This window comes from Malaclemys terrapin, chromosome 1, assembly GCF_027887155.1.
Source record: "Malaclemys terrapin pileata isolate rMalTer1 chromosome 1, rMalTer1.hap1, whole genome shotgun sequence".
In the NCBI taxonomy this organism is placed as follows: Eukaryota; Metazoa; Chordata; order Testudines; family Emydidae; genus Malaclemys; species Malaclemys terrapin.
The window spans coordinates 218,847,483-218,991,661 of NC_071505.1; the positions used below are offsets into that span (position 1 = coordinate 218,847,483).

The 144,179-nt window shown below is 42.9% G+C and overlaps 1 protein-coding gene across 3 annotated transcripts; it reads right to left on the bottom strand.

Moving 5' to 3' along the window:
- Nucleotides 1-362: 362 nt before the first annotated feature.
- On the bottom strand, nt 363-62,822 carry EGFL6 (EGF like domain multiple 6). Of its 3 annotated transcripts, XM_054007649.1 has the most exons (13): nt 62,506-62,822; nt 52,862-52,971; nt 49,154-49,246; nt 45,142-45,261; nt 42,495-42,614; nt 39,881-39,973; nt 37,674-37,808; nt 35,727-35,849; nt 23,103-23,420; nt 8,853-8,933; nt 7,239-7,325; nt 4,066-4,331; nt 363-2,200 (listed from the first exon to the last, which is right to left on the bottom strand). In XM_054007649.1, the coding sequence occupies exons 1-13, from the start codon at nt 62,580-62,582 to the stop codon at nt 2,090-2,092; spliced, it is 1,734 nt and encodes a 577-aa protein (XP_053863624.1). In that variant the 5' UTR covers nt 62,583-62,822; the 3' UTR covers nt 363-2,089. The 3 variants fall into 3 exon arrangements, with proteins under 3 accessions (XP_053863624.1, XP_053863640.1, XP_053863634.1); XM_054007665.1 differs by lacking the exon at nt 35,727-35,849; XM_054007659.1 differs by lacking the exon at nt 39,881-39,973 and having other exon boundaries at nt 62,506-62,821.
- Nucleotides 62,823-144,179: the final 81,357 nt, after the last annotated feature.

The following is a 144,179-nucleotide window of genomic DNA, read 5'->3' on the forward strand; positions in this document are numbered from 1 at the left end:
CACATAAACTGTAGAATCAGTGGAAAGCCCAAACCTGAAACTTGCTGTCTTGCATATATTCCTGGGCTTTAGGGCAGAGATTTGTTTATAGGGAAATCAAACTTGAGAATACAGGACTCACATGTCACAAAGAAGGACAATATATAATAAGATACTAGTGTTCTGTCAGATAACTTAGATATCAGTGACAGATCATCTTTTTGTCTTTTTGTTTTTTGGGTTTTTTTTTGTGTAACATTTGACATTCCTTTTTCATGTAAGTATAAACTTTTAAAGATGAACGTAGATATTTATAAATTAGAGGAAATACACGAGGATTATTTCCAGCAGCAATATCTGTGACTCAGAAACCAACACAAGTGTACTTTTCACATATTTTATTAGCAATGAATACACACATAAAATACATGATTTCACTTGGAAACTTGTTTCCATCCATTTAAGGAAAAGACTGCTTCCCTCTGTCCTTACTGTAGAGCAGATTTTAGATCTACATATTAAAATGTAAGAAATTTGCACAGGCTAACAAAATCAGATATTCTTTCCTCCATGCTCATGTTAATTGCCATCAATTTAGTGGCAAATAAGTATGTGAATGGAGGAGAAAATGGATGTCAGATTTTCTAGATATGTAAACTACAGACTTCACATTTTTATGCTGTGAACCCACCAAAAATATTACTTCACTTGAAAAATACATTGTGCCTGATTTCTTCACTGCCTTGCACCTTTGTATAGTCATTTATAGCAGTGAAAAGTGAGTACAATGTGGTTGTAAAAATCAGAATAGTACAGTGTGATTGGGTGGACTTGGCCCAGAGGCCCCCTGCTGGAGGCCTCAGGGTCCTGTCACACCCATCCCAGGAAAGGAGCAGTGGAAGAGGTCCTCCAAGTGGGCTAGAGTGGCTGCAGAGGGAAGCAGCCAATCAGAGAGGCTGCAGGGAGCAGCTAATGAGGGCCATATAAAAAGGAGCTTCAGTGCCAGAGAAAGGCAGTTCCTTGCTGTAGCCAGAGGAGTTCAAATGGTGCTCCGAGCTGGCTAAAGGGAACTGCAGTATCACAGACAGCTCACTGATGGTAGGGACCAGGGGAGCAAGGAAGAACTCCTGGCTGGCTGCTGGGTCTGAACTTAGAAGACCCCTGAGCTAAGGCATCGGTAAAGGCTGGGGCTGCAGGGAAGTGGCCCAGGGAACTGAAAGCAATTAATTAAAAGGACCGAGTGGTGTGTGGCTGGGAACTGGAGTAGTGGGTGGGCCTGGATCCCCCCCTTAGGCCACTAGGTGAAGTGGCTTACAACTGGACAGCAATAAGCCCCCAGAAGGAGATCTGAAAAGCTAAGAGGCCCAGCAGGAGAGTTGGAGCCAGAACAGATCAAGAGGGTGAAACCATTGCCTCCAGGGAGGAAGCCCTGGGGGTACGGCCCAATATCAGGGCTGGGACTATTTAAAAAAAAACTGTGGACAAAGACCAGACCAGACCAGAAGGGGTGCCATGCCACTATATAGGGTTTGACACCCTTTTTACAGAGGTATAAATGACTGCACAAGAGGTAACAGTGAAGAATCAGGACAATTGAATCTCCTAAAAACACTTAAAACATAAATATTACAGTTTGAGATAAAATGTTATATTGTTAATAATCACTGTTAGTAATCACACTTGAGGCACTTAGGGAAGAAAAGTTGTTCTCGGGTCACGTAAATGTCATTAGAGGTAATAAAGTTCTCTTAAATACTGCTTTGTGCTCCTTTGGAGTGAACAAAGTGGAATATAAGACATAAGGACATAATTAAAAAGGAATTTCATGTAAACAAAGCATACATACTGTAGAAAAGCAAGACAAATAGCGCTATGCATTATAAACCCTTACCTTGAATTATAGAATAAAGTAGTGCTAGACCCAAAGCAAGTATTAGCATATCTGATAGAAAAATGTGTGCTTAAAAGGATTTTGCACACTTTGTGCATGTCAGTTTGCATTATTGCATTAAAATTCAAGACATTTTCCAGATTTATTTCCATCTGTCATGATGTAACAAAATACAGTACTAGTAAGGCAAATATTAATATAGGAATAGAAATAACAAGCTCAGATATCCATTACCAAGTGATCTTTAGGGCACAAGCCTGAAACCAAAGTTACAGTGTCCACTCCAATTTCTCCAGTTTTGCCCTTCCCACGTTCTGATTCAAAAATGATCTGACATAAGAAAGGAAAAGCATTAATTAAGAGGAGGTAGCAAATGTGAAGATTTAACCACTGTTAAAGAGGAAACAAAGTTATTTAACTAGATTGAGATGCTGTATCAACTGAAAGTTGTATTCTTATCACTATCCAGGAAGATTTATCTACTTAAATCCTTGATCTTTTTATAACTCTTATAATATCTGAACTAGAGCTAGATTGATTGTCCTCTATGCTAATCTACAATAATAAATTGATTCTCATAATGGAATTTACTATTGTTATAGTACAAACAAAATGCTGTCTCTCTCAAAAAACTAAGAATACATTATAATAAAGTAACAAATATATATGTTGCTGATATGTGATGTTTGTGTGTATTCCTTTCTTTGGGGACATTACAATTGTCAGTTTGCCCTCTATTTGTATGTTTGGTTATTGAGTGCAATATTTATTTTAGATATTTCTTTGTGCTTATCTACACTGTATTTAGGCCCAGATCCTCAAAATATATTTAGGCTCCTAGCTTCTACTGAAATAGTTCCATTGAAATCAATTGAAGTTAAAAGCCTAAATATCATTCAGGATCTGGGTCTTAGTATTTTAGGGCCTGACAGTGCACAAGGGCCTTAAAGTGGCCACGGATGAAATGTATGTCCTCATTAAAGCCCTTTACACTTCCAAAGCTGTGTAAAGGGACTTTGACCTAAATGAGAATCTGACCATGAAGTGTCAAGAGAAAACCTTAATTATACCCGTTGCAATTCTTGGAGCAGGTTCTGGCCCCTGCTTGGCTTAACTGGCTACCTGTGGATTCTCCTTTTTTTTTTTCTTTTCTTTTTTTAAATAAGGGAATCCCAAGGTGGTGGGGGCTGGCAAAATAGTTTTACACCATCCATCTCCTGTCCATATTGGGACTGGCATGTATTCTGGTGATCCACAGCTGCCAGAATAACACCTTGGAGATATGGGGTTTGGGCTGCTCTAACTAATTCCCAGGACCATCCCGTTGCCTCACCAGCTCCAGGAACTAGGAGTTGCAAAGGAGGGATAAACTGACCTTTAAAGTCACATCCCCTCCAGTCTGGCACAGAACACCGCTTATATGGACAGAGAATCTGGCCCCTAGTATATTTGTGTCATATGGAGGAAGCAAGTCTGTGTGTATGCAATATCAGGAGTGGAGGTACCACCACATGTATCATGAACTTAACTAAAGGAGACAAAACTAGTAAGCATGTCAACACACACTGGATACAGGCTCTGGACAAACACTGAGGATTGCTACTGCGTTAGATAGCTTTCCCCTCCCCCCTTCCCTGATTAAAGGGCATTCATGCAAACACCCAAAACCCAGGGTATCTGATGATGAGGATCATTCTGCACACACGATCAAATTATCAGGAAATGTTGCAAGCAGGACCCTTCACCACCTATGCCATAGTTCAATCTTTAAAAGTAGTTGTGGTGGAGATAACAAATCATAATCTCTCAGTGCACATATTTATACCTTTTTTTGCACTGAGACATAAATCAGAGGCCACAACTAGTTGTGATCATTAAAGATCTGATGGAACTTTCACAAAAGGATAAGGTTCTTATTCTTAATATCCTGAGCAACTCAGGTAATTAAATTCTCTCTAGTTAAATTGCACATGAAAACAAAGTTTCAAGAGAATATTATTCCTTTCTTTTGTCTCCTAGAAATTATTTGGTAGTGTTGCTAGCATAAAATGGCTCCCATTTTCTAACTTGGGGATGGCTTTTATAGTTGGTAATTGGTATACCTACAAAACGGTCTATAGGATGCTTAAAAATCAGTGAGGATGAAATGTAAGCTATTGTGTTAGTTATTGTAATTGGTTTCTGTCTTTACTTACATTCTTAGTAGTCTCTGCTCCCTGAAGCATTTCTATTTTTCCAGTCCTCCACCTTTCATCTTTTCCTCTGCTCTGCTCCCAGGCAGGAGCACTTATGTGGCTGCCCAGGAATACTCTGAGTTTCCCCACCCTGTCTCCAGCAAGGCGATAACTGAAAATCAAACAGTAGCTCCTCTTCGGCTTGAGGTCAGTCAGAAGAAGTTTCAGACGGCCAACGTTCTTTTTGTGCCCCACAAAGGCTGGAACTGCCATATAATATCCATCACCTTGTGAGGGGAAGAAACAGACATCTTTATACGTTCTGTTGCGTTTTGTGAAATATTTTTCTTAGTAAATTGAATAACAGTTTGCCAAGACAATAATAAGTGCAAGTTTCATCACTTAAATAACTAAAATCTAGCCTACAAAAAACAGCATAAAATATACTAAGTAGGGAACAATCCTGCACTGCTAGAAGGATGGATTAGATAGCCTAATCTTTTGTCTATACGTACGCCAATTCTTTGAACAAACTTGCATTTTGTTTTCTTATATGTTTCAAGGGAAATAAAGACTCAGCACAGCAGTTAATCTCGCTCTGTTTTGTAAACAGTCTGAAACATCCAAAATTTGTTTTGAGTGACACTACATATTCTCTTTCTTAACATTATTGATTATATTTATTATGGTAATACCTAGAATCAAACAACATTGGAATTTGATTGTGCTAACCACTGTATAGACAGAGTAATTAACAGTCCCTGTCCCAAAATGCTTACAATCTAAATAGATGAGACAGACAAAAAATAGGAAAAAGGGATCGAACACAGGAGCAAAGCAAATAGAGTGATTGATTGGGAGCAAACATCATATTAATTCCATTGTTTTGGGATGAGGTGTTCCTGCGAGGGAATTTGTAGATGGAAAGGCACAGGAAGGGAGAAGGGTGAGGGGGAAAGAGGAAGGGAAGGAAGGAAGGAAGAGGATATGAAGGCCAAGTGGAGAGAGGCTGAGGTGAAGAGACTGTGAGGGGGAGCACAGGAGATAGCTGGACCAAATGGCCAATCAGTCCAAGGAAGAGAATGTCCAGAGTGAAAATTGTGGTGTGTGACAGGGAATTAAACCCCCGAGATGGCTTGGGTCAGCTGACATGGGCTCACGAGGCTTGGGCTGAAAGGCTGTAAAACTGCCATGTAGACATTTGGGCTCTGGCTGGAGCCTGAGCTCAGGGACCGGTGAGAGGGGAGGGTCCCAGAGCCTGGGTTCTAGCCTGAGTCCAAACAGCTACGTAGCAATTTTACAGCCCCCAGCCTGAGTGCCCAAGTCATCTGACCCAAGTCAGTCGTGGCTGTGGCATGGGTCTTTTATTTCAGAGTAGACATAGCCAAAGTGGCCTTCCCTGCGCCTTTAAGAGCCAAGAGGCCCTGGGGCTAGCCAGCCATGCACAATTAGCCTTATCCTGAGTTGGGTGTAGGGCTTAAAAAGGGAGGAAGCCGAGCAGGCAGGGACTGGCTGTGGAAGTGAACAGTTGAGCTTGGTTGTGGCTGAAGAGCCAAGCCACAGGACAGGAGCTAATTCCTGTGGTGGGCCCAGAACAAGGGAACAGGATCCAGGGAGGCAGTCCTGGGCCCAGTGTTCAGAAGGAACAGGGAGCTGAGGAGGAGCCCAAAAGGGATGAGAGGCTCAAGCCTAGAGAGCGGTGAAAGATGTTGGGTTATGTTTAATCTTGTTTGGAGTTTTGGAGTTCTACGGAGGGGCCGTGGGACAAGCCCTGGGACCTACTGCTCTGCAAAAGGAGAGTGAAATTCTGTTTGATTTGGAAGGGCTTTGCTGTCAGACCAGGGAAGCCAGGCAAAGGGACTTTGAAGAGGCCAGTTGAGAGAAGCCAGCCTGGGGCCTATCCAGTTACAGCTGCACTTGCATACCCTAGAAGGGGACTGACCTGACCGGAGGGCTGGTCACAGAAGCCCCAGACAGAGACAGGCCATTGTGAGAGAGAAGAGGCGACCAACAGGCAGAGCCACCAAGGGGAAAGCCCAGCAACGCCATAATCTAGCCATATGCACTGGCAAGCAAGACCTTTCTGTGTCCGTGGGGTTTGCTCTGGGGCAGGACCCTATAACATGGAGCAATAGGACAGCAACAGTGTGAGCTGGTCCCTGTTGCGATACCTTCTGCAATATTTTTTGTATCTTAACAAGAATATATCTAATCACTTTAGGTAATGTCTTCAGCCATGCTTTTTGTTATCTGAATACAAGAACAGTAATCACATGTAGCACTCACAGAATGTTTTGTGATGTTTTACCAGGGTCTGGAATAATATTTGTTATACATTATATGGTTTTGAATAGTACCTTACCATCATCTCTCTGTCAGGAGTGGAATACCTGTACTCTTGGCTATCTTAACTTGTAGTGTTTGGCAATTCTGAACTGTTACCACAGTCACTTGTCTTCAATATACATGACTATAAACTTGAAATTAAGGGGAGATGTGTGGTTAAGTTCCTAGCTGTCTGTCGAAAGTCTCAACTGACATCTCTAATACCTTGTCTCTCTTACTACTTTATTTAAAGTCAGTTGTGCTGAAATAGGTTGTGGAGCATCCATTGCCCCCAAAATAGATTAAAACAACTTCCCACCCATCCAAAAAACCCTCTTCTATTTTTTTAAAATATTTTTTACATTTCCCCCCTCCCCCCAAACCTAAAACACTGATTGGAATTCCAACACCTGATTACAGCCAGTTTCTTATTTTTGGATTAGAAAGTCATAGGCGTCAACTCCATGGGTGCTCCGGGGCTGGAGCACCAATGGGGAAAAAATAGTGGGTGCTCAGCATCTACCAGCCACCTGCCGATCAGCTGTTTGGTTGGCCCTGCTGAGCAGCTCCTCTCCTTTTCCCCCCGTGCCCCCTGCCCACCGCCAGTCAGCTCTTCAGCAGTGGGCGGGAGGCACAGGAGCAGGGCGTGCTGAGGTGAAGGAGCGGGGTCAGAAAGGGGCGGGTACTTAGGGGAGGGGTGAAGTGGGGGCAAGAAGAGGCAGCGCAAAGGTGGGGCCTTGGGGGAAGAGACAGAATGGGGGTGGGGACTTGGGGCAGAGCAGGAATGGAGCACCCCTGAGGAAAGCTGAAAGTTGGTGCATGTGTAGAAACTATAAATTTATCTTAGCAACAATATATATTTTAAATACCATTATCTCGATCAGCAGGATTCCAGTCAAAATCATCGTCAGTATCTTGTTTCCAGTTACAAATCCCTTGACTGAAGCTGCAATCAACTGAAAAATTTGAAAAACATAATTTGAGGAAAAAGAGAAAAAAGGCAATCCCCTATATTATGATGTGACTCTGTTATGAAGTTATGTTTGAACAGTTAATAATAAAATTATCCCAAATCTGCATTCAAATAGCATTGACCTAGATTAAACCCGATAAAGGTATAGCATTGAGATCAATGAAGCAATTCCTACCTTAACTCTTAATATCATCTGCGGTGTTTAGTTACTGCAAGAGTCTCCCACCAGCACATGATTTCATGCTGTTTTTTGTTCACAGGTGGCCTGCTGGTTTCCTAGTGCAGTTTAAAGTGTTAGTTTTGAGCTGGAAAGCCTTGAATGACCTGGGACCTGCCATTTTGAGAAACTACCTCTCTCGTTATAGGATACTGCTGCAGTTTTGATCAGCTCCTTCAATTTAAAAGAGAGCCATGACATCCTCTGTGAGGGGCCCTTGAGTTTGTAACTCATTCCCCATGCACCACTTGGTTTGAAACAGCATTAATCTATTGACTTTTAGGGCATACCAAAACGACCATATTGTTTTTCACAACATAGACTTTCTAATTCTGTTTATCTAATTTGTACAAATTAGAAGAAATGAAATAAAAACTGCACTGTACAGTGCAGTAAACAAGCACAATGGGCCAGATTCAGAATGGTGTATCAGCCATTCCTCTGAGTTTACTAGCTTTTGTGGCTTTAAACCAAACCATTCCAATTCTTTTAATGTACTTTATTATGGGGCTGAGAGAGAGGATTCAGAAGACATTATCTCTGGTGCCTATCATTACTGTAAATGCCCATTTTCACATGATTACAGCTTTCTGGAAAAAAATATTATTCTTTGGGCTGAAATGTCTCATGCTTGTTCTCAGACAAAAAGTATGGTGGGTTTTTGTTTGTTATTTTTAAGATTTGGTAAAATGTCACTGGGTCATTTTTTACTCAAATCCTACCCTTGAAAGACACTCAAACTTCAGCTAGCCCCAAATTCTCATCCCACTGCCCAGCCTAAGTAACTGTGTTGAGTGCTCAATAGCTCCACAGGAGACCTTTCCCCCAGCTACACAGCATGGCCTGTGGCAGCACTGAGTATGTAGTTGCCCCCCTGCAACTCCTCTAGCCCACCACATGGGTTTGGGCTTTCTCCACACCTCTCAGCTTCAGGCCCTTAAATATCTTCAACTTCCTGATGTTCCCAGTGTGCCCCACATCATGTTTGTAATTGATAGTTGGTTTCACTTTCCTCAGGAGTGCTGAACAGGTGAAAATCAGGTGGTCAAATCACACATGATCAGTTTACTACATGTACACAGTGGGTCCTGTTGACCCTTGGTCCCTCCCATCTTTTTCTATGTTCTGCCTACTGCAAAGTTGCAGTGCCATGCATTATAAGTCCCAGCAACTACTGGTGTTCTTTGCAGCCACAAGCTTGGTTTGAAACAGGAGAGGTAGGGTTAAAAAGGGTGCCATGAAAACACACACTGCAAAAGAAAATCAATATTGTAGCAAAGAATAATAATTTACCTTCCTGCTCTGGTTTTGATACTGGAACTTTTCTCTGTGCCAGGACAGAACCAAAGGCAGCTGCTTCTTTAACCTTAGGAACTAATAAAAAAAAACTTGTCAGTGCCAAATAATTTACAGGGAGCAGAGAATTAAACTGTTTCAGCATATCAGTTACCATCATATAGGTTTCATGATATAATATGTTTACCAGCAACACTACCAAACCCACACACCTAGCCACCAGTTATATACCAACTTTAAACTTTAAAAAAAAAAAACACAAACTTTTAATGTTGACCAAGCTATCAAATGAAATGCATTTAAACTGCAAATGACCACCACCTTATATTTTACCCTGGAGCTGAAAGAGCAACAGAGTCAAGTATCCATGAACATTTTTTTGACGTAATAATCAGACCCCTCTTGCCGCAATGTTTAGCCCCGTGATTAAAGCACATAAGCTGTGGGATACAGCAAAGTCAATGACATCATGATTTGGCAGCAAACTGAAAACAGTAGCCATAGAAAACTCAAGATGTTAAAAATTTCACAAAAGCCATAAAACATTGTAGGCTCAGTTGTGCTTTGAATGTGCAGCCCTGCATTACGGTCAGTGGCAAGTGCACTGCCAGAGTAGGAGCGCTAGGAGGCATTGTATCTACAGAGACACCACCTGTTAGAAGATACAGTGCATGCTCCCTTCCAAACCTGGCTGGCTCCGCTGGCTAGTGCAGAGGGAAGGGAGGGCCATACCCCTGCCTTCTTTGTGATGTCTGGAATCAATGAGCAGGTTTACTGCAGCATTGGAGATAGGCATGTGTTCTCTGTTATCCATATCAGTGTTGTTCCATACACTGTCCAACAGGGGGTGCTCAAACAAGTCACGGTGCTTTCCTCAGCATCAGCCCAAGAGATGGAGCCAAATTCCCTTCAACCTGCATGATCTACACCGCTCTGGGGAACTGGAAAATAGATTGTTTTCAACTGATTGTCAGCCTGATGTACCGTAAGTATTTTTGATAATTTGAGATACAGTCTGTTGTTGTTTTGCACTATTTTAAGTGATTACTAGAAAAGGAACAGTGCTATTGTAGAAGACAGGTGGCATGGAGCTCTCTACATAGAAACAGTACAACTACTCACAAATGGCATGATAGAGAATTCAGCTTCCAGTAATGGAGGATATAATAATGCATAGATGATAACATTAAGAGCTTGAATGTACAACTTTAAGTGGAAAAAACCTTGAATTATTGCTTATTAACAGTGTTGGCTGGACAGTTCTCTAGGCAGGAGTCCACTAGTCATCCACAGAACACATGCAGCGTAGTGAGGAGAATTTCAGGTTTCCTTCACACTGCCAGATAACAGGAGGTACAGAAATTATAAAATCGCTTATCTGTGCCTCAGGATTATATTGTTCACCTACATTGTAATGTTTTAAAAACTATTTCTTTCCCACGCATAAACATGACATATACACCTCTGACCCGATATAACACGAATTCGGATATAACACGATAAAGCAGTGCTCCGGGGGGACGGGGCTGCGCGCTCCGGCAGATCAAAGCAAGTTCAATATAACGTGGTTTCATCTATAACGCGGTAAGATTTTTTGGCTCCCGAGAACAGCGTTATATCGGGGTAGAGGTGTAGTTTAGATCCAAGTATGTACCACTAATCTAGAGCCTGTTTCACCAAAACACTTAAGCATGTACTTGAGTCCTACTGAAATCAAGATAAACCACCTGCTTAAATGAATGGAGCCCCTAGTGCCTTAACCATCTTCTGAATCTCTCTCTTACTGCCAAAATGACAAAAAGATTTTCCTGTACCTAAGTCTGCTTGAGGTTTGTGACAGCTGTTACTAAAAGAACCAATCCCACAATCCTGTGCACCCATCAGAAAACACACACACATACAAATAGGCCCTAAAGGCAGTTATAGAGGTGCTGAACTGAGCAGAGAGGAGAGACCTTCGAAATGTTATGTGAACTTTGACGGATTGCTAAGAGCTTGTCTTCTCTTGCTGCACTTGCAGCCTTCACCTCACCAAGATCATTGCTTAAATCACTTGGATAATGATCTTACCTCAAGCTAAGACTAATATATATATATATTCTGTTTCTTTACTTAGGAACAAGTACATAGAGACTGGGTTTAAGGCCTGCAAAAACATTTTACTATCATTCCACACATCTGGGCCCACCGTTAGCAAAAGGAGCTGAGACTCTAAGAACGCTTGCCAAACTGAAAAAGCAACTTCAGTATGACCTGCTCTGGGAAGAGAAAAGTGATTTTACTAAAGACAGGAGCTACCAGAATGATTTGTTTATTGAATACAGTACGCCTTCACTTGGGAGACATACATGCAAGTTTCAGAGTAGCAGCCGTGTTAGTCTGTATCCGCAAAAAGAACAGGAGTACTTGTGGCACCTTAGAGACTAACAAATTTATTAGAGCATAAGCTTTCGTGGACTACAGCCCACTTCTTCGGATGAATATAGAGTGGAATAAATATTGAGGAGATATATATACACACATACAGAGAGCATAAACAGGTGGGAGTTGTCTTACCAACTCTGAGAGGCCAATTAAGTAAGAGAAAAAAAAAACTTTTGAAGTGATAATCAAGATACTGGGCTATCTTGATTATCACTTCAAAAGGTTTTCTTTTTTCTCTTACTTAATTGGCCTCTCAGAGTTGGTAAGACAACTCCCACCTGTTTATGCTCTCTGTATGTGTATATATATATATCTCCTCAATATTTATTCCACTCTATATGCATCTGAAGAAGTGGGCTGTAGTCCACGAAAGCTTACGGTATACATGCAAGTGTATGCAAAGTGTGCTGCAAATGCTCCAAGTGAAGAACTGTCTTGTAAATACAGTATAACAAGGAGGCAAACTTTGTCTCTGAGCCTATTTTTTGTTTTCGGTGTCAAGTGTTACACTCAGGCTCTCATTCTCCAACTATCAGGTGCCTTCAGGGAATTACAAAAAAGTTTGTGACCTTCAGACATATTAGAGCATGTAAAAAGGAGAAGGACAAAAAGCTGCTTGCAAAACTTTTATACAAATACAAAAGTTCTGCTGACTTACACAGCTATGGTTATGTCAGGAGAATTTATCCTCTAGCCTGTCAGGGTAGGTAGCTATCTCTGGAACCAGAAGAGAAACTGTCATGTTCTGCATATGCCCAAATAAAGGCACATTCATTCATGCCCAGCATGTCCGTTGCTTTTCAGAGTCTTTGCAGACCTCAGGTTAGGTGTTCAATGTTGTTATTGTCCATGACATTTTTTTAAATGCAGCACCAATCTTATGTAAGGCCCCTGTTCTAGCAGGACACCATGGCATTTCACAGATGACAGTATTAGTACATGAAGTACATGAGTTAAGGAGAATTGTGATTTCTGCACAATGGAACAAACGATCAGCATCACTAAGACTTAGGCTAGGTAGAGAATTGTATTTGATCAAAAATAGTAGGAATGATATAATGCAACACTGGAACAACTCAGGAAAACTGCATTCATGGAAACACATTTTTAGCAACTGTTTCAGATAGTAAGAAAACAGTGCAGCCAAAAAAGGGAGATCAAACATTCTGCCATTATAAAAAGGCTTGTACAAAGTGCCACCAAGGGAATTTAGGAATACGGTATGTGGTCAAGCAAATATCAAAAGTCCATCTGAAGAAAATGCTGGGGTTCAGTGCTTAGTGGCAGTGTTGCATATTATAGCGCAAAAGATGCAGGTTTGAGAGCCATCTCGTAAGCCATTCCTTGAGGCAGTGGATTTCTGAGTAGCTGTGTCAGTGGAGGTGACAGGATGGCCCTCTAGAGTGTTGGTGATCACGTTAGCTCACTTTGAGCACATCCTTCATTCCTGTTCCAGCAGGGCCTTGGCACAAACCTTAGAGGCAGCTTGGCTAGACACTGAAGGGTCAATGATCTAAAGATGACAAAAGCAGTGGGGAATTTTCAGGACCCCATCTGGAAAAGCATAGGTTGGACCAAGCTACAGCATGAAAAAGCCAAAAGTAAAAATAAAAAAAGAAATAGATAAAATGAGGTAGTTCGCTAGAATGTGATATGGAATCGGTGGAACAGTATTTTATAGAATGCTGTACAGAAACAGTACGGACAAGTGAGTCATTACAGAGCAAAAGGCACTCATCCAAAACAAAGATAAGTTTTCCTTTACCTGCACTTGGTTTCACCTCTTTGCATAAGCAACGACTATACATAAACTTATTTGTAGTACATTTTGTACTCACAGAAGTGTCATTTTGTTTTAAAAATAGGATTTGGTTTATAATTTGAAGGTAGTTCTCTATTTTTCCTCCAGTAATGCCTATGTTATCCTTAAAGTTTTAGTCTCCACCCGCCTCTGCACACACACATAAATATGATTATATTTCTTATATCTCATCTATGGTATCACAATGACCTCTTAATGAGGCAGCCATCCTGGAAGAACAACTGCATGGCAGAACAGAAGCACTGCCATTTATTTAAGGGAATTTGTAAGGAATGTAGTTTCTTTTATTTATTATTAGTAGTACTATCATAACACATAGGCGCCCCAGTCATGGACCAGGACCCCATTGTACAAGGCTCTGTACAAACACAGAACAAAAAGGTGGTCTCTGCCCCAGGGGTTTTTCCTGGCTGTTACAGCTGTTTGTGCCTTTTCAGGGAATGGTGAAAGCATTCTGAACAGGTAAGCAAATCAGTAGTTGATCGTATCTCAGTGTTGGGGTTAGTGTAATTATAAAGTGAACATACAAATCTTTCATCTTGTGAAGCAAATAAATATGTATATTAGTTGTAATTACACACATTTCTAAATAGTCTGACACTATAATACAGGAACCTCTTACAAAACAGAACCGTCACCTACTCTCTTCTGTTTGGGTCATATAACAGCTTCAGACAACACAGTCATTGGCACAATTTTTCTTGCAATTTTCTCCATGAAGCATTTTAAAACAGTAAAAAGCCTTGCAAAAATAAAATAATAAAATTAAGTTCAGCTGCCTGAATCTACAAAGTCGCCTAGAACATGTTTTAGAAACTCTAGAAAACCTTGAAGAACTGCATCCATATTGTATCACTATGTAAAAGAAATACACTCCATCTAGAGTTGCCAACCGTCTAATCGTACAAACCCAAACACCCTTGCCCCACCCCCTTCCCTGCCTCTTCCCCCAGGCTATGCCCCTGCCCCACCCCTCCTCCGAGGCCCTGCCTCCACTCACTCCATCCCTCCTCCCTCCCCCCATCCTCACTCACTTTCACCATACTGGGGCAGGGGTTGGGGTGCAGGAGGGGATGCGGGCTCTGGGCTGGGATTGAGGGGTTTGGAGTGTGGGAGGGGGCTCTGGGCTGAGCCTGGGGCAGGGGGTTAGGCTACAGGAGGGGCTGAGGGGTGTGGGCTCTGGGAGGGAGTTTGGATGTGGGAGGGGGCTCAGGGCTGGGGCAGGGGGTTGGAATACAGGCTCCAGCCAGGCGGTGCTTACCTTGGGCAGCTCCCGGAAGCGACCAGCATGTCCAGCTCCTAAGTGGAGGGGCCAGGCAGCTCTGCACACTGCCTCGGCTCGCAGGCACCGCCCCTGCAGCTTCCATTGGCTGAGGTTCCTGGCCAATGGGAGCTGCGGCACCAGCGCTTGGGGCTGGGGCAGCGTGCAGAGATCCCCTGGCCACTCCTGTGCCTAGGAGCCAGAGGGATGTGCCTGTCGCTCTGGGAGCTGCGTGGAGCCAGGGCAGGTAGGGAGCCTGCCTTAGCCCTTCTGCGCTGCTGACCGGACTTTTAGCAGCCAATTAAAATCTCCCGGATTGGTTTCAGTAACCACTGAGAGATCGATTCCGATTCTGGGAGATTCCCGGCCAATCCGGGATGGTTGGCAACCCTACTTCCATCTCTGCTGGCACCATCATGTCCATCTCCCAGATGACTTCATTTGCCAGATGGCTGACATTATGAGGCTTTTATCTAGTTGTGGAGTATCTAAGCATTATTTGCACTTGTAATGAATCAATTATCAAAGAAGAATAAAACTAGCGGCAAACAACCTGCTTAGCTGAGATGCTTCACTTGTGATTCAGAACATAATAATGTAGAATCTGTGAGAGAAGACAATTGTATTCAATATTGTGAAAAAACAAAAACAAAAAAAGGAAACCAAAAGCTTTTTAACTTTTGGTGCAAGCAAGTCAAGAGGTCGTGTTATTTTCACAGTATGCTAGGCCATTTTGTGGTTGTGTTTTAAACACACTATATTTCCATAAACTGTTATGGTTAATGTAGAACATGAGATTCAGCACAAGTTAATAGCACCTCTCTCTATACCTTATTCAGCGTGCAGGATGGACAGTGCTCCTTTAATGGACTGCTGTTCAAAATTCTGTTTTCCCCTCATTGCTCAATGTGTGGCCCATGCTGTATCTACAGCACAGTATCCAAATCCTGCTCTGAAGGATTTCAGGTCTCAGAAAATGAGGGACAATTAGTGAAGAGTTTATTTTATGTGATTTGCCTAGCATCACATAGGAACTCTGAAGCGGAGGCCGGGATAGAACTCAATTCTCCTGGGCAGCATTCAGCTCCCTTATCTATCAGTCCATCCTTTCTCTTCCTGCAGTCCCCTGCCTCAGCTGCTAAACACCTTCCAACATCTTCAACAAATGAAGCAAGGACCCTTCAGACAACAGCCTCTCTATGGATTCATCCCCAGAGCAGGTCTATCTTGTGCATATTGTGGCATTTCACTTTTGTGTGCTTGACTTTGCAAATTTTAAAATGTTCTTTTAATATTGTTTTAGATGTACAATTTAAAGGGTGGCTATCAAGACTGATAGGCCCTGTGTTTGTTGTAACTGGCCTGGGCCATTTTTAATCATTTCAATCTCCATATGGTATTTCTGTTGTATTTCTCTGCTGCTCCTTACAGCTATATTACACAACTGATCCATTATGCATATAAATGATCTACTGTACTTTCACGTAAACCAGTGGTTCTCAAACTTATTTGATGCACCTCCTTCTTTGTGTCTGTCTGTAGTAGTTTATGCCCCTTCTCTTCACCACCCAAGTAAATATACCGATAAAAAAAAAATCAACATGCAACTCTCATTAAATACTAAAAACAGTAAGGCTTTGATTCAAACAGAGCCAATGATCCATTGTGATAAGAGCGCTCCTCTCCCCTTTCCCCCCAGTGCCTCCTGACCCCATGAAACATCTGATTTGCGGCAGGCAGTAGGTGCTGAGAGGAAGGGGTGGCACTGATCGGCGGGGCCCACCGGCGGGCAGGAGGTGCTGGGGGGAGGTTCTGGTAGAGGGGCTGCCGGTGGCTGCCGCTCGCCTCCTCACCACCCCCTACCCGCCGCTCTCCTCCTCGCCGTCTGCCTGCCTGCTGATTGCCTCCTCACTCTACTTGCCTGCCTGCCTCACCTCCCTGCCCCCCGAAGCGCGGGCTGCTCTGATTCACTGTACCCTACATTGTTTGGGGGCAGTGGAGTAAGGCTTTTGTGAATCCTGATTCTGAGTTTTAGACACCTGAAGAGGCAGTTAGGTGCCTACATTCTTTTGTGAATCTAACCCTTAGGCTCCTAAGTCCCATTAACTTTTACTGAGACTTATGTTCCCAAGTCCCTTAGGCCCTATTGAAAATTTAACCTTATTCTTTAAGATTTTTGATTGTTTATTTGAGGAAATTACTCGCTGGCGTTCCCAAATTAAATGGAATTCTGTCTTCAAGGGATGCAGAAGAAAACCTGAATAATCTATGTACCAGTTAATGGCACAGGAACACCAAGTAATCTCAGGAAATGATATTCCATCACAATGGCTTTGTCAGTGGAATGACACTGGTGAAAAGCTGGAGTAATGGGGTAGTGAATCAGGCTCAATAATCCTGTATTTGATGTATAATATATGATTTTTGAAAATATATATGCAGATTTTTTCAATTTGATCTTTTATTTAAACAGAATACTATTTTAGTTTTGACTTCAGCCTATTCTGTTAGTATTTTCACACTGAGATCAAAGAGACTGTGGCTTTGACTGTGTATTTTGTATGGTAGATAGAGGAAACACTTATGTTAAATACACACTGGGAGTTAAACCAAGAACAAACACATGAGCAAATTATGACCAGAAATATACAACCAAATATGAGCAAAAGTAAATGTTTCCTTGTGTTTGCATTAGAATTTGCTAAGAAAACACATGACAATTACATTTTTTTCTTATGAACCAGTCCTTGGCAGCCATTTTATCAAATTAAATGATACTAGGTGAAGTGTCTGTCCAATAAGCCAGGCAGATAACAATCTGATACAAACCATGAGGTAACATGCAACTTCAAGAGATCATGATATTGCCTGAAAAGAACATTAAGGCTTTGAGAAAAAACAATAGAAGCAAGGAAATTCCATATTTAAAGCAGAAATGTATCCTACTCAAACATACACAGTGAAACAGGAGGAAGTTAAGAACATGTTCTGTAGTGCCAAGGTACTGGAGCTAATTAAACTCCACCTCAAATGAAGAGCAGTGCTTACATATGCCCATGTAGAGCTGGGTGAAAATTTCCAGCTGAAACTTTTTTTTCCCCTTGAAAAAATGCAGATTTGTGTTGATTTTAGCAAATTATTTTTGCTGAAATGAGTCTCCCCACCAAACCCACACATCGGAAGTGTTGAAACAAGAAACATTTCGATTTTTCAGGCTAGATTTACAAGGGGATTTAGGTGCTAGTCACAAAACTGAGCAGGAGGAAGAGAAGGACAAGCAGCCAGAAGATGAGCCATTAAGAAATAGGGAAGGTTGTGAAATAAATTTCTGATACAACAGAAGACTTTTCCCTTTTTTGGTGGAAATATACAAAAACTACATTTTGATCCCTATTAAGGCGGGGGGGGGGGGAGGGGAAACCTAGTGTATGTGTGTACTAAAGCATATGGTACAGCCACTAGGAGCTTCTTAAAGATTGTCACCATACTGAATCCCTCTCCCATAAAGAGTAACTTGTTTTGATAATATAGGATCATGCCTTCCCCAAAGTTTTTCCTACGTTGACTTATCAACAGCACATATAATGAGAAAAATAAAGAGATGTATTTACACAGTATGCATCTCTAAGCGAGCTGTGTGCTCCTAAGCATCCCGCAATATCATAACAACTAAAGTGATTTCATAGTCCAAGGTTCAAGCAAATAAGGCCCTAAATCAAGAGTGGAGTTTGTTATAACAAAGTAGGTGAAATATAGTATTTGGACATTATACAGGAATGGAAATACAATTAATACGTATACCCTGAATTGAAAGAAAGGCTGTTTGAATGCCACAAAGGGTAAAATCTCTGACGTCCTGTTTATAGTAGGGATCAAATCAGAAAGCCATAAAACACAAACACACACACACACACACACACAGAGTCAGGCTCTGGACTGAGATTTATTGCATAGTACTCTTCCCATATACAGCAAGATGCCAATTTGGTTACCAGTACCCTTCGGCACAACAAAAATTCCTCTGCAATATTCAGTATCTAAATACATTAAATTATTAATGGAAAATTTCAGCCAATTAGGATAGAACTGGAATGGCACACAGTACAAACACAAGCTCTGATTGTGCAGTAAGGTGTATTTGGACTGAGCCCAGCACCTGTGCAGAGCAGCCCAGAGGGGGGGGGGGGGGCAAGTGGGGCAATTTGCCCCAGGCCCTGGGCCCCGTAGGAGCTCCCACGAGAGTTTTTCGAGGCCCCTGGAGCAGGGTCCTTCGCTTGCTTCGGGGGCCCCGGAAAACTCTCGCGGGGTCCAGGCCCCCGGAGCTTCTTCCGCTCCGGGTCTTCGGTGGCAGTTTGGCGGTGGGGGGTCCTTCTGCTCCGGGACCCACGGCGGGAGGTCCTTCCGCTCCAGGACCTACCACCGAAGTGCCTTGAAGACCCGCGGCGGGGGGTCCTTCCACCCTGGGACCCGCCACCGAAGTGCCGGGTCTTCGGCGGCAATTCGGCGGTGGGGGCCTCCTACCGCCGAAGACCCCAGGCCCCCTGAATCCTCTGGGCGGCCCTGGTGCAGAGTCTAAAGAAGCTGTGCATTAAAGTAAACGGAATTCTGTGCTGGGCTCCACCCGGCCACATCGCCTGCCAGGTTCAATGAAGTGAATGCGATGCACTCAAAAACAATACAGAAATGTGAAAAGTGAGCAGAACAAATTCATCCAGTTACTATTCTGAATCTTGAGCATGGTGCGTAAAATAAAATTAGTGGGCACTTAAAAAAAAGTACCAAATATGCAGCTGCTGGCATGATATGAAAAGTCTGGCAGTGATGGGAGAGGGATAAAAAATAATAATAATAAATTAATTAATATATAGCACTTATATAGTGCTTTTCATCAGTAGATCACAAAGAGCTTTACAAATGAGGTCAGTATTATTAGCCTCATTTTGCAGATAAAGAAAGTGAGGCACAAATAGATGACGGCACTTAGGAGCCAAAATCCCTTTTGAAAATATTTAGGCTCCTAAATTTTAGGCATTGCAACCCTGAGTGTAGCAATGCCTAGACACCTTCAAAAAACTGGGTCCAAGTGGCATAGTCTGGAACAGAACCCAGGTCTGCTGAGCCCCGGTTCAGTGCTCTATCCATTAGGAAACACTCCATTCCCAGATAACCTAATAGTTCAATTCCATTTCTAATTTCTAGGATTTGGTTATAATTGCATAAATCATTACACAACCATTTGTTATAAAAATTCAGCAACTTTTTAAAAACAGAAGGAATGACATACTTCAAAAAATTATACTAGGTACCTAAACTAAACTAATCAGGTGGGTGAAATAATATGTTATTCTTACCTTCTCTGAAAGATATCTTATTTTAGACACCCATGATTATTACTGTAGTTAGCCTGTTCTCAACAGCATCTTACATAGATATCTTTCTTGAAGAAATTCATACTCAAACTTCTTTCTAAAAATATGTAGCCGGTAGGAAAAGGCCAAAAATTACTAAGGGATATTGCCCCTCAGCTAGAATGTATACTATATTATCTTATTTAACAACCTGTTATTTGAACTTCAAAGCCAGGCATCTGGATGTGTTTATGTATGTACTGTATGTCTCACAGTACTAAATGTTAGCTCTATCCACACTAGTTAGAGCTTTATTCTCCCCCTAGCTCTTCCATGGCCTTCCATGTAGGCCCTGGAACAGGCCTGCATATGTGATTGAGCTATTCCTGAAGCTTGTCCATATCTTGGAATAGTTTTTCATTCATTCATCAAGATGTGCACTGCAGAGTCAAAAGGGCTAGGAGATTTGATCTGAATGAGTTTCTTCTACTCCACTGCACCTTTCCCCAGGGCTTTGTGAGTCAAAAAATCCCAGATCACCATAGCCTAAAATGTATATACACCTCTACCCCGATATAACATGAATTCGGATATATCGTGGTAAAGCAGTGCTCCGGGGGGGAGGGGCTGCGCACTCTGGCGGATCAAAGCAAGTTCGATATAACACGATTTCACCTATAACATGGTAAGATTTTTTGGCTCCCAAGGACAGCGTTATATCGGGGTAGAAGTGTATATAAAATCTATTCAGCTCTACAGTGACAACCAGTGGATATCACCCAGCAATACTGCCCTCACCAAAAATACTTGAATACTCATATTTCTTCTTCATTTGTGTGTAGTGAAAGGAATGGGTCTTGCTCCTGCAGAAAGCAGATCCTCGGCAAATCACTCCTGAAAGTCATGTTCTGATGGTGTAATTTTCTAGTGGAAGCACGCGTAAGGCAGCCTATTCAAGTGATTAGAGCATGAGACTACCACTCAGGAGACCTGGGTTCTATTGCTTATCCAGAGTGAGTAGGGACAAATCACTTAATCACTATCTGCCTCAGTTTCTCCACCTTTGTAAAGTATTTTGAGATCCTAAATTGACATATGCGGTAAGAGCTCAGAATTATTAATATGTGGTGGAATGGAAGGGCATTGAACAAAGGCCAGATTTCAGACTTCCTGTTGGCTCTGCTGCACAATCTTGTGTAATATCTGGATTTTATCCTCTGACTGAGCTGAAATATCCTCCAATTATCACTGAACCTTGAAAGAGGGTAATTTTAGGAGAATAGTGCCTTCGGCAAGCAGACTAGTATTCTCAAATGTATTCTATGTTAATAAATGTATTTGTACTTGGGTTTATTGCTACTGCAATAAAAGACTTTTTGTTCTGGCAGCAGCAAACATAACCTTTTCCTTAAAAAAAAGCATTGATATTATTTGAAAGGGTTTCTTTGACACAAGAAGGGTTTCTTTGATTCTTTGTATTAACAATTCCAGTGCTGGCTAAACTGAATATGTCTTCATAAATAATACCATGGGACATAAATGTATCATTTTAATCAGTTTAGGAGATCACTGATACGTTATTATGTCCCTATTCTTGGGAAGGGAGAACATTTCCTGGATTAGCTAAGAGCAAGGCATGACTTTTATAGTATCTGTTTAGTTAGCCACCAGCCTGAAGAATCTGAGCTAGAGATATTACAAATATTATTTAAAAGTGCAGTTAAAAGTTCCTTCAACAAAGAAGATGACCCTCTCTGTTGTTCAACTGGAAAAACACTTGTTTTCCAAGGAAGTAACTGAACTGAAATGCTGTGAGGGCTTGCTGAAGAAAAATATGTACATATTTCTGATGTCAGACTAGTGTTAGAAATTCCCATCCAAGCACAACCAATGTTTTCAGCTGTATCCTTCTGATAAATTTCCACATTCAAATTAAAGACCTGAGAAACTCTGTAATGTATAGCTAGTGACTTTTATATGACATGAATAACAATGAATAACAATAACAAAACTCTGTTTTTCTTTTCTGTATGATGCCTACTTGTCATCTAGGATGACAAACATGGAATCAGGAAACTAACTTAATGTAGAGCTGATTCTTAATAAAGCAGCACAATTTGCCAGGGGCTTTTGTAGAGAGGATGGGAAAAAGCTATTAAGCTACATTCCTTTGTTACTCTGCTTTGGCTGGGCTAGGTCTTAGTTACAGGTGGAGGTTCTGGACTTACTGGTTATCTCCAAAAGGAATTATACTAGATAGCTTTGTGAAACAGCCCTCCTCAAGAAATGTATCAATAAAACAGCATTTCTCCAAGTGAACACAGGCCTTGGCTACACTTGCAGCTGTACAGCGCTGTGAGGTAAACCTGTCTTCGTACAGCTGAGTAGGGAAAAGCGCTGCAGTCTGTCCACACTGACAGCTGACAGCGTAGTGGCGTGGCCACACTTGCAACATTTGCAGCTGTGTTGGGAGCGGTGCATTATGGGCAGCTATCCCAGCATTCCTGTGGCTGCAACGTGCTTTTCAAAATGGGGGGAGGTGGGGTGGATTGTGACAGGGAGTGTGGGGGGAGAGAGAGTGCATTTTGGAGCATGTCAGCACTCTATTTTGCAAGTTCTGAACTCTCGGCCCCCTGCTCATTCATTTACTCACTCAAAGCAAGCTGCAAACTGCTTTTCTCTGTGGCACGAGCTTTGAAACCGGCACTTCCGCATTCCTGCTGCCGGTCACAACTATGGAGACGATTGGCCACTTGACAAGGTGATTAGTACAGCGCTGCAAGCGTTTACACTCACACCGGTGAGTTGTAGCCACTCCGCTGCAGCTGTTATTCCTCTCGGAGAGGTGGAGTACCTGCAGCTGTGTACCCAGGGTGATACAGCGCTGTACATGCCTTGCCAGTGTAGCCGGTCAGTGAGTTACAGCGCTGGGGGAGGCTTTACAGCGCTGTAACTTGCAAGTGTAGCCAAGGCCTCACTTTCTCTCTCTCTCTCTCTCCTCCACTCCTAGCCTTTGTCTCTCTCACATTACAGTCACCCTGTATTTAAGTTTATCTATTTCCCTTAGGCATTCTCAGAACACCCATCACTGAAGAATGTAGATGCCAATGTGCAACTAGTGTCACTAAAGCCTATTATTAATGCCATTGATTTATGTCTCCACTAATGGATCTGTTTTAAACACCTAATTGTCTGATACCCTATAAAGGAGATTCAAAGTTTTTAATCTTTAGACTATGTACCTGTTTACTTTTCCTCCTTTGCCAGTAAACACATGTAAAAGTATATGATATATAATATTTGACTGTAATCTTGTTAATATTTATATGTACTTTTACATAAAAATCAGTACAGATTTATTCACATAAATAAGAAATGATGGTAACACTTACTAAAGACATCTCCTCTAAGGCTTTGTTCATGACCAATCTGGTTCTCAAGGTCCTCTTGTTCTTCCTCCTGTTCCTCCTCTACAGCATCTTCAGTCTCTTTCTCCTCTACATCATATGTCCCTCCAATGTAAACACCATCTTCATAGTCAAAGGATGGCAAGTGAACCTTAGAAGCTGGTGTCATGGCTGGTTCTGGGATCACATTCTTGATCTCTTCATGTTTTTTCACACTGCTCTTGTGTGCAAGAAGTTTCTTGATTGTGTCCTTGATGGCTCCAGGGATTCTTGTGACTTCCTTCACCAAATTTTCAGGGATAACTAAAACCAACAATGAAATGTTAAATATACACTTGAAGTAACTGGACCACCCCAGAACCTTAGTGCTTTTAAATCGATAACACACGATCCACTGCAATTTTCAAAGAAACTATATGGCCAAATTCACTGTTGTCATATGTAGGTGGAACATAGAGCTGAACCTGCATACTCTAACCAGTGAACTTGGCCCATGGTACATACAACCTTTCCCCACTGTTTGATTACATTTTAGTGAAAATGTTCTAGTCTTATCTGCTGCAATTTAAAAAGCAATACTTAGTAGTGATGGGTGAACGTCAAAACGTTCAATTCAAATGGGCACCCAGAAGTTCAGGAGCTTATCTAGCTTATCATAACTTCCTGCTTTTGCAGGAGTTGCCTAGAAGTATTACACAAATATTCTGCCTCCAGAGGTTTCCAATATTTCTGCTGCCAGCTGGCCACAAAATACCACAAGAACATCCAGTTTTGTGGTATTTTGGAACTTCTGCCATTGTCCAGAATCCAAAAACTACAGAAGCTGCTGGAAATGAAAAACCATGAGTGTGTGTGTGTGTGTGAGAGAGAAAATATTAACCAAGCTTTTTCAAACCTGAAAAAAAGAGGGAATGGGATTCGAATTTGTGGTGGTTTTGCCCATCCCTCCTACCTAGTAGAGTATAATTAAGCCAAATATAATTTATATCTAGACAGCAAACTACAAAGAACATCACTGGTAAAATTTCCTAAGGGATGCTTTTAAATTTAAGCAGCAGCTCCATTTTTCGTGCAATGTTTTCCTTGGCAATGTTTTGACCTCCAAACTTAAATGTATTTCTTAATTTTTGTTTTTTACATTCCTCTCTCCTGTCTCCATGAACCCCAAACTATGTTGGAATTGCACAAGTGGTGGGGTGGGGGCAGCTTCCTTAAAAGCCCTCTGCTGCATTTCCAGGGGAAGGAGCAGCCAGGATTGCTATCACACCGATGGTGGGTTGGCAGAGAAGGGCATATATTTTCCTTCTGTGAGTGATGACACAGGTAAGGAGCAGGGTTACGGTAGAGGGGGAGATTGGGGCAAGGTTTGTGTCTCTGGGCCTGGGGGGGGAGTGGGTTGGTTATGTAGAACTGAGATTTTATTTAGAGTGCTTTTGTTTGGCTGTTTTTCTCCCCCTGTGCAGATATTGGGAATTACTTTCCTCTGCACCTTACACTAGTTCATACCCTTTATTCCAACCTTGGTGATGGGGGATTTGGCTCTGATGGATTAGCTGACATCCCTCCCATTTAGGTGTTCACTGGGCAGAGGAGCTTTCACCTCTCTCCTTACTAAGGAAAGCTTTAGATGTTATATCTCAGAATAGGTATCAGAGGGTGGGCCTCATCCTCTGTTATTGTTAAATGAAAGATTGGTTCTATCTAAAATACTTAAATGCCCCCTATTACTGTAGCAGCTGAGAGCCTCGCAACCTTTAATGTATTTAACCTCACAACACCCGTAAGGTGAGGTAATGCCCATTTTACAGATGGGGGACTGAGTCACAGAAAGACAATGTATTTTCCAACCTCACAGAGGAAGCCTAGTGGGACAGGGAATTGAACCCAGGACTCCCAAATCTTAGGCTAGAGCGCTAACCACCAGGTCACCCTTCCTGGTTGATAATAAAACACTGGCCATCCATGATGTGGCAAAGGATGAAACTCTGACTTCACACATATGGCAGAGATGTGGTGGGATGACAACACAGGACCAACTTTGGCTAACAGAGACCAGATGGGTATGTGGTAGAGCATGAACTGAAGGGAATAATTAAGAAGGATGCCATGGCTTAACTGTTTACATCTGACCAAAAGCATAGGAAAGCCACTGCCCCAAAATTACACCTGATAGTGCTTCTCCATGTGATCTGCAAGTCCCAGGAAAGAGATGGGAACAGATCTGGTGATATAGATCACTCACTGATACAGCAGAAGTTCCTGTACAAGCTGAGGAAGTTCCTACTTATGGCATCAGAGGCACTGAGGGAGACAGTGCCTAAGGAGTTTTAAAATCCACACAGATAACAAGTCTTCCAAATCAGCTCAGGACTTCATGGCTGCCATGACAATCCTAGGATTATCCCATGTCACTGTATGTTCCAGCCACACTCTGAATCTGTTTGGGTTAGGAACATACATTGACATGCTTCTTCTGGTTTGAGTTCAGAGCCCCTCTCTCCTGTTGGGGTGGGGGATCTGCTTTCATGGTCTGCCCCTAGAGGTTAATGAGACCTGAGCATTCTAGAGAGTTCTAGAGGAGAAGACTTTCTTGCTCACAGAACACTCTCAGGAGGTTAGCAGAACTTTATTATAGTCTTTGAAGACATTGGGGGTGATGGGGGATGAAGTTTCTTTTAGGAATTTGAGGGATAGGGAGAAGTGGATATTTTCCCCTTTGTTTCTGCTATCTAGTGGTTGTATATCTGGGGAGGGGTATGCTGCTTTTTTTGAATTGCATTTTTAATTGATGGCAAGGATATCTAGAATAGGTTCTCTTTTCTGTGTGTTTCTTTAAATAGTAGTAGCAGAAAAAAAAATCAGCAATTACAAATAAAATAATTAAATGTGTAACATGGAGAGTACGGGAAAAGGTAGATCACATCAGCTCCCCTTTAACACATTGCTATTAGTTTGAATTTGTCCCTTTTTCAAAAGCCCAAAAGTGGCTACATTTTCTCTTTCAATGAACTGTCCCACATAGTTTCTCTGGGAGGTACTTAGTGATGTATTCAGGTTTTACGAGGCTGCAGCTGCAGGTATAAAGCAAACCAGTGCCAATATAAATAAATCAAAATCTCAGATGTTATTTTTCTTTCCTTTGGATAATAGTTCCAGGCTCATTTGCCATACATCTGCATGTCATGACTTTCTTAATGTGTTGCTTAGCAAGCCTTCCCCCTGGAGGATGGTGCTATAAAGAACGTACTGTATAATTTAGCCGATATGGTTCGCTGAGTCTTTACTCAGAACACAGCAAGAAAAATTAACAGGAAAACCCCATTCCCAACAAATTTCCTCTCAACAATCAGTAACACAAAACTCCAGGCTTTTAATAAAGAGCCTGTGGAGGTTTTCAAGTCAAGTCTGACTGCCCAGCAAACCTGAACATCTGCTTTCAGTTTCTGCTTTGAAGCCTTCCTTTTGAAATGAAAAATTCTTATAGCTCAACCTAATAACCTTTATGGTGCCAAAAAGAAAGAAAATAGGGGCAAGGAAACCAACCTACAGATGTGATAAAAATATGGGGACAAAGGTGCACAGTCCACACACCTTTTTGGTTTGTAATAATATTATGAAAAGCTGCATAGTCTCATTTTAGAATCACGGGTGAATGGAGGTTGGGCTGGGGGCAGCTTTTTGGAGGTATCACTAATCCTTTTTCCAATCGGATTCCTGTCTTAAAGTAGCCTAAGGTGCTAAATTTAAGCCTTCTTAAGTCTGGATGTCAGCAACAGCTGGAGAGGATCCTTCCCCATATTCATCTGGAAAATCTTATGGTCCCACAACATGTTCTGTAGAATCTACTGTCATCAGAGTTTGCTAACTTCCACATATGGACATCACAGGAAGGAACAGTCTGAGCCTCCATGAGAATGTGGAATGCAGTGGAGAAAGCCAAAGGCCAAACTGCTTAAGACTAAGGCTGTGAGGCTGGAATTTTTGAGAAAAACCCTCAATATATAATCCTATATTTATTGAACACAAACCTTCATGCATTTATCAACAACTTTGATCCATTTCTCCCCTGCCATTCTTTATAAATCTCATATCTGGCAGTATATAGATTAGTACCTGTAAGTCATTCTTTTACATTTTGTGTTTATAATGCCCATAGGAAAATGCATCAGCTTTCAAAGGTACTTTAATTCACAGAGAATTAAAACAAAAGACCTGTGCAAGCAACAATGCCAGTGGAGGCTAAGGGCTAAAAATGATTTTTTTTCTGTAAACACGTTCTGTGCAAGATTAAGAAACCAAGGAATTGGTGAGTAATGGCGGAGTTAAGCAGGTTGAGTTGGAAAGAACATAGAACAATTGCTAGACTCCAGCTTTTCGTGTGCTGTGCTATACAAACAGGGATGTTGTTCCTGAGAGCAAAAACAAAAAGATGGAGATGTACATTCCTTTCTCTCACATGTGCCTCTGTAACCATGGCTGGGAACTGGTACATAAGAACCAACTGTTCCCAACAGAGAAGAGTGATTGCTGTCAACTCCTATACGCTATATATTGCTTCCTCCTTGACACCTAGCCTCACGTTAGGATTATCATCTGCCAGGTTTTCTAAGAGGTTAGTTTATAAAAACAAGTTTATAAACTTCTGTATATAAAAGTGAAAGAGTGAGCATGCACGTGTGTATATATATATTCCATAAGGTTAGGAAATTTTAAATTTAAATATAAAATTCCCTAACCTTATGGAAAATTTCTATAGAACTTAGTAGGGATGCAACCACTAGGATTCCAGAGTAATAACTCTAAAAATCTATTGCATGTAGTAGAAAATGCTTCTCTTTCTACAGAATTTTGAAACTATCCTATACATTTCAAAAATTACATAGATTGGTTTACAAATCCTATAGAAAGACTACCACTCTTCTTTAGGAATTATTGCAAAATAGTCTGACAATGCACAAAAACTTGATGATATTTCCAAAACTCCCATTAAGACATTTCAAGAGTTGATCCAGGAACAAGCTCATTTAATTTTTAAGATATATACAATTTTAAGTGAAAAAAGATGTTGACAACATTGATGAAAAGATGGTAGACAGATTTGGCCAAATAAATTGATCTGTATGAATGGGTCTCTTCAGTGTGTGTAGCACATAGAAAAAAAATGTATAAATTATTGTACTGATAGCCTCTGACTCCAGTGAAGATACATAATATTTTTGCTACCAGGGAGGTGCTTTCTTGGAGGGGGTTGTGGGTAAAGGGGTACATATTGCTCATGTTGTGGTTGTGTCCAGGAAGTAGGCAGTTTGGGGAAGAAGTTGCTAGATAGTTTCATTTTATGACAAAATACCAGCATTCTAAAGATCCCTTGACCTGCTTACTTAATGCTCCAGTAAAGGACCTTCATTTTAAACAAAACTGCAAATTAATTTTTTATATTGTTAACAGCTAGACTGTTTTGGACACTATTGGAAAAAAATGTGACCTTTCCTCCTATGGTATTGTGATATAGTAAAATATGGATTGTCCTCATAATGGAAGAGCTTTCACATACAAGAGAAGTGCCAAAATGAGGATAGGTACTTAGGAATTTGGTCACCCTCTCTTGTGTATTCAGAGGAAGAGGGCACCCAGCCAGCATGCCAGAATCTTTATCCAAGTTCTTTGAATATTAAGCTGATCCTGAATAAATAATGTAGTATGTTAATTGAAACTTTGCCTTAATAAAAAGTTTCAAAATAAATAAATTCCCATTAAAAATCTGACCACCTCGGGTAGGGAAAGAGCGAGACTTAGAGAAACTGCGGCATTTCCACAATACTGGATTACACTTGCCTAAAGCAAGCAGCAAGACTTTCAGCAGGCAATACCTGAGACAGCAAATGGATCACAGTTATTGAATAAAGGATGGTAGCAGTACTGGGCTACATTTTAAACAGAATTAGAAGAGTCTCACGGTGACAGGGTTAGAACAGCTTTTTAAGCTTCTGGAAATCCTGTGATGTCGGCCTATGCTTTGTTGAGGATTGGTGAGTTAGTAGGAAAACAGAGCCAGACTTAGGTTTTTCATGTTCTGAGATGAACAAAATCACCTTGAACAATGTGATATGCTAGACAGAGGGGAGACAAGGACAGTTGTGTTCATGTGCTGCTATTTAGCAACCTAACAAAGAACAACAAGACAAGAATGTAGAGCATGACAGAATGCTGGATGAAACGTCTAGTTTCAAAGTTAGCACTGCCTTTTCCTTGCTCCTTTAATAACTTAATACAAAGAGTGAATTAAAAGAAGCAGTTCCTGTCTTCCCAGGAATCCATATTGCTTATGTAAAAACTCTTGGGATTCTATTCTCAAATAAAAGACTGAAACACACACATAAGTGTGTGATGGAAGAAATGTACTTAGTTAATACACAATCAGAAGTCAGGAGAAACAGAGACCTGACAAAAGCTGTGGACTGGAATAAGATGAAGGCCAGATGTGAGAATGGTTAACAACACCCAACAACACTCAGAAGTGTTGAGAGTCTCTGGGTTAGACTAAAAGGGGTAAAAAACAAGGGAGATGTCATGCTAGGAGTCTACTACAGGCCACCTAACCAGGTGGAAGAGGTGGATGAGGCTTTTTTTAAGCAACTAACAAAATCATCCAAAGCCCAAGATTTGGTGGTGATGGGGGACTTCAACTATCCGGATATATGTTGGGAAAATAACACAGCGGGACACAGACTATCCAACAATTTCTTGGACTGCATTGCAGACAACTTTTTATTTCAGAAGGTTGAAAAAGCTACTGGGGGGAAGCTCTTCTAGACTTGATTTTAAATAGGGAGGAACTCGTTGAGAATTTGAAAGTAGAAGGCAGCCTGGGTGAAAGTGATCATGAAATCATAGAGTTTGCAATTCTAAGGAAGGGTAAAAGGGAGAACAGCAAAATAGAGACAATGGATTTCAGGAAGGCAGATTTTGGTAAGCTCAGAGAGCTGATAGGTAAGGTCCCATGGGAATCAAGACTGAGGGGAAAAACAACTGAGGAGAGTTGGCAGTTTTTCAAAGGGACACTATTAAGGGCCCAAAAGCAAGCTATTCCACTGGTTAGGAAAGATAGAAAATGTGGTTAAGCCAAGGTGGTCTTTTGCCACGAGATCTTGCATGATCTAAAAAATAAAAAGGAGTCATATAAAAAATGGAAACTAGGACAGATTACAAAGGATGAATATAGGCAAACAACACAGGAATGCAGGGGCAAGATTAGAAAGGCAAAGGCACAAAATGAGCTCAAACTAGTTACAGGAATAAAGGGAAACAAGAAGACTTTTTATCAATACATTAGAAGCAAGAGGAGGACCAAAGACAGGGTAGGCCCACTGCTTAGTGAAGAGGGAGAAACAGTAACAGGAAACTTGGAAATGGCAGAGATGCTTAATGACTTTGTTTCGGTCTTCACCGAGAAGTCTGAAGGAATGCCTAACATAGTGAATGCTAATGGGAAGGGGGTAGGTTTAGCAGATAAAATAAAAAAAGAACAAGTTAAAAATCACTTAGAAAAGTTAAATGCCTGCAAGTCACCAGGGCCTGATGAAATGCATCCTAGAATACACAAGGAACTAATAGAGGAGGTATCTGAGCCTCTAGCTATTATCTTTGGAAAATCATGGGAGACGGGAGAGATTCCAGAAGACTGGAAAAGGGCAAATATAGTGTCCATCTATAAAAAGGGAAATAAAAACAACCCAGGAAACTACATACCAGTTAGTTTAACTTCTGGGCCAGGGAAGATAATGGAGCAAGTAATTAAGGAAATCATCTGCAAACACTTGGAAGGTGGTAAGGTGATAGGGAACAGCCAGCATGGATTTGTGAAGAACAAATCATGTCAAACCAATCTGATAGCTTTCTTTGATAGGATAACGAGCCTTGTGGATAAAGGTGAAGCTGTGGATGTGGTATACCTAGACTTTAGTAAGGCATTTGATACGGTCTCGCATGATATTCTTATCGATAAACTAGGTAAATACAATTTAGATGGGGCTACTATAAGGTGGGTGCATAACTGGCTGGATAACCGTACTCAGAGAGTTGTTATTAATGGTTCCCAATCCTGCTGGAAAGGCATAACGAGTGGGGTACCTCAGGGGTCTGTTTTGGGACCGGCTCTGTTCAATATCTTCATCAACGACTTAGATATTGGCATAGAAAGTACGCTTATTAAGTTTGCGGATGATACCAAACTGGGAGGGATTGCAACTGCTTTGGAGGACAGGGTCATAATTCAAAATGATCTGGACAAATTGGAGAAATAGTCTGAGTTAAACAGGATGAAGTTTAACAAAGACAAATGCAAAGTGCTCCACTTAGGAAGAAAAAAATCAGTTTCACACATACAGAATGGGAAGAGACTGTTTAGGAAGGAGTATGGCAGAAAGGGATATAGGGGTTATAGTGGACCACAAGCTAAATATGAGTCAGTGTGATGCTGTTGCAAAAAAAGCAAACATGATTCTGGGATATATTAACAGGTGTGTTGTGAGCAAGACACGAGAAGTCATTCTTCCACTCTACTCTGCTCTGGTTAGGCCTCAGCTGGAGTATTGTGTCCAGTTCTGGGCACCGCATTTTAAAAAAGATGTGGAGAAATTGGAAAGGGTCCAGAGAAGAGCAACAAGAATGATTAAAGGTCTTGAGAACATGACCTATGAAGGAAGGCTGAAAGAATTGGGTTTGTTTAGTTTGGAAAAGAGAAGACAGAGGGGACATGATAGCAGTTTTCAGGTATTTAAAAGGGTGTCATAAGGAGGAGGGAGAAAACTTGTTCACCTTAGCCTCTAAGGATAGAACAAGAAGCAATGGGTTTAAACTGCAGCAAGGGAGGTCTAGGTTGGACATTAGGAAAAAGTTCCTAACTGTCAGGGTGGTTAAACACTGGAATAAATTGCCTAGGGAGGTTGTGGAATCTCCATCTGGAGATATTTAAGAGTAGGTTAGATAAATGTCTATCAGGGATGGTCTAGACAGTATTTGGTCCTGCCATGCGGACAGGGGACTGGATTCGATGACCTCTCGAGGTCCCTTCCAGTCCTAGAATCTATGAATCTATGAAAACCCCTTTAGGTAAAGGTAAAAGGGTTACAATTTTTGTAGATTCTAAGAGGCAGTTCAGAAACACACTTCAACATGCCATTCAAATCTACAAACAGAGGCAAAAGTAAGCCTGAAGTACCACAGACAGTATCATGGAATCATAGAAGATTAGGGTTGGAAGAGACCTCATAAGGTTATCTAGTCCAACCCCCTGCTCAAAGCAGGACCAACCCCATCTAAATCATCCCAGCCAGGCTTTGTCATGTATACATGCAGTATTCTGTATGCAGTTCACTGTAGTAGCCATGTTCCATTCTATATATAGATTAAAAAACACCAACCCACGTCTGGATTTTACATTTATTAACATCTGTAATTATTCAATGATTTTAAGAGGTTTAGCCACACTATTCTCATTACAAGCAATGAGAGCTACCTGGCTAACCTCTCACATAACACTTTGATTTATCATGCATTAGTAAAATCTAATGCCATTGCAATGGAAAATAATTCATAGTATCCTGTAGAAAACTGTTATCCAGACCTAGTGATTCCTCTCCCAAATATGGTATAGTTTTAGGACTAATCATGCAAGATACCAAGTACCCTAAGCTACCAGGGTGAAATCCTGACCCTAATGAAGTCAATGGCAAAACTCCCATTGACTTCAATAAGTCCAGGATTTCACTCCCATTGCCTTTTGAATTGGGAGTACTTAGCTGCTCAGTATAAGTCTGTATGTCTATTTTACTGTCAGCTGCTACACACGTCTCTTTTAGCACCAATGCTGTCCAGGTTTGCCCTCCCACTGAGTACGTTTTAGATTATTTTCTCTACCTAGACTTGCATACATTTTCCCAATTGAACTCTTATTTTATTCCTTTCTGTCCATATTTCTAATTTCTCTATTTATCTGTGTTATTTCTCTGCTCTCTCTGGAGTTCATACCTCCTAATTCATTATCCTCTGCAAATTTTAATAATGTGCTACTTTTTATCCCTCTTCTGGATAATTAACAAACTTCAGTAAGTTAGGACAGAATACTAGAAACTATTGTAGTGAACAGTCCCAGACTAGCAGAGAGATGGAGTAGATGGTCTAACAGGATTTTTCAGTCTCTAACATTGATGATTCTATAGGACTAGCCCTTGTAGAATGTGCAATAACCACCGCATATGCTCAAAAATTCTTCCTTTGTTCTCATTCAAGTAACTTGTAAAATGTAACAGAGTGATGCATATTTATCTTTGAAATATTTCTGTTTAAGTAAAAATAATGCATAGATTTGGTCAGAAAATAGGGTTCCCCTGATGAAAGATTTAAGCTTTTCTTAGAAAAATTGAAAACCTTTGACACAGAAATTTTCAATCAAAATGAAACATTTTGACATTTCTGCATCAATTTTTGTTTTGTTTTGTTTGTGGACCCAAATAGAAACATTTTGTTTCAGTTTGGTTTGACGTTAGACTGTATTGTGAGGCAAACTACGTCTCCCATGATGCTCCACAGTGTCCCCTCTTGCTGAACTACTGGGGTGCATCAAGGGTGATGAAGTCTGGCTGGGGAGCCCTGTCTGCAGGGGAGAATATGGGCATGAGGCACCTGAACTACAACTCCCATGAGAGACTGAACTTCCAAATCTAAATTTTCAGATTTTGGTCAAAGAATTTTTGGTTGTTTGTTTTTTTTAATGAAAAGTCAATATTTTCCACAGAACATAGATACTTCTCATGAAAAATTTAATTCAGTCAAAAATCCAATTTTCCATGAAAATATAGTTTCAATGGAAAATTTTCAACTAGCCATATTTATGCAAAAGTATCAATTTCACTTTTGTCTTGTATTTAAAGTACTATAAAGGTGCCCAGTGCTACCATGGTAGGTACTAATGACCATTAAAAGTGTATGGAAAACTCCCCTCTAGGGTGCGTTTCACAGGATTGTCCCAGTTTTGAGCAAGCTAGGTTTTAACTGTATTTACACTGAGTTTTGATGTTACACTTAGAAGATGTTGCAACATCATAATTTGTCCCAAAGGACAAACTTGTAAAACTGTCAACTCAAAGTAGAATTCAGTATATTTTGCTACAAGTTCTGGCAGTATACCTTTTTCCTCTCTCTCACACACATACTCTCTTTTGGCATGTCAGAGTCATGCTCTTAAACCGAACTATGTACAAAATCTGACCAAAATTAGATATTTTTGCTTGATCCTGGGTAAATCAGTTTGATGTGGTCCAAATTTCTGAATCTTTAGCTGTCATGCAAGTCAGATTTACCTGATGGAAAGGTATGTCAAACAGTGATGACAAAGCTGGGATAAGATTAACGCTGTAATCTTCACACCCTTTCAATGTTGACTACATTCTTGTCATTGGCAACTTTGAAGGTGTAGTTAGTATATAGTGTTCACTGAACTTGAAAACTGTTCTCCATGGCCATATACCTTTGCACTAGCATTAAGAAAGTAAAGACAATGGGCCAAATTCAGCCCTGAAATAATAGTGTCCTTATTGACTTCACTCATGTTGGGTCTGAATTGAGCCTAACAGATTCAGTACTGATGCAAAAAAAGGATTCTGCATAAATTGTCACTATGTACAGCATCTAGAACATGATAGGTGCTAGTCAGCTTTTTAAGGCATCATTGCAAGGTTTGAGATACCACAGTAACGGGAATAAGAACCTGTATAGAATATAATGTCACAGCACGTTTTGGTGGTGCTAGTGTAATATAAATAAATAATAGAATGACATAGAATCAGTGAAATGCAGGGCTAGAAGGGACTTTGAGAGGTCCAGCTGAGGGAGGTCCATACCCAATCACCTAAAGTTTAAAAGGATTAATGGAGCAGGACCCATGGAAAGGGCTACTGTGACATACAAAGTAGATAAGAGCTTATCAGAATATTTTCACAACATTCTTCCTCTGATGAATGGAAACATTTTCAGATCTCCTCTGAGGAAGATTTATTGAATTAAGTTGTAGGAGAAACCTTCCCCAGAAAATAAAATGGTGCACTTAAATAGGCTACTCTTGTCTTTATGTTCAATTTTTTCTTTTTTGGAGGATCATTTTCATTTAGGAGTTGGCATACACATCTCTGTGGACAGAAGACATAAGACAAAACTATAAACAAAAACATTTTAGCACGAAAAGCAAGCCCTGTTCCCTCCACACCCATTTTACCTGAGCTTGTTTGCAACTCTTCTAGAAAGGTCTGAACAGTTCAAGAGGCCAAGCCTTTGAGGAAAAACTGCAGCAGATTTCTTTAGAGAGAGAAGATAGATAAGACCATATTCTGCTCACCATTACATCAGTGGGATTCCACCAGTGTAACAGAACATAATTTGGCCAAAAGAATACTTTTATTATATATGCAATAAGAGATTACTCTTGTAATATGTGTGTGACTTCAGTGGGAGTTTTGTCTGGCTAAGAAATAAAGGACTGGGTTCTAATAATCATCCTATAGTTACCTGAGAAGAGTAAAAGCAATGCACCTCCAGGGATCAGCAGTTACTTACCAGAACATTCAAATCCACTACCTCTGTAGCCCTGTTTACATTTGCACTTGAAGGATCCCTGAGTATTGAGGCACCCTGCATGGACGTTACACTTGTGTATACTTGCAGCACATTCATTTATATCTAGAAAAGGGATACTTCAGTGAAAATTTCAGTCAGTCATCTGTTTTCAGACAATTTAAGCACCAGCATCAGAACAAGAATGTCCTGAAACCACCACTAACAGAAGAATCCGCTCTGGGTATGGACTCTTGCTTCTTTCTCAAGACCACAACTTTTGGCCTCCGTTTCTGAGCATGACTTTTAGTACAATAATTGTAGGGCCTGCTCCAGGTCCTAGTGAAGTCAATGGAGGTTTTGCTTATGCCTTCAGTGAGAGCAGGATTGGGCCCTGAGATTGTAAATGTTGCTCTCCTAACAAAATACAAAGGGCCCATGAGAATAAGCATGACTGTGATGAAATGCAGGCATTTTGGCCCTAGTTCTGCCCTCCTTGCATGGAATAGCACCTCACTCCAAGAACAATCCATTGCAAGTAAGGGTGGCAGAACTGTGCCTGTAGATTGTAAGATCCCTAGGGCAGGGGGTTCTTGTATTTGTTTGAGAAGTGCCAGGCATTTACAGAATGCTGCTGGAAAATATAATTGAGGTATTCCGTAAGCCATTATGTTAAATTGACATCAGAACATTTTAAACAGTGGCAGTAACTGATTTAATTGTTTTGTTCCATCTGATTTTGCCACTGAATGGCACAAGAGCTTTTCTGGTTTCTCCCACATGAGGGAGCTAAGTTCTTACAAAGTTAAAGTTTTGCACCCATGATTCACACCGGGCAGGTCAAAGGTACAGATGCAAAGCATGGCTCAGCGTGGACAGACATGTAACAGAGAGAACTCTGCATCAAACGGCTGATGTATTTGTCAATAAGATTCAGACCTGCAAGCTTTAGGCCAGGTCTCACCATTTTGTCTATGCACATGCATACATAAGGAGGTGGGGGGAAGGATATCATTTTCAGTTTTAAGTCTCCTGGGATTTGAGTACAACAGGAAACCAAGACTCCACTCTGAAATCTGCCTTAAAAAACCTCTCAAAAAACAAGAGGACATTAGTTCTCTTTTGTATGTGCTCAGTGTAATTCCAATTCTCTCAGGCCCTTACGACTGTATCATTAGAGCAACATTTTTCAATGCCTGCCACATCAACTACAAATTTGGTCTTCTTATGCAATATGTGAGGCCTCTAGTTAATGGACTGCAGCAGGGGACTAGGGAGGTTTGACATTTGTTTTTGCATCTGTGTATGTTAAGATGACTTAAGAGTATTTTCATCTGTATTTGTCTCTGCATCTGAAAGATCAGAGATGTAACACAGTTCTTCAAAGTAATTAAAACCTGCTTTTTCCAGCCAGCCAGTTATTTTTTCTTGTTTGAGCTGGACAAACAAACATCTCTTTCCATTGTGTTACAACTTAATGAAAGCATCGGAAGCTGCCCCTCACTATGCTGATCAGAGCCAAAAAATTAATTTACCCCTTTTGGTTTTAATCCAAACAAGCGAGCTTTCAATTAGCAGCCTTAAATCAAAACTGAGCACTCCCTTGTAATCCATTGTTCCCTTGTTGCAGACTTGATTACAAATAATTGTACATCTTGTGTGAAATCTCCTAGAGAGGTCTTGGCAAGAGAAGGCAATATAAATTGCAGTTGCCATTGTAAATTTTCATTGATATCATTATATATAGTTTTTCAGTCATCAGGCTGCAGAGATTAGTCAGTGTCCCAAGGAGGGTTCTAAATGATATTTTACATCTGGTTCTGAGCTGCACTCTCAAGCAGAAGCCAATATTCATGCTTAAAGCAAAATCCACTGATCACCATGCAATAACATGAAAGATATACATTGAGGAAAGGGAAGAGACAAACCAACCTTGTGCCTAAATCTTACCTACACAGTCATAATGGCCTCTGACATATTTCAGTTCATAACCAATCTGACACTTGCAATAGTAGCTTCCAAATGTGTTGACACATCTGCGGTTATAAGAGCAAATAGCTTTGCCAGTGGAGCACTCGTCAATATCTAGGGCAAGGAAAATGGAAATTCGTAAGATCAAGCAGAAACAAATGCAGTGCTAGTTGTCACTTGCAAGGTGTGCTTTGGTCACAGCTGTCACTGGAACCACACGTTTCAAAATGTCCATGTTATAAAACATGTCCTGTGACTTTTATATTTGGGGATTGTTTTGCATATGATTGCGCGGTATGATGGTAACAGTAAAGCCAAGTTCACTGAAAACCTTGAGAGCTGCCAAATTAAAAATTAGGTTGTGTGAAAGGCTGGGAGATAGCAGGAACCATTAAAGGTAATGGTTTGTCATCTGGTCATGGAATATGCGTTGGGGAGGGAAGTACTTCACAGATTGTGATTTCTCTTTTGGGGCAGGGGCAGTTGGGAGGAAACAGCAGAGGACTCTTAAGATAAGGCCTTTTGCAGAGGTGGGAAAGCATCAGTGAAGAAAAAAAACAGCAGTTTTCTCTCCTGATTTCCTGCACTGCTGCTTGCAGGGGTAAATCCTTTGGCTCTGACAGAAAAGTATGAAATTATGGGTAGAACTCAGGCTGGAAGTCGTGAGGGGGGTAGCAGACAGCTGTCAGGGGCATGCGACCACCCTGCCCTTCCCAATAAATGGGAAAGGGGCCCTGGCATGGAAAATGCCTGAGAACCACTGTTTGAAAGATTCTTCAATGATCTGGAGTGGCTATATGTTAAACTGGTTTTAATTTTTTTTCTTATTGCAAAATGAAGTAACATTTTCATTAAAATAATGCAACTGGTGACATATAGCATTTAAAAATTGATGGTATTTGCCTTCCCTTTCCCTCCCACAACCCCACATGACCAAACTGTGACTTTAGATAGAATTTGCCATGACAAACCACTATCCTTAACTACAGTAACTCCTCGCTTAACGTTGTAGTTATGTTCCTGAAAAATGCAACTTTAAGCAAAACAATGTTAAGTGAATCCAATTTCCCCATAAGAATTAATGTAAATGGGGGAGTTAGTCTTTTGTCTGGTGAAAAAAAATTCCCTGGAACCTATTTTTTAATTATATATATACACATATATACACACACAAATACACCATATAAGTTTTAAACAAACAATTTAATACCATACACAGCAATGATGATTGTGAAGCTTGGTTGAGGTGGTGGAATCAGACGGTGGGATATTTCCCAGGAAATGTCTTACTGCTAAATGCTGAACTAGCATTCGGCTGAGCCCTCAAGGGTTAACACATTATTGTTAATGTAGCCTCACACTCTACAAGGCAGCACGAATGAAGGGAGGAGACACAGCATTATAGAGAGAGACAGAGACACACACTGTGTGTGTGTGTGTGTGTGTGTGTGTGTGTGTGAGAGAGAGAGAGACGTGCATTGCCCCTTTAAGTATGCTGACCCCAGTCTAAGTACATTGCCTTTTTAAGTAGGTCAGCAAGTTGAGACAGCAGCTATGGCCAGCAAGCTCCCTCCATCCTGAGCCCTGTTGTTTCCCTCCCCCCTCTATGGAGATGGGATACAGGAGCAGGGGGAGGGAGATACCCTGACATTACCCCTCCCTTGCCCCCCTTCCCCCGCACAGCAAGCAGGAAGCTCCCAGGAGCAGTTCCAAGGCAGAGGGCAGGAGCAGCACATGGCAGTGGGGGGAGGGACACCTGAACTGCCTGGCAATTGCTAGCGTGCTGGGCGGCTGCCGCACAGGGAACTTAGGGGAACTGATAGGGGGGTTGCTGGCCCACCCTGGTTTCAAGCCCCCACCAGCTAGCTCCAACGGGCTGCTCTTTCTGCAAGCAGTGGACAAAGCAGGCAGCTGCCAAACAACGTTATAAAGGAGCATTGCACAACTTTAAACGACCATGTTCTCTAAGTGATCAGCAATGTAACAACGAAACAAGGTTAACCGGGACAACGTTAAGTGAGGCATTACTGTATTATTATTACTTATGTAGCATTGTGAAGTGGTATATTAAATGTATCTGACACCACAGTCAAATATCCAGACCTGATGGTGTAGGCCAGGGATCGGCAACCTTTGGCACGTGGCCATCAGGGAAATACGCTGACGGGCCGGGATGGTTTGTTTACCTGCAGTGTCCACAGGTTCGGCCGATCGCAGCTCCCACTGGCCATGGTTTGCCGTTCCCTTGGCCCGCACTGCTTCCCGCGGCCCCCATTGGCCTGGAATGGCGAACCTTACATTAAACTAAACATTTCCTGTTGGGCTGCTTGTCTATTGTAAGTACTTACATGATCCCTACTACTTTGGTATCTGAGCCTTGCACAATATTTAATGTATTTATCCTCACAATACTCCTATGAGGTTGGAAGTACTTTTATCCCCATTTCACAGATGGGAAACTGAGTCACAGAGCAACCAAACAACTTGCTCCAGGTCACACAGGAGGTTTGTGACAGAGAAAGGAATTGAATACAGATCTCTCAAGTCCCAGGCTAATACTCCAACCACTGGACCATCCTTCCTTTTGCTCATGTTTACACCATTTCTATTGGAGCATTACATTTATCTAAACTCCTTTTTAGTGTTTTAAGGTGTATGCTGAATGTACCGAGATACTTCATAAGCTAAACAAACATATGAAACAATCAAAATGGATGTATGAATAGCTAAAAGAAAGATTTAGGAGAAGCTCTAGACTTGTCTGTTGTATTTAAACACATGCTTCCCGACTGTCTGCCTTCAAATAGCTCTTAAATAATTCAAACAAATGTTAATAATAAAACTACAATGGGAGGCTGGTTAGGGAATCCTGCTGATTCACCCCAAAACAGAACATTTCCAATCACATTCATTTAATTTTCAAGGAAAGAAACACTGTTCCCATCATGGCATGTTTATGGTTTGGAAGCTGAGCCAAATGTCCATATGGGTTCACTCTATAGCTCACAGAGCGATAAAACACTCAGGTCATGTGAAATTTGTGTATGGCGTGCTGTTGCAGCTGTGTGTCAAAAGGACAACTCCTATGGTAACTGTCTCTCCTTAGAAAAAGTGTGTCTAGGTTGACGTGCTTAATTGATCTGTTGCTTGAAAGGCTATGCATGTTTTTTTGCCTATATAGTTACAATTCATTTCCTGTGTGTTTGACATGTCAAACCTCTCCAAGATTCAAAATATTCTTTGGGCTGCAGAGTGCATTCCTATAAAAATGTATTTCTCAGCAACATCTGAAATTGAATAGCTACTGTATTCCTCTGCTCCTATCAGATATTGCCTGCACAGCTGTTCTTTATAATCTGGACCCCAACCCAAACCATTTGTAGTGTGATCAGATACAATTGTGATAGGCACTGTGTACGTGCATGAAATCATCATCATCATCTCCTCTATGTCAGAGACATTTTCACAAGTAATACTGTACATGCAAGAGGAGGTATTTCTACTGTACCTTTGGGTCAATCACAGAAAATACAGCTTTCTTAGTTATGAGTGGAGCTATGTGAAGTTTTTTTGAATGAAAAGTTTAGTCAACAAAACGTGTAGTTGCAGTCAACCTGAAACTATACGGAAAAGGTCACACAAATAATTTCAGCCATTCAGAAAACAGCCAGAGAAGGAGAAGAAAGAGGAGTTGGTGCTGTTGCTCATGTCTGTTCCCTACCCCTCATAATCTTTAGTCCAGTGGCTAGGGCACTTAGCTGGGATGTTGGGGCCCCATGTTTGAATCCCTGCTCTGCAACAAAACCAAGCTAGACTTTTTCATTTCACTGCAAATTCAAAAACAAATTCAGATTCAGTTCAACCTGAATTAAATTTGTTTTTCAGTGTTTTGGAACTACTATCAAACTGGAAAAAAAATCAATTATTGCCCAGCTCTAGTTATGAGTTTCAATCGTCTAAAGTTGCCTGACTGGAATGGAAGTTACATAAACTCTCCGCGCATTTTTGTGGGATACAGAATTAGTCTTGGAATGGCAAAATTGCAAAGTTTGCAGATGCCTGGTGCACCTAAATCTCTTGCGGAAGCTTGCAAATGAACTTGTGTGCCTAATGATTTTTGTCGTGTGAAATGGAGTACAGTGTTCTGAAAATAAGTTTTTCTGATAGTCTCAAGCCAGTGGCACAGACAAACCTGAAGGAGTTCTTTTGCCCTCCCTTTAAGAAGACATAAGTATGAAGTTTAAGATTTCTGCTGTGTATCTAGTGCATGCTGTTGACTATGTTCCCTCTTAAAATTAAATAAGTATCCTTAGGGTTACCTTAAATGAAATAAAATGACCTTTGAATGTACAGATAACCTAACTGAAACAAGTGGTGATCTTCAGACAGAAACAAAGTGGAAGCCTTGCAGTCAGCTCTAAATATGCTATACAACTAGCAGTGGGCCCCCAGGTCCCAACTGTGGGGTCAATTGTGGCTTTGCCATGAGCCCTGAGCAAGGGGCTGTGCATTGTCGGGAAGGAGATTCTTATTTTACTTCTGCGCTGTTGGTCATTCGTCAGTGATGAGACTGACCTTTGGATCTTAAGCACATTACTATTCTTTCCTATGTTCTGAAAACAGTAGGGATAATTTCTTTGTCGCACACTGAAAACAAGAGGCCCTAATCTTGAGCCTGCGAGGAGGGATCAGTAGTCCAACACCAGCTGCCATACAGAGTTTAAGATTCAGGACTTCATTCTGAATGGGCTCTGCAGAAAAAATTGAGAGTAGGAAAAAAAAAAATCACGCCACACATACCTATACACGTCCTTCCATTTGGTCCCAACTGAAGTCCAGTTGATGGACACAAACACCGCACTTCCTCTTTGACTTCTTCGCACCCATACTGGCAGTTCACCATAGCACATGTCCTGGAATCTGACGACAAAACACACCCTTCTTGGAATCTAGACTGGAACAAGACCAGCCCTTTTCCTAAACTAAAAGACACAAATAAGTGCCAACTCCAAAGATCAAAATGCAAAATATCAAGTACAGCAAAATAAACCAACCAACTGTCATCACCTCAGTAGTGTTGCAGTAGGGGGATAATATCCCTAAACATAACATGTCCGTTCTCCTCACTCCACCCCCACAAACTGCTAAGTAGCCCAGCTTGTGACAGATTCAGGGCTGCCCCATGTAACTAATGTACCCCCATTCGTCTGCTTCTATGATAGAGCTGGGTGAGTGGTTGTACAAAAGACCTGGACAAGCATACCATGAATCTGTATTCCTCTGTCCAAAGTCCCAGTCAACTCAGGACTTTCTCTTCTGGGCCCAAGAGTTATCTGTCTACTGAGCCAGTCCACGTTCAACTCATAGGGCAGTAGATGGTTACAGAACATTATGGTGACCTTAATACCTGGTCTCATCAGGGGAACAACCACCACCTGCTGCCAGACCCTCTTACCCTGCACCCTTGCGTACACCCTCCAAAAACCTTTCCATTATCTCATTTGACCATTAGCACAAATAGATTTCCCTGTATGCAGGTAGATTGATCACTGCTACCAGATTCATTGAAGAGAACTGCATACCCCTCAAATCAGTGTGTTCACCAATACATCCCTCTGCAGCATGGGGTGACCCAGACCCACCACTGTGAACCATAACTGTACTCTGTATTTCTCTGCTTTTCCACCCTGTAGCCCCCACTTGTACACCCTAAACAGCCTCCCATGACTCCCCACCCTCCAGATCCATCCCAAGCCCCACACTTTCTAGGCTACGTCCTTGCCTCACATTGCCACCCACAGCAGCAGCACGGGATTCAAAGGGCTGTTTGCAAGCCACTGCTGTAAGGTCTGAGGCCTTTTTCTGCAGTCATATTAGGAGAGCAGCAGCCATGAACCAAGAAGCAGAAAGTCACATCCTCATACTCCACCTAAATTACATTACAACAATGTAATATCAGGCTGTTCAGAAGGCGCTCCTGTCCCAATAGCACCCACCCACTCACCAGGTACTATTAATGGCTTAGTGCTTCAGGGAGGAAGAGGAGGGCTGTGCCTAGCTTAAAGCTGGGTAGAAGACTGATTTGGGGTTTTTTTTTATTGTTGTAAATAAACCAGACACCAAGAAGGGCTGTGACTATGTGGGGTTTGTTCATGGAGCCCTGAAGAAGAGGAAAACGGACAGGGGACTGCATAGGGCCGCTGGCCGCAAGGGAGTGCTTGAGTGGTGGCCAGTGCATTACAGTATGTCGACAATGCAGCTGGAAGCATGTTTCCCATCTTGGGTTGACAGATGTGCTAGGTCAAGCAGAGCTAGCACACGAAAAATAGCAGTGTAGCAGGGGTCAGCAGTGGCTCAGGCTAGCCACTACGGAATGTACCAGGAATTCTGGCTGGGTTTGTGCTCTGGCAGCTAGCCCGAGCCACCCCCTGCACTACTCCTGACTACATGGCTATTTTTAATGTGCCAGCTCTACTTGAGCTGGCGCATGTCTGTCAACACAAGCTGGTAGACAGACAACACACCAGGAAAAGAGAGATGATGCAGGGTGCTACGAAGGACTATAACAAGAAGTAATAGGATAAAATTATGCATGGGAAAATGGAGGCCAAATATTAGGAAAAGTTTCTTAATGGTGGGATATATTAGTATGAAAGTCTTCCAAAGAAGTACTGTGAACACCAGGGCTTGGGTCGTGTCAGACAGAACTAGAGAGAGCACTAGAAAGTAATTTCTAGGATAGTAAATTGGCACTTTCACTTTGGGGTGGAAAAAGGCCATTCCAAAGTGGAAGAACACTGTTTCCCCATGTTTTAAGAAGCTTACTGAACACTGTGAACCTCACTAAAAATTCAGTTTGAATTCTGTATCTATAGTTTATTGTACTGGGCACATTCATCCCTAGTCAATAAGGATATTGGTCCCAGGATATCAGAGAGACAAGGTGAATGAGGGAATATCTTTTATTGGACCAACTTTTGCTGGTGAAAGAGACAAGCTTTGGAGCTTACATAGGTCGGAATAAGAGCTCTGTGTAAAATCAAAAGCTTGTCTGTCTCATCAACAGAAGCTGGTCCAATAAAAGATATTACCTCACCCGCCTTGTCTTTCTAATATGGCAGACTAGCAGAGTTGTGGACAGAGGCTATGCAAGCTACCCTACATTTGAACTAAGCCTGTAGAACTATCTAATGATTTTATTTTTAAGGACTAACATTCCCCTAAAAACACAACTGTACCCTAGATTAGTTTAATCTATCCCTTTAAAAATAGAGCCACAGGAGAGCACATCCTTTAGTGTTGACAGCACTAGGAACCTGAGAGAGATACCCTGTCACAGATAAACTAGCTGCCAGCCATCATTACACAGGAGTCATTTGTGATAAGATATTGATTGAATAATCTGTGTATCTAAATTACTACTTATCCTGCGATAAGTGTTACTTACTTGCACACGTGCCATCTGGCATGAGCATGTAGCCATTGAGACAATAGCACTTGTAGCTGCCATGGGTGTTCATACATCTATGCTCACAGGGACGTGGTTTCAATCCACATTCATTTGTATCTGCAGAAATAATTTGAATGAAATGAGTGCAGAGATTTTTGTTATTTTAAATATATGGTTATAATGTTGCTTCATGCCTAAAATTCCCCAAAGTAAAAGCCCTGGGATAGAAAATGAGCCAACCCTTTGCAAGAAAGGAATTCAGCAGACCATCTGCCTAAGTGAGTGCTATAAAAACTAGCAAGGAGAGCTGGCTGCACCTGACAGACTGCAATGCAACTTCTGGCAGACTGCAAGGGGAGAGAGAACTGCAATTACAATATTTGCTAACAGCAGGGTTTTTATTATTCTAGCTAGAGACTTTAGTCCCCCATCTGACATTCATAAAAAAAAAAAAAAGTGAAAACAAGTCAGTCACACAGCACGGGGAAAAGAGGACTACAAGATTTCTTGGGCCAAGCATCAGCTGTGATGTCGTGGCAAGAGCAAATCGTTAAGGGAGACAGAGGTGATCATATGTTAAGAATTGTCTGTTTCCTTAAAAAAACAAAACAAAACAACCAAACACCTCATGCAGCTGAGTTCTTTACCATTCTCAAAACCCAACCTGTCAATAAAATCTGAAAAGTATCAGTGTAGTTGAGGGTAAACGCACTTCTCATTTGGGGAATATGGAGTTTAGGTTAGTTTACCCACTTTTTTTTTTTAAACTACTCCTGAAAAGGGCAAGAAAGAAACAATATTAGTTTTTAATTGCCCAGGAACCAGCTTTTGTAGAGAAGGAAATCACCTAGCTGAATTTAATTTGCCTGGAGTGAAATACAGTGCTGACAATGGAGGCTACACTCCTGTTATATGTGAACAGTATCTGCATTTGTGACTTTCATAAACTGTTTGGCAACTGCCCCTCTTTCACTATTTTGAAACCTGTTAATGAACTCTTCAGTATTTGATAAACAAAATACATCACTGCACATAGTCCACACACAATGTGTTTACAGTAATGTGATTTCAATAAAAAAAAAATATCTCAGAGGGCTTAGTGGGCTCAATTCCAGTTCTAATGGTCTCAGCATCTGTTCATGTGTCAGTGTGGCCTGCAGGCCAGAGGAAAATCTCCAGGCCACAAAGAGCAAACCGTCTGGGTAGTGATATGTCTGCAAAAGTATTTGTCAGAGCCCATTCCAACAAAAAAAGGAAACATGATATTACTCAAAACATTGTTGTTTCATACATCTTTAGAGACACACCAATTTGGAAACTACAACTGAAAGTTTTGTAGCTACTACAGTTCCATGCAACAGCCAGGATTACTGTAACAAAGATGAGCAGAAATTTGTTTATTCAACTAGACAATGGAAACATTTTTCAAAGTGACTTATGAGCCTAAGTCCTATTGCCTTTCAATGATTCTTAGCCTCTTATGAAAAACAGGACTTAGGTGCTTTAGAAATTTTTACCCATTGCATATAGTCAATTTTATCATTTCCTCTAGAGTCAGTCAGTTAGTTTTTTCCTTGCTGAAAATTCCTTATAAATAGTGTCAACATGGAAGAAGAAAAATTGAAAGGCTTTTCTGAAGGGTTTTTCTAATAGCACCCTTCAAATAATGTTCTGCAGTGATCTCAGAAATTGGACTGTTTAATTTTTTTGCAAACTGTTAATATTCAAAGTTGACAATGTCCTTTTAATCTGATTGCTTAACATTTTAAAGCAGAGCGTAAAAACACTGTGAAAAAGTAACAGTATATTCCCTTTTCAAAATTTTCAAAGGCTACCTGTAAACTTATGAAGCCAAAACTATGCACTCAAGTTTCTGAATGTACAAGTTTGGATGTCCTAATTTTGGAGTTCTCAAAAATTCAAATTAGCATGTACAAACAAAGGGTATTTGCCCATGTAAATTGTGAAGTGTCCATCAAGTCAGTTCAGAAGAAAAACTTGTGGTCAAGGAACTAGAGTGGGATTTCTGGGTTCAATTCCTGTTTATGAGAAGTTCTTGTGGATCTTTGGGGAGGTCTCTAATCACTCTGCATCTCATTTCTCCATCCATAAAATGGGGAAGATAATTTATTTAATTAGTAAGATGCCTATACAAGACTCTAGGTGCCCTAACCTATACTACAATAAAATTTCAACAGCATGAAAATAATTCTGAGCAGGAACTCAGCAAGCCTACCATCTAGAGAACTCATTTCCACCCCTTAATTGTAGTGGGAAGCATGCTCTCAGCCCTGTCCACAAATCCTCTCAAACATGTGTCCTTTGAAGTGTGCCAGGCTATTTTGGACTAGTAGGGGTGCAAATTTATAATGCTTCCTTTCTTTCATGTCTATTCTGGCTATAAACTCTCGGATTATTTTTTTTACTATGCTTAAGCATTGTGCCTAGATCTTGATCAAGACCTTTTGGCACTACTGTACTATAAATAGGGTTGCCGACTTTCTAATGGCACAAAACCAAACACCCCTGCCCCGCCCCTTCTCCGAGGCCCCGTCCCCACTCGTTCCGTTCCCCCCTCCCTTTGTCGCTCGATCTCCCCCACCCTCACTCACTTTCACCAGGCTGTGGCTGGGGGTGCAGGCTCCGGCTGGGGGTGGGGCTGGGGATGAGGGGCTTGGGGTGAGGGAGAGGGTGCCAGGCTGGGGTGGGGGTTGGGGCGGGGGTTGGGGCTGTGTGGCTGGGGTATGGGGTCTGAGTGGGACTAGAAATGAGGGGTTCAGGGTGCGGGAGAGGGCTCTGGGCTGTGGCAGGGGGTTGGGCTGCAGGGGAGAGGGAGGACTCTGGCTGGGATGCAGGCTCTGAGTGTGGGGCTGGGGATGAGAGATTTGGGGTTCAGGAGGGGGCTCAGGGCTGGGGCAGGGGGTGTGTGGGGTCCCAGCAGCGCTTACTGTGACTCCCAGGAAGCGGCCGCCAGGTCCCTGCAGCCCCTAGGTGCATGGGCGGCCAGGGAGACTCCACGTGCTGCCCTTGTGCCCATCCTCACAGCTCCCATTGGCCGTGGTTCCCGGCCAATGGGAGCTGCGGAGCCGACGCTTGGGGTGGGGACACATGGAGCCTCTCTGGCTTCCCATGCACCTCAGGGCTGTTTCCGGGAGCCACAGGGAGCTTGCTTTAGCCCCAGACCTCCTCTGCACCGCTGACCAGACTTTTAATGGCCCCGTCAGCAGTGCCGACCAAAGCTGCCAGGGTCCCTTTTTGACCGGGCATTCTGGTCGAAAACTGGATGCCTGGCAACCGTAACTATAAACAATACAAAAACTGTTTGCATACATCTGATATTCTGAGCAAAAATATAGGACAGCCAACAACATACACCCCAAATCCTGGCTGCATGAGCAGAAGAAAGGAAATGTACAGGAGGGGTTCAGAACACTGAACACTTGCACTTTAAGTGGATTTTATATATTGTAAAGATACTGAAGAACAAGTATGGTTCAATGGCTTGGGCACTAGCCTAGGACCTGGGAAACCCCTAGTTTCAATTCCTTGCTCTGCCACAGCTGTCCTGACATACCTTGGGCAAGTCACTTAGCTGCTCTGTGCCTCAGTTCCCCCTCTGTACAATGGAGCTAATGGCACTGCCCTGTCTTACAGGAGTACCCTCAGTAAAAATACATGAAAGATTGTGAGGCACTCACATACTAGAGCGATGGGGGCCATGTAAGTACTATAGATAAGTACAGTATCTAGAAGAAAGATGTTTGTTGAGGGAACAGGTAAGTAGAATGTTCTCACTGAAGACTATTACCTGTTTTAGTTTCCATATTTATCCTTTAATCATCCATGACAATTCAGAATTCCTAAGTCAGTTAAAGTTGTAGCTGCAAACAAATGGCTGAGATTTCCCCTCCCCCACACACACACTTTTCCAAAGGGAGCTGAAGACAAGGAGACAGACTGTCAATGATCAAAGTCTCTTTTTTGGAGAAGAACTATAATGTGTACAAACCTTGACTGCAGGTTTTCCCTGTAAATCCAGGAAAACATTTGCATTTGTTTGGCCCCACGCACTCGCCATACTTGCACCCATGTTCACAGGTGGCTGGAGGACAAAACAGAGAGAAATTAAAGGTGTTGTTGCTAGAAGGTAGAGACATTTCTGCATTACAAGAGAACCTAGTGTGAACTAAAAGTTGTCAAAGTATTTAATCTGCATCACTCCATGATACCCAGAGGACATTTTAACTGAACAGGACAAAACTCAAGGCAGCACAGATAGTTTGCTCTGTCTGCACTGGTAAATTTTTGTAGAGTGGGGAGCAGGAGGAAGATACTGGCTAAGCATGAGCATGGGAGGGAAAAGAAGAAACTTGGCACTGATGTGGAGCAGAAGAGAGTAGCGTTGCAGGCAGAAGAGGTTGGCAGGGCTTTGGGGCTGAAGGGAAAGGAAGGGGAAGGAGATGGTGCTGCCATTGGCTAACAAAGAGCTGTATGCACTGAAAGGAATCTCATAGCTTTCTTCCTTCGTCCCCTCCAGAACAATCCCCTCACTTTCTTTCCCCCTGCCAAAAATGGGGTTGCATCAGTAAGAGGCTGCATCAATTTCCTCTTCAGCACTTTCCCTGTCCCTCAGCACAATGGAGCTTGACCGTAGGAGAGCGGGGAGCCACTGGAAGAATAGAGCTGTAATCTAAGGCAGCTGCCAGGGTTCTGCTACATCACAGTACATGTTTCTGCTCATCCATTCAAAGAGTTTACTTGCTGTGGGGGAGCAGGTGAATGGAAATATGTAAGGCTGTTAGAAGCTTAGAAATTTGGAACTAAAATGTGCATCTCTCAAAAAAAAGTCTCAAACTCATCTACATTCGTTCATTATCATGTGTTCGGAAGTGCTGTATTAGAGATATATTTAGCATTTTAAAACCCAAGAGTCAATTGTAATGTCTATTATTCATAAGGCAGAGGTCTGAGCTTTTCTCCCTTTTCTTCTGAATTCCCCCTCACTGTCCTTTGTCCATGCCTCTTCCTTCCTTTTTCTACCCACTCTGGAGTTCCACTTATGAACTTCTCCAGAGAGGCTTTATCTCTATAGAATACTGCTGAATTGTCTTCTTTTCTAAGCCATTCTAGAGCAGCTTCAGGTTACTGTGGATAAGCAGAGTCAGACTCTCTGCCAATTGATTTAGACCCCATGCAGTTCCCTTGGAAATCAGATTACATAAAGATTGAATTGGCACAGAATTTTTCTGATGTGTCTGAACATTTTCTAATTACGGGGTCTGACATGCCACCCGAGAATTGCAGTGACTGTCTGACACAATGCCCATGTAGCACAATATCTTTCTGTATGCAGTAGTAGGATGTTTAACATCTAATGGTAAAGCACACACAGTATTTAAAGTCTTCCCATATAGTATGAGCATACTGGAGAAACTAATGATGTCAAGACAGCTTCAAATACACTTGTGCATCCTGGTATGCAAAGAGAGCAAAAATTTAGGCCTGGATTCTAAATTACTAACTAAATGCTTTATTATGTCTTTGGACAGGGCAGTTGTATGTCCCATCCCACGCTGAGGGTTACATTTTTCTTTTAAAAGAATACCAAACAATTTGGCTAGATTTACTGGCAGGGGGGAATTTAAAATTACTCCTTCCATCTGCAAGGTCCTCCACACAAGGTTGACTCACTCTAAGGAAGGTCAGGCCAAATAGCTCGAACTCCTGCCAGGAACTTCATCGAAGCTCCCTGGTAGGAGAGCGAGCGAATGAGTGAGTGTGTAGAGCCATCAGAGACTCAGGAGCATATCTAGTCCATACTCTAAGTACTCTCTCCCTGTGTGGGGGTGCAGGTGTAAAAATAAAACCAAAAACCTTTGCTTTGTCCTGTTCAAGGTGAAATATTGCCTACCTAATTCAGTGCCCCCAACCTACTTGCTAGATTCACCTCTGGATTCTAGCCTCACCTTTATCTATAACCTTGCCTCTGGCTTGTGCATGGTGGTTACTAGGTTGTGCTTTATATCTTTTGTTCGGAAGCGGTTTCTTTTGGGAGAACCATGAAGTGCACTAGAGCCGATTATAAATTATGATACCTCTTCCACCTGTTAAGCCTGAACATTTATGAGTTTAAGCTTTTTTAATTCACAACCCAGAACATTATTAGCCAGTAGGTGGGTGCCCTTCTTTCTACTACTTCCAAATTGTTCTGAGGGCTTGGCACTTCTTTAAAAAACCTGCTCACATGTGCAAGAAATTCAGTGTGATTACTAGCATCAGTAAGTGCTACACAGCATGCAAAAGACTTAATGAACCAGTACTTTAAAATATACCCAGACTTTTAACTGTTTAATATTTCACTAACCATTATGGCTTAATTTTCAGTGCATCCAATATTGTACACCACTAAGCACTGCAGAACTGGAAAACTGCCATCTTAACATTTTTGGCATCCATGAGCTAGTGGGTTGTAAGAATGTCAGCTTTTGCTGTTCAAGATCTAGATCTCTCCAATCTCCCTTTTTGCTAAAGCAATAAAAAATAAGAGCAAAAATTTCAAATGTGTGTTCAATGTTAGGCACCTAAATTCTTGTCTAGACACCTAAATAAATACCTTGTCCCCCCTCCCTCAAACCAGAAATCTGCCAGGTGAAGAATTTCAAGAACTTGTCAAAACTGGACACCAATAGGAGGTCATCTGAATGCTTTTTGGGGAAAAAAGTGACTAGTTGCATTTGCTCATCCAAATTACTTTTGCTTATTGCCATATTTACCTCTGTGTATTCTTTTAGCACCAGAACTAGAGTTATACAAACAATGCAAAATTTTTAAGGAATCCCTTTGCTCAAGTTTTTTTTTTTAAACTAGCATTGCTATCTGAAAAGCATATTAATACAATTATAAGGAGAAAAGGTTTTTGGGCATCAGTCCCTTTTAGACCGCAGTCTACTGATTTTTACCAATTATACACTTTATTAAACTTCGACAGATAGTCAGCGCTAAGTTTATCGGCACAGCAGATGGAGGAGCTAAGAAATTGACTCCTCCTAAAGTCTGGCATTTTATGAGTTCATTGTGCTTTGCCTAAAAACAGCTGGGGAGAGATTTCATATTACCCTCTTCCTAGCATTTGTATGCCCTTAACAGATTGGAAGCCTCTTAAAAGCCATTGATCCTTCATGAAACCAGCTCTCTAGGGACCAGAATACTGGCTGGCAACATAAGTTCTATTCAGATGGACTTGTTGCTTGAATTTTATTCTCTTTTTAGAAGGGTGGAAACTATTGCTTCCCAGAGAATCTGAAGATAAAGGCTGCTACTTAATGAAAAGCATCTGTCTGTAAATATAATTTTAGTGATTACAGTCTGCATTTCTGATTTTTTGGATCTTGTTCTAATTTTCGATGGCTATCTTGGTACAGGCATTCTCCAATTCTCATCTTTCGGTGTTTATTGCAGAAGGTCAGGCCAGGTAATCCTAATGGTCCCTTCTGGCGTTAAAGTTATGAAGCTATTTTACTGGGTGCTTCTGTTTATCCAATTCTGCATTTTTAAAGGGACGCTCTCTAAAAAACACTTATTTGCTTCATGCTCCTACAGTATATTGAATCCTCACTTGTTCTGCTTCCTATAACCTCTGGTGGGCCCATAAGGAGCCACATTATTAAAAGCTAAGCACACAGTCATGAAGATGTCAATGGTTATTTGCTAATGTTACCTTCGCAATGCCCTTTGTTCTTTCTCCAGCCATAGCAGCACTCGAGCTTAGAACCGTAGCGACAAACCCCAGGCTGGCTCACACTCATCAGCTGCCTGTGACCTCTTGAGCTGTGCACGAAGCATAACATTAGCTGCAGCAGAGGAACACATTTTAATCCACCATCACACTGCCTCCTTTGCATGTTTTAATCAAATTTCATCCACCACCACACATTTTAATGTTGCTGACGTGTGTCACTGAAGTAGTCAGCAGGGTTCATTGAAGGGATGCTACATAGGCGGTTCAGGGTTTTAAAACTGTAACTAACTTACAGCTTTTCTATTAAAATTGCAAAGTAGAAAATAGGGCCAGATCCTCAGCTCGTACAAGTCAGTGTAGCTTCACTGGAGTCAATGGGGTGATTCCATTTTGCACCAGATGAGGAAATGGGCCATCGTGACTAATTCTACAATGCTAATGACCAAATTACAATACTTATGGAAAATCAGTGCTGCATAAATCCTGAGGTGGTTACTATGCAGTGATGGTTTTGGGGTCCCCCACCCGCCCATTAACCTCCCCCCCAGCCTATCTGTTTTTCCTCCTCCAACTCTTGTCCATAAGGTCTTCTGCCATTCAGCCACCTATGCACGAAACTCCGTCCCTGACCTGAAATCCCATGCGTCCACCCTCTTCTCCACACCCCTCCTTAATACACTTCTTTGACAAAGTCTACAAATATTTGTCCTTCCTCAAAGAAAATGTTGCCTCATTAGAGATAGTTCAGTAGCTAGAATTTCCAGGTGAAGGTGTGGGTATTTACAGGGCAATTTGTGGGAACACATAAGTCCTATACTGAAAATAAGACTCATGAATTTTTGTACTTCCTCTGATACATATTAACGTCATCGCATTATCTCCTGATGATAGTGTCATTAATGCCTGTCACCCTGTATTGAGTTGTAATATAAAACTTTTATTAGAGCAACTATGGAGTTACAATACTCATTACAGATTTCTCAGGCACTCATCCCCACAGGAACCAGTCACATAAATTAAGAGAAAAAGAATACTTCCAAAGATAGGGAATGATATTTCCCTCAGCAAAACTGCCTTCTGAAATGGAACTGTCACCAGAGGCAGGCCAGCCAGGAGACAGGTCAGCAGAAGGAATCCAAGAGCTCATAGTTATTGGCGAGCCTAAACAAAGTGTTGTATCTCACCCTGGGGCAAAGACTTGGGAGTCTGATGGAGCTCTGTAAAGTCTATTCGATAGAGGTTTTTATAACACGCTCACCACTATAGTATCTGAGCGCCTTCCAGCAGTGCATTAAGGCACGTGACTCATCTCTCACGTAGTGCTTATTCTCTCATTCCTCTCCTCAAAGGAAGAAGCATGTGCAGTGAAGTGTCTTGGTCTGTGGGGGTGCGTCTTAAAATATAAATATACCTGTTGCTATAGGTTTGTTAGAAAAGGCAAGATCAAAGAAATGTCTTGCTGATCGTTAGTTCTTGGAAGGTCATGTCAGGTTTCATTGAAGCCTGCTACCATAATGGCTGTAGAAAGATGATACTGTAACCCATGAACCTCCTGCGTGTGGTGTTCGGTCCTCTGTAGTGGCACTGAGACCACTTAGCCAATGCTGTAGCAAACTCATTAATTTCTAAGGGCCAGGTAGCTTTTAGCTCATGCAGTAGAGGCTCATGCACTAAGCTTCAGAGATCCCAGGTTCGATCCCGCCCACTGACGACCGGGGTCTGTCGGTGCTGCAGTGCCACCTATGGCTGGCTGACACCATTAACTTTACAAATGCATGTTAAAGTTTCTGATGTCATTCCAATAATCAGTTCATTATTCATAGCCTCTGAATTTGGGGCTGTTTGGTTTTTATTCAAAAAAACTTTGCCTTTCCCTTTCTTTAACAAATGAATATTCCTTTGTAAAACTCAAGGGGCAGATGCTGAGCCAGTGTATATCAGCACAGTTCCATAGACTTCAATGATGTTCTGTGCCTTAATATTGAGGGAAGGCATTTTATGCAACTCAGATTAAAAGAAATTCTGTTGGGGGTGTATTTTCTACTTTAAAAATCATTCTACTTATGGCTAAAAAGCTTTCTGTTAGGAAAGGGTCTTGAAAACACACCTGAGTCTGTTCTGCCCATGTAGACAAATGACACTACTCCAAAGTCTTCTGCAGGAGTCAGGAATCTCATGTGTGATATGAAGAGATTAATGCACAAACCATTAATTCAGTACAAGAATCTAATGGTTTGAGGTAACTGACACTGCACTCCATATTACCATTCTTATATAAAATTCCCTGGATGTACCATGGCTTGATATTGCAGGAACTGCAGATAAAAAGATTACATTTTCCACTAAATCTTCAATATTTTTGTGACTCTCAGGTCCCAGAAGATGAACATATTCCACTAATCAAATTTTTGATTTGAGGACACACAAGGAAAAATTTATCCAGACCATCCTGCCTCTTTAAGGACATGACAGAATACTCAGTTGGTGAGGGGAGATTTAGCTGTCTGGCCATGGATTTTGTTTAAGAGCAATCCAGCTCTAGTCTTCAATATCAGACCATACCTACGGATTCCTCCTTGGAATGGAAGAATGTAGGCATTGCTACAGAAGATCAGGCCTCTTCCCCACTGTGGTCAGTACCAGAGGCTTCACAGAGAGGTGCAAGAAATCCAGCCGAACACAGGTTGGGATCACCTGTCCCTAGAGGACCTTTTTCACTATTCCCCGTGCATCAATCAGATTTATCCCCATTATTGGATGATACCCTGAAGCACAAGAGTTTATATCCTTGCCAAACTTGAAGAAATATAGTAAATCCATCTCAGTCTCCATTTGCTCTAGAGTAGCACAAGCACCATTCTGTCCACATCACCAAGAGAGATGTCTCAACTCATCCCCCTTCTTTGAGATACACCAGGATCAATGATGAATTTAAAAGCATTAAAGACCTGAATTGCTGAGGAATAAACCTTTTGCCATTAAGCAATGAGCCTGTCACCCCCAGCTCACAAGCTTCATTGAGAACAAATGCCCTAATGTAATCTATGTTTCTTTTAGTTTTTTTGGTTTTGTTTTTAAATTGGAAGGCCTAGCTACTCTGATCCTTTAAATTCCAGTGACAATATTTCATGCAAGACTTCAGACCTAACAGAACAAATCAGCAAATATTCCAGTGATCTCACTTCTGGATACAGCTAAGCCAACCTCTTTCCAAAGGAGCCATTAATTTTAGAGGCCTGACAGGAGAGGCTCCAGGCCTATTTTTCTGAAGTGCTGAGGTCTCAGAAGTCCCACTGAAGCAAACGGGAGCTGTTCATACTCAACATTTTTTGATAACAGGCCATAATCTTTCCTGAGATGTGCACCAACCCTGGAAGTATCCAAAACTGGAGAACGCTTTTGGCCAAGTGGTGTGTAAGCCTTTGGTGAAACTGGAAGACCAATAATAAGATGTGGTATATTTTTGAACTGGAAATAAAGGGGAGTAGAAAATTATCAAAAAATTAAGAATAAAGAAAGCAGAGTAGCAAGACTATTTCCATGGTTGCATGAAGGGCTGCATCCTATCACCAGCTCCAAAGTGATGCATTTCCTCAGATGGTTATCTGTTTTCTTTATTGCAGCTGTAAAGTTTGACAATCAAGGCTATTTCCCACCATTTTGAATTACTTGTTTCAATCTAGTCAGTCTCAACTAAAACAAAACAATAAAAGCAGACACTCAAAAAGCTTTTCCGTTGTGCAGCTGCAGTTAGAAAGTTAAAAGGCAGAAAGAAATGGTACATATTCATGGATAGGATGAAGTGGGCATTCACCCACGAAAGCTTATGCTCCAATACTTCTGTTAGTCTTAAAGGTGCCACAGGACCCTCTGTTGCTTTTTACAGATTCAGACTAACATGGCTACCCCTCTGTTACATGGATAGGAGGTAACACAGCCTAATTCTCATTGACACTGATGTCTTTTGACATGCCTCTGGCATTGGAAAGAAGCATTAAAGTCAATGTAAATGTAGGTAACATACACCTTAAGGTGCCTGCTCCATTTACACTTTACAGAGTGGTGTAAAAACACATAGGGTAGTTGCGAATCAGGCCCACTGTGCTGATAATAGAGGAAGTACATAGCCATGAAGGCATTAGAAGAAAGACATATCAAGTGGAACATGGGGAAACATTAGGAATGTTTGCAGAAGTACTGATTAAAAAACAAAAGCTGAACTATGCACACAATGAAAAAATAAGGAAAAATCACATGCGGCCAAATTCATCACTGGTACAAATGCACTGTGTATTCCATTGAAGCCAATGGAATAGTACCAGGATGACTTTATATAAGGAAAAATATTAGAAAAAAAGATTTAAAAAACTGACTTCTTGTCTCTCTCTATCCTTATTTCTAAACACACATGGCAGTGCAGTCCCACTGACAGGTTGTTTTTTTTGTTCTATGGAGGAATATATGCACATGTATTTAACCTTATCTTGAAATGGCTCAGAGTTTTAAAATGTAAATGAATGATTCTGATTAGACTGTAGAACTATACGGCTAGAGTATTGTGCAACTGAATCTATAGGTAGCACAGTGCACTGAGAACTCTGGGGGAGTTCTGCACCACTGCACTCACATAGAATTCATGTGCTGGGCAGAATTATTCCCCCCTCCCCCCCAGAAAATACATTCTGCAGGAAAGTTGCTGCAGTTATGCCTTTTAGAGGAGCCACTGCGGTGCCAGAACAGAGCAATTGCTCCCAGGCCAGCCCCAACTGCGCACAGGGAAGAGAAGCTGCCTTCCTCACAGTGCCTGCCCATGAGGTCAGGTCAGGAGACACGGTATATGGGGGGAGGGGGGGACGGACAGCATGGGACACATGGGCTGCGTGTCACAGACTGGGGGGCTGAATTGGAGTGGGGGTGCAGGGTCACATGGGGTTGGTGGGATGGCTGAGTAGGGGTATAGGGCCACTTTGGGATAGGAAGGAGGGGGTACAGGGACACATGGAGACAGGGAAAAATGTGCCTAACTGAATGAAAGAGGCTAGGGGTCAGCCAGGGTCTGCATGGTGGAGGATCCCTAACAATCCATCCCTTTCCAAAAAAAACCCCCTCAAACCCCTGTTCCATACTTCTGCCTACATCCAACAACCCTCCAAGTTCACATCTAGGCTCCTTCCCTTTCCCTCAGCTCCTCCATTACCCCGACTCAGCCAAGCCTTTGCACTGCTTCAGAAGGGTGCGGGAAATACATTTCTGTATTATAGTTTAGATGTATTACTCAGAATTCTGTATTAATATGACTAGTAAGGAATCTATTTGACAAAAAAAAAAAAACATTTCCTGGATCTTTTTTGTTGTCTGTATTGTTACAGACATAGTTGCTGACAAGTATTTTGAAATAAATTACCAAAATAATTGAAGCTGATGTGATTATATTGTTATTTTGACAAATAAAATGTGCAGAATTTTAAAATATTGTATGCAGAATTTTAATTTTTTGGTGCAGAATTCCCCCAGGAGTAACTGAGGAAGTGACCCAATCAGTGTTAAGGATGATATGAGAAAAAAAAATAGAGTTGGCTCTCTTCTTACCCCAGACTATATTGCTAACTTGTGACAGATACACCCATAAATAATAGGTATGCTTTATGGTATGTACTGTATACATACACTTAAGCACTGTGTCATTTGAAGCCGTGTCTTTGTTTTACTTTGAGTTATGACCTCTCATGAAAAACAAATCAATCTGCACAAATCCCTGTCATTTATCTTCTGTTATCATTTGATTTAGTTGGGGTTGGTTCTGCTTTGAGCAGGGGGTTGGACTGGATGACCTCCAACCTTAATATTCTAGGATATTCCCAACTTTGCCCTAGCCAACTCTGGTTATGAGACATGGGGCTGGTCTACACTGGGGGTGGGTGGGGGGGAAATCAATCTAAGATACGCAACTTCAGCTACGCAAATAGCGTAGCTGAAGTCAAAGTATCTTAGATGGAATTAGCTGGGGTCCACACGGCGCAGGTTCCACGGCCGTGGCTCCCCCGTCGACTGCGCTACCGCCGCTCGCTCTGGTGGAGTTCCAGAGTCGACGGTGAGCGCGTTCGGGGATCGATATGTCGCATCTTAACGAGACGCGATATATCGATCCGGGATAAATCGATTGCTACCCGCCGACATGGGGGGTAGTGAAGACGTACCCATGGGGAAGCTTCAGCTTCAGCGAGAGCTCCTTCAGAACCCTAGGAGGAATTCTGTCTGAGTCAGCAAGAATTTGCCTAAGGTTTCCATCATGCTCTTCCTCCTCCTTCCAGCCCCTTCCCCCCCACCTCAAAAAACCCTCTACAGCATGGTTATGCCTCAAAGGCACAACTCAGCCCTGGTTTTTTTTACCCTTTAAATAACTGTAGACTGTTTTCATGCCCATCTCCCTCTAATCACATTATACAAATCTAGTTCTTTTAATTCTTTCTCTAATATTTAGCCATTCTTTTCAGCATGTCACCATTTTGTCACTATTCTCTGAACTGTTTCCAGTTCAAATATATTTTCTGGTAATGAAAGACCTAGAACTGAACACAGTATTCAAATGGATTGATTCTACAGTCCTTTTGCTTACAACATTCCCGTCTAAATCAATGGGAGTTTTTCCTGAATTAGTACTGCAAGACTAGGGCCTAGGGTGAAATCCTGGCCCCAATGAAATCAATGGAAGTTTTACCAGAATTTCATCCCTAATATGTAGAATAACCTGAACTTTAAAGAAAAGATCCATTTTCATCTGCTCCACAATGATGCCTCTGACCACACTGCAAAAATCTAATCGATCTTTTCTTCTCATCTTTCTTAGCTCTCTGCAAGCTTGTTTCTTAACAATTTATGACCTGTATGTTTCCTTTTGTTATCATTTCTTTCCAGGACTCGGCCTTTTCAGTGACTGATTATTTTTCCTTTTAGAAAAATATTAGTATTAACTTCAGTTTTTCAAGGCTGATTCTAATTTTGCTATTTTCTGTTCATATTTCTAAACTCTATAGGACACTTGGTATTTTTGAGTCCCTTTAATTTAGTATCCTCTACAAAATTTATTTAATATGCTGTTTAACCCTTCTATCTAGATGTTTAAAGTCTGTTTTTATTAGAACAAGATGCAACTCTGATCTTGGCCAAAAAAAACCACTGGGAACCGCCACCACCAATCTGTCTTGTCATACCTATGCATTAGACATGGAGCAAGCATCAGTCTTCAAATTTCCTGGTTTAATGTTATATAATTGAGGTTTTTATACAACACATCACTGGTTCAGCTAAAAAAAAAAAAGAAACATTTTCTGTTGAAATGCTTTCATTCTGCAATTTCAGGCCTCTGAAAAAGCTTGAAACACAAATGCATAAAACCTCAAGAAATAACTAACTCAAACATAATGCTGGTTACGGATGCCCTGCTTGAAGTGCAAAATGTGTTTTCTATATGAGCAGCTCTGGAGTTCATACACTTGAGTTCCTGTTCAGTTCCTGAAAAACTGAGCACTTGACAGCTCTGAACATGCTGGAACAGCACACTTCCACTAGCTGATAAGAAACATACCAGTTCATGATCCTAATGCTAAACAAATAAACCATGCTACATCTTGAAAACTTCATCTCTAATTGCTATGAATTCTCCTTTTTAATAGTTACTATTTTATTGGGGTCTTTATGGCTTTTTGGTTAACTCTGAATGTGAAACCCTGGAAAAGTTTGTCTGATACTGAATAACTTCGTTAATTCCCTCTCAAAATTGTATGCTGGACCTTACCTCGATGTTCTCCTTGTGGGATACAAATGTCTAAAAACCTTTAACATATGGTTATTAAGAGTGTCTACTTCTACAAGCAAATTTAAGAGAAGGACAATTTATAGCTTTCTGTATTTTGCTTACCCTCTTTGTATTCATCTATATCTCCTGAGTTTTTTTAAGTTAGAGCCAGAGCCATCCCCAGTGTAATCCCATTGACTTCAGCGGAATTACTCCAGGGAAAGTTTAGTCTATAGTCTGTAAAATAGAGGGAAGGTCTTAATAACTGTCTCTTCAGTAGCGTTATACTTAGGGTGACCAGATGTCCTGATTTTATAGGGACAGTCCTGATATTTGGGGCTTTTTCTTATGTAGGCGCCTATTGCCACCCACCCCCGTCCCGATTTTTCACCCTTGCTATCTGGTGAACCTAGCTATACTCAGAGCTGTACCAACAAGCAGTTCTTAATTTAAACACATTTATCTGCACCTACTTACTGGAAAATGCTTGAGGGTTTGATGCATCCAGAGCTCTGGGGGAAAACACATGAAGATATAGATGCCTATGGAAAGTCTATTAAATCCTTGTCAGTCAAAGTACCATACAAGAATCTCTCTGCTTAGGCAGCAACAGCATAAATAGGAAAAGCTGATCACCACAAACCGCTGCTTGCACCAAATCAAAGTTCAAGACGATCATTGCCCTCCAGAATCAGCTGCTGCAACAGCCACTGATAAGAAACCAGTTAAAGAAGGAAAAAGCAAAAGCAGAAGTTCAAACCTGAATTGAATAATACACATTAAAGCTAGTGATAGGCTCGAAACAAAACTCCAGGTATGGCCACCCATGAAGTTGCAAATTCCTAACTAGAATCCCCTCCTCACTATCTTTATAATGGATCAACCTAAAACTCTAGATCCAAATGCTCCAAAACTTTGCAGTGTTAGGAATCTGATTCTGAAATGTTCAGCTTGGGTCTCTCTCTAATTTCAATTCACATAATATATGTTTTACACTTATACCTAGGTATCATGAGATAGGTACATCTATTTGTAATGTACCAATGTACATGCATTACCACATGTATAGCAATACACATCCAATACACACACATTATATAATCCATCCCCAACATATATGTTGTTAAAAAGGATCATCATGTAGAGGAATAGGGGAAAAACTTAAATTAACATACATTTGAGTAGAACTGGGAAAATACTGAAGAAAAAATTGCAAGTACTGTATTAATTTAAAAAAAAAAATCAACAGCCCTTTGTATTAGTTTTCTGTTATCATTAGTACAAGTGATTTTTCTTGTTCTCATGAATGGTTGCAGAAAGCAAAACAGTCTCACCAGGAGAGGTAGACAGGTGTCTGTGCAAATGTTCATAGGAAAAGTGTTTCTATCGCCACCTTGATATCTCTGATTTCCTTCCTCTTAATTTGAAGAGATTCACTCACCCATCAGAGCAGAAACACATCCCCGACAGCGAACCGTGGAAGAGACGGCCAAAGCAAACAGCTGGCGGACAACCCACAGGGTGAAATATGTCCCAGGAAGCGTTCAGCAACCAGATGAGACAAACCAACACATCTGTACTGCGCCCGTTCCCTGATCGCTGGCCAGCAGAAACAAAGAGCGGACACTCGGCGCATTAATGGTTCGCACGACTTCTGCTCTAGTCACTGCAGAGAGCTTGTCCCGCTCTCGCCTAGGGTCTGAGCGCTCCTTCGCTGGGAGAGACAGGCAGACCACCCCCCAATTTCACCTTCCCCTGCATGACCCCCGCGGGGCTTCCGTGCAATGCAGAGGAGAGCAGTGCCCTGGGCCGGTCCTGGTCTACTAACCTGGCTGTGTCAGCAAATCCGCGGGTAACAAAGGGCAGCAGGGTGGCTAGCAAAGCGCTGCAAGCGATCGGCCCCATGTCTGAGCTGCCCTTAAGGAGAAGCGGGGGGGAAGCTCTGTGCTGCTGCCTTTGTGGGTGTGATTTGCCTCCCCCTCCCTCCAGTGCCAGCTCGGGGCTCCTGAGCGAGGTTTAGCAGCAGCCAGGGACAGCCAGCACCGGCGGCGGGCGGGTGAGCAGAGGAGGATTGCGGGAAGCTCCGCCAGCGGGGACATCCACACCGCTGCCCCCCACCCTCCCAAACGCTGCTAGTCCGGGATCTGGTTAAATAAAACACGGGTAGGCTGGGGGCGGGTCACTCGCTTCCACCGGGGGACCCGCCTACAGCAACACACGCTGGGCTTTGCACGCTGCTGCCGCTTCAAAGCAAGTGACATACAGTGACATACAGTGACCGGGTTGGGCCCAACCAACCCAGTAATTAACTCCCCCCAACCCACCGCAAAGAGAGAGAAAAGAAATTCAGCATTACCCAGATTCTTTCTTGCCGAGAGGAGGGGAAGGAAGAGAAAGGCAGACGGTGTTTAACACAGCTTCACCTGTGAAGTGGAGGCTGATGGCACCTAATTCAGGAAGTAAAACAAGGGTGACACTGACAAGTCCGACTCCTGACAAACCCCGCTTACAGAAGTGGTTAATCATGGACAGTACAAATTCCCATAAACATTCCCACGCGTTTTGTGCTGGCTTTCTGCAAACAGCGATTGATTTTAGTGGTGCAAACATGAAGGAAAGTGAATTTCAGGCATAAGTGTATTTACAAACCAAGAGTTTCATGTTTGCATTTATGGGTATTCTCTCCTCCAGCTGCCCCCGACCCCCCCTGCCATGGCAAACATTTATTGTTATTTAACATGTTTAGTATGACAATGCCTAAGACCAGCCAAGAATGGGACTCCCTTGTGCTAGACACTGTACAAACAGAGCGGGAGATGGTCCCTGCCCTGAAGGGCATGAGCATTCATTCTTAACACATCCCACCAGGGGTGCTGGAACAATTTATATAATGGGGTGCTGAGCCTGTAAACCCTGTATATAATGGAAACCACTTCAAACAGGGGGCAAAGCAGCACCTCCAGCAACCCTGGTTCCAGCACCTATGCATCCACATATTTCCATTTTCTTTTCTAGATAACTTTGGAGATAAGAAGCTGTTGAACTTCATAGGGAATCTTGGCATTTGTTATATATCTAGTATTCTCCTGAGCTATTTTTTCTTCCAGAGACATTTAGACATGCCTCTATACCTTTGGTGGATTTCCAGCTTTCACATTCCTATACTAAGGTGGAAATAACATTTAAGTTAAAGAGTGAGTTTGGTCTTTAAACTATAGATTTTCAGTGACCAAGTCTTGTTCAAGCTAATGAAAGCAGCTGCCACCTTGCCAATTCATGACATTATTTCCTTCTGGACATCCCCCTGGGCTTCAGTGCTACTGCCAAGATATGAGAATTGACTCACCCCGGTATTCCTTTGCCTTCTAACATAATGCGTGAGTTCAGAGCTGCTGGGGTTCTCAGATTTATTTATTTTTCATAACTATTAACCCTTTCTTTTGTGATACTTTCAATCTTGACTTGCACGTTGGCTGAACAGTCACTCAAAAGAGCTGCGTTGTCAGCAAAATTTAATCTTCTAGTGTCCTGTTGTTGACCCATGCAATGCCTGTTTTGCATTGGTCTACGCTTTCTCTCATAATGAGGTCAATGGTAATGCCAAACAGAAGAGGTGAGAGAATGCATCATTGTTTGACACCAGTGTCTGTGTTAAACCATCAACATTCTTTGTAAATGAAAAGGTTTGCATCAAATAAATACCCAATTCCATCTTCTATTTTCTCCTCCTTATAGAAACAAACCACAAGACCCCAAACATTGGCTAATCACCTGATTTCAAAGGGATTAAGCACAGAGGACAGGCAAAGAGCAGTCCAGGATAGACAGGGATGGCAGAGCCTTGTTTGTGCCTTAATGTAGCATTTGGCTCTGGCAGCATGGGAAGGATTCAGATTCAGTTTTCTCACCGGCAATATCTGGGCATGGGTTCGGTCAGTGAACAGAAACAAGGGGCAAACTTTCAATCCCATTTATAGCTGTGCAAATGCAGAGTTACAAAAGTATGTATCTTGAGTAACTGATGCCAGAATCTGACTTGATGCAATGTAACTTATCTGAGTAACCACAACAGCTCAAACTTTACCAGACTATACCAAATATATGCAATGCTGTTCACAAACAATTCAGAAAGGTAAAGTATTCTCAAAAAGATGTGTGAAATACAGTCATATGACAAATTCAAAATCTGCTATGACATTTCCAGAGCTGAAAAACCCTCCCATAAATTTGTGAAGTAATTTATTCTTTGCAGATTATTCACCCATTTCTAATCACAATAACGAATCTGACTCAGTAGAGAGCAGGCAAAGCTGTGCCTTAAGGCAGTGCTTCTCAAAGTGGTGGTCCGCAGACCGGTGCCAGTCCACGGCGAGTTTCCTCATTAGAGAGTCAAATAGGATAATAATATAGCATCGGTCCCTGGCACTTTGGAAAAAAAATTGCTGGTCCCCCACATCAGATACTTGAGAAGCACTGCCTTAAGGAACCTTGTCTAGTAAAAATACTTTGCACTTGTATACACCTTCCAGTCAATGATATCTTAGCTCTTTATAAACAATTAAGTCTTGCAACACCCTTGCGAGCTAGGTAAGAAGCACTATCCTCATTTGACAGAAGCAGTAGCTAAAACAAGTTAAATGACGTGCCCAAGATCCCACAGGACATCCGTGGCAGAGACAGGAATAAAACCCAGATCTCTGATAGCAACTTCTGTTCCTTAACCACAAGATCAATCCTTTCTACTCCTTGTAAGTACAAGTGTTTTAAGCAGAAATGCCTGTTAAACTCTATCTGAACTCTACCCAGCGTGATCATTAAGTCTCCCCACCATGCTCACATTAAAAAACAAAAACTTACCAAAATATAATATTTTATCCAAAACCCATACAACAGTCTGACATTTCTCTGCATTTCTCATCCAGTCTTGATGTTAAATATCCCATGATGGGCTCCCCTGCTGATTTTTCCTTTGTCTCCTGTGACTGCAGACTTCCTCCCAAAGTGGCCTTGTGCAAACTCTATATCATCTCATAGGCTGCAAATTTTAGTTAAGGGTATTCCTGAAGGTTTCATCACATGACAATCTTTAATTAAAGTCTAATCTTTAATTCCTGGAGACTCCAGGACAATCCTGGAGGGTTGGCAACCCATCATCTCATCATAGAGGGGGCAACATCAAAACTTTAGAGTTCCTTATTGAAAACCATAATTGTAACAAGATATAAACTTGTTGAAAATTAAAATGATCCATAAGCATTTTAAAATGTGTAAATGCCATCCATTGGGGGACTGTATAGGACTGGTAATGGGATACAGCCCGTTCATCTCTAGGTCACTGGTTCAAATACAGCCCTGGACAGTAGGGAAGAGACACTGTTGCCATTTGACAGCTGGTCAGTGGCCATTGTGAAGTGTATTGGCATTGACGTTGATTGAATGTGTGGTGACTAACTCACCAAAGGGTGGTTACTTCCGGATAGGCTTAAGGTACTTTGGTGAGACAGACTGGGGAAATATGCATTGCCAATATGAGTGTCCTCATATTTGGCTGCCTGTGTGGTCGACAAAGAGAGGAATTCAATCAATTCAGTACCGTTTAAGGGCACTACATTTCCTTAAAATGTATATTATAAAAACATGGAGATTTCATCATGCATGTGCACTTCTATAGACACTCAATTAATGCAGCCTTTGATGCAAGACATGCCATTAAAATAATGATCAGTGTTTTACTGAGTGAAGGTGAATTTGATTCTGAATTTTAAAATTACATAGCTGTGCACTGTAATTCTTCCCTTCAAAATCATTTTAGATTATACTAATCTATTGATAGGTAATAGCTAGACTATCCAAAGGACTGCCTTATATTTAGTAAGATAAATTGAAATACTAGATTTCATACAGGATGTTTAGCTTTTGCCAGTACATTAATATTTGCAATTCTGTTTCCTTTTAAGGATTCAGTCCTGGAAGGTACTGAACTATCCTGTGAGATATTGAGTGTTCCCACTTAGCATTTGCCAGATTAATCCCAAAGGCAGGGTTCAAATGAGAGGCTTTAAACAGTGAAAGAAACCAGTGAAATGGGACATAGACTTTACTCATGCTTGGCATCTGAGTTTGGTTTTACTCTAGGCCTCCCTTATACAAAACCTACCCCCAGAGTGCAATGGCCTTCTTCTGAAGCTACCAAGGCCCCATCTACATTGTTAGCTTTATTGCAACTATAAAGGAGTCAGGGAACTTGGTTACAACATATTTCTCCCCTAATTGCCAGTAGTTAAAAAAAAAAAAAAAAGTTAGTAAACTAACCTAAACCAATCCCCATATTCCTCAAATGGGCAAACTCCATTTTCCTATGTTTACATCAACAACACTACTGACAATCTGGTTACAACAAGATTAAAAATTATAGGTGGTTACCACAGAGCCATGTCCCTTTAAACATGTTCCACAGTACAACATTAAAACAGGTTGTAACCAGGTCCCTCGATTCGGTTATTGTAATATTGTAGACAAGGCTTGAGAGTGTGACATCTTTAAACCATGTGACCTCCACTTTGCCAAACACTCCAGAGGTTCTTCCCAAACTCAGACCTCCTGCTTTGCTGTGGGGCCTGCCCGTCAATGAGTTTCCTTTCAATGGAAGTTAGTACTCACACTCGTCCATAGTAAATGTTTACTCAGCTAGCTCAGAGATGGTTTGGGGCCTGTCCACTTTGTGAGATCAGACTGAAGTTTATTCCGAGGACAAAAGGAAAAAGTGAGAACCCAGCTTCTAACAACTCCTCCACCCTATACTCTTTCTTCCTGTCTTCCACCCTCAAATGCCTTGCACTAACTGGGCAATTACCTTTCAAAGACTTGGGGCAATCGGTCATCTGATGAGAGCCATCTGAGCTTTGGTATAAATACTGCAATGTCATTTTAGTGCCGGTGGAAAAGGTAACGCAATATCCTGAGAAACAGGGGAGCTGATATCAGTCTTCTGTCATTCCTATTTATTAGCTGAGATCATCCTACTCAGATATGGTAGAGTCATATGAGAAACAGGTGTGTACTGCAGACTCTTTTAAATTGTTCATTAATGTCATTAAAGGAGCGGCAGGATGTTTAATTTCCCCCTTGGATGGATTACTAGCCGCTCAAAGCAGAACCCTTACCAAACACCTATACAAGGCTGACTATATCCCTGGCTGATTTATCCAGGATTTCTCCACTTCACCTCTCTCTGGGCTATTATTTTGTTTTCCTTCCTGACCTTCCACACTACTGAACTCTAAATGTTTTTAATCTCTAGTGTGTAGAAAGCTCAGTGAGGTGATGATAAAATTTCCACCCAGACCTTTCATTTTTTCCTCTCTAAACAAAGCACACAGGCATAATGTAAATTCCCAAAGTGACAGATTTACACTGCTTACACATTCTATGGCCTCCCTTTGGGTAACAAGAGTATTATGCTGACAGCATGGAAAGCACAAGAATCAACAATACTGGGAGGTTATCGCAATAAACATAGTATAGCTAAATAATTAGCACATAAAATGTCCAACCCAAACTTCCTGGATTCCAGCCAGCCCCCCAAACAATACACAAGGCACATGCATTTAATAGTCTAGTGCTTCAAAAGGCACTACTACCCAGGTTTAAAATGATGGGACAAATTCTGCTCTTTCAAAATTCATCTGTATGATTGGGCAAAATCTGAACTAAATTTACAGCAAATTCAATTTACAATGTTTCCTTTTCAAATAGTTACAAAAATAAGTGATTTGTTTCCCCCCACAACAGACATACACATTCTCTTTTGTACCAATGGCAGCATATCATTTTAAAATTCACTAACTCATGGTCACTAGGATCAGCTGCTGTAAAGGCCCTGCATGAATCTTTGCAGCAGTTATACGAGGTCCCCCCGCCCCACACACTCACACACTATGGGGAACCTTAGTTAAGAGTTTCCTGTTTCTTATTCTAAATAATTAAATGAACCCTGGACACAAACTGAACTTGCTGAGTGGTGTCAATGATGTCATAGCCATGTCAATTATACCTAGTAATTGCTCAGATATGACCCTTTCCCCTCATTTTAAGAAAATATTTTCCAAAATAATAATAGAACATGACAGGCAATACATTTACAAAGGATTAGTGCACTTCTGGGGCTTTGTATATCTAGCAATTCATCCAAGACATGCACTAATCCCTGCGTAACAAACTATTTCTTAGGTATCCTGGCTATCTGACAGGTCGGTTTCTCCTCTCCCACACATCAGCTTTACACCAGAGTATCACCATTGATTTCAGTGAAGTCACTCCTCATTTACACCAGTGAAGTGAGAGGAGAATCAGGCCCACTGTCTGTTAGGCACAGACCCACGTTGTAGAGTTCAAGGCCCACAGGTTGTAGCGTTCAAGGAAGTGCACTACATTACTACACCCCTTCAAGGGGTCAGCATGAGCTCTTTTGCATGGTCAGTCAGCTGTGGTGGCCTATGCCACATGTACACTATCTGCTCCCTGCGAATGCCCACTGGAACATCTGACTTGTCCCACCCCCTGCTTCCCAACCCCTTTGGGAGTGGCACATGTTCCAGTGGGCATTAGGAGGGAGTAATCTCTCTGCTAAAGAAGGGCAACTGTGGGACTGTAACTAGGGCTGGCCCCCCATGTGAGGGGCTATGGAAGGACTCTTCTTCTACCCTTCCCTCGGTACTCACACAGGGCCACTCACAATACAGACCAGATGAGAGAGGTCCACAAGGTCACATAAATATGACCTTGTGGACCACTTCCACAAATCCAAAATCTCTCACAGCTTTTCTTTATTCAGCCATAGATCCCATCTTTTCAGCTGCAGTTTACTTCTGTATCAGGGCACTACTGTTAGCCCACTTTTTACTGATACACTTTATTGGAATCAGAAATGGCAAATCAGGAAAACATGGCCAAGGAATGAGCTCCTCATTGTTTCCTGAAGGTTATTTATGAGTGTTGATGAGTCCCTCATTCGGGGTTCTGGACTTGTTTTCAAGGCCCATTTGCTACCTTGGACTCAAGCAGGTTATGGGGTATGCGCTGAAAAGGCTGAGTTTTCAGTGTTATGCACACTACGGCTCCACTTCTACAAAAAATGTATGACTATATGCACATGAGCAACCCTGTTGATTTCAGTTGGACTACTCACATGTGTAAGGTTAAACACATGCATAAGCCTTTGCAGGATTGTGACCTATAATGCCATTGGCTTCAGTGGAAGTCATGTCTCTATAAAGCTGCAGGGTCAGGCCCTGTATGAAACATTGCTGACTGAGCTGAAGTGGTACATATACTGAAAATGGAACAAATTCTACACTTACGGGCCCAATCCTGTTCTTGTTGAAACAGTGGGAGTGTTGTAGTTGATTTCAATGGTGTTTAGGCCCCATAACAAGAAAACCCTTCTCCTGGGCCTCTTTGACCTATAAAACCCTTGTCTACATGGAATGAAATCCTGCTTGCCTTACTGACACAAAGTTGCCCTTGAGTTCAACAGAGTCTTGCATGAGTAAAGCAAACAATTTAGCCCATAGACTGTGGCTGTGGGATTAACTTGATTTCTCACTAACACTGAATAATCCCTCTGTATTTCACTTGTCAGTCACATAATATCACTACCACGTTCATATACATAAGGCTGCATTCACTCACACATACACAGTGATCTCTGTAAAATTCCCTGATCAATACTAAGGTAATGTAAAACAAGTTTTCATTTGGCTTATGTGATACAATTTACAGTGATTTAAAATACAGATAAGCCTTTTATCCTTCTCTTAAACATTAGAAAGACATTTCATTCATAACACATTTTAATTTACAGATATTTCATTGTGTTTAAAATCAACAGTTCTCTCACTGTGGGATTTCCACATTACTACACAGTTTTTTATACTCCACAAGCCAAATCTTGCTCCTAATAATCACTTGAGCAGTCCCATGCTAAGTACATAAAACTGCTCCTGTGGGTAAGGCAAGCAGGGTTAAACCTAACATAAGCCTCAGCTAGGTATTATACTGAACTTTGTTTCTCATGACTATGGCTACCAGCAAAAATTCCTGCTGAACTGGTACTGAAATGGTTTATTACTAGTGGAGATGGGACAAATTCATTTTCAGAGCCATTACAGAAAAAAAAAATTCTTGAGACTTAAAAACCAAGCGGCATTGTGACCTGGCATATGGGGTTACAGCACCACTCAGATTTGGCCTGGTGGCCCATTCATCGGGACAGTTTAACTGTCAGATCCAAAATTTAGATTCTAAAAATCCACGCTCATTTGCCATCCAACCCTGTAGGTACCTAAATTCTCTAGATGCCTAAATTTCTGCCAATATAGACCTTGGATGCCTACAAATCTGCCAGTGGGAATGTGCACAGCTACCTAAGCCCTGATGGTTGGTGCCGAATTAACACCTAAGCCCCAGCAGCATCCTCAAACAAGACATTCTCTCTCCTATCTCACCTGATCTAGTAGGCATGCATAGAGGCTTTCTTAGAACATGCCTACTGGAGGAGAGCAGCATCCAACACAGGTAGAGGAGATGGAGTCTCCTTTTATCCTGTAATCCCAGAGTTAGAGCATTCACTCAGGACGTGGGCAACTCTGCCTGAGAGGAACAAGGACTTAAACTCGGGTCTCCCCACCCCCAAGTTGAGTCTCCTAGTCACTGGACTATGAAATATTCTGGGTCAGTCGACACACATATAGACTCACTGCTATAGTTGTTTTCTCCCCACACCCCAGTGTAGACATCCACAAAGAGGACTTAAATACCTAAGGGCTAGATACACTAACTCCTATTGGCTTTCAGTGGGAGCTGGATACCTAAGTGCCATTTGTGCCTTTAAAAACATCTATCTACCCCCTTAAAAGAGCCATTCAAGTGTTTTAACATTGGTTCCTAGGGACCCTATACTGACAACCTTTGCCAGTTTCCTTGTATAGAGTGCCAAACTAGCTGTGCACATCCACCATACCAAATCTACTTAACCGACTCAGTGGTGAATGACAATGACAACATAACAGAGGAAAAGTGCAAAAAAACAAACAAAAAACCCCAAGTGAGAATAAAAAGGACAATTTTTAAAAATTAGAGCCATTTTTACTAAGATTCAATGTTCTTATGATAGTTTACCATTGTTACTTTTTTCTTAAAAGTTGGTTGTTTTAAGATGCTGTTAAGACAGATGGGTGAAGTTGTCATGTCTGTTAGAATATCATATGATTGCTTCAGTCTGTCTAATTTCAGCATACACAAAAGTGCATGGATTTACCATTGGAAGGCGATTTCCACAGCCTGACAGGCCCAGAAACTTAGGCTCAATGGGTTATTCTGTATAGCACTGGGAAAGGAAGCATGTTTACACTTGGTTAGTTTTATCCTAGTTGTTCAGCTTCTCTCACTCCCAGTAGAAATGACAGAGACATTAAGGACCAAAAGCAAGGACCATTCAGGGAGGATACTGCAAGACACTACTCAGGTTCACCCAGCAATGTGGCATGGTAGAATGGCTTTGACTGAGCCATGCTTTTCTCTTCCTGACCCTCCTCTTCCACTTCTCTGGAGCCCATATAGTCAATGTAAATGCTTCATTGGGAATGGGGGCTGGAGGACGGGGAAATGAAATCATGTGGAGCCAGAATTCTCCCCTTCCTTGCTTCTCTGGTCCAGGCTGCAGATGTCCCTTCCACACTCACAAGAGAAAGGGAAGCATTTAGGACTTTTATTTTTTAAAATGAAATCCTTGATCCTGAAGAATGCTGCAAGTTCAGGGTGAAGAACCTAACACCAAACATTCAACATATAAAGCCCCACATTTGACATCATATTTCCCCCATCAGGTTTTTTAAACATTGATTCCTATGCAGTCTGCCCATACAACCGGGATTGCCATTTCCAGCAGCTTTATGAATGAATGTAATAAGAGACCCCTATGTGGTTTTGACTGAGAATTTTTACAAGTATAAATTCCTGGCTTTTGTCACGATTCTTTGGTTTCGACTCCCCTTGCTAAAAAGCTGTGGACTATTTTACTATTTTTTTACATCCTGAAATGTAGGTCTTTTGCTCCTTGACTACATACGTCTGTAACAAGAAAATTCAAGTACTGTTGATCCTCTTTATATGAGATTTTCCATATGTTTGTCTAATAAAATAGAATCTCTGTCATAGCTGTCTTCTTTCTGACAGAAAAAGATGACTTTAAAGCCCATGCAGTGAAACTACTTTTAAAAATGAAAGGATGCAAAATGTACACCTTTACTAGGTTACATTAACGTGTTAAATGGTAACTGATTGCCTTGTAATTCAACCCTTTGGAGCTTTAAACTTTAACAGCTTAACTCCTTTTGATGTTTTGAAATAAAATGGCTAGCACAGCATAGAAGGAGGAGAGGGCTAGCTCAGTGGTTTAAGCATTGGCCTGCTAAACCCAGGGTTATGAGTTCAATCCTTTGGGGGGTCATTTAGGGATATGGGGCAAAAATCTGTTGGATGATCTAATAGGGGATTGGTCCTGCTTTGAGCAGGGGGTTGGACTAGATGATCTCCTGAGGTCCCTTCCAAATTCATCTTGCCCTACCAGGAAGCTGGGTTTTGTACCAGGGACTAGGCAGGAATTAAAGTAACTTAAAGGACTTACTGGTTCACAGGGTGGCCAGGGTCCTAGGCAAGGTGGGGGCAGCTCTGGGGGCCCAGAAGGGGCAGGCCCTCAGGCAGAAGGAGCAGGGCTGGGGCCAGACAGCCCTTCAGCTGCCTGGGACTCCAGTGGTGATTTAAAGGGTCCTGGGACTCCAGCTGCTGCTGGGAGCACCAGGCCCTTTTAAATCACCAGGCTCCAGGGCAGCTGCCCCTTTTGCCCCTGCCCCCTCCCCCCCCCACACACATCAGCAGCCCTGCCAGTACCTGCTGTATACCGGTTCACACTAACAGCCACTATCTTACCGGTACACCATACCTGCCCACTTTCACCTCTGGGACTAGGTGAGGATTGTCTGGATGGAATTTACCCCACATGTTCTACAGGAAACATGACACCACAGCTGCTGTTTGTCCAGTGTATTGGATAAAATAGTCACTGCTGCCCAGAGCGATCCCTATAGAGGGTTTGGGCCATCAGATCTGTGTAAGCTTGCCTTCTGTGGATATTACCTGGCCTGCCTTCAATGACCATCTCAATACTGGCTTGTTCAGTACCAACATGGAAATTCCTTCCTCAACACACAGGGGAAGCAGAGGACCTCCATCTAGTAACCTTGACCTCACACAACTGGTTGACAGGAGGGAGCATAGGGGAATCCCTTTTTCACAGAAGTGATATCTGAAGGAGATCCTCAGTTTCTAATAAAAAAAAATCAAATGTCTAGCCCGTTCTCTTGCAAGGACAATTATGAAAACATAGACAGTTATAAACCAGTTGTTAGGGTTATTATGAGAGCTGTAGAGAACTGGAATTTCACATTTCTGAAAATTCTTCTGTTCTGAATTGGAATGAAGAGATGGGAATGGAAAGTTTTCCACAGGAAAGACAATTTTTTAAAAAATTACTGAACTGAAAAGGAATTTTTTGAAAGCTTCCTCCCTGGCCAGGGGGCCCAGGAACTGAGCAACAGCCTGCTTATCAGATGGGTAGTCCAGGGAGTAAGCTAGCCTAGCAGCCCAGAGAAGGGGCCAGTCAGGGAGCCAACCAGCTGGCTTCCTAAGTAGCCTGCCAACCAGAGAGCCCTGAGAGCTGGGGATCCCGGTAGCTCTGGCTCTGTGGCAACCCACCTGAGAGGCTGCAGAGGAGCCAAGTGCTTTTGAAGCCTGGAGAGCTCCAACTCAAGTCCCCTGCCCCGTAGGCTGCTGGGAAGTTGGCAGAAAATAGTCTGGTTTCCATTAAAAGTTTTAATGGAATAAACATGTTTCCAAGGAACATTTTGATTCCATTATTTCAGCATTTTCCATCAGAAAATTTTCAACCAATTCTAGTTATTGTTCCATAACATTTCTACTGGAGTAGTACTTATAGGCCACAACCACATTAGGCCCTTTGTAATGAACACCTGTAAAGGGGGTTCCACTCATCACAGGTGTGCCTCCTCAGGGATGGGACCAGGAATTAGTTCTCACGCCATCTGGTAGCCCCTTCCATCATTTGCTCACACTATGGTCCCACTCTGTCTGTTTTGGGGTGCTCCCTCTTCATGACTCAGACCAGGTCATTATGTTGTCCTCCCACCACTTCTGGGATAGTAACATCTCCCCACCCCCACAAGCTGCCTATATGCCATCTTAGGCAGTCTTCTGTTCCAGCTTCTCCTGCTGTTCTAGTGGCTAGTAAACAAAGCTAGACCAGCCCACTACTCTGGGTTCTGCTTATGACTAGCAACATAAGTGTGCTCAGTGATAGACCTTGTTGATGTTTCCCTGGATTCCTTCCTACCCCTCTCTATCTCCTTGCCTATCTCTGGATTTACTGCCAGAGCTTCCTCTGCTCCCCATAGCTACTTCACCTCTCTAGGCCTCTTATAAGACTCCCTAGGTTTTATTCTCTTTATGGATCACCTCCTTATCCCTGAGCAACTCATTTTCCATCCAAGGAGTAGCCCCTTCCTGGCAAATTATAATGCTACCCCACCTGGGCTTCATCTGCCATTAGGCCCTAGCAAGCCCTGGTTCCCCTCCAGCTGACGCATCTAAAGTTAATTGACCCTTTCTGGCCCACGTTAACTCACAGAGGGCTTGTGCGGAGTGGATATTCCATCATAGCACCTTAGAAGCATGTAAGAAGTGACCTGCCCCCCAATCATGAAATTTCAAATAATAATAGAGTTGTAATCTTTTGTTGTTGTTGTTCTTTATAGAAATATTTTCAAGCTTTTCTCCACAGCTATGAAGGTTAGATATCTTTTTTTCCAAAATATGAAAGCTGAGATACTCCATCAGCTAGGATCTATTTCTGCAGCAAAAGGCTGGAGAGCTACAGGTGCCTATGTAAAATGAGCCAGTTTGGGGTGCAACTAAAAAATCCTCTCCCCAATAGCTGAGGCTGACCCCAAGCACAGTGGTGGGAATGTGATTACATCTGTTACCTTTTGGAGACTGGTGCAAACTTCTTTTTGCAGGCTGGCTCCCGTTGTTAAAATATTCTGCCCTCCCTGGGTTAGTCTAAACTAGAGGATGCCCCCCACCCCGTTCCCTGTTGTAACTGGAGTTGATTGCCAATTAATTTCAGTTAGCTAACACCTTTGTAAATGTCATCAACTCAACAAAAGCTTGATCCAGGACCCAGCTAAAATAAACCACAAATGTTTGTGGATTATCTAGATTGTCATCTAAAAAGGTATTCATTAGAAGTCAATTTGAGCCTCAATAAAAGCAAAATCTATAGTCTAGGACAGGGGTGGGCAAACTTTTTGGCCCGAGGGCCACATCGGGCTTGTGCAACTGTATGGAGGGCTGGGTAGGGAAGGCTGTGCCTCCCCAAACAGCCTAGCCTCCCGCCCCCTATCTGCCCCTTCCCACTCCCTGACTGCCCCCCTCAGAACTCCCAACCCATCCAATCCCCTCTGTTCCTTGTCCCCTGACCACTCCCTCCTGGGACCCCCACCTCCTATTTAACCACCTGTCCCCTGACCCCATCCACATCCCTGACAGGCCCCCCAGGACTCCCACTCCCAACCCTCCCTGTTCCCCATCCCCTGACCGCACCCCCAGAACCTCTACCCCATCCAACTACCCCCTCGTCCCTGACTGCCCCCCAGGTCCCCTCCACTCCCTTACCCAACTCCTCCTCTCCCCCCCCCCTTACTAGCAGCAGGAGCTCGCAGCCGCGACACCCAGCCAGAGTCAGCTGCACTCCCCATGCTGCCCAGCAGGAGTGGCGGGCCAGAGCATAGCCCGTGCGGCTGTGGGGGAGGGGCCGGGGACTAGGCTTCCCGGCTGGGAGCTCAGGGGCCAGGCAGGATGGTCCCGCGAGCCATAGTTTGCCCACGTCTGATCTAGGACATACTCTCTCGGCCTGGGACAGATGTGACTGTAGTTTACATGCTGTGGATGCATCTGCCCTTGTTTCCTCAGATGTTGCTACCCTCCTTTCCTGTAATCCCAGGACTGTTTGGACTCAGAGATGTACCGCCATCTCTGCTCTCATGCCCTTCGCTGGCTAGCTACTCCTACAGAGGGGTCAAGCTGTCACCACCTTGAGTGGGACTCCTACAGCCACTATAACTGAGCACCCTGCAGTGCTGGTGCCTATCTGGATCCTGAAGAGTTGGGATTGGGGGAGAGCCTGGTGTCCCCCTCCCCTAATACTCTTCACCAATCAAGAGAAACCAGCTTCCCCACCCACTTGGGCCAATTAGTACTGATCAGTCAAGGAAGATCGGTCTATAACAAGAACTAAAGGAAAATCATCCCCAAGTTCCAAGCAGGCCCCCAGCATGATAAGAGGAGACTTGCTCTTTCGTCAGAGTAGCCACCCCAAAGCCAGAAATCCCAGATGACCTGTCTGCCACCATTGTTGCTGAAAAATACTGCAGAGCAATTTGTTTGCCATCATCACTGGTTCTGTGAGGAAAAGCTGTAAGGTGAGGGGAAAGTCTTGAGATACTGAGCCAGAGGTGGAAGGATTATTGGACTCTTTTGGCAGGGGGTTTAGGGTAAGAAGAGTATGGAATTGATGCGGGGGAGGTTGGTTATTTTATTTATTTTTAGATAGAGGAGGGATTTATTTTATTTATTTTCCCTTTTGAATATTTCATGTGCCTGCCAGCTGGAATTCCCAACAGGCCAACTTGGCTTTGGAACAGAGCAATGGATGGGGTAAAGCAGGGATTAGCAACCTTTGGCATGCGGCTCGCCAGGGTAAGCACCCTGGTGGTCCGGGCTGTTTGTTTACCTGCTGTGTCCGCAAGTTCGGCCAATTGCAGTTCCCACTGGCTGTGGTTTGCCACTCCAGACCATTGGGGGTGGTGGGAAGCGGCGGCCAGCACATCCCTCGGCCTGCGCCACTTCCCGCAGCCCCCATTGGTCTGGAGCGGCGAACCGCGGCTAGTGGGAGCCGCGACTGGCCAAACCCATGGATGCGGCAGGTAAACAAACTGGCCCGGCCCGCCAGGGTGCTTACCCTGGCGAGCCGTGTGCCAAAAGTTGCCGATCCCCGGGGGAAAGGTACACAGGCTGCTGGGACAGCTGATTCTCAAGCAAAAACAGTCGAATGGAATCAGTTAGATCGTCCATTCAAGTTAGCAGTGAAAAAGGTTATATGTGGGTGTGTTTTGCCTAAAAAGCAGCATAAATATGTTGTGATTTACTTAGCATGCAGACAGAATTGAATCCAAATAAAATCTTTGACTGAGCTAGAGTAAGTTACGTGTTCTGTGTGCAGCTGTCAAGAGATTTTTGGAGACATGCCTCTACTTTATACACAGGAGGGTATATTTGCCATGATACTGGCCAGAATTGGTTTGTTATCACAACTGCTGGTGTGCATACTCTAATTACAAAAGAATGAACAAAACTCAGGGCATCAGGATTTATAGCTATTAAAGTACTGGCAATAAAAAAATTCAGTAGCTGACAAATTAATGAGATGTATTTCCTTCAGAAGACTAAGCAATCTCTTTTTTAGTTAGAGTTTTTTCAGATTAAACATGTTCCAGGTAAGTTAGGAAAGCATGGATGTGATGAAGCATAAGGGGCTGATTTCATAGGAGAAGGGAGTAGAAAAAATGTCCTTCCGTCAAACCCAGAGGAAGAAAGTTGAGTATTATTTATTATACCCAAGGCTCCTTATCTAACCAGCAAAGGGAACTATGCACCTGACCTGTGCACTAGAACAACTAGAGAGAGTTTGGTTACAGTCTGTGTCGTGAACATTAGTGGTTATATAATACCTGTCAGCTGAAGCAGACTGATATTCTTTGAAATAAAGTCTCCTCATGGGTCTCCCTTCAAACCTCTGTTTTTGCCTCCTGCCTCTCTACCCTTGCTCCTTGTGCCATGTGGGGGGGCACGCATCCCCTCAAAACCCCACTTCCAGTCCTTTATCATGTCTTTCTTCCCCCTCCCCCAAAAGCAGGCACCCAAAGAGGTTCAAGCAAGCAAAAGAAAAGTCCTCTCCCTTCCCTTATGAGAGAGGGGAGTCTGTAGGAAAAGAGAGAGGCAAGGGTGATGTGGATCTCAGGTAGTCTTCCTGGGTCAGCCCTTTGGGCTTAGTCTAAAATGAGATCTACCTCCAACCCTCTCTCATGAGGCATATTGCTTTGAGGCTGGGTCTTGCAGCTTTAGGAGCAGTAGAGTCTGCTGCTGTCTCCGTCCCAGCTGTCTGCGGCATGGCAGCCTTCCTCTGGCAGGTTTTCCCTTCTAAGCTCCTCCAGGCAGAACAAGCCTTCCAGGTGTGCCTTTTGGTGTTGAACAGGCCCAGTGGAGCTTGTCAGTCACCTCTTGCTCTCTGCCAAAGTGAGGGTGGGTCCCATCACATGCCAATACCATTGTTGCCCCTCTTTGACCTGAATGACTAGTCAGAGTTTTGGGCCCTGTGGGTGTTCCAGTTGGGAGCAGAAATTCATGGAGTCTGGTATTTGACTATGCAGTTTTATTTATTTGCACAGAATGTACAAATCCCTGTGTTTCTGAGCTCTGAGGGAATCAAATAGTAGGAAACTACTTCTTTTGCTCACAGCACTAAGAGCACTCTTTTAGCCAGCCCCCGTGACCCAAAAATCTCTTCCCAGGTTCATAGGTGCTGGAACTAGGGATTCTGGGGGTGCTGCCTCAATGCCTCCTCCCCTGGCTTGAAGTGGTTTGTATTATATACAGGGTTGTCAGTTTGGTTAAATGGCTCTCAGCACCCCCACTATAAAAGTTGTTCCAGCACTCCTGCCCAGGTTTCTCCCAGGGTCAGTCACCATAATTTCAGTTGCCCTTTCAGGCTGTCTTTTTCCCTCAGTCATCAATCTGTTCTTGTTTGATCTCAGTTTCTGTATGATCACTTCCCAGGCACATCTACCCAAAACAGTACTCAGCCAAAAGCTCCTGGGTGGTTTCACACATACGTTTTATCTTAGGTGGGGTTTATGTGTACAGTTATGTTAATTGAAGGGTAAGTTCAGACCTAGCCAGTCTCAATGAGGTTTTAACCCAACATATAACAAGGTTTCCCCCACTCATAACTAGGATTACCAGGTGTCCAGTTTTCGACTGGAAAGTCTGGTCGAAGGGGAACCTGTGAAGTGTCTGGTCAGATGTATTCACCAGACACCAAAAGTCCAGTTACTGTGGGTGGGGGTAGGGTCATCACCCCATGCCAGTCTCTGCTTAGCAGGGGCCACCTCCTACCTGCATCTCGTGGGCAGGCTCCGTTTCAGGGGTTGCAGCTCCCATCCCAGCCCTGGACCAAAGGGAGCCCAGCCTGGGGACAGTGGGGAGGGAGGTGGAGAGGATAAAGTGACAAGGAAGGGGAAGGGGGAAGAGCAGTGAGGGAGGGGAAGGAAGGAGAGGAGCGACCTGGGGGTAGGGCCTTGGGGGAAGAGGTAGAGCAGGAGTTGGGGGAGGTTTCTGCGCTCCTGCTGTAGTGTCCAGTTTTCAGACATTAGAAAGTTGGCAACCCTAGTCAACACTATCATCAAAACCACTCCATTGCCACTATGTCTTCCCCATATATATCAAATCTTTTGCTATCGTCCTACTTCTAGAAAACTCTTTCCTGACCTCCTCAGCTCTCTTAAACAATCATCCTGTCACAAGCTTCTGGAGAAAGAGGTCTCATCTTAGACTCCTACCCTCATCTCTTAGCTTAATGCCCATCACTATTTTCACAGAACTGAGAGTGCTTCTCTCTGGATGGTAAATGACTGACTTCTTGCTTCTGAACATAGATCATTCTCCAGTCATTCTATTTAATCTTGATGTGGCTTTCAATATGACTGACCAGTCTGTTCTCTTTGAACAAGAGGCTGGTGTTTCTGGCACTGTCATCTTGGTTTGAACCTAACTCTTTTATATTTCTGATTATTTTATCCTTCTCTCATTCCCTCTGAAATGGAATGTTTCAAGGCTCTTCATTTGGTTCTCTCGATCACCTGCTGTCTTCTGGAATGTCTCATAGCCAGGCTTTCACTGCCATGCAGAAGACACTTGCTAACATTACTCTTATTCATCTCCCTATTTTCCTGGTCTGCTGAGACTCCTGCCAAAATTGCCCTTGAGATTTTTCTCCTGCTTCCCTCTCCCATAATTTGCCATCAACGCCTCGCTAGTTGTTCAGGTCACTGTTCACTAATTTCCTTTCAAATGCATGGGCAGAGTAGGAAGTGTAGGGTCCATCAGAGGTGTGTTGTGTGCTGCCCTGATTGGTGCTCTGCTCCTTATTCTTTTCATGTGTTTCAGATAGAACAGAAAGTATTGATGATGCTTGGGCAGATTGAGAGAGAGGGGAGATAACTGGTGTTAACCCCCTCCCCAAGCCAGGAGGATCAGAGGGTAGTTGTGAGCCATGGGACGTGACCAGGTTTGGCGTGTGTGTCTGGGGGGGGGGGGGGAGGGGTGAAGGTAGAGAAAGCAAAGCAGATCTCCCTTATGCCTCTGTTTGGAATTTACTCAAAACTGCCATAAGCTCCTGAGTATACAATAACTCCCTAGTACAGAATGCTTTATAATAGCATCCTTCAGGTGGCACTTTAGGTGAAATAGGAGCTGGTAGACTGGTTCATCTCGTCCACTCTAGCTTACTTCCTACACAATATATAAATTAGAGAAAGTGGAGAGATGAGAACCAGGCAAGGTAACTTGAATTCTTTTAGTGAAGACAATTCACATGAACAATCTATTTATGCAATTTCTCTCTCTCTCTTTTTTTTCCCCTCTGTTTTCGGTCAGTGTCTCTGAAAATACTGTTGGCCCCAATCCTGTGCTGAGCTTCATGCAAGTGACCCCCTGTGCAGCGTTCAGTGCAGGATCAGGGCTAGATCTCAAATTTGCTCTCAAGGCTAGAAATCTCAGCAGTATTTTTTGAGTTCAAAAAATTACTTTTCTTCCCACATTTCCTTTTGTCAGTATAAGTGCTTATCGTCTCCAGATTCCCTGTTGAGACCTGTTCTTAAATTGATTCTGTCCTCTGCTAGAAGCCTCCTTTTAATATAATAACTAATACATTGTAATAAATCTGTGTGCAATGTCCTAGGGCCTCTGAGATCTTAACTAAATTAACAATGAATCAATCATCCAGTCAATGCAAGGTAATACATCTGGGAACCAAGAATGTAAGTTATTCCTTTAGGGTGGGAGACTCTGTGTTGGAGAGAGCAGTGACTCAGAGAATGACTTTGGGGTCATTGCAGAGAATTGCCTCATTGTGAGCTCTCAGTACAGACATTTTCTTTCGTATGGCATTTTGAAAAACAATGGGCTGGGATTGTAATTAATTTTTGAGATTTGAAAGCTGTTCTAATGCTTCTTGGAAAGCTAGATGGATTCCCACTTGGGCCATCACTGTAAGAACGAATGGGGCAGTTGTCCAGGACGTGTCGCATGGCTTGTTCCTCACCACAGTCACAATTTGATGATTCTTTGATTTTCTTTTCCCATTTGTGGCGGCGATATCCACATCTTCTGTGAGTTGTCCAAACGTGGTTAAATGATGTTCACCACGTACAGGGAAGGCAAAATCCCGGGAATTCTTTTGTCGGTTTTTCAATCAGGTCTTTGTTTGGGACATCACAAACGGCCCACGATTTGAGCCAGCGAGTGCTGGTGTTCTTTCCATTGGCCAGTAGCATTGAAGCATGTATCCAGAAAGTCTTCCTGGATTTGATTCGGGGGAGTGGCAGTGAATTGAGGTCTTGGCATATTGGCAGGTGAGGAGGAGCCAGGATTTTGTTGTACTCCTAGACCACAGTACTGTCTCACCTGATGATGGCTGGCATGATGCCCACCAAAACTGGAAGTCACGGTTGTGACGGGTTGGATCACAGAAACCCCCTTGGGACCTGCCACCTGACGTACCAAGACTACCCCTGCTCCTGTTTTCCCTGCCAGCTCAGGACAAAATGGAGGGGTCTCCCACGGGTTTAAATAGACTCTCTCTTGTGGGTGGAGACCCCCCTCCTCCCTCCTATGCAAAGTCCAGCTCCAAGATGGAGTTCTGGAGTCAGCTGGGCAAGTCACATGTCCCTGCATGACTCAGTCTTTACAGGCCGAAGCCATTGTCCACATGGTATCTTGCATGTCTCCAGGAAGACTTCTTATGTGGATTGGAGCATTCCAAGATGCATCGTTCCCCAAGTGTTTCCTGATCAGGTACTTAACCTGGCGAATTCCTTCCTAAAGAAGCTGACCAAATGCCTCACAAAGCTTACTTAGAAACCAAGCAAGCATACAGCCCATATTCTTAACCTCAAGTAGAAAATGATATATATGTACAAATAGGATGAATAGCTATAGTAGACCATAACCTTTACGGAGATATATTACATGGCACAGGCAACACAAAACATATTCCAGTTATGTCATACATGCATTTATAAGCACCCCCCTCATAAAACCTTATGGAGTACACTGTCACAATGGTATTAATGTTGATTTGAGAGAGCTGCTAACAATCCCGAGCACAGCATTAATTTGAGTGTCAATGAGATGGTGTGGGAGCTGTTGCACCGAACCGGTGCACAATACTCAGCTGATAACATGACCAGGACTTGTACTGACATTCAAAGCATGTGTGCATCACATCCCCAGGTGCACCAGTATCCTGCTGGATGATGTTAGCCCTTGTCTTTATCTGCTTTCTGGTGTTGTCAAAGCGTTGGTGATAGCTCATCATCCAGTGGAAGGTAACTGTGGATTGTGGTCATGTGAAAAAGGCAGATCACTAAAGTCCACTTTCAATGGCACTTTGACCTCATGATTTTTCAAGTGAAAGGTAGAGATGAGGATTTTTTGAAGTGTTGGATTTCAGTCGTCAAGCTTTGAAATACGTGTCAAGTGTCTGGACGTCGTTGTTCGTGACATTTTCTGTGGTCTTTAGAGAGGACGCTTGTGCTGCTAGCGCCGTGTCATCTACATAGATGAATTTACAGGACGATGTGACTGGAATGTCACTGGCATAGAGATGGAACAAGGCAGGTGCTAAAATGGATCCCTATGGGAGGCTGTTGTTCAATCTCCGTGATTTACTGGCAAACTCACCAAGGTGTACAGTTAATCTTCTATTATGCAGCATCTTGATTGGTTGGCATGGGAAAGCTAATGATAAGTTTAGCAGAAGACCTTTGCACCATACAGTATCATATGCAGAAGAAAGACCAGCGAACGCTACTGCTTTTTTAAATTTTCTCTGGTAGCCAGATTCTGTGTAGTTGGTTAAGGCAAGCACCTGGTCACAGCAATTGTGACCAGTTCTAAATCCAGCCTGCTCACTGGGGACCCACTGCTCAAGTATGGGCTGTAAGCTTTGAAGTAGGTGCCGCGCCAACAGTTTATAGCAACAGCTCAGGAGGGAGATGGCCCAGTAGCTTTTTGGGTCAGTGGCTTCTTTTCTGGGCTTCAAAATGGCTATAATCTTGGCTACCTTCCCCTCTTTGGGTATTCTGCCAGAAAAGTGGATGTTGCTGAAGATGTCTGCCAGTCACCTTCTTGTCTTTGGATCAAGATTCTTTGGGAATTCTGGGTATATCGCATCCATTCCTGTCACTTTCCCAGACTTAGTTTTGGAGAGACCCTTGTCCACTTCATCAGTGCAGTAGTGCAGCAAAAAGGGCCAATTCAATCCCTGGATGTATAAATAAAGGGACTATCAAGCAGAGGTACAGAGGCAAGATCACTTCCCTACACAGCACTGGTAAGACCATTACTAGACTACTCTGTCCAGTTCTGGTGTCCACACTTAAGGAAGAATGTGGAAATACTGGAGAGAGTAGGGAGGGCCCCAAAAATGACCCAGGGACTGGAAAACAAGCCTTATGATGTGAGGCTTAAACTGAATAGGTTGAGCTCCTTATCTAAGAGAGGGTTGAGAGGTGATCTGATCACTGCATATTGTTACTTACACATGGAAAATATCTGATGGAGGGGCTTTTCAACCTTGCTGGCAAAGGCATAACAAGATACACAAATTCAACCTTTAAATAAGAGGCAATTTCTTGGCTGTGAAGGCAATTAAACATTGGAACAGCTTAGCAGGGGAGGTGATGGATGAGCCATCAGTTGGTATTAAGATATGCTTTGTCTTAAAAAGTATGCTTTACTCCAGCTTCTCAGAGAAATTTGATGATCTTTTTGTGTGCTGGGGATCAGGCTGGAGGGTCAGCATGGTCCCTTGTGGCCTTGGAAACTAGGAATCTCTCTGTTCATCCCCTTTCTTCATGGGCCATAGGAGACAGGATTGTCTGCATTGTTCTCAGCATTCTCCTAACACATGCAGTGTTGCTTTAAGACCATGTCTATAAAAATTCTTATGCTTCAGCGCTTCAGACAGTTACCTACAGGGGTCAGGAAGGAATTTTCCCCCCAATGCAACAGTTGGCCAGATGTATTCTTGTTTTTTTCCCCACCTTCCTTTGAAGCATCAGAGATTGGCCACAGTTGCAGACAGAACACCAGATGGCGTGTACCAATGCGCTGAGGTGGTACAGAGAACTCTTTCTTAGATGCCTGATTGGTGTGTTTTGCTCACATGCTCAGGGTCAAACTGATCATAGAGTTGGGGTCTAGAAGGAATTTTCCCCAGGTCAAATTGGCAGGACATAGGGTTTTTTGCCTTCCTCTGCAGCATGGGGCATGGATCACCTGTTAGGATCATCTATGCATGTCTCGTCTAATTAATTCCCTGCCATTGCAGGGGCTTTGGGCACCTTGGTCTCTCCTGTTCTCTGTCTGTGGCACCTAACAGTATACTCTCTTGAGGACTGAAATGCATTAGTTTAAAGTCATTGGGCTCATCACAGGGGTAACTGCATGAAATTTAATGGACTGTGATATACATAAGGTCAGACTTCTGGCTTTAAACTCTGTGAAATAATTTTCCATCTTGACTATCACAATTTCCTCTTTTATGGACTTTCTAAATACCCATTCTCTTCTTTGCACATAACCTAGCTGCAGCATTGTGAATTAATTTTTCCCGGTAAAATGAGATCACTTCCATCATCCAACACTTTCTATTGTCATTCCATTTTTACCTCCTCAACCACATATCCACCTACTTACCCTGCTCCTTCAGTCTTGACATTCTCTTGTATCTCCCTCTGATGCTCCATTGTTGAAAGCCATCTTGGAACTTTTCCCACCAAACCCGTCAGTCATTTCCTCTCTTTAAATCTCACATGTTAGCCATTTATTTCTCATTAGCATAGATTTGAGTGTCTATGATTATGTATTAAGGATATTTTCTCTCACATGCATCTGTTTAAAATCTATCTGTTGCTAATATCCAGCGTGTAAAACTAGACCTAATGGCAGCAGTATTTATTAGATCCCTGTTGCAAAAATGTCTTTAAATATGAAATTACCCAACTTTTTTTTTCGTCTCTTCAGCTGTGTATAGACTGTAAATAAAGTAGCACTTCCAAACCTACTGCATCCTACGGCCTCTCCCATCCCCAATCCAAGGCGGCTGCTCTGAGACATCTGCTTTTTATTACTCTCTGTGTCAAACAGAAAACAATTACAGCTCTCATTAAGGAGTTTCAATGCTTAACCTCTGCATGGCACCCTTCACAGAAGGCAGACCTCCCTGTTCTTTCCCTGAAGAGCCTCGTTATTTTCTCACCATACACTCTATAAGGCTTTAAGCAACTCTTCCGTGGTGCTTGGTAGTTTACCCACAAATCCAGCAAATTATAATCTCTTATTCATAAGTACTCAGCCTTAAAGTTATGATGTGTGGTGTATTTGATACAGTAAATGGCAAACAGCTGTTATGAAAGTAAATGTTACCCAGGCTTATTATGTGTTTCAGAATCTCCTTGTCCACCTCCCCAAAAAGCTCTTCCAAGGAATCTATAGCATTGCTCTGAATGAACACTACCATGGTACCTTCTAAAAGAAGCTGCTTTCAAGGCGCTCTTTCTGCTCATATGTAACTTCTTGTGAGTATAACTGGAGAACCTGTGCTTCCCTCCCCCCACCCATAGTCAAGGAACCGTTGAGAACTTTAGCTTAAGAACTTAGCGGGAAAGTGAAGTTGGCAAAATTAACTGGTGACTGTTATATCCTCACAGCTTTTATTATTTGTCACAAAGTTTTTTAAACTCTGTAACTCTTCCAAGGGCTTGTCACCTTTGAGGACCTTGGTACACAGTCTCTGTGTGGTGGAAATTGATGCAGGTAGCCTTTTTCATTTGCAGGAAGAATGGAATTAGAACAGTACAGGACTTGAGGGAGGGGGAGTCTCAAAAGTAGACGTTTTGTATCACTCACATGCTAAAAACACACATTTTTGACTCTCACAGCGGTAACTAGCTCTAGAACTCTTGAGGAACCAGAATTTAACTAATTAGAGCACCAGCTCCTAATCATGATCTAAAAAATAATCTGTACCAAATGTAAGGAGCTACAGCTGAAAGCAGTATTGGGCAGGAGAAGGACATCTCTGAGAGGCCCTACCCAATCAGCCTGAAGATCTATTCCTCCTTCCACTGCTATCATGGCATGGCTGGTGGTGCTGAGAGTGGGTAACCATGTGGGGCAGAGAGAAGAAATTTCCGTCAAGTCCCTGTCCTCACAGCCTCAGGACTACCTTTTCTTCAAGGAACACAAGCTATTCCCTTAACTACCATGAATATGTGATCATGAAGATTCCCAGCAGCCTTTGCAGCTCTTCAGGTTCTTACCTTTTGTATTTCAGACTTCTGTAGCCAGCCAGGACATAACTCCTTTGATCTTGCTGTAGAGCTAGTCCTCTTCTATTTGTATTTGTTTCCCTTCTTGCTTGATTGTCACAGTGGTGCCTTCTTAAATCCCAGGTATAGGTCTTGCTACTTTATATGGTGATGTGTGGGATCCTATGTGGTTTCACTTTATTTCTGCTGAATAAGCTGTGGGATTGGGAGAGCCCAATATGTCAGGAAACGGAGGCTTCCTGCCAAAAAACTGAGGAAAAGAGAGAGAAACTGGGTCAGCAGCAGAAGGGGATGGTGACTGGTGGAGTGGCAGAACCCAGACTTGGGTAGCTGGCATTTCTATTTGTAATGAAGAACCCCACTGGTATGTATTCTGTTTAAAAATATATCTGAGCTTCTCAGCTTTTATTTTCTTACAGCAGGACAGAGCCCCAGCTGGTGTAAATGGGAGCAGCCCCATTGTAATCTGAGGATCTGGCCCAATATGTGGATTAGAATGTTGTAATCATCCATCCCTCAGTGGTGGATGGATTTTCGTGTTTATGTTTGGTATTTTATTTCATGGCTGTTCTCTGAATGTTCTCCTAGCTTACTAGGAGTGGAAGGCATAGACACTGAATGGGTGCCTTTGTAATGCCAGATGTGGGAACAATGCCTATGTCAGTTCCTAAATGCTCATATGGCAGACCTGAAGTAAGCAGCAGGCCTCAACAGTATTATATTCAAATCCCTCACCTCAACACCAAAGCTGGAACAAATGCCCTAGTATGATGTTAACAGGCATCATGTGGCTGGAGCTGCCAGTTTTTATTGCTTGTAAAACGTGGGTCTTCACCATGGGTAGTAACTAGACATGTCTTCTTCATGAGAGGGAGTGATGGTTAATCCTGACTGCTTGATCAAATCTCAATTTAGGTTGGCTGGAGGTAATAACCTCTCTACTTTCATCTGTAACTTCAGTTGGATGGGTCCTAAATTGTAGCATTGTTCTTTGCTGTTTAATAGCTGCCATGTTCTTCCCCGAAATGGCTATACTGCAGCAATAGGCATAGGGATTTCCTGTTTGCAAACTTTGCCCCTACCTGTACAGATAAATCGAAGTTCCCTGGCTCCATCTGAGTGAAAGGTGTAATGCAAACAAAGATCATTCACACTCTAACAAATGTTTTGTAATGTTTCTAACATGTAATACAGAGTCTTAAAACAAGGTGCACAGATTTGATGAGAATCTTTAAAAACATAACTGAATATTAAAATATTTAGGCACATTAGCTTTATTATCATTCTTTCTAGGATTTGTGTTCATTGTTGTTCTTAAGTGTCTCTAAGTAACTCAAAGGACTATCTTATCTAAATTGTGTCATTTCCCTCACTTCAGCATCTTTAATACAATATATCAGTGCCTTTCTAATGTTGTTTTCTACATGAAGAAGTATACTAAGTATTGATCCATACATAACTCATTACTATCTGAGTGCTATCCTGTTACAAGATACTGGCTTTTCCCATGGCCAGCACACTCTCTCTCTCTTTCTTTTAACCACTATAATATAATCTCCATTTCCTGCATTTGTTCTGGGAAATTCCACTTGTGGAAGACAATTCTTCATCCTCTGATCATTATCTTAACTGTAAGTGCTTTAATAAATAATGATGGATGAAAACTGCTAGCCTCAAATTAGTCGTTTCAATCCTTTAACTTGCTCAATAATTTGGAATTGAATTTCTGTAATTTAAGATTCAATCAGCACATCCAAAAATTGACAGCCATGTTGCAAAAGGCAATAGAAATGTAATAACATTGTTATGAGTTAGCTGGTAAAATTCTACTAGGTCTGTTTTTAATTCCCATGCCACACTATAAAGAGCCTATTTGCATTATATATCCAAACAATCTCCTGTAGCAATAAAGTTATCAGTTGAATGGATGTGCTTATTAAATTTAAAGATAAGAAATTCAATACCCTATTATTTAGGAAGCTAATAGATGAAAAAAAATGGACTAATTCTAGCAGTTTTCATCCTGCTATATATTTGCGTGTGTGTGTGTTACATGTGGTATGTGCACACAATGGAATCTGATGAGGGTGAACTTGGATAGAGTGAAGTTTTGCTCACAGTGAAATACAATGAGGGACATGAATAGTTTCAATATTTTGTAAAGTGCAAATTTCGAATTCAATCAGTGCCATGTTGCTGCTACTACTGTTTCTGGAGTGGATACTTCACTGTAGGAAATATCGCTTTTATATGCACATGGGGCCAGACTTTCAAAAGGGGTCAGCACCCTCAAGCTCCACTTCCTGGCCATTTATTTTGTCACCTAAATGGCAGCTGACCTCTTTGATAATCTGGTCCATGTTGGGAAAGAGGTAAAGCCTTGGTCACGATTAGTCAATAGAGATCCCCCCCTCCTTCCAGCATTCATGAAGGTTCAGAATCTATGATAGGTAATGTAATAGGGAGCCTTGAACAGAAGTGCTTCAGGCGAAGGTCAATAAATATATGAAGTAAGTTACCAAGGAAGACCAAGGAATCAAAGAATAAATTCAAGAGACGCTAGATTTGTTTTTGAAAGACAGCCTTGCCCTTTCCTCTGTGATGGTGGAAGCTATGCCCAGCCTGTATCTGTGGAGATACATTAAACTTCCACTGTTGGATCATTTATCAGGAGTGCTCTGGCACACTGGAAGCAACTGGCCCATTGGAGGACGGGGAAGGAGCAATTGCCTCTCTTGAAGAGGGATGTTTGGCCTAGCTACGCAGTTGAGCATTGAGGAAATGAGGCTTGAATCAAATCAGCAGTCTGAGAGTTTGTTGGACAGAATGTCTGACTCTCAGGGATTGTACATTCGTATTGCTTGGATGACTACGTCATTGAGTGACAATGATGTTTCACCTAGAAGAATCAACTGAGGGATATGATGGAAAAAGGAGTGGGATTAAGATAAACCAAAAAAGGAAAGCATGTTCAACCAGACATGTGAGAATAGGTATATTGTTTGTTTAAATCTGAAATCAGGCTGGTTGGGAGATGGGGGAAGGTTCTAAGTAGAAGCTATGCAGTGAAGCGAGAAACACAGGGATAGCACTGTTCAGGGGCGCTGGAACAATTTTTTATAGAGGGGTTGCTGAGAGCCATTGACCCAAATTGTAAACTCCATATATAATGGAAACCACTTCAAGCCAGGGGTGCAGCAGCACCCCTAGTTCCAGCACCTATGGTGGTGTTCGTGATCAAACTGTTTTGGGGGATGTTTTAGTGTTAAAAGATAGTGACCATCTGTGATTCTTATCATTGGCAGATTTTTTTTCTGTTTATAAAATTGATGACCTTGTCAGTCTGAATCTCAGAAGTAAGTAATGTACAGCGAGGCAGCAGCATATTTGCTTCTCTTGGAAATGAATCCCAATCTACAATGCCCTGTTCCTCTCTTGCAGATTGTGTAAACAGAGCTACAGTGTCTTTTAGAAGGCTGCTGTCATGTGAAGCAAATCTCTTCCCCAGGTGCAGTTCCCTTCGGTTTTAAATCATGGGGTTTTTTTCAATCAGGCTCCGTGGATGGCATTTTCTTTCTTTTTTTTTTTTTTTTTTTGATGAACAAATACCAATACCAGTTTGAACTGATGATGTTGTTGTGGGTTTTTTTTTTTTTTTTGACTAAACTTTATTTGCGAGGTGTGCTTGTAATTGATAAAACAGCATTGTTTGAAGAATTACAGGAAATTGGGAAATGTAAAGTGAATAAATCCAGGTCACATTCTGCTTAAGCTTTCTCCCTTTTGTGCCCTACACAATAGGATGAATTCTCTTTTCCCTTCAGGAATGCTTACGTTCTGTTTGTCTGGGATGGGGAGCACCTTTTGGAGTTCGGCAGGTCGAATCCCTTCAATCCTGGGGGGGCTGTTCCAGAGAAACTCAACTGGGTAGCAAGTGGTCCTTAACTTGAAATGAAAGAGGTGCCGGGGCTCAAGCAATTTTTTTTTACTTCCATGACTGACACGCCAAGCCCAGAGGTGCCAGGGCTATGAACTGCCAAACCTAAAGGTGTTGGGGCACATGTGGTCCTTTACACAATGATCCAGAGCTTTTTTTCATCTCAGGAACTGATTTCTTAATATACTGTAAAAGAAACACAGGCCATGCCGTAAGAACATTTGGAAATGTCAGTTGGTGCAGAATGTGGTGCTTCTCTCAGGGAGTACATCACACCTGCTCTTTGTGCTCGTGCTATGGTGCTGAATAGGAGTGTAAAACCCCTAAGAGAGCCTGCACTAGCTTCCAATTTGTTTCTGGGAGAAGTTGGTATTTCTGCAAGGTGCTGGTTTTGATTGATAGGATTCAAATCAATGAGTTTCTTGCTGTTCCCTTTCTCTCCATCGCTGGTCTGACAAAGCCTGAATCTGTTGACTTTCAGGACATTCTGCGGGGACTACTTATTCTCTCAGGCTTTCCTTTCAGGAGTGGACTGAATGTGGTATGAGTGAGTGGAGAAAGGAGACCTCTGTGGGGAAACTCCCTTTCTGTATTCCAATCCATTTGATTTAATTTTAGTATTGATTTCTCGGAAATAATGTATGGCATCTCAAATATTAGATAAGTTCCTGTAGTAAATCTGATATAAAAGTTGTCAGTTTTAAATGACATGTAACTAAAGAAATAACATGTCTTCTATTTAGCATTTCTTGGCTAATAAGGGGAACAGCTCATACACCCTGGCATGCTAGAACCAACATGTGGACTTACATTAGTGACTGGTGAGCCGGGTGATACAGAACAGATACCACTGAAATGTAGTCAGAATGCTCTGCTGTCAAAAATATCATCCAGACCAGTATGGAGCTCTGAGTCTTCCTTTCCAGTGTCTTCAAAATCACTCAATATATCACCAGAGAAACTGTCTCACTTTCCAGTTCTATGAAAGCCCTGAGTTATTACTTCCCCGTCCCCATTCCTTAATAACAGTCAAGGCAACAAAGAGGAGTAAAAATAAAATAAAACCCACAGGTGAGCCAGCCATAAGTATGAAGCATAAATCACTTCTCTCAATTACAGTAGCCTTTTTTGGGGGTGGGGAGAGAAGGCAAAGATAAATTAAAATGGGAACCTAGGGAGCGATTAAATATCACTCTTTTGTGCCTTTCAGGAGAATTTTTTTTATTGCAAATACCCATAGTAATCCCCAGCTTGCATTCTTATTTGAAACCTAACTCTTCTTGGCCCCAAGTACAGTAGAACCTCAGTTATGAACACCTTGGGGATGGATGTTGTTCATAACTCTGAAATGTTTGTAACTCTGAACAAAATGTTATGATTGTTCTTTCAAAAATTTACAACTGAACATTGACTTAATACAGCTTTGAAACTATACTATGCAGAAAAAAAATCTGTTTTCCCTTTATTTTATTACTAGTTTATGTTTAACACAGTACTGTACTGTATTTGCTTTTGTTTTGTTTTTCTGCAGCTGCCTGATTGTGTCCTTCTGGTTCCAAATGAAGTGTGTGGTCGATTGGTCAGTTCGTAACTCTGAGGTTCTACTGTGCCCATACTCAGAGTTTGTTCCTAAACTATGTAGAAACGTAGAATAACCAAACTAGGGGAAAACCTCTCCTAGATAAATCAGTCATGGCCAGGAAATAACAGTAATGTGCACCTGATTGTTACTTATCATTGTGTCAAAGTGGAATCAAGGGACTAAAATCCTTTAATTCCAACTTGAAAAAATGATACATTTTAAGAGGTTAAAGCCAGAATGTTTGTGTCTAAACACTCTGACCAACTTTTAATCTCTTACCTATAGAGCCAAGCTTCAGATCAATGTCATTACAGTGTGCGCGTATGTATGTATATATAGTATACTAACTTTTTAGCCTTGGTTGACTTCCTGAAGAGGGTTTTTCTTTCTTTCTCCCCAAGTCAAAACCTTCACATCCTAAAATCATGTTCTTTCTGAGTTTTGGCTAGTGGTGTTTGCAGCACTATTCTTAGCTTTCCAGCAGGAGACTCTACAAGGCAATGAATTCACTATAGCAATTTGCCTTCTCCTCTATAGAAAGGCTGCACTGCAAGTGAAAGTATGACCTAGCACAGGTTAGCATACCTGTGCTTGTTTTTATCCAGCTAGCATGGGTAACAATAGCAGTTGCAGCCCAGACTTCAGCTCCAGCCCGAACCCAAACATCTGCACAGAGATTTTTATCCCTTCAGCCCAAGCCCCGGGAGTCCAAGCCAGCTGACCTGGGCCAGCCGCGAACGTGCTGTGGTCTTTTATTCATGTGCAGATGTATCCCCAGAGTACAAACCTGCCACAAAGCCTGGGTATGTACTTTGGTTGCTATCCCATATTGCCACATCTACACTGCTATTGTTAGCCCTGCAAGCTAAATTAAAGCAAGCATGGCTATGCCAACCTGTAGTAAAGTGCGAGCTTCACTTGCAGTGTAGGCTTGGACTCCTATTCTGTTCCTTGGGAATGATTGAACATTCCAGATTTGGATGTTCACTCTGCTGTTGAGTGCTTTTCTAATTCCCCACTAAACACCTTCATCTTCCCCCCACCCTCACTTAAAATCCTCTCAGTGATAACTCCCATCTGTGTCTCAGTTTTTCACCTTGAAAAGCTAGTCAACTGTGGGGTGAGGTATAAGAGGTATGGGGGGATGGACGGATGACGACTGTGTTACAAGCAGCCCTGCACTTATGTCAGTTATTGTTGACTGACAGAATCCACAAGCTTTTAAGTAACAGAAGGTGCTTTGGAAGTGTTAAGTATCATACTTTCTGTCATTACATACACTTGAAATCTGAGAAACCCTAAGACTAAATAAATTTTCACTGTTTTTTTCTTCTTTATCCTCTGCTGAAGTTAACAGTAAAAGGAATGAACCATACATGTTCCCTCAGCTTTGAAAATTATAAAGAAAATTCTTAAAAGGATCTACCCTGCAGGGATACCCTGTAGCTATTGACAAAATGAGGCTGCATGGTGACTGTTGCGAAGTGGAGGTACATTATAACATCAAGGATTTGTTTGAAATGTAAACTTGAGATCATCTTTCTACTAAATCACACCTCTAAATATTCATTCAACCTGCCACATTTTGGCAAGCTGATAGTTAAAATACGCTCCTGATCAATTGCTTGGCTGTGTGTGGATTGTTTCTGAAAACAATCCTGGGTGCAGACTGTTGAACTTTGTAACTCAATAAGCAAGTTCACAACTTTGTTGGAAGCCTTGAACAGAATCTCGTCAATATCTAATTCTTTGAACAAGAGGCTAAGTTCATGGAGGATAGGTCCATCAATGGCTATTAGCCAAGAGGATCAGGGACGTGATTCCATGTTCTGGGTGTCCCCAAGCCTCTGACTGCCAGGTGCTGGGACTGGATGACAGGGGATGGATCACTGAACAATTGCCCTGTTCTGAAGTATCTGGCACTGGCCACTGTCAGAAGACAGGATACTGGGCTAGATGGACCATTGGTCTGACCCAATATGGTCGTTCTTATGTTCTTATGTCAATCTCCCTCCCCTCCCCCAATTGCTTTCAGTGTTGAGATGGAACTGAGCTGCCAAGTTCTGATCAGGAGTCAAAGTCTGAGGGGTTCAGATCAGGGATATTGATTAGGCCTGTTATTGAGATGGGAGAAAACTGTGAAGTTTATCTTCAGATCTGAAATACAGGATGACAGACGGTTCAGACCCATTTCTATATTAGGGCAGGAAGGATGGTCTTGTGATGAAGATGCTAGACTGAGACATAGGAGATCTCTGTTCAGTTTCTGGTTCTGCCATACTCTTCTTGTGTGATGCTGGGCAAATCATGTAACTTCTTTGTGTCACCCTTCCCCAGGGCCGGCTCTAATTTTTTTGCCACCCCAAGCAAAAAAAAAGAGTGCTGCCCTCCATAGTGCTGCCACAACACACACCCTTAGCACCGCCGCCACCCCCCCGCCCGCGGAACACCACGCCACCGAACCCCCCTGCTGAACACCCCCAGCCCCCCATTGAGTGCCGCGCCGCTGAAACCCCGAGTCCCCTGCAGAGCACTGAACCCCCCCCCGTGGAGTGCTGCTCTGCCGAACCCCCCCACCAAACACCCCCAGCTCCCCGTGGAGTGCCGTGCCGTCGAACCCCCCAATCCCCCTCGGAGCGCTGAACACTCCCCCCTGTGGAGCGCTGCGCTGCCGAACCCCCCCGCGGAGCGCCGCACCACCAACCCTCCCCCAGCCCCCCACGGAGCACTGAACACCCCCCCCCCCGCTGGAGCGCCATGCCCCCACCTAGTGCCGTGCCACCGAACTCCCCCGCGGAGCGCCGCCGAACCCCCCAACTCCCCGCAGAGCCTGCGCAGCTGAACACCCCTCCCCCCGCGGAGCACTGCACCGTGCCGCTGAACCCTCCCCGCTGAGTGCCGTGCTGCCGAACCCCCCCGCCACCACACACACCTCCCGCCAAGTGCCGCGCCGCCAAACACCCCCAGCGCCGAGCCGAGCTGCTGAACACCCACCCCCGCAGTGCGCCCTGCCGCGCTGCCACTCCCCCCCGCAGAGCGCCGCTGCTGAATCCCCCCCCAAGCGCCCCCCAGCCCCTAAAACAAAAACAACCCACCCCAGCGCCGCCCGACCGAACCTAAAAAACAACAACAAAAAAACCCTGAGCGCCCCCGCCACCGCAAGATTGGCTGCCCCTTACCAGGTGCCTCCCCAAGCACGTGCTTGGTCAGCTGGTGCCTGGAGCCAGCCCTGCCCTTCCCTATTTCATGGGGGATATTGTGAAGATAAATTCAGTAATGTCTTTAAACTGCTCACATTCTATGATAGGGATCAAATAAGTACTTAGCGATTGTGAAAAAGTGTTAGGGTGAAAGTGTGGAGTACAAAAAGTCCATTCTCCAGCCACAGAATGGATAAAGAAATAGACAACGCAAGTGCACATTTCTCCACACTGCTAGCTCAATATGCCTCAGCTCTATTTATATAAACTGGCATTTAATCTGGGTCCCGCTGGGATTGCTAAAGTGGTAATTGTCTTTTGTCACGTGGAAAACAACCGGATTGTGAGCAGCGACTCATATTGGCCACAGAACGGCCTTCAAATGGTAACTTCCATACTAAGAAGCTTAGCTGAACTCAAAGTAGCAACTTTGCGGTGAAAGGTTTGGAGTCCATATCTCACTACCAAATTCCTTCTCATTCTTATTAACAAAAACATGCTACAGCAAAAATGTGTCAGAAAGTTACCAAGTTGTGGATAATTTCTAGAAAGATAGAAAATGAGGGCTTCAGTAAGACTGGATAGAGACAACTCTAGATTATATACCACAGTCTGTAGGACTTCTTTCAAAAAATGGTACAGTAATCAAATGACACACTGGCATGCACGCTTGTTCAAATCACATCAATGGGCTTTGCATGTGAAAGTTTGCATTGAGTGAAGGACAATAAGGATTCTCCCCTGGCTAAAGACTGATCAGATGTCTCTACAGTAGCAGAACTTCTCCTGCAGCTCATGCGCTGTAGTAGTCTCTATGCCCTGAATCTCCCTACTTGGTTAGAGTGGGGATAACTGGCCAAAAGATCTGTGTAGTTATAGATTCACTGGCCACATCTACTCCACTCTGAATCTGATCCAACTCTGACTGGAGTTTTTCCATTTACTGTAAAGAGTTGGATGAAGCAGGCTGTGAACTTGCTGAGAAAGCTGCCATGAAACACTGGAAATGTGAAGTGTGACCTCTCTCTCTCTCTCTCTCTCTCTCTCTGCCTTGTCCCTCCCTGCTCAGTTGGACCACACTGGCTCTGCTGTATTCAGGGCCTTCCATAACTCTTAATGGCCCAGAGAGTATGGCCCTTCAATTGTACATACAGAGGTGAATCTGCCTTATTTAGCTGCAAGAAACACCATACTGCATGGAAATTGTCAAAATATAGGCTCATTCTCAAACACACACATGGCTATGTGCAGGAGCGGCGCCAGGGTTTTTGCTGCCCTAGGCAGCAGCGGTCCTCCTCTGAGCATTCAGCGGTGGGGGTCCTTCTGCTCCGCGTCTTCGGGGCACTTTGGTGGCGGGCAGAGCCAGCTCCAGGCACCAGCTTGCCAAGCAGGTGCTTGGGGCGGCCACTCCGGAGAGAGGCGGCACTGTCCAACTATTCGGCGGCAATTCGGCAGATGGTCCTTCACTCCCGCTCGGAGCAAAGGACCTCCTGCTGAATTGCCGCCGCAGATCACAATCACGATCACGGCTTTTTTTGCCACTTGGGGTGGCAAAAACCCTGGAGCCGGCCCTGGTGGCGGGTCCCAGAGCGAGTGAAAGACCCGCCGCCGAATTTCCGCCGAAGACCCGGAGCGGAAGGACCCCCCCACTGCTGAATTTCCACCGAGGGCGGCAAAATGCCGCCCCCCAAATCCTGCTGCCCTAGGTGACCACCTAGGGTCGCCTAGTGGAAGCGCCGGCCCTGCCTATGTGCATATGCACTTAAATGTTCACCCATTTTGAAGTGTGGGGTCCTAAGGTACTGATTTCCTTCTCTTCCCACCGCTTCCTGCTCTGGCACTAGTGGGTGCCAAAGATGCCCATCAGCCTAGACAAGGATGCAAAAATGAAGCAAACAAATGTTTCCAAGTAAACTTACACTCTTCCAAGCATTGCCATTGCCATTCTAGGGCTTTTAATGTGGCACTTTAGTATCATATTGGTAAATAATCTCTCTCTCTCTCTGTGTGTGTATGTGTTTGTGTGTGGCTACTTTGTAACATCCTTGTAAGTGAGGCAAAGAGTGTATTGAAATTTACCCTATTATAATGTGTTCATTTTGCACTGCAATTCTACCAATTAGCAAAGCTTCCCATTCAGCGGCTAAAGTCCATTCCAATTTTAGCCCATCGGTTAAAAGCTATCAAGAGAGTTTGAGAACATAAAGGCCCAAATTCTGTTGTTGGATGTAGGTGTGTGATTTGCCAGTGAAGTCAATGGGAATCTACCATGTGCACTTTGAAGGCCACATTTGGCCTCAAAGCAAGATTTTTCAGGCCTAATACTTTATGAATAGCCCCCAGAGAATGACAGCATAAACCCTGCTGTCTGTTATGAAACCATATTTCTTGAAGAAGCTACTCCTCTCACTCCACTTCTCATTTGTGTGGTTATTGTTCTCTGCCCTTAAGAAAGGAAGTGGGGGAGTGTAGGGGAAGAAAACTGTGTGAATACTTATCTTTCTTTGTCTCGGATGCTTTTCCTCCTCCACACTGGATATATTATATTGAAAAAATTAAAACCATATTTCATTTAGCTCTTGAAATACCCCGGGTTATTTCAAATTACCCTCCATATCCTACCACTCTTGATAGAGGAACAGGATTCACATATGGAAAAACTTAAAAGGAACCGAAGGGAGGTGGGACAGCTCTGTCTCCTGGGAGTTTCACTTTCATCTGCATGAGGCACAGCAAATATCCTGATTGAAAGAGCATGCTAAGAGACTTTTCCTAGTGCAGTAAGACCCATTGTGCAGGGAGACCAATGGATTTCCTATTATGTTTCTATCTTTGTTGAGAGGGTTGACTGAAAGCAACTTATGATATCAGGCTTTATTTCTGAGGTGGCCATACATGCCATGGCATGCACGCTGGAGTTGGTTTTGTGTTTGTGTTAGCAGTTACTGCATCTGGCTTTGGTACAATGCATATGGGAAAAGCTGGCTTAAATGCATCTCTCTGGTTCTCAGGCAAAGTCAGCATGATTGCTACTGGGCACGCTCTGGGTAAAAACCACAACTCTGAACTCTTTAAGTAGTTTTCAGAAGGTAATTAGATGTGAACTGTTTGCAGCATTCCAAGTAGTGTGTCTGCTTCAATTTGTGTAATGGTTTATCAGATTCTGTCAGACTTGAAGCCTGATACTTCAGACAAAGGACCAAGTTATAAATGTGTGTGATGGTATGCAGTCAACAGATTTGAACATGAGTTGGAGCTTATAATTCACTGTCATTTAATTGAGCGTAGTCACTCGGACTCCAGGATCTTACTCTAAAAAGATGCCTGTCTTCATTTATATCTCAGCAACTTTGACATAACCTCTTTGTGGCAGACCCAAACAACCAGGCCTTCACCTCCTGCACATTATTAAGCTAACTAGACGATTTCATCTACCTATCTGCAAAGACTAAGACTACACTGCTGCCATGTAGGCTTGCTTAACTCGCAAGCACTTTTCAGAAATACCATCTCTGATATAAAATCCAGTTAAGTTAAATTGATGAACTACCTTTGCACCACAGAGGGGCAATTTGTCAAACACCTCAGATCTGCACCTAACTTGAAATCCTAAGTAATTTTATATGCAATCAGCTATAAATACACTCTGTTTCTTTTTTCTCTTTCTTTTAATAGCATGTTGTAAGTGAACATGGTTATTACATAACACCTAGAGAAACAAAGTATCCTGCTGAGAGATACTGGTGACTGCTTGGATCACACACCTCTTTGAGATTGGGTGTGAATGCACCCTGCAATTAACATAACGGTCAGGATGAGTTAATCTGAAGCCCCCTACTTAAGGGCATGTCTACACTGGCAGAGCTACAGCCCGGGGAGTTACAGTGAAGGAAAACTGCTGTTGTGTGTTCATACTGTCAGCTGCCTGTGCAATAGTGTGTTCACACTTGCAGCACTTGCAGTGGTATTCAGAGCGGTGCACTTTGGGGAGCTATCCCACAGAGCGTATCTTCCTCTTCTGTTGCTAAGAGTTGTAGGAAGACGGAGGGGGGTCGTGGGGCATGCTGGGTCCTGTCCCAATGCCCTGTGATGCATTGCTTCGCATCCCAGCAATCCCTGTGCTTCCGTCTGCATTTGGCACCATCTTTCAACGGTTTGTGTACTGTGTGCCCTGCCTCTTCGGTCTGCAGGAATGGATCCCGCACTGTTGACCAGTATGCTGCTCACTCTGACTAACACGTCCCGAGTGGCAGTGGAGTTATTCCTTAACTACAAAGGCAAGAGGAGTGTGACATTGATCTCGCCACGCGTAGTAGCTACGACACGAGATTGCTTGTGGCATTCACGGAGGTGCTGACCACAGTGAAATGCCACTTTTGAGCTCAGGAAACAAGCACTGAGTGGTGGGATCACACTATGATGCACGTCTGGGATGATGAGCAGTGGCTGCAGAACTTTTGGATGAGGAAAGCCACATTCATGGGACTGTGTAATGAGCTCGCCCCAGCCCTGCGGTGCAATGACATGAGAATGAGAGCTGCCCTGTCACTGGAGAAGTGCGTGGCGATTGCACTGTGGAAGCTAGTTACTCCAGACTGCTACCGATCAGTCGCTAACCAGTTCGGAGTGGGAAAGTCGACGGTTGGACTCGTGTTGATGGAAGTGTGCAGGGCCATTAATTGCATCCTGCTCTGAAAGACCGTGACTCTGGGCAACGTGCGTGACATTGTGGATGGTTTTGCACAAATGGGCTTCCCTAACTGCAGAGGGGCAATAGATGGCACGCATATCTCAATTCTGGCACCAGACCACTTAGCCACCGAGTACATTTCTCAATGGTTCTCCAGGCACTTGTGGATCAGTGTGGGCGTTTCACAGACATTAACGCAGGCTGGTCCGGAAAGGTGCATGATGCAGACATCTTTCGGAACACTGGCCTGTCCAGGAAGCTGCAAGCTTCAAGATCTTCCTGGACTAGAAGATCACCGTAGAGGAAGTCAAAATGCCCATTGTGATCCTGGGAGACCCTGCCTACCCCTTAATGCCGTGGCTTATGAAGCCATACATGGGGCAACTTGACAGCAGCCAGGAGCGATTCAACAACAGGCTGAGCAAATGCAGAATGACTGTTGACTGTGCTTTTGGCCGTTTAAAAACCCGCTGGTGCTGCCTCTATGGGAAGCTGGACCTGGCCAATGACAATATTCTTATGCTTATAGCTGCATGCTGTACGCTCCATAATATTTGTGAAGGGAAGGGTGAAAGCTTCACTCAGGGCTGGACCGTAGAGGCTCAGCGCCTGGAGACTGAGTTTGAACAGCCAGAGACCAGGGCTATTAGAGGGGTGCAGCGCAGGGTCATAAGGATCAGGGATGCTTTGAGGCAGCAATTTGAAGCTGAAACCCACTCAAATTTGTTGCTATGCTTGGGAGTGCAGTGCTTGTAATGCTAGGAGGTGATTGGGATTGGTGCAGATGATGCACTATGAAGGTTTAACATAATTGTCTGTTGCTTTGCAGGGCTCTGTTTGATTTCAATTAATAGACTAAAGATTGCTTTCAAACCCACACAATTCTTTTATTAAAAAAAAAAAAAACAATTGGAGGAGAGAGCCACACAAACAAACAAACAAACAAAAAAACATCAGCAGTGAGAGGGATGGGGAAAAGGAAGGTCCCAGGAGGAGGTGGGGTCCCGGGACGGCTAAAGATTTGTGTATGTCCAGGGATCATACCCAGCCTTCTCCTTTGGAGTACACTACAGCGAATACTGTACTTCAGCAGGGCTAAACTGCAGAGGGACGGGTGTTGAGTGCAGTGAGTACTGGGAGTCTTCAGGGCTGGACTGTGACGGGGGAGGAGTGGAATGCAGTAGGTACAGACTGGAGCCAGGAGGTTGATAAGAGTGTTGGTGGTGTCTGGGGGGAGCATGGGAAAGAGTTTTGTGACAGCGGCTGCAGGGGAGGGCAGGCACAGAGCTGCTCAGTTTGCAGAGCTAGTATTGCCTGGAGCATGTCTGCTTGGTGCGCCATAACTTTTAAGAGCCGCTCCGTGGCTTCATTGTGGCGTGCCGCGTTCTCCTTTCGTTCCCTCTTCTCGCTGTCCCACCACTCCTTCAATTCCTGTTTCTCAGCGGCGGAGTGCATCATGACATCACACAGAAAGTCCTCCTTAGTTCTTCATGGCCACTTTCTAATTCCACGCAGCCGTTCTGCTGCCAATAATAAAGAGGGAGGCTGGGCTCCCAAGGTCATCTCTGAAGTTTAAATGCAACATTTTACAGAAGCAGTATTGTTTGCAACACAGACAACACTGATTGTGATTTAAAACACAGCCAGTACTCATACACATGTCACTAACTAGCTGGCCCCAGGCAAGCACACATGAGCCACAAGACCCCCAAAATGATGAGTAGCTACAGGGGCAGGGTAAATCACTCTTCCTGGACCCTGCTGTACACTGGGCACGTGGCTCTTGTGGAGAGCCAGCACTGTAGGGGGGGCCTGATAATCATTCCTGTCCCCACACTTTCCACGGGCTGTGTTCATTATGGAAGATATCTCACTGCTGAGGGTGAACAGGGAATCAAGGGAGGGTCTTCTCCAAGCCTGCGGCTTCCGCCCTGGCTCCTATGCGGCTCACCTGTGTGCAGCAATGGTCCTCCTCCCCCCGGTATGGCACAGTGGCGTGGGAAAGTTACCATTAATGGGGCAAGAAACAAAGCAGCTCTTCCAAAGAACCTGCGGCAGCGGATTGCCCAGTATCTCCATGAGTTTCCTGGAGATCTCTGTGGGAGATTCCTGTGAAGTGAAGGAGTCAATCAACAGCCTGTTCTGCTGCTCAGACTAGGCATGTGGTGGGAGACAAGCCTGCTTTCTGCAACCCTCCTGCCCCCAACAACTCGCTTCAGCAATTCCCCAAATCAGATCCACTTACCAGGGGCCTCCGCTACTGTTTGCGCTTCACCAAGCTCCGACAGCTGTGGCTGGCTAGGCTCTTTTGGGGTAGAAAAGAGCTCCTGGCTGCATGCAACTCTGACCTCCGAGTCATCCTCTGCCTCTGGGTGCCCCTCCACATCCTCATCAAGATTTCCTCCTCCTGGCTCGGTCCACTCTCGACTGGCATGCGAGCCACTGAAGTATCCACAGTGGCCCTTGCAACGGAGGAGGGGTCGCCACTGAGTATCGCATCCAGCTCTTTGTAGAACTGGCAGCTCATGGGCGCAGCACCGGAGTGGCGCTTTGCCTCCCATGCCTTGTGGTAGGCTTTCCGTAGCTCCTTCACTTTGACCCTGCACTGCAATGTGTCCCGGTCATGGCCCCTTTCTGTCATGCATCGTGAAATCTGTCTGTAGGTATCATAATTCCTATGGCTGGAGTGCAGCTGGGACTGGACGGCCTCCTCTCTCCAAATGCTGATGAGGTCCAGCAGCTCGGCATTGCTCCAAGTGGGGGATCATCTGGTGTGTGAAGCAGGCATGGTCACCTGGAAAGATGCGCTGAGACCACTGCATGTGTCACCAAGCAAACAGGAAGGGGACTTTCAAAATTCCCAAGGAATTTACGGGGTGGGGATGATGGTTGGTCACCTGAGGGCAGGTCACCTGAGGGCAGGGCAGTAGAGTTCAAACTGATGACCAGAGAGGCGAGAATAGGCATTGTGGGACACCACCCAGAGGCCAGTTGCAGCGCTGTAATCGACCATGGTGTCTACACTGGCAACACAGCACTGTAGCCCCGGTGCAGAAAGCTGTACGACTCTTGTTGGGGTGTTTTTTTAAAGCACTGCAATTGTGCAGTTTCTGCGCACTAAGTGGCTTGGCAGTGTGTACCCCTCGGGAGTTACAGCACAGAAAGCTGCTTTCCTGTGCAGAAACTTGCCAGTGTAGACAGGGCCTAAGACAAAACAGGGTCGTGAATCCGCCTTTGGACTGAGTGGGTGGAGGGGTTTTGCTGAGTAGTGTGTGACAGAGAGAGAGAGCGCTCGGTAGCTAGCTAGAAACTTAGAGATTCTAAGGCAGGAAGAAAGCCAAACAGCAGCCTGTAAGCACAGTGTGACCCTGGAAAAGCTAGAGAGAGCTTTTGGGTCTCTTGGCTGAAGAGACTTGAGGCTGCGAGCTAGTTCTTGGTTCCTCCTGTGTTCAGGCTTTTTACATTCTATGTAAATAAACAAGACTGCATCTAAGAAAATACCAGACTCCATCGATTTATGCTTCCAACCAGAACCTCCCCAGGATCCAGAAATTTGACTAGCTGCTCTGGTAGGGTTACCATATTTTGTGCCTCCAAAAGGAGGACACTCCACGGGGCCCTGGCCCCGCCCCCTCCCCCGCCCCCTCCCCAACTCCGCCCCCTCCCCAAAGTCTCCGCCCCCTCCCCTGCTTCCCGCGAACATTTAATTCGCGGGAAGCCTGGGCAGGTAAGGGGGTGTGTGGGGGGAGGAGGTGCGGCCCAGGCTGGCCCCCCCGGCGGCTCCAGCCTGGGTCGGCTCGGGCCCTCGGGTGCCGGCCCTGGCCCCCGGCCGACCACCCCCGGCCCGCCCAGCACTGCCGGCCGGCCCCCGGCGGCCCAGCGCACCCCCCGGCTCCCAGCCCCGGCGGCCCAGCGCACCCCCCGGATCCCGGCCCCGGTGGCCCAGCGCACCCCCCCGGCGGCCCGACCCCGCGGCCCAGCGCACCACCCCGGCGGCCCGGCTCCCGGCCCGACCCCCCGGCTCCCGGCCCCGCGGCCCAACGCACCCCCCCGGCAGCCCGGCTCCCGGCCCGACCTCCCGGCCCCGCGCACCCCCCCGGCGGCCCGACCCCGCTGCCCAGCGCACCCCCCCCGGCGGCCCGACCCCGCTGCCCAGCGCACCCCCCCCGGCGGCCCGGCTCCCGGCCCGACCCCCCGGCTCCCGGCCCCGCGGACCCCCCCGGCCCCGCGGCCCAGCGCACCCCCCCGGCGGCCCGGCGCCCCAGCCCGGCTCCCGGCCCGGCCCCGCGAACCCCCCCGGTGGCCCGGCTCCCGGCCCGACCCCCTGGCTCCCGGCCCGGCCCCGCGCACCCCCCCGGCGGCCCGGCTCCCGGCCCGACCCCCCGGCTCCCAGCCCCGCGGCCCAGCGCACCCCCTCGGCGGCCCGACCCCGCGGCCCCGGCCCGGCACCGCGACCCCGGCCCAGCCCTCCCTCCCGATTTTCCTGGACATGCCCGGCTTTTGGGGGATTTCCCCCCGGACGGGGATTTGAGCCCCCAAAAGCCGGACATGTCCGGGAAAATCCGGACGTATGGTAACCCTATGCTCTGGTCCAAAAGGGGGCAAGAAAGTGATTTGAGGGCTGCAGCCTGAGGTAGCGTTATTAGGAATGAGGCTGATGGTTCTTCAGATCTGGCATTATGTTTCAGGTCGTTGTGTGCAATAAGATGCAGGCTTGCTCTGTGTTGCTTTGATTTCTTCAAAAGTGTGATAGCAAAGGTCAGGGCTGGCTCTAGGCACCAACAAAGCAAGCAGTTGCTTGGGGCGGCAGATTTGCAAGGGGTGCAAGAATCCAGCATGGGAGCTAAGAACCAACAGGGGCCCCTGGGAGCTGTAGTTCCTTGCTGCCTATAGAGCCAGCCCTGGAGCAGGGAAAGAACTACATTTCCCAGTATTCCCTTGGCCACTAGCAACAGGAAGGGGTGTGGGAAAGGCGTATGGAACTGAAATCTGCAGCTTGCTGTGAATGGTAGGAACAGAGCCAGCTCTGGTTTTTTTGCCGCCGCCCCCCCCCATCCCCCTGCTGCCCCAGCTCTGGCCCCCATCTGCACCTCCTGCCACCCCAGCCCTGGGCTCTCCCCCACCCACACCCCCTGCAGCCCCAGCTCTGGCCCCCACCTGCACTCCCCTGCTCCCCCAGCCCTGGGCTCTCCCCCCACCCGCACCTCCTGCTGCCCCAGTCCTGGGCTCTTCCCCCTCCACCCGCACCTCCTGCCGCCCCAGCCCTGGGCTGTCCCCCAAGAAGGAATTGGGGGGACTAAATGGACAGTGCACCTCTCTATCTGAAGCCTAGCAAGGGAGGTATGTGGATCCCACTAGAATTTAAAATGAAAAGTAAGGGAGGGGAGGCTCTGGACCTGGGCAGCTTTAAATACAGTACCAGGCACCTTGGAGGATTTCCACTTCTGAACCATGGAAGCAAAAATTGACCTTTCCTCTCCAGATATAGCTAATATTCAGAAAGGGAATCTAGCACCTGCCTTCCAGATTTGAACACCCTCAAAATTCAGGAGTGCTCAAGCTCAATTTGGGCAGCTGTTACTTCATTTCCCCCAAATCAAATATACTGATCCACTGTAACTTGCTGTAGAAAAAGTAGAATAAATTGAGCAAGAAATGCTTCCCAGTGGTTATTAGGACTGGAATTGCTATTTTCAATTGCTTTTTTTTTTTTTTAAGTTTTAGTTTTATTTGCTTAAAAGGAAGACCGTGATAGTGCATTCCCCATAGAAAGAAAGAGTGGAACAAAAGAATAATAAAGGCACCTCAATTTTTCCTCATTTATGTAGGACAGTCTTATAAGGTGCATCCAGATATCCTCCAGTCACACAAGCTGAAAATTGTTCCACTTTACTGCAGTTCTGTAACCATATGGGAACCAATCCTGTCTGTGTTCTGTGCACATCCAAAATTCCTGCTGAATGACCCGCCCTGGGAGCGAGTTACCAGTGACCCAGGGCTGGGGCAGCAGGAGGGTGCAGTTGGGAGGGGGAGAGCCCAGGGCTGGGGTGGGGGGCAGCCAAAACATTTTTTGCTTGGGGCAGCAAAAAACCTAGAGCCCGCCCTGGCAAAGGTCTATTTATAAATGTAAGTGTTTCCATGGAGACTCTTACAAAAGCTGTCCCAAACTCTGGATTTGTCATTCTGTAGGCATTTTACTGAGTTCATGTCTCAGCCCCTGAAGCAGCTGTTGGATACGCTCTGCTTTGTACTTTGGGGGATCCACAGAAGTTACATTAGAAAAAGTTGCATTAGGAAACATGCCTGGTTAAATCTAATATTTTGATTAGGAGAGCATTAAACAATTGTATCAACCTCTGCAACTCCAGGAAGATATGAAAGGGCTGAGAGGATTTGTTGTTCTTGAAAGCTGCACTCTGTATAAAATCATTGTTGCATTATTTGAGTGAAATGTGATTCTGTAACTAAATACTATGTGGTAATGCATGCCCAGGTGTGAGTGGAGTTAATGTTCCCTGGGTAACTTTCAAATTTAGCACTTCTGACTGCTTGTCTGTGGAACTTTAATACTCTCAATGTAGCTCTTAAAGGAGATAATATACTGCTGAAGAGAACTCTGATACCGTAACTATATATGAGCAAAGACAAAAGTGAGGCTTCAGATTATTTGGAAAGCTTAGTTTCTGAGGATATTTGTGAAGTGTCCTATGGATAAGAAACTCTCCTGGCTGTGTTCTTTACTGTTCATTGCTGAATATTGAAAATTCCATGAAATTGAAAAGTCAACTAGATTTTTTTTTAAAGGAACTGACTAATAAAAGGCACCTCAAACTGGCCCCCAATTCACCAATTTTATTCCTCAACCAATAGCACCCACAAGTGTCTCCTGATCCACCAGGACCTCAACAACATTTCTCACTACCTCTTGAAATCATGCAAGCCCTTTTGGACCGAAGAGCTTAAACTTCGATAATGTAACTTCAACCCTGATGAAGCTTGGAAAGCCAAACAGAGGTCACAAGAAGTCACGAACACCTTGTGAAAGACCCGATGCAGAAGATCCCTGGCTTCGATCTTCCGCGAAGCTCATGGGCAACCCTAAACCACATCCGCACAAACTATGGCAGATGCAGATATTTGAGGCACAAATGGAAAATTAAAAACTCTCCAGTATGTGACTGTGGTCACCCAAAGCATATAACCACTCAATGGAACATACAATGACTTAGTGCCTGATTCACAAATATGAAGGAGGCATCACAGCAATGTACGCTGCTACTCCTAAGGCAAGTATCTGGCTTAACCAGCTAAATGTAAACGTATAGTTGTTGTTCTACATCTACAACAGCCATACCAAGAAGAAGATAGCTCCCACCATTAATTATATTCTACTTAACTGGTGGGAGCAATCAGGTGAACATTTCAAGTGCAAGTAGTCACACCCTCAACTTGTTGAGACACCGTTTAATTGAGGGTGAAAAATTTATGTCCACAATAACTAACTTCATGTTTCAAAATCAGGCCCATCGACCAAATTGTGTTTAATGCTTCAGCTATGACTTGAACAGAACTTAACCCAACTAAACTTCTTTAAATTTAAATGGACTGTTAATGTTTTGCAAAAGGTGCAGGAATGACACACTGGACATGGAAGCCCTTTCTCTATCGGCAGGAAAGGCACCTGTGAAAGCACAGACACTAGGGGTATGTCTACACTGCAGTTGGGAGTGTGCTTCACAGCCTGGCTAGACAGACCCAGGCTTGCTCTGTTTGAGCTAGCACGCTAAAATGAGCAGAGTGGTTACTGCAGCGTGGGGAGTGATATGGGCTAGCTGCCAGAGTATGGACCCAGGGTGCTGGGCAGCTCATCTGGGCTGCCACCTGTGTGGCAACAGCCACACCGCTCTTTTTAGCATGCAAACCTCAGTAGAGCTAGCTCAGGTCTGTCTAATAGGGTTGGGAGGCATGGTCCCAGCTGCAGTGTAGACATACCCTAGTAGCACAAGCTTCCTTACCACACTGCCAGTATGCTTCAGCTCTAAGCCATCTCTAGGGTGTGTGACTGTGGCTCACTTTCCATGCCTTTCTGCTGAGGTTGTAAAAAGATAGCAGCTCATACTATTTGGGATGTAGCGCTCTGTGTGCTAACAGTTGGGCTGAGACTACAAAATTAATTTTATGTAGGCTACTGAACAACCATCCAATTATGATCATTTTGGCCATAAGTTTATCTGTGCCATATTGGAACCTGTGACATTATTTATTATGTATGTAGTGCCTTAAATGTATATGGGTGTTTATAAAACATAAAAATGTGGTAGGTTTCATACTCTATTGCCAGTTTTCTGAGCTGTCCAATCCTGTTGGAAGCTTAAGAAAATGTTGGTAACTTCTTCTTCTTCTTCTTCTTTTTTTTTTTTTTTTTCCAAAATAAAATACAGCCAAAATCTCAGTCCAGAAACTTGAGCAGGAGCGAAAGAGGACTTACCAAAATACTGCAAGAGAGGATGTTTTTGCCCATCTGGAAGCAAGAATAACTGGAAACCTTAGAAGAAAGTGTTATGAGATTTCTGAGTGACTAGTCCAAAGAATTTTGGATAAATATCTGACTCAGACATTTTGAGGATCACTCATCAGTATAGGATACATGCAAACATCTGTAAACCTCTTTTCAGGTGAAATATTTTAATTAGCAGATACTTTTTTTTCTTCTTTGCAGTAGTGGTGAAAGCCAGTAGCTGGTTAAGGATATGCATAGGTGGGTAATCTCAGGAAATATATTTCTGGGCCTGTTTCCAATCTAAATGTGGTAGTCAGAACTCAAATAAGACAAACCAGTGATCTGCTAAGATTGGATATTTTTCTATTTTACAGCTTGGGTTACCTAACCAACTATGAGGGTGACTTGTACTTTACAATACATATCCTCTTATTGTGAAACTGTAAGGAAACAGAATTATGGTAGTAGTGCAGTTCAGAATGCTAGTTTAATGGTTTATTGATGTTTCTATCATAAATCTTCATGGTTAGAGTTGACTATAAAAATCTGATCCAGGATGAAACTCAATGTATAATATTTGATGGAAGGAAATAGTACTTTGAAAAAAATAAATATTCTGATGATAAATTGTGTAGTTTTTAATTTTATAAAGCAAAATAATTGAAACAAGTGGGATTTTTAGCCTTTTTTGCATTTCTGTAACTTAGATCAGGTACTGGTAATTGTTGGAGCTGGATTTTGTGATTTGATTTTTTTTTTTTAATGCTACTGGTCCTGAGCCAAAGCCCATTGTAGGGCTTGTTTACACTTAAAGTGCTACAGAAATGCCACTCCAGTATTTCACTGTAGATGCTACCTACACCAATGGGATGGGCTCTCCCGTCGCTCATCCACCTCTCTGAGAGGGCAGTAGCTAGGGTGATGGAAGAATTATTCCATGAACCTTATGCTGTCTACAAGGGAACTTAGATCAGTTTAACAGCATCACTTGGGTGTGGATTTTTCACACCTCTGACCAATATAGTAATTAAACCGACTTAATTTTTAGTAAAAAGCAACAGAGGGTCCTGTGGCACCTTTGAGACTAACAGAAGCATTGGGAGCATAAGCTTTTGTGGGTAAGAACCTCACTTCTTCAGATGCAAGTAATGGAAATCACCATTGATTTCCATTACTTGCATCTGAAGAAGTGAGGTTCTTACCCACAAAAGCTTATGCTCCCAATGCTTCTGTTAGTCTCAAAGGTGCCACAGGACCCTCTGTTGCTTTTTACAGATTCAGACTAACACGGCTACCCCTCTGATACTTAATTTTTAGTGTAGACCTGGGCGTAATCAGTGGAAAGGCGCCTTGGTAAATTCAGTGGCCTTTGGATCAGGCTTATTGTCAGACTGCAACCCTGCTTGGAAACCCCCATGTATGCCTTTGTTGCATTGAGCTTGACCTACAGCATGTTCCATCTTGCTCCTTCTTGGCTTCAGTTAGGGAAGAAAGTGTCTTGCAGATGATAGAACTTGCGTATACACAACCTTTGAACAGTCAATGGGCTATCTAGCACAAATAGTACATCTCTTTTGGGATCAGTGATTTCTTCCCCACCTCCTCCTCCTTGCATATACAATTTCTACAGATGGATCTTTTTTATGAAATTGTTTGAGGTAGCACCTGTGATTGGGTTACTTACCTTATGTTAAAATGTAATAGAAAAACCTGGAGAAGGCATGTTACAAGGGAGCAGTGTCAACGTTAAACTCTATAGGCAACCTCCCAGTTTTCCCTACAACCATATATATATTTTCTTAATATATTTTTCTTTTTCTTTTTCTTTTTTTGGTTAGATGTTAAAGCCACAGAAAATAGGAATTCAGAGTTAAGTCTTCTCGAGCGTTCCTTTTGCATGATTGCCTAGCCACAAGCTTGTTTCCTAAGAGGATTGAGAATATGCTGATTAAAAATTTCACACATGAAAATACAGCGTACGTTTCAACTGAAAAGAAAAAAAAGCTTGCAGGCATACGGTTAATAGCTGTCAGTTGCTTATGGACATTTTCATATCATTATCCATATCTTCTTGAAATTTAAAGCCTGGGGAAAATGTCACTTGCAGCTGCAAACATCCTTGCAGCTCCAGGTGCGCAGTTGTTGTGTCTGAGAATATATAAGATTGTGTGTCTTTGATATGGCAGTTCCATTGCCTTACAGAGGATGGATGGTCCACTGGATAAGGTGCTAGCTTGGCCCGTGGGAGACCCAGGTTCAATTCCTGCTCTGCTACAAACCTCAGTGTAACCAGGGCCGACTCTAGCTTTTTTGCTGCCCCAAGCAGCAAAAAAAAGCGCCGCCGCCGCCCCCCTCCCCAGCCGAGCGCCGCCGGAACCCCCCCCCCAGAGCGCCGCCCCGCGCCGTGCGCCGGAACCCCCTTCCAGCGCCGCGCCCCGCGCAACCGGAGCCCACCCCCCAGCACCGTGCCGCCAGAGCGCCCTCCCGCGGAATGCCACGCCGCGCTCCCCCCGCTGCCCCTTACCAGGTGCCGCCCCAAGCATGTGCTTGGGTGCCTGGTGCCTGGAGCCGGCCCTGAGTGTGACCCTGGGAAAGTCACTGAGGCCTGGTCTTAGGGTTGACCAGACAGCAAGTCTGAAAAATCGGGACGGGGTGGGGGGTAATAGAGCCAAAAATCAGGACTGTCCCTATAAAATCGGGACATCTGGTCGCCCTACCTGGTCTGCACTACAGGGTTTGGTCAATGTAAGCTGCCTTGCGTCAACCTAGCTGCGGAAGTGTCGTCTTCACTTATATTTGGCTCCTGCTGACGTAAGTACCTCTCTATGCCGATTTAGAAACACTACCTCCCTGAACAGCATAGAGACACAGTTGATGTAATTAGGTCGACGCAGTGTCAGTGTAGACTCTGCGTTGCTTACATCAGCTGTTACTGGCTTTCAGGACCCATCCCACAATGCCCCACACTAACAATACAATTGATACATGCGCTCCTGGTGAGGATGCTCACTGCTGACACAAGGAGTCAAGTGCGCGCACACACACACACACACACACACACACACACACAAGCGGTTTAATAACTCTGGTGATTGTATGCTGACATAAGTTAGGTTGACATAATTTTGTAGCGTAGCCATGGCCTTAGTTCCTTTGTGACTTCTCCATATGTAAAATGTGGATAACAGTACTTCATAGGGGTGTTTTGAGAATAAATAAGAAAGACTAGTGATCCTGATTCGATCCTGACTTATAGTCTCTGACAAATTCCCTAAGCCTGGCTAAAGGACCACAGCACTCCACCCACAGGACAAGAAGCTAAGGCCCTGGTGAATCATTACTATTATGCACTGGCCTTGACTATTGGCATGCTGACTCCTGAACAGCCCCTTCACTCTCACAGATCTCCTTGGTTTTCTGACACCATTCAACAGATGAAAAGAGAGGGGGTGAAACTCGAATGCTGCTGGCGGGAAAAACAAAGGCTAATTCAGACAGTATGAAACACAATGAATTCCTCAAAGGCTATGCTGAGGCTGTATTACAGAGCAAGAGAACCTTTTGTCAACATCCACTGAAACTGCCAAATCCCTCCCCAATGAGTTCTCCAGGGTGGTGAACTGCTTCTTAGTGTGGACTAGACGTATGTGGAGTGAATCTTTGAGACTCAAGGGATCTTCTTGTCCCATGAGAGTACTGATGTCTTTCTTACACTGCTCTAAGTTCTAAATATTTGAAACAATACAAGACTAACTGTCAGAGTGAAAAAGAGAGAGCTGGAGTTATAGTGACTGTGATATACATTACGAAAGTATTACAGCTGGTTTAAAATTGTCCCTCCAAAACCGTTTTTGACAGAAAATTGAGTTAGCAGCAAAAACAAATTTTTTCACAGAAGGTGTCTGTCTGCTTTCCTTGGGAAACATTCGTTTTGTTGAAAACTGAAATATTTCTGTCAAAGCTGAATATTTTTGGTATTTGAATTTCGGCAGAAAAACCCATTTTAAAACTGTGTGTGTGTTTTGGAGGAGAGAAGAGGAATCCTGTTGTTTGTTTGTTTTTTCCAACCAGCTGTAAGTAGTATGGTGTTGTAGTTTCTATGTGTTAACATCACTCTCTGGAATAGTTATAATCTCAGTGGAAGTGCACAATAAAATGTCATTGACAACCTTCTCCTTCCCCTAAAAGTCCTGCATACAGTTTACAAAGAGAACCATGGTTGTTCAGTGGAGGTTTAATTCACTTACATTTCCAGGTCAAAGCTGGCATAGCTCTTATTGCAACTGACTTTCAAATCTTCAGGAGCTGGCAGTGACCGTACTATTATAAAGAACAGAAAAACAATGAAAGACAATAGTGGGCTAAATTCAGCTCTGAAATAGTTTTTTTCCCCCTGAATAATAACAAGGAAATCAAAGGCGTTATATCAGTTATAATTACATATGGAATATCCCTACTTCATCAAAAATTAGCTCACCTGCCCAAGGACAAGAAAGGTGCTATTTAGAATTGACTAGAAAAAGTTACGGATGCTGACATAGTTTTGTGAAAGTGGATTCCAAAGTTGCCAATACAGAACATAGTAACCTGAATAACTCCATTTTCTGAGGTTTATTGCTCATTACTCTGATTACTAGTACCACTTACTGAATGAAGAGGAAATTGCCATGATACAGTTATGCTGATAATATATTTTGGTATGGTTTATCTGTATATATATTGCTATTTGTATCCTGTTTGGAGGGTTCATCATTTGTCTGCTCATAATACTTCCTTGGGAATTCTTAAATTAAAGATTTCATAGCTTAGGTTAGCCTGTCTGCTTCATCATCAGACATTACATTTTTTCCCTATTAATGTCTTTTGAAGCACTTGATTTTCAGCCAAGTATCTGACAGTGAAATCAGTGCGAGGCATTATTGCCATTTCTAGAAATTGGTTAATTAGACTCCCTCAGGGCCCCAAGTGAAAAGCCTCTTATCTTTAATCAGTTTAATTTCTGCTGTATCCATTTGTGTTAGTGCGTTGTGAAAGAATATTTCTCTTCTGTTCCTTATTATTGTTCAGTTTGATTTTTTTCTTCAGTTCTGTTTGTTCTTCAGTGTCAGAAAGGATTTCAAAGTTCTAGTCACCCTAGGAAGCTGAATGCAGTTTTAAAATCTTGTCTCTCTTTAGTTCTTCTTCCTTCTCAAACCTCTTCTTTTGGCCCTGCCATTTATGCATATTTGAAGCGAGGTTGGGGCTATTACTTTAGCCCTGGGAATTACTAAGAATGTGTGGAGGCAGCACAAAGTCCTCCCATTCTTTCAGTCTACTTTAGCCACAGAGTAACTCACCAGGAAACTCTGAAGTAGCATGAAATATGAAAAGACCTGGTTGTCAGGAAGGGGATGATCTAGAGGGGTGCATAGGATAAGTAAATGATAAATTGAGCAGCACCCACTGCAATGGTATTGGTTATAACCATTTACTGTATAGTTTCTTCCTGTGTACGTCGCACCAATTGTAATTATATCCAGGTGGTAAGTTAGTAAGGAATTTTCGTGCTGTTGGGAATTTACTCCTGTGCATGGAAAATTAGAGGTTCAGTTCTGTTAGGGTGACCAGATGTCCCGTTTTTAAAGGGACAGTCCCTGTTTTTTGGGACTTTTTCTTATATAAGCACCTATTACCCCCACATCCCCTGTTCCATTTTTTCAAAGTTGTTATCTGGTCACCCTAAGCCCTGTTACCATAAACTGGCAGTTCAGTGGCAAATGGTGGGTCTGATCCCGTTGAAGTCGACGATAGCTTTGCCATTGACTTTAGACAGTCCATTCCAGCATCCTTTAAACATGGAGTGCAATACAGCAACTGTTGCATAATATTCTCTGGTGTCTTGCTACTGGAGTATTCTAGTCTCATTCTTGTCATTAATATAAATCTCTGAAACAGCGGTTTTCAAATTTGTTCAGCTGAGCCGCGCTTTTGAGTAACAATTTTTGGTTGAGCGCCCACCCCCAACTCAGACAGGCTGGGTGGCTCGTTGAAGTGAGTCAGGGGGTGGCAGTTGTGCTCCCTCTGTGAGCCCGTTGTGTGGTGCTGGCGTGAACTGCTTGTCCCCTCCCCAAATGTTCCTCTGCACCCTTCTAGGGGGCACACCCTACAGTTTGAAAGCCTCTGATTCTGGGTCGCACAGCAGAAAGGAAACATACACCAATGCAACTGCAGTTTTAACTAAAAGGAGATTAAACGTTGATTAGATTGCCAAGGGGCTTGGTTGTCTGTCTCTTACTGTAGCTTATACAAAGTCCATAGGTCCAGAGGACACCATAGTGATCTGTAACTGTGTGTGATTCCATCACAACATAAAATAGCTTCTTTGTTGTAAGAGACCGAGTAGCACTGTAATACGGTCACTTTGGGGTCAATTTTGAGAGGAAAATTCTGCAGTAACATAAAAGAATGGGAAGCAGAAGAGAAGGAAGTGCATGTATGTAATCCACAAATGTGTGTGTGATTCAGCTTCAGAACCTGTCATTTGTTCAGCTGTTTCTGGTTTAGAATCACTGGTCATTTTGCCTAAAGCAAATATAGACAAATTGGGTGTAATAATTAATACATATATATTTTAAAAAAGGGAAGAGTTCAACTTCAGTGACTTTCATCAATTTATTCCCAGGCATGCAATATTTAACAAATAAATGCACAGCTGTACTTGTAGCTTTCCCTGATTTAGGGAATACATTATTGCACTGAAAGGTTTCGCTTATACTTATATGTGAAAATATACTGTAAAGAAATGGGACAACTGAGAAAACTGTTTAGGAAAGAGAAACAAACATTAGGTTATTTTCCAACCCTTAAATGTATGTAAGTAAAAATAGTATAAAGGCCAATAAATGTTTTTAAAGTAATGTAGGAAAATGGCTGCATAGCTAACAGCCCTAGGGAAGAACAGGCCTAGAAGAGAATAACGTGAACAATAATCTAAGAGGAGAACAGAATAATAGCCATAGAGAAGAACTCTCCCCTCAATCCTCCCAAACTGCATTGGCTATACAAGAAAACATAGTGAGCAATCCACAACTACCACTCACCTCCCTACCCCCAAAATACAACACCAACACACTATATGAAATTTCACTCTAACAAGAACTACAGTCTTCACACTGCAATGCACTGAGCTTTCACTCTACTTTATTATACAATGAAATTTTGTGTATCTCAAGTCATTAGGGTCATTAACTCCTTCAGTTCCCTGTGGGCATGTGATGTTCATCCAGTGAAGTGCTGTCTCTATGGCCCTTCAAAAGTATCAGGAGTTCTTGTATTCCATTCTCACTAGTATATAGTAGCCTTGAATGGACACAATAAGTGGTTTGAGTATTGGCCTGCTAAACTCAGGGTTGTGAGTTCAATCCTTGAGGGGGCCATTTAGGGAATTGGAATAAAGATCTGTCTGGGGATTGGTCCTGCTTTGAGCAGGGGGTTAGACTAGATGACCTCCTGAGGTCCCTTCCAACCCTGATATTCTATGATTCTATGCCTGTGACATCTGAAGCAGCTTTTTTGGCCTTCCCAGAAAAGAGCTACAGGGAAAAAGACACATGCATCACTAAAAGTTGGACAAAAGCTTTGAAGAATCCAACATGGCAAATATGAAAGACCATATATATTTAGAATGATTAGAAATACTTTTTTTTTTTTCATTTTTCCCATTGTATCCAGAGGTAAAACGTTTTAGACACATTGTGGCACTGTTTCTGAAAAAGAGGTAATTATAACTGTCAGATCTGATCAGACTTGACTTATGGCATCCAAAAGACACTAATCATAAATTAATGAAATTCAAAGTCAAGTTTATGATAATGTAAAACTTGAAGCAATGAACTCAGCATTCTCCAGTTTCTTATATTGTAACTTCTGTCTGTAATGACATTCAGAGGAGTTGGAATGCCTTTTAATTGGCTGGGATTGAGTTCTTGGGAAAAGGAGTTTTTTTGTTTGTTTCTTTGTTTGTTTGTATTTTTACATTTCTTACGTTCCAGTATTGCTTAGGCAAATTTAGCTTTCCCACGAGGACATAACGTAAGTACATTTTGATATGGAACCCATAATGAGGGCTTTTTGTTAAGAATTAAGGTAATGTTTATATTTTTATTGGTGGTTGGTTATTTTTATAGGGCAGATCAGTGTGGTAGGCACTTCATAGAGAACTAAGATTTCATCCCTGCTTCAAAAGAGCTTACAATTTAAGGGTTTGTGTAAACACAGAAGTTGTACTGGTTTAATTTAAATTGGCTGCATTAAAATTTACAGGTGTAAACTAAACTGATATAAACCCGGTTTAAAGTTGAAAAATTAGGCTAGACAAATTCAGACTAGAAATAAGGCACACATTTTTGACCGTGAAAATAATTAACCATTGGAACAACTTACCAAGGGTCATGGTGGATATAAATCACTGACAAATTTTAAATCAAGATTGGATGTTTTTCAAAGATATGTTCTAGGAATTATTTTGGGGAAGTTACATGGTCTGTGTTTATACAGGCAGTCAGACTAGGTGATCACAGTGGTCCCTTTTGCCCTTGGAATCTATGATAAGCCAGCATAGGAAAGTCCACACTCAGTTGCATCAGTTTAAGTTGTGGCATAAAGCCACACCTTTTTGTTGATATTGATACAACTTTCTGTATAGGTCAGGCTTTAGATCTTGATCCTACATAAAGTCAATGGGGTTCATCACCATAGGACAGACCTCTACCACTTAAGATAGAACATCTTTACTGGTAGCAGTAGTAGGCTGTTAGCCTCTGTGGATCAGCCACTGAGGGGGAGAGTGCATAATATACTTTACAGACACTCCCCTTTTACGGCTTCTCATACTTTGTTTAGCCAGCAGAAGGGGCAGTGCGTGGATTAGCACCTCTTCCTGTTTGATCCTGCATTGAAGTCATGATGCTGAGTTTGTAATTTTTTTTTCATAGCATTAGACTATGTGATGGCATAAACATGGAGTTATAATCTCACTGCAGTTTTGATCAGAGAAGGAGTCTGGTTTATTGGGAAGAACAGTTTTATTCAGATACAGACATTTTCTACCATATCTGTGGAGAAATAAAGAAACATTGCTATTAGAGAGCGAAAATAACGTAGAGAGGCAGCATGGCCGAGAGGAATTAACATGACCTAGATTTTGTTTCTGGTCTCAAATTTTCTAGGTGACCATGTGCACTTAATCTCTCTGTGACAATTTCCACTTCCATAAAATGAGGATAATAAGGTTTAATTCACTAAAGTTTACATAGTGATTTAAGATCTTCAAATGTAAGGAACTATAGAACTGTAAATGTTGTTACATTAATTGCTGCTTGTATGAATACTCACTTTGTAAAGATTTTAACATAGAGAATTGTTTAAATAATAAAAAATCCAATAAAATCCCAGTCTAAACTAGTGACCTAGAGGTGTTATGTATCACAAAAGTTTTGCATATTTGCATGACTAACATCACTGTTGCCCAGTCCTGAATTACAAGACAACTTTCTTCATGACATCAACATAGAAGAATGTCAACTGTGACCTTTCCTCTGCCCCTTTACTTTCTCTTTTGCTTCCTTCACCTTTGAATTTGTCTCCCTTTGGTGGCCACATGTGTTATGGAGACTCCCATAGTGGGAGAAATCCAGAGAATCAGATTAGGGAATTCTGTGGTACCCATATATGACTGTGGACTCTGAAAGGCTTGGTAGCAGCCAGCCAGTTGTCACAGTTGCCTTTAATGTTGAGACACCTGGTGGCGTAGTAGTAGTACTGTGCAACACCATATGAAAGAATAACAGTGACAATTTTGGGTTCCTTGCATTAGCAGGTTCTGGGGAGGTTAATGCATTCAGCCTTGAGGAGAGCTTCAGATTGCTCAACAAGCTGCTTGATTAGGATTGGTTTCAGAGTAGCAGCCGTGTTAGTCTGTATCCGCAAAAGGAACAGGAGTACTTGTGGCACCTTAGAGACTAACAAATTTATTAGAGCATAAGCTCAGGTTTAGTCCACGAAAGCTTATGCTCTAATAAATTTGTTAGTCTCTAAGGTGCCACAAGTACTCCTGTTCTTTTTGATTAGGATTGTTGACAACCTCCAAAGGAAGTCTATATCTCTTGTCTAGGCTAGAAGAATGTTGATCTGTGACTGCAATCTTAGTCCTCCTTGTTAAAGATGAGAGTTTAAAACAGGGGTGGGGAAAAATTCTTAAGGTTCCAACATCTCTCAGTCCATTTGTTTCCAAAGAAGACTTTTTCCTGATACTTAACCATTAGCTGTAGGATCCAAAAAGCTTAGGTAGTGACTTTTGTGCTTTTTAGTAACATTCTTGTAATTGTTGGGGAGAGGGGATCCTGCACAGTAATAACTGTCTGATCTATCTCAGTCAGGTTTAGGATAGAGAGAGAAGGTGCTTTAGCGTCAAGAAACATCTAATAAATGTGTGTCAAATCTAATACCTCCTCTATTCCACCATCACTACCACTGAAAGGAGCAGGGAAATGCCAATGATTAAACTGGAGGACAATCAGGAAAAATGTAAGTGGAATAGCAGTAATAACATCTCATCTCAAATTCCTTTGGTTTTTAACTTCTAAAATCCACATTTTTCTGGCTTACAATAATAATGCCTAAGCTACTGAAGTATGTCATCGTGTTGTGACTGACCACCTTACGTGGCAAAGATGATTTCCTGAGGATGACCATTTGCTCTTGTAGACTGTCCCTAGATGTACAGTATAGTAGTTGGACACATGTCCATAAATTGCAGAAACCATTTCTTTCAGGAAAAAGATTTTTCGAGTTTCTACTGAATGAGTCTGACACGTTGAAGCACTTCACCTGCAATGACTGACCAGGGTGGGCAAGGCAACAGACAGTCTTCCATGTGTTCCTGTTTGGTTGGGTAGACATCTACAGCCATAGTAGCTTAACACTTCTTGCCATAAATTAAGAAAACACTAATAGGCTTTACAGGTTAACAGGAAGGATGTACATACTCTAAAAATAAAAACAATTCTCTGGATAGAAGGGAAGAAAGGAGACCTATTAAATATGCAGCCTAGCAACCTAAAAAACACTCTAAAATATTCATAGTCTACTGTTCAGAATCCCAAATCTTGTAATGGAGAGTATGGAATGTAAATTGTACATTCTGTTCCTATTGTTGTTATGTGATAGGCATAAAAACGGCATGACCTTTGATCACTGGTGTGGCTAGCAGGACATGTACGTTCTTCTTAATGGGTCTACCATATGATTGTCTGGAGAACTGTTCAAGGTTAAATACTACATATGATCCACTGAAAAGTGTGTGGTTAGTTACAGGAAATGTCTAGCCATAAAATACAGCAGACACTGAGACTCCATTGGTACAAGTTTTCTTCGGGTTTGGCTTTTCATAAACACTTATATTGGATTTTGATACTTATAGTACAAATGCTTTTCTAAAGTCTGGGGGAAAAAATGCTGCCAAGTTTCTCTTGGAAACATTTTATTATATATATTGCTGCAGCACCTACAGTGGGCTGGTTCCAAACATGTATGAAGGCTCTTGACCTGCGCAGAAGAGCTCACAGAGTGAAATGTAACAATTTGCTATGAGATACACTATGCACCTTTAGCAAAAGAGGCATGTAGTTGAAAAAACATGTAAGTTTGCAGGTAAACATTACAGGTTGAAACATTTCAAAGATGCTACAGCAATATACTACTAAGCTGTCTGCTTTAATGAAGAAAAAGCATTACTCTATTGATTCTTTTTAAAATAAAAACAGGTGTCCCATTACTATATAAGGGTGAAAGAGAGGACAACAGAAGCGCTTGCGGTACATTAAACTACATTTATTTGAGGCTTATTGGTTTTTATTCCTTTTGAATGTACCTAGTATTATGAGGCCTGATCCAAAGCCCATTGAATCAATGGAAATATTCTCATTGACTTTAATGGGCTTTGACTCAGATCCTTAGTTATTATTGTAATACATGGTTTTGGAAATGTACACAGAACAGCAGCTGAGCTTGGAGAGAAGGAAGGGCACTGAATTCTATTGTTCAGTTAATGGAGTCAGCTGACCCTGATACGCAAAACATCACTGAAAATGAGTTCTATAAATGTCTACTCTCTGGAAGGGGATGGACTTAGCTGGAGAGACCCTTGGAGTAAGGAAGCCTGCAGAGGAAGCTTCTTTACTATCTTGAGCAGTATAAAAGAAGCTAGTTCATATCTTTATTTACATTTGTAAATTTGTTTGTGCACCAACTGAAGGAAAAATGCCACCTGTGAATTGAAACCATAAATTCTATTTGAGCCCGAGGAGGAAAAAAAAGCAGTGTATAGAACTCAGGAAGGGGGTCTGTTGTTCTTTCACCCAAACACTGTGACATATGTCTATGTAATAAAGGCCTTACAAAATAAAGATAAATCCTGAGTGGATGGCATTCTTAATAGGTATATCTATCTCATAGAACTGGAAGGGACCTTGCAAGGTCATCAAGTCCAGCCCCCTGCCTTCACTAGCAGGACCAAGTACTGATTTTTGCCCCAGATCCCTAAGTGGTCCCCTCAAGGATTGAACTCACAACACTAGGTTTAGCAGGCCAATGCTGGAACCACTGAGCTATCCTTCCCTCGTCTGAGATTTGTCATGTAACAACTTGCTCATGCTAGAAATATTCTCCTGTTTTTATATGGCCAAGTGTCCAGGGAATGTAGGTGTGCATAAATTTGATTCAGATTTGCTCTTTAGGGTAGGGTCTATGCTTATCTGTTTGTACAGTTCCCAGCACAATGTGGCCTTAATACTAATCAAGTATCATATTATAATATAATATAATATAATATAATATAATATAAATAGGAAAAATATATGGTCATTCCATTGGATATGCACACTTTTTTCTTTGTACATAGCAGCCAATTGAATGTGTTTTTCAATAGCACCCAGGCCATCACTCACCCATTTAACCTTACCTCCTGCAAAATGTATTTGATTGCATTATTAGCTTTAGATTCCAGGAGTAACCTAAAGCTTGTTAGGGACTTTGATGCTACTGCCACTTTAAACAGTATCTTCATGCTATTTGTTGCCATTTTGAAGTTTCCTTAATTTAGGGATCAACTGGCCTTTACATAGGAGCCAGCTTTTCAATTCGTCGGACTCCTTTGCTGATCTCACTCAAGCTTTAGTGTTTTCAAAAGTCAGCACCAATTAGGAAAATGGTGAGTTTTAGAAAAATTCAGCTTCTCTGAAATGCCCAGTCTCTCTTCAAGCTTTAGAAGCTTCAAAGCTGCCTGGGGATGACATGTCTTCAGAGTTTAAATTGGTGCTTTCAGTTGCAACGTTGCTAACTCTCACGATCCTGCTATGAGTCTCATGATATTTAGTGTGTTTTCTTAAAAGACCCAGCCCCTGGAGTCATGTGGTAATGTGAGAATCATAGTGAATGCTCTCTCTCTCCTTTTAAGGAAGTTTCTAAACTTTGTAGTTACAGGGGGAAGCTGGAAAATGTGAACCATAAAGACACCAACATTAAAAGGCATAAGAACCCAAAATGTATTTTTAAAAATCTCATTTTTAAGCCAGTCTCATTTTTGGAGGGCCTTACTCATGATTTTAGAACATTTGGTGCAGCTGCAAGAGCATATTTTAGTGAAGATAGACAAATATATAGGGGCCAAATCCTGTGGCCCTTATTTGGGCAAAACTCCCATTGAGATCAAGGATCTTGAGGAAGGACCAGGGCTTGGCCCAATACTAAGACTGAACAGACTAGAATAGGGAAAAAAAAAGATTATTTTACCTTGGATTTGCTGGTAGGGCAGAGAGTGATGTAGACAAGATCCAGCCCTTATTGTTATATTTCAAATAGCACAAGAATTATACAATCTGCAGTTCTTGTGTCTTGTCATCCGAGGAGTTCAGATTATACTCCTGGGGGAATTCTGTGCCAAAACATTAAAAATTATGTGCACAATATTTTAAAATTATGCAAAATTCTACGTATTTCATTTGTCAAAATTACACAGTATAATCACACCATTTTCAATTCATCCAGGCATACCTGACCCCATCCCCATTTGTTCCTGCACCTCCTGACCTCCTCCTGTCCCCATGTGGCCCTGCAGCACCCCTCCCATACAGCCCCTGGCTTAGTGTTGGCACCACACTAGCTCCTGAGCCCATGCCCAGTCTGTCCCCCACACTAGCCCTTCTGAATCCCAGTCTTTGACCCCCCAGCAGCCCTGTGTGGCCCGCTCTGTCCATCTGTGCCTCCTCACCTGGCCCTACTATGAGGAATGCAGCCTCTCCCACTCCCTCTCTGCCAGCTGGTTGCTCTTCTGGCACCACAGCAGCCCATAGTGGGAGGAAGGTGTAACTGCAGCACCTTTCCAGCAGAATCTATATTCCACGAAGGAAAAAATCTGTGAGGGACACGAATTCTGTGCATGCGCAGTGGCACAGAATTTCACCAGGAGTAAGATTAGTGTGCAGTGATGGCTGAATTCATTCAGGTAACAAAGAAATTACAAAAACTTTCTATCTGAAATTTTAACCCAATCTCAAACCTTTGTGGTTTGCAAACTTAACTTTTGTAAAATTTTACGTGCCTGCAGGCTTCCTGTTTTTTGTTGGGAGGTACTCCTAGGTACTAATATGAAGTATGAGAGAGAATTCTCATTGCATATTCCAACCTGGTCAAAGTCAGGAAGTACTAGAAATGGCATAAGAAAAGCTGATCTTGCGATAATACATGATTCCAAACTATTTAGTAGCATTTTCCAATTTATCCAAATGCCTTAGATTTGGATAAATTGGAAAATATATTACTAAGTAGTTTGGAATCATGAAGTTGTTGCCCCATAACGACACAGATTGCAGTTTTTAGGTTTATTCCAGCAAACCCATTGTATTAGCATCTCCATGAGAGTTCTGTGCATGACGGATGAACGTTTTCACAAAAATGAAATGAATGCATAAACTGTGCAATTACATATATTAAGATGCAGGCACTTTGAGTTCATGCCTATTTTGATTGTTTTCTAATATAACTGGTGTTGGAAGCATGTCTCATTTAATGATCTGTCTCCATTTTTGCAGTCCAACAAATTTATTTCTAAAGTTTCAGCTGTGGCAAAACTTCTCCAGTGTTTAGGAAATCTATCATTTCACTTGAGCAACAGGAATTGTCTGAGTAAAACTTAGCAATTTTGCTTTGAACACTAAACAACACTATCTGTTGAAATCCAAACATTTTCCCCATGTGCTGAACTTAATTTTACCATCCACTGATATGCCTGAAAAAGCTATTTGCTCCTTCGTCTGTGCAGCACATTGCTCCAGTTTGCTGCTGCATACCACTGTCTGAAACTTCAACTGTGAACAATCTTTTTTGATGTTTTTTCAAGTCCTACATCTGGGTATATTTTCCAATATCAAAACCCACCAGGTAAAGAGACATATAATATTAATCACAGACATGACTTGCTGTATGCATTCTGTGTGTAATATCCTTAAGCTGTCCTTGGATAGGAACCCATAGAAACAAATGCCCCTGCAAAATCCCATGAGTGTTCCCCACAGAGTGAGCCTCACATATCAAGCTCAATATTGCCAACCCCACGCACTTATTTTAAAAAAATAAAACCGGAAAACTGAGACTCTTGCGTAATCCCATGACTCCGAACTGCTTCTGTGAGAAACATAGGAAATAGTTTGAAACTCAGGATTAAAATGGCAAGAGTTGCTAACGTGGCATGCTTAAATGGGAGATTCTGTAAATATACTATATTTTAAATTACGGCTGTCCATCACAGTTAACTCACGTGGTTAACTCAAAAAAATTAACCGAGATTAAAAAATTAATTGCGATTAATTGCAGTTTTAAACACACTGTTAAACAATAGAATACCAATTGAAATTTATTAAATTAGGCTTGAATAAAGACTGGGAGTGGATGGGTCATTACACAAAGTAAAACTATTTCCCCATGTTTATTCCCCCCCCACCCCCCAGTTCCTCAGACCTTCTTGTCAACTGCTGGAAAGCGCCATTTTGATTACCACTACAAAAAGTTTTTTTTTCTCTCCTGCTGGTAATAGCTCACCTTCACTGATCACTCTCATTATAGTGTGTATGGTAACACCCATTGTTTCATGTTCTCTCTGTGTGTGTGTGTATATATATATATATATATATAATATATATATAAAATCTTCCTACTGTATTTTCCACTGCATGCATCCGATGAAGTGAGTTTTAGCCCACGAAAGCTTATGCCCAAATAAATGTGTTAGTCTCTAAGGTGCCACAAGGACTCCTGTTCTTTTTGCGGATACAGACTAACATGGCTGCTACTCTGAAACCCGTCATAAATAGTTATGTCATCCTAAACAAGTGTAAATAAAATTTCTATGTAATTTATTACATTACAGAGCCATGCATGTGAGTTATAAAATAGATGTGTATTATGGGAGAGATTTTGTGAAGTATTTTGGAAAGGAAGGGGTGCTATGCAAGTGTAGCATATGCACAGCATATTTTATTGCAATAAAATTGGAAATAAAACTCCTATCCCAACTTAGATCTCAGACTTTTCTAAGGTGATTTAATGGAGCATTGACAGCTCTTCATTAGCTCACTTTTTATGAACTCTTCAAAGGAAAAGCACATTATAAGAGCTAAACATTTATTATCAGCTCACCTAGTAGAAAGAACTGGTGAACGCTCAACTAGGGATAGTATATCCATCATCAGGTCAGTCAGAAGGATGAAGGTCATGAGTATTCATCCTAATATGGGAAATCCACTGTAATTTATAGTCTGTTCACACACAATTGCTTTAGTTTTAAGTCTTTTTCTGTCCCATTGCCTTTTATTCATTCACAAAGTATATTTCTGATTCTGATGTATTATGTTTGAATGAGGGAAACCACTTGGGACATTCAATATGAATTGCAGATTTCAGAGAACAAGCTGCGTGAAACATTTTTAAGGTGATTCAGTAGAAGCAGCGTTGCTAACTTGCTTGTTTGTTAACTGATATATTTGATTCATATATAGCTATCCTCCTCATTTGGGTAAATGACCAGGCATTTTCCTTGGTAAAGTCAACACCCACATCTTCACTCTCTAGAATCTCCATATTTGGGAAGCTAGCCTGCAACTACATGGCAATTGTTGTGGTTAGGGCGCAAGAGTTTAAGTAAAAAACAGGGATCTAGTCCTGTCTCTGACATTATGCCATAGTTCCCCCATCTGATAACCTTGTTGGTGTCACTAGGCATAGCTACCAGGTAACTCGGGAGAGTGGAAGGCCAAAAGTGCCGACGAAGCTCTTCTGCTCTGGGCCTACCTGAACCACAGTGACTCCCACCTTGTGAACTCTCACCTACTTCTATGCTAACGGCTGACATGCTGAAGCAGAAATGTAAGGGTCAGCTTTTCTAGCAGGCAGCTGCTGTAAACAGGCCTTGCAAGGCCAAGAGATAAGCAGACGAATGGGAACTTTTCGAATTGTAACTGCTACAGAAGGGAGGGGTGGGAGGGGTAAGAGGGAGTAACAGAACAAAGGCTTACACAGAAACAGCTTGGAATATAAAAGGGAAAATTTTATGTGTATGTGCTGCACTTGATTTGAGACATGCTGGTCTCCTAGTGCCATTTCAGAGCTCTGAAATAAACTTGGCTTGCTTTCTCCCCTCGGTGTCTTTATTGGTGCCAAGCACACCGGGCAACGAACCCCTGTTTGCCATCTCGGGGCCCAGTTCTGGGCAGGCAACAACCTTATCATACCTACTTCACAGTAATACCCTGAAGCTTAATCAGTGATGCCTGGGAAATGCTTTAAGATTATAAGGTACAGCATAGAAATAAATATGCAGGTCTGAACATAAAGATTTTAACTGCTGCATACAAAAATGACTTGTCTGCATTAGAGTGCCAGTGGATGGAACCTAAACAATTTCACTGGGGGAAATCTCCTTGAATGCTCATGTGTAGAATAAGTGTTTTCTTTGTAATCCTTAATAGGATTTCCTGTAGCAGGTCTTGCCAACTCTTGGTGGATCAAAACAAGACTTCCTCTTCCTAGCTGGCAAAATCTTTGTAGCTCTGCTGACCACATGTGCAATCAGGAGAGGAGAAAGTGTAAGATTGTTTGAATTTTAATGAGAAACAACTGATCTGAAATGCTGGTACTGTGGCTGATGGACTGTAGTACCTAGTACATGGTTTTTAAGCTGCACTTGTGTGAAGCAAGGGTGACATCCAATGGCTGGTCACAGATTTGTTTTTATAACCACTATAAGGCAAAGTGCGTTCCTCTTACCATTTCTCATCGCAAAGTGGTGACACTAATACGTTGCATTACCTGCTAAATCTGTAATAAGGCTATGAGTGGAAGTGTTAACAGATTTTAAATATATTTTTATTTGATGGTCTGGAATTGTCAGAATCTTCTCCCTACCAAACCCCCTCAAAGGTTTCAACCATATCTACTTGTGTCTTATAGCTAAGGGACTGAGCACACAGATGGATTTAAAATGAAGCTACAATATTTGGGAATCTCTAATGCATAGTGCTATATTTCCTCACTTGTGATAATTATTTGAAAATGTTTTGATAGCAGTTTGGCATAATAAATTAACTTCTAAATGTTATACCTGAGTTAAGGCCAAATTCATTCCTGACCAGAACAGGGCTCAGTGTAGGGAGTAAGGGGTGGGGGCCAAGGTGACTTTACCTCACCATTATGTCTTCCCTATGCTGGGGCTATTATCAGGGGATAGTTTAATGCATAACACAGGTTGGAGCAGCCACAGGAGCTCCCTAATTGGCACCCAGCTGCCTTTATGAAGGCTTTACAGCCACTTTCCCTTGGCAGAGCCATCGTAAATTGACCATATGTCAGTGGTATAGTGGGCTCCAATAGCTAGGCATTCTTTATAGAGTAGCATTTTAATGCACCATGATATAAAAAACAAACAGTTATTTTTGAAATAAATCCTCAAAACCCATCTGTAGCAGGGCGGGTTCTGCTCCTGCCTTTTCACACCACAGAAACTGGCTCAGACTCTACTAGTAGCATTTCCACCATGCCACATCTTTGCGTTCCCTAACCAGCACCTTCGCAGTCCCATGTAACAGCACTATTTACAGTATCCTCTGTGCTTTCGGCCCTCTCCTCAGGATCTGAGAGGAGCAGAGGTCTCCCTTCCCTGAGGCCTCTGTGAGGCTGGGCTCAGCTAGCCCTCTTCCTCTATCCCCTTGGTGCTTCCTTCCTGTTCCTCTTTATCAAACGGATGGGCTAATTGGCTCATTAGCTCACCCAGCTTTTTCCAGGGGAACTAATTGGTGCATAGTACTGTGTGTGGGCCCTTTCTCCTTGGGGTGAATTCCCCGTGCAATGTTAACTACTTCTGCCATTTTAACCGACCGTAACAATCTAGCATGGGTCTGTGTGGCATAGAAATGTATTATTTCTCTTCACTGCATTGTACTTGGCATGAACATAATGTGATCCTCTTAAAAAGGGACTAAAGTAGTTGTTGTGTGAGCCCTGTGAATGGAGGTGAATTTCCCTCGCATTGAGTACTTTGTGGAGTTTTTGTTTTGTACAGGCCATCTGGAAACTCAGGATACGTTTACACTGCAAAGAAAGACCCGCGGCAGCGATTCTCACAGCCTGGGTCAACTGACTCAGGCTAGTTGTATACGGCTAAAAATAGCAGTGTAGATGTTCAGGCTGGGCCTAGAGCCTGGGCAATGAAACCCAGTGAGCAGGGAGAGTGGAAGCTTTTGCAATTGGGATCAACTAGTTACCTGTAGCTTCAATTAGTTTAAAACAAACAAACAACCCCAGCTGCCATTCCAAATTCCCCCCCTCCTCCCCAACCCCCAAATAGTCTAACAAAATAAAGTTAAATCGGAGAAAAAATAGCTTGAAATCTCTGGCATTGTGGAGGTTAATGTCAGAACATCACCACTAGATGGAAGCAAAGAGCATTAATTATTGAATTGATAATAAACAAATAAAGTGTCTGTCTGACTTCTACGTTCTTGTTCACTTTGCCTCCAGGGATTCTTCTAAAAGCACAAATGGGTGGAGAGGCTATCTGTCATTGAGAATATTCTCAACACTATAAAGTATTTTTATAGGTTGGAAGAAACCTGATATGCAGATGAGTAAAGTGACTTATCTGAGTAGTGACAGAGCTGGGACTAAATTCAAGTTCCAGACTCCTCGTCCTGAGCACCTTTCTCCAGACCGTATTGTCACATCAGGAATTTATGAATGTTTCATACTTTACCTTATAGTCCATACTGATGACTTATTTTAAAACATCTCGCACAAAATGCTTAATTTCTTTGTTCCTCTCTCTCTCTTTCTATTTTACATTTGTGTGTTTATACAGAAGAAAAACAACCCAAATTTTATAAATACACATGTGCACATAAACACACATGCATGTGGATATATGTTAAAAAATAGTTTCTTTTTTCTTACTTACCCATGCATGTGCAAACATATATATATTTATGTGATAGAGAAACAGAAAGAAGCTAAGAGATTGTATGTCAATATGAAGTATGTCTGAAAAATTCAGAAATTCACTCTGGGCAAAATGATGAGCCCTTACTTTAATGAGTAGTTCCACTGAAGTCATTGTGACTGCTTGTATGAGTAACTGCTCACTAATGCATGTAAAGATCTCATCAGCTATCTGTTTTTGCTGTTTGGTCCAGAGGTGCAGCTGTATCTATCACCAGTGAAAAATTTAACTGGAGGTGAGAATGATGGAGAGTGCCCAGGAGGATGGCCCAGCAACAGTAGACAGATGTTCCATTTGTGAGAGTCCCAGTGCTCACGGGTGGATTAAGACTTTCACCTGAGCTGTTATTTGATTACCCCAAAACAAGAAAAAAGGGTATGTTTCTTGTTGGCTTTCTCAGAGCAGGAAAATCTGTTCTAGTCATCATCATAAACATATTATTTATTTGCTAAGCTTGGTTTAGCAGCTGGATGCTTAAAATCTGACCTGTACTAGTGACCTATTGCAATATGGTACCTTTGGTGAAGTAAGTAGAGGGGAGAAACAAGTGGGGGGCATTTCTTTGCATGTTTCTTTCAAACAAACTGTCAGACTGATCTGAGCTTAGGTCAGAGCCAAAGAGATCAGTAAACTTCTTTTGAAAACCCAAGTATCTTAGTCTGATATTTCTCAGGCCTGGTAACCTGTTGGTCGGTGGTCATAACTTGTTAGTGCTCCTCTTAGTAATAGTTGATGTACAACAGTCTTCAGAATTGTTCCTGATCTAGTGGGTAAATTTTACATAGCATGGATGAAATTTAAAAAACACATAATTCCTAGGAGTTGGGAGAAAGTCTCTATGAAACCCAGGCTATAGAAAGTGTCAGGTGCTAGGGGAACCTATTTAGAGATTTTGCCAAGGTTAATGACATCGGTCTGTGCAGTGAAATCTGGGAGTTCATGCAGGGCACAACATTTCAGTTTTCAAATGTCTCCTATGTTGTCCTTTTAAAGCTTGCATATAACAGCTAAATTATTTTTATTTAACATTACATCACATAACAATGAGAATGTGCTGCAAGCTGCAGCCAGCCACAGTCTATTTTGGACTCTCAGCGGTCCAAAACCCAGCCTGCTGGGAATGGAGGATGACCTTTGATCCCTACAGCCCCATCATTAGGTAACAGGGGAGCATTGTTACCAGGTAATGGGTAACCAGGATCAAGTAGTGGAGGATTCTGGGCACCACAGAGAATGGGTTTCTATATGCAGAGCAGCAGGTGACAGTGTAACACACAGTTCATTGCTGCTGTCCATATGCAGGGGCAGCTCTAGCTTTTTTGCTGCTCCAGGCACGACAAGCAGGGTGCCTTCAGCGGCATGCCTGCGGGAAGTCCCCGGTCCCGCAGATTTGGCGTACCCGCCGCCGAATCTGAGGGACCGGCGGACCTCCCGCAGGCAAGCCGCCGAAGGCTGCCTGACTGCCGCCCTTGCAGGGACCGGCAGGGCACCCCCCTGCGGCTTGCCGACCCAGACACGCGCTTGGAGCGCTGGTGCCTGGAGCCGCCGCTGCCCATATGCCCACTGGGCTAAGAAGGGCTGCCTTAATGGAAGAATATCAATGACGCAAGAGAGAAGCCCATTCTGTGGCAGCTGGGAGAATGAATGAGAGGTTGGATTGGCCTCGGAACGGGGAAGGAGCCTGCACAGGAGGAACAAAAGTTTAGAGGGGGAAGGTCTGAAACTTTGGTGGCTGCAGGCCCCACTTAGCATGGATACTCTTGATACTCTGTGTCATACAGTTACTGGGGCAGTAAGTGTGAGTGTGTGAAAAGAGATGGGGATTTGCAGTAAAGATGAGCTCATTTGCTGAGCCAGGCTTCCAGTAAGCTTTACTTTCTTGAAGGGGAGCCTATGTTGATTCCTGTGACAGTGCTCCCTTCGGATTCTCCTTCCATCTAGCTATGGCCACTTTGGGGAGGCAGATTACCCCTTCTGTCTATGTAGGAGGTGGCTACGCTACGTGCTACAGTGGCATAGCTGCAGTTGTGCTGCTGTAACCCCCGTAGTGTAGACATGCCCTCACAGAGCACACCGCCTAGATAGCTCTTCTGAGCACAAAATGGCAGCTCCTCTGAACAGATCTCTCTCTATTGAAAGGTGCAGTACAGAGCTTGTAATACAAGCTCCATAATGCAACAACTAACCAATGAATTTTGGGTGGTTTTAATAACTGATGGTTAGACACAAGGTGATGGGTGGTTTTTAAAAAAAATCAAAACAATAATTATCTCTTGTCTTAAACTAGAGTGCCACCCACTTTGCAACTTCTGCAAGCCAAGTTCATTGCACACACCTGGGCATCAATCCCCCCCACCCCCAACCTTCCTGTTTGCCACTCTCCCATCGTCTTCTATTCCAGGGATTCCCTGCAACCCTCCAACTCGGCTATCTCATCCAGGGGCTCTGTGTGCTCCCTATTCTCCACTTCCCCTATCCCAGGGTTCCCCATTCTCCCATCCATGTGCTAATCCCCATTTCCCTTGCTCTCCCCCTTGTCAGGGTCTCTGTGTGCACTTCTATTCTGCCCTCCCCCCACACCAGTGTCCCCCAATTTCATCCTGTGAGGGGTTCTGTGCACCCAACATTTCTCCTCCCTTCATACCTGGGTCCCCTATTTCCCCCATGCCAGGGACTCTGTGTATACCCCTTTCCATCCTATACCACGGTTCCCCATTCTCCACCCCCTGTCAGGGATCTGTATGCCTCCACTTCCCCTCCATTATTATTTCTCTTCTTTATGTCTGTGAGAAAAGTAATTCACTGGGTCAAAATGTTAAATTGTATTGGGTGGCTGAGCAGAGTTGAGATGTGGTAGTGTTATGCTGGAAGGTGTTAGCAGTCAACCAGTTCTTTGATTTTTAAGAAAACTGCAGAGGTTCTTGAAGCTCTGGCTCTGCTAAACAGATGGCAGGGGCTGTCTGTGTCTCCCATTGTCCCCCTTCCAGTTTTCTGATTCCCACCCCCACAAAAAAACCTCCCAAAAATCAGTAGGGTTCTGCCCATTAATGCCTAGAACATTCCCTGAAATCAACCGGATGCGGTGTTCAAAAGTTAATAGGTTACATCCAAACAGACAGAAAAATGCCATCAAGACAAGTGTTCAGTCTCACAAGCTCTGCCAACGAGACTGTTAGCTTATGAGAGCAAAAGAGTACAATGTGTGTACAGTGTCTAGTGCTGCAAGCCCTGCTCCTAAACAGAGTGTCTAGACACTGCAGTAATACAATGAGTAAATACTGCAAGTGTTTCCCTCCCAGTGAGTGACATGTGGCCTATTTCCCTGGTTGTGACCAGCATGTAGCATTTGTAGCTCAAAACCAAGTGTCCATTCATGAGACGTCCATGGGAAAGCAATGGGGTTCTGTTCACTGTTCTAATGACGGCAATAACATCTTATTCCACAAGTTATCTTCCTGCACCAATTCCAGGTTTTCAGGGCTTAACAAAGGACATTATTAGTATTGCTACAAAAGACAGTGTATCAGCAGTGCAGTGCAATTCATCCTGTTATCCTGGTAAGTGGACGGAAAGTCAGATTGCAATAGTAAATTCCAAATCAAGGAATCCATATCTGTTAAATTAAGCTAATTAACACTTGAGTATAATCCGTCACCATGTGAAATCCTTTGATCTGTGAATAAAGTTGCTTTTAAATCAAGCAGCTAGCAGTGAAGAAACTGGAGGATGTTTGTACATGTGGGAGAACTATTATATTGAGGTAAAGGTGATTTGCTCTTTCCCAACGGGGGGCATGGGGAAGAAACCATATACTTGTTTATACTTCTAAGGATCAGATTGTGTTTATATTTCTTCAACAAATCTTATTTTCTTTTCTTAAAAGATAGGAGGCAAATTTGTCCCTAGAGTTACCTTAGCGAAAAAACACAAGGGATGATGACTTTGGCTGAAAGACACTAATCTCTAATTGATTCTTCTCCCACAGGAATTTTAGCTATTACTGTTTTGCTGGGACAGTAGTCGAGCTGGAAAAGCATGTACAGTGCATTCAGCCTGTAGTGGTCATTAGGAAGAGATCACAGACAACAGCCATCCTTGGCCTTTGCTTGGACTAGCTTCTCTTCTGTTACTTTTTCTGCACATAGTTCCATTGGCTGGGCAGTCCTCATCTGTCCTCTCTTGTCAGACCTGCCACATTTCTGCACAGGGGTTTCAGTGCTCACAAAGAGGCACTTCTTTTTGGTTATTTTTTTTTCTTTCCCATGAAATTTTTTTCTTAGCTATTTATATGAGATATTTATTTGGTCCTGTGAGATAGGAAAGGATTGTCTAAATTTTTTTTATAGATGGGGAACTGAGACAGAGAGACTCAGGGAGTGTCTACATGGCAGGCTAGAGTGTGACTCTACAGCGCATTAGCTTGCTGAGCACTAACTTGCCGTGTGAAGCCTGCTGTTATACACTAAAAGTTCTGTCGTGTGCTTTAATGTGCTCCCATTTAAAAAAAAAATGAGGTTACAGAATAATTATACAAAAGACTTTTTAAAAAGTGCATGCTGTTGTCGTTACTGCCAGCTTCTGACTCAAAAGCAGCATGTGCACATTTCTCGGTGTGGAGGATTTTTTTTCAGTCCTTAGTATTCTGAGTGAGTTGTCATGAAATGATGAACAAGTCTCGTTGGTGTTCACTCCGTTCAGAAGAACAACCTTGTTACTGTCTCCACTCCTCTGACTCTTCTTTTCTCTCCACACACTGTTCATCATACTAACTACTCCTTCTGCTGGTCTGGTTGCCCCTGGTAAACACAGAACAAGTTCTACTTGGGGTAACACGTCACAGTATGATTCAACAAACATTTTTGTAGTTATTATCTAATCTTTCTATAATGATTGAAATTAAAAAATTGAAACATAGCAAAATTCCTAAAAGAAGTTCCTGCATACTGGAACATGACATGAAAAACTGGGATCATCCCAGTTTTACTGGGACAAAAGGTCCCTTTTACTTAAGGTGATTCTTTTGGCCTAGAAAATATTAATGGGGATAGAGATTCAGAGGAGCCGTTTAGTCTAAATAGATATCCATACTTTTAGAAAGATGATCTATTGTTACGGGGGAGAGAAACGCTCAGGGTATATAACCTTCAAGTTTTATAGACCATTATTAGGTAGGCCTTATCCCAACTAAACTGATGCTTCATTAAATAACTGTCTGGCTCATAGTAGACTAATAATTATTTCTACATCTGAGTCAGAAAAAACTAGTTCCTCTAGTGAAAATGTTTTGAGTTGCATAGCCTTTTTAGCTCATGAAGATCCAGCTGTCTTTCCTTCTGGGTTATGTAATTTTACCAATGAGAGAGTGGTCAGTGAAAACCAAGCTCTAGTTTTCAAAGGCCTGATGGCTAGCAGTAACTTGTATTGTGAAACAGGCAAAAAAGCAGCTGAATATTTAGTTGCTTAATTTCCAGATTCCCAGTGGCATTATAAAGGCACACATTTAGGTTTTAATTACTGGCTTAGTACTATCAGCACAATCTAATGGAGTTGACTCTGTTGATATTTGCTTTGATTTGTAAGTCTTTAAAATATAGGGAACAGCAAGGGTAAATATCATAGTGATTTACTGTTTCTTTTTAATCACAAAGAACTTCAGTTAAGTGCCTTATAGATTACACTGTGACCATCTGTATGTGATTATTTTGTAATCACTGTATATGGCACTTTGGATAATACTGTAATGAGCACCTTACGTATATATTAGATCATATGTTGATATAATATTTAATTAATTTTATATAAAAAACAGCTCCACACCAAAAGTGCCCTTGGGTTTACGGTGTCTTGACATACATTTAAACACCAATACTAGATCTTAAAGCACTTTTAAAAAATGGGTAAGCATATTATCCCCATTCTACAGATGGGGAAACTGAGGCACAGAGTTGGCATGCTCAAGGTAACAAAACAAGTCCGTGTCAGAGCTGGAATAGAGAGCAAATATCTTGACTTCCAATCCAGGGCTTGATTTACGAACCATTTATGTGCAGTTCCTTCTATAATGTCTCTGCTTGATAAACAAAGATTGGGGTACAAAGAAAGTAAAACATTTGGGATGCTTAATCTAGTGGCAAAAAAAACATGAAGTGAAGGGGCCAGATTTGGCTCCAAGCACCTGTTAAAATTCCCCCAAGTTAACAGCAATCCTATAACAACAATAGCTTTTGGCTGTGTCATTTTGAATTCTATTAATGTGACTTCGGAAGTTTATTGTACCACAATGATATTACTTAGCTGTCATAGAAAACACACTATTTCCCATCTAGTAAATGGCTGGTCAGTATATGAATCTCTGTGTTGTTTTGAGCATGTGGGGAATTGCTTGGAACTTCATCAAGTGACAAAAATTAACACAGATAATGGTACAGTGAAGTTGTTTATTGATCACCCGTAAATAAGCACATTTATTTTCTCTTACAAATAGAATAATAGAATCATAGAATATTAGGGTTGTAAGGGACCTCAGGAGGTCATCTAGTCCAATCTACTGCTCAAAGCAGGACCTAATCCCCAACTAAATCATCCCAGCCAGAGCTTTGTCAAGTTGGGCCTTAAAAACCTCTAAGGATGGAGATTCCACCACCTCCCTAGGTAACCCATTCCAGTGCTTCACCACCCTCCTAGTGAAATAGTGTTTCCCAATATCCAACGTAGACCTCCCCCACTGCAATTTGAGACCATTGCTTCTTGTTCTGTCATCTGCCACCACAGCCGATCTCCATCCTCTTTGGAACCTCCCTTCAGGTAGTTGACGGTTGCTATCAAATCCCTTGTCACTCTTCTCTTCTGCAGACTAAATAACCCCAGTTCCCTCAGCCTCTCCTCGTAAGTCATGTGCTCTAGACCCCTAATCATTTTCATTGCCCTCCGCTGGACTCCCTCCAATTTGTCCACATCCCTTCTGTAGTGGGGGGACCAAAACTGGGCGCATTACTCCAGGTGTGGCCTCACCAGTGCTGAATAGAAGGGAATAATCACTTCCCTCGATCTGCTGGCAATGCTCCAACTAATACAGCCCAATATGCCATTGGCCTTCTTCGCAACAAGAGCACACTGCTGAATCATATCCAGCTTCTTGTCCACTGTAATCCCCAGGTGCAGCCAGTCGGTCCCCAGCCTCAAGATGACAAAGGATATTCAGGTCCAAAAAAAAAAAATTTTTCAAAAAGATTATTTCAAGATTGTTAGCTGCTTCTTTCTTGCCATGAGTAAAAGAGGAAGAGCTGAACTATTCTATCAGAAGATTTTCACATGGTATCTCCAGCGTGACCATAACAAGGAAGTTGTAGAAATAATATCATGAGAGTTCCAACTCCGGGTAACCCTCCATTGCCTACACTGCACTCATGCTACCATCTTTCATGCCCCTTTTGTATCCTTAGCTCTGCTCATATTTCCATTCTTCCTTTTACACGTTATGCTTGGAAATCCCTCTTCTGTGCCAAATGATCATCTTCTCTCTGTAGTAAAATTGCAGCTTAACGCACTTCTTCCACAAGGGCTTTCAGCATTAATGCACTACAGGGGGTCGGGGGTGAGAGCCTGGGTACGTGAATGACTGCATGCCTGATAGCTTTCCCCACTTCATTCAAGCAAGAGGGCAAGGGAGAGGTGGGAAGAGGGTGGAGTAATGATTCTGCCCATCCTACACACTGACCAGGCATGAACGGGAAATAATTTGCATCTGAAGCTGTAAGAGAGACTCCTTCTAGGGTGATGCACCTGCCCCTATGGCTCAATCTAGCCCTTAGACTGTAAGTGTCTTGGGACAGAGACTCCATCTGCCTCTGTTTTGTATGGAGCTAAGTCCTAGAAGCTCCCTGAACCAAACTTCTGAGAGTGATTTGTATGGTGACTTACATTCATTTTATACAGTACTGAGTCCCAGAAGTGACTGTTTATGGCCTCCTGGGGCTTCGTGTTCAGTGTCTGTCTCACTCCAGATCAGGGCCAGCTCCAGGCACCAGCGAAGGAAGCAGGTGCTTGGGGCGGCCAATGGAAAGGGGCGGCACGTCCGGGTCTTCGGCAGCAATTCGGCAGTGGGTCCCTCAGTCCCTCTCGGAGCGAAGGACCCGCTGCCGAATTGCCACCGAAGAATGAAGCGGTGTGGCTGAGCTGCCGCCGAAGTGCTGCGGATCGGGGCTTTATCTGCTTGGGGCGGCAAAAAAGCTGGAGCCGGCTCTGCTCCAGATCAAAGGTAGATTAAGAAGATGTTTTGCTACCTGCCATCCCTGCTAACTCAGCCTAGGATTGGAGTGTTGTTTCATCATCATCATTTCGTGAGACACATCCTGCATTCATTTCTACACGTGCAAACCAAAGTAATCACTGGGGTTTATACAACACAGTGATCAGCTTGGCTTATTATCTTTAAACTATGCCCTCGGTCACACCTGTGTAACCCCGGCAAGGGCAGTGAGATATGGAGACAATTGATCTGTTTTGCAAAAATAAACAATTCTGCCTTTTTAAAATGATTTTTTTAAATAATTTTTTTCTATTTGATTAAAACCTTTCCTCTCCTTCAGAACTAAGACGATAGAAGCTCAGGCTCATTTCAATTTAAAATATAAGCCAGCATTTAGGAGATTCTTATAATACTTTAGGGTGGTGCTATATTAGCTTCTTCTGCCTGACAGGGCTGTCCTACTGCTGTAGATGTGTACTGAGCAGAGAAGTGCTACTTCTTATTCTGCTTCTGCTGGATGGATATGGATGCCTGGGACAGTTCAGAGAGAGCACCATTTGCTGACCAGGAAGTGCAAGCAGGCCAGAGAGCAAATGATACACAAGGTGCTGCCAAACCCTACTGAAGTAATTAGGGAGGAAGGTTGGGGCGCATCTGTTAGAACAGGCCTGAGCTTAAAGAAAAGAGCTGCATTAACTGACCTCTGAAATTGTTTTGAGGCACAATTCAAATAAAAAACCCACATGGTTTACACTGACTTTTAAATCACCCAGCTTTTCTTAGCTAAATGTGAGTGCTTATATTTTTGTGTCTGTGCTTAGATACTGTGATTTCAAATATATATATTTATTTTTCTAGTGATGTGCTGTGCAGGCTATAATTTGAGGCAGAAGAGGGCGCCTTGTGCTCTTATTTGAGGCTAACCGTGGGTTTGGCTCACAAAAGCCGGAAGAGGTTTTTGTTTCTTTGTTTCCTTAGTGTGACAGCGCAACATTCCTGTCTGAGATGTTCAGCTCTGAATGTTCAGCTCTGCCTCTTCTGAGAGGTGTATGTCCTCATGTACCATAAACTAACTAACTGAATGAGGGGATACCTTGCTCTGAAACTTGCTAAATGATTCCCTCCAAATACGTCTCCTGCCTGCTAGAGGATGACAATGGGGTTTATGATCTGTATAACAGAAATGCATATTTAGGAGCCCTCAGTCAGGCCCGATTGTGGAACTCAGGAGAAAAAGGCCCGAACTATGATGAAAAATAAATACAGGGAGCTTTAAATAATATGGGATCTATTTTTGCAGCATCAATAATATTGTCTATTACCATAGTTTTGTAATTCAACGTTTCTGATGCTAGGGATTTCTTTGTGATGAAAATGAGATGATCTAAGTGGAATGCAGCCATATGTAAATTGAAACTGAAGGAGACACATCCTGATAAGGGATGTGTCTAGTAACAATGGGCATGTTGGGAGGAATGCTAACAACTGCGAATCAATGCATACAAAAACTCTGGAGAGAAGTGTGCGCGCGCCTGCGTACTCACATGCAGAGCAGCAGAAGTACATATTCAAACAGGGTGTTAAGCATAGCTAGCTAAGGAGGAGGAAAATGAAAGAAATCCATAGAACAAAAGGGAATGATTTAAGATATTTTCTGGGAAAGCATGGTTTACTTTGTTGTTATTAATATGTAAGAGAGATGGCCAGGAAAGCACCAGATGTTGCAAATGTACTATATTTATTCCAAAGGAAGTGCACACCCACTGTGAATTCCCATCTGACATTGCTATTCAGTTTTGCAGGTGATAGTGTCATATATGGGTGTTTCAGTCTGTTCTAGAATCAGTAGTTAGCCAGCTATCACCACAAGGCGTGCTATGTGGCCAAATAAGGTAGAAAGTTCCTGCCTGTTGTCGTAAGCAGTCATGGCTGGGTTATGTGTCAGTGAGCCAGAGAACAGAAAACCACAAATTTCTTGCAAGCACTCTTACTTTTGCCTGTAGAAGAATGAGAATTTCACTGTGACTTAGTAATAAGCAAGCCAAAAAAAAATAAAAAAAAAATAAGGACAATTTACACTTGAATTCCTTTGGACTTTTAGGGTCTTTGGCCAAGCTAAAAATAAAATTACATACTGTTGCTTAGGAGAAAAAAAACGAACAAATTTGAAACTGTAATGTACATCCAGGACCCCTAAAATAACATTTGTAAAAGCAACAATAATTGACTAAAAAGTTTAACAAGCACACTACAGTACATCTTTTCCCACCCCTGAAGCGATTACATGTCAACAGCTTCATTTAGAGATAGGCTCAACAAAAAACCTCTATCTGATTATTCAAAATTTGGAGAAATTTTAGAACTAGAACCAAACTGCAGCTGGGACCTATTTCCAGTATCATTACTCTCCCTTAGCATTATGGACCCATGTAAAGCGAGTATGGCACTTGTTGGCACCTGTAGAATAAGACCCATTTCTAAACAGAGGACCTCTTGCACAAAATGTACATTTTCAGTATTGTATAGAATCAGAAAGCTGCCAGGTATCGAAGAGGCCTACAGCTGTCACAAAGCCCAGGAAGTGTACAAGGGTGTGGCTGCGTATAAATTAAAATTTAAAGAAACTTTTTCAACCTTTCTGTATGCTAAGATTTCTATTCTAGTTGACTTTCATAAACTGGCTCCAGAGTTTCCTCTCTAATATCATAAAATGGTACATTCTGGAGTATACTAGCTCATAGACTCATAGACTGTAAGGTCAGAAGGGACCATTATGATCATCTAGTCTGACCTCCCGCATGATGCAGGCCACAAAAGCTGACCCACCCCCTTTCCCTTAACTCAGCTGTTGAAGTCTTTAAATCACAGAGCTGGCCAGTAAAATTCATGAGACCTAAAAATAAACTATTGAACATTTTTCTTGTATAGTCTGAATGCATATACATTCATGGACATTGTCTCCCTCCCTCCCACCTAGGTATTTACATAGCTCCCATCATCATATTATTGGAGTGTCTCATAATACCCTTTTGAGGTAGGTTGTATTTTCCCCATTTCACTGCTAGGGAGTGGAGACCCAGAGAGACTAAACACACAATAATTGGGTAGCAAAACAGGAACTGACTCGGTGTCTCCTGAGTCCAGGCACCAGTGCATATGCCACACAACCATCCTGCTACTCTCTTATTTTGTCTAGCCCCCTTTTTCTTTTCTTTGTCCCTTCACAAGATCTCGCCAGTATTGGTGTGAGAGCCTTCTCTTCTGCAGCATCTGCCATTTCCAACAGACTTCCAGTATTTATCTCCTTTCCAATCACAGCTTGAAAACATGTTTTTTTCCCCCTTGCTTATACCACTACATTTTTGTCTCCCTGTTCTATTATGTACGTCCTAACACGGCAATTATTGTAAGTGTTTTGGAATATAGTCAATATGAAAGATAGAATGCAAAATGAGGTCTTGATCCTGCAGACCCTGACTTGTGCAAGCTGCAGTTCCCCTGGTTTCACTAGGACTGCTCATGTGAGGGGCTGGGCCCTAAACACCCATCATATTGATTTGTGGGGTGTTCAGCTCAAGAAAATAGGACTTTAAAGCCAAACGAGTGCAGACACCAGAGCAGACAATAATGATGAAAAATTGAGACCTTTCAACAGTATCGTTTGGGCACCACGTCTGAAGTATCTGTGTGTTTTAACCTTGGTTGTTGGAGAAGCCAAAGCAAATGGCTTGAAGTTGATGTACCACAGTGAAAAATAACTGATCGATACAGCTGCTAGCTGAGGGGAAACCTTTTTTTTTATTATTTTTTTTTATTTTTTTTTTCCAGCCACAATGTGCTCTGTCATTGTCAGCATCTCCAGTGCATAACTGATGAATCTCCATTCTAGGCAGGCAGTTTATAGCTCATAAATACTTGGGTGTGTCAGACAGTAATAGATCCCTTAGGAATGGCTGTAGTGTCTGGATGGTGGCTGAATAGATCCCTCTTAAGATCCTATCTCTCCAGCATAGAAAATGGATTTTAATGGTCACAAACAGATGGTGTTCATGAAAGGCGGAAATATAGATGATTATAGCTCATGTCACACAGGGCAGAGAAAATAATCTGCTATATTTAAAGCTTTTTTCTATTAAAAACAGAAATGTAGCCTCAAGCAGTTCTTGTACAATGTGATAAGGTAGCAGTTATAATGAGCTACTAAAGATTTAGTGGTTCCGTTCAGCCTGGGTAAGAACCCAAAAGTTCAGATGCTTGTCTGAGCTATCCAAACCTCCAGAGTTTATGCAGTCACACATTAATATAAGCTTTTTAATATGTGGCATGGGATTTTACTGTAAGACTAGAAATAACATGAGACCAGCCTCAGTTGTGGTGTTTTGGCCCTTCCAACGGGCACGCTAAAATGAGGAAGGCCCAATATATAATTATATATTTTAAAAATTCACCAATCTTTTTCACACCCTCAAAGATTTCTTTGAGAGTGTTGATTGAGTCTAGGATGAAATTTTAGGGTTGTTCTTTTATCCCAATCATTTTGCCTGGCCCTAATTATAAACTTCTGCTCTAAAAAATAATAAGCCAGTTTCTCTAATGCGATTCAAAACATGCACAAGGGGCAGGAATTTCTGTAAGTTATGGCTTGCGGCGTTCCTTCCTTACTGATTCATCGGGGGTGAGGGGTGCCCACCCTCTGTGGAAAGGGCAGGAGGTTTTGTCCTTAAACTATCAGCTGATGGAGAAACCTCACAAGGTTTAGTGGGCATTTTGCCATGGAAAGCAGCTGTATCCTCAGCCTCGTGTCCTCTTGGCTTACTTTCCCCTGACTTGTCAAGCCCAAGCTTGTTGTATCCCCATAGAAGGGTTTCCACTGGACTGTCTGGTGGGGGCGGGGGTGGTTTCCACCAAGCCAGTGCTTCTTTCCTTCTGACCCTCCCCTTCTCCCTAACGAGATTTGCTGATTTTTGGTGCGCCTCCATAGGGGAGAAGAAGAACCTGTGGGTTCATCGCATAGCCCGTGGGCACAAATCCACATAAAACTGATGCCTTCATGGATTGGCTGTGTTGACCAGGGGAATGCCAGAGATTTTATACTATGGGGAGCTGTTTTGAGTCCCTTGGTGGGCACTGCAGGGTGCTGCTGAGTTAGTATGTTATTGGGGCTTGTTTGTGTGTGACCCCTTGAACGTGTAACCCCTTTTTATCTCTATGGAAAGTTATGGGTGTAATTCTATAGCTCAGCACAATGAGAAAATACCCTTAAAATGTCATTATTTGGGAGTTTAATTCTTATAAAGTTTTTTTTTTTTTTAAGGGGCTTTCTTGAGTGAACACATGTTGGGCAGCATCCACTCTGCAGGCCCAGAACTAGGGCCTGATCACTGTGAGGCCTGAAGGCCCTCAGCTCCTATTGAAGTCAACGGGAGTCAATAGCTCTGTGCACATCAGAGTTGCTTCATAACTCTCTTGGCCAGACCCTTTCAGCCAGGCAGAATTCCCAGTGAATGACTCGGGATCCCTGAAATCAAACGGGAGTTTTGCCTCAACAAGAACTATGGGATTAGGCTCTGGATCTGTAATTTATGGGAAACAGACTGTGCTTCAGTTCATTGCTGCAGTGTGCTGTGTGATTCCTGGTTGTTCAGGAGGTTTTTGTTGTGTTGCAGTTGTGCTGGGTGGCATTTTAGTGTGTGTCACCTGCAGGAATTGCAAGCTGTTTCCTTCATGGGAGGGGAAAGTGAGAGGAAGAGTGAATTAAGCTGCTGAAATGATTGATTCAGCTAATACATGATGGCGCTGGCTAGTGGTCAGCAGGGCACAGACGCTGAAGTGTCTGTTTTGGTTACTGGGTTGAAGGTGGAGGAAGTACGAGGATGTGGAGGAAACTGATAATGAGAAGACCA

Excerpts from the sequence above, each read along its gene's own strand:
- EGFL6 (XM_054007649.1), bottom strand. The coding sequence starts at position 62,582 with ATGGGGCCGATCGCTTGCAGCGCTTTGCTAGCCACCCTGCTGCCCTTT. Across the intron at positions 42,615-45,141 it reads GCCAGATGGCACGTGTGCAA|ATTCCAGGACATGTGCTATG; the intron begins GTAAGTAACACT and ends TTTTGTCGTCAG. Across the intron at positions 39,974-42,494 it reads AAATGGAAGGACGTGTATAG|GCCAATGGGGGCCGCGGGAA; the intron begins GTATGTGTGGCG and ends TCGCCATTCCAG.